General features: G+C 35.4%; 4 protein-coding genes, 1 long non-coding RNA gene and 1 other non-coding gene across 57 annotated transcripts; 1 reads left to right on the plus strand and 5 right to left on the minus strand.

The window, feature by feature from the left end:
* Positions 1-2,827: 2,827 nt before the first annotated feature.
* Positions 2,828-3,761, minus strand: LOC140874029 (uncharacterized). The gene is made up of 3 exons (XM_073277310.1): positions 3,719-3,761; positions 3,609-3,622; positions 2,828-3,412 (listed from the first exon to the last, which is right to left on the minus strand). Exons 1-3 carry the CDS (start codon positions 3,759-3,761, stop codon positions 2,828-2,830), a joined length of 642 nt encoding a protein of 213 aa, XP_073133411.1.
* Positions 3,762-23,832: 20,071 nt separating this feature from the next.
* LOC140874031 (cytochrome P450 83B1-like) lies at positions 23,833-25,945 on the minus strand. The gene is made up of 2 exons (XM_073277311.1): positions 25,442-25,945; positions 23,833-24,447 (listed from the first exon to the last, which is right to left on the minus strand). The coding sequence occupies exons 1-2, from the start codon at positions 25,943-25,945 to the stop codon at positions 23,833-23,835; spliced, it is 1,119 nt and encodes a 372-aa protein (XP_073133412.1).
* Positions 25,946-68,729: 42,784 nt separating this feature from the next.
* On the minus strand, positions 68,730-87,690 carry LOC140883239 (uncharacterized). 50 transcript variants are annotated; one of them, XR_012150766.1, is made up of 6 exons: positions 87,441-87,690; positions 86,790-86,842; positions 86,073-86,123; positions 85,923-85,976; positions 84,340-84,402; positions 68,730-72,920 (listed from the first exon to the last, which is right to left on the minus strand). XR_012150766.1 is itself a non-coding variant. In XM_073291413.1 (6 exons), exons 1-6 carry the CDS (start codon positions 87,542-87,544, stop codon positions 72,883-72,885), a joined length of 330 nt encoding a protein of 109 aa, XP_073147514.1. In that variant the 5' UTR covers positions 87,545-87,690; the 3' UTR covers positions 68,730-72,882. The 50 variants fall into 50 exon arrangements, 23 of the variants coding, with proteins under 23 accessions (XP_073147514.1, XP_073146129.1, XP_073146057.1 ...); XR_012150604.1 differs by adding an exon at positions 85,039-85,155 and having other exon boundaries at positions 68,730-70,752; positions 84,360-84,402; positions 85,923-86,123; XR_012150552.1 differs by adding an exon at positions 85,039-85,155 and having other exon boundaries at positions 85,923-86,123.
* A 10,233-nt stretch (positions 87,691-97,923) lies between these two features.
* On the minus strand, positions 97,924-98,030 carry LOC140876942 (small nucleolar RNA R71). The gene has a single exon (XR_012149168.1). It is a non-coding gene; the product is annotated as a small nucleolar RNA R71 (small nucleolar RNA).
* A 29,613-nt stretch (positions 98,031-127,643) lies between these two features.
* On the plus strand, positions 127,644-137,174 carry LOC140886422 (putative axial regulator YABBY 2). 3 transcript variants are annotated; one of them, XM_073293001.1, is made up of 6 exons: positions 127,644-127,958; positions 129,939-130,061; positions 131,070-131,190; positions 135,083-135,131; positions 135,704-135,779; positions 136,947-137,174. In XM_073293001.1, exons 1-6 carry the CDS (start codon positions 127,890-127,892, stop codon positions 137,055-137,057), a joined length of 549 nt encoding a protein of 182 aa, XP_073149102.1. In that variant the 5' UTR covers positions 127,644-127,889; the 3' UTR covers positions 137,058-137,174. The 3 variants fall into 3 exon arrangements, with proteins under 3 accessions (XP_073149102.1, XP_073149114.1, XP_073149108.1); XM_073293013.1 differs by having other exon boundaries at positions 131,076-131,190; XM_073293007.1 differs by having other exon boundaries at positions 129,939-130,056; positions 131,068-131,190.
* A 2,147-nt stretch (positions 137,175-139,321) lies between these two features.
* Positions 139,322-139,965, minus strand: LOC140877537 (uncharacterized). Its single transcript, XR_012149285.1, has 3 exons — positions 139,716-139,965; positions 139,614-139,652; positions 139,322-139,467 (listed from the first exon to the last, which is right to left on the minus strand). It is a non-coding gene; the product is annotated as an uncharacterized lncRNA (long non-coding RNA).
* Positions 139,966-144,179: the final 4,214 nt, after the last annotated feature.

A 144,179-nucleotide genomic window follows, 5' to 3' on the forward strand; every position in this document is an offset into this window, starting at 1 on the left:
CAGTGTATGAAAATATTTCACTCATAAATAAAAAGGCAACATCAGATTTTGCGGAACAACTAAAAGCACGTCGGTCAAGGGTCTGCACCACCGGTGACCTCGCTCTGGGGATCTTGCTCCTCAGCCTCAATTTAATAGCCATCACCTGAAATCAATTAAGTGTAGTGAGTCTAAAGGACTCAACAAGAATATGGGGGGGGGGGGGGGATAACGAGTGCTACATAGATGCAAGCACACACATAATTTAAAATAGTGCGTAACAAAATAATTGTTCGTGCCCCTAAGATTAAAAAAATGATGAACATGTAAAAAGTAATGAGTGCATGAATATGACATGTGCAAGGCTAAGTCAAATAAACTCAATGAATTGCATAAACTGTACAGAACATGGTCATAATAATTTTTGGTGAACTTAGATCCTTGAATTGTGACTCTGTGATTTCGATCATGATCATGGCTATAGTGCACTATGCCGCAAGGAGTCAGGATATCTCCCAACCCATCTTGCCCTGGTGGTAAGGGAGACCAATATTTCTCCTGGCCCCACACATACACATGAAAATTTGGTAAGGGAAGCCAAACGTCTTTGACCCCACACAATACACATGAATAGTTGGTAAGGGAAGCTAAACGTTTCAGCCCCACACTTACACATGAATAGTTGGTAAGGGAAGCTAAATGTCTCCAGCCCCACACTTACACGTGAATATGTAGTCACAATCATCTCACTTCGTTCAAAATATTTTCCTTTCTTTATTGAATATAATACTTAGCATGCACGTGTAGATGTAATGAATTCGAAAATATTTACTCAATGAACATGCAAGAGACTCGATCGTGAATGAACGAAATGGTGATTTAGGGAACACACCAAGGATGGGAATCTAACCCAAAGTTATAACACTTAGGTGACTGGAGCGGTACGCCTTAAAATCTTATAACTCACTCAATACTTGCCAAAAAGGAATTCTGCTTGAAACGAAATAATCCTAACCTCTTAAGCTACTTCCAGTCCCGAGCCCTTAACCAAATTCTGATCTTAATACTGTTTTGAATGTTCAAACCCAGACAACAACTTGTCGTCTAAAATTCTATCTCTCATAAGTCCCAAGGCTTGAAACTTGGGGAAAACTCCACCAAATTGAACTCCGTTCAAAACATCATTTCCCTAACATCCTAAGGTATCACTAGCCCCGAGCCCTTCACCTAGACCAGCCTCTAACCTTGTTATGAAATCACGGTTCTAGACAGCCCCTAAGTCCATGGAATCTGCTCAAGTTCAACCTCTCAAATCCAAACCAAACCTATCCATTTGACCTCAACCCCAAGCCGCTGCCTTAGCATTACTAAAAAACTTCTAAGCTTCCCCAAAACTCTTGAAAATTTAACATAACCCAGCCCATCCGCAACTCCACCAAATTCAACCAAAACTAATTCCTAAGAAGCTGGCGGTTTTGAATTTCCCCATCCAAGACCATATTTCAATTTCATTCAATCTAACGCTACCACGTGAACTACATATCACCCGTGGTAGCTCCTAAATCACCAAACCAATCCACCAACAATAAAAATACACAAAATTCGAACATACTAACCAAGAACATCTCTGAATTTTCGAAAAAAGGCTAACATGCTTACAATTTCATTCCAAGGCTTTAAAATCGTTCATTCTTCACATATGAACCTTATTAAATCAACTAACAATCAAAATCCCCAAAAAAACCATCCAGCCGTGAAAAAAGAGGAAACAGGGCACGTATACATGAGATTTTCGAAAATGAGATATACAAAATTCTACCACCCATCAAAACACACATTAATAGTATACAAGGGAAGCAATGAAACCATAATCTTTCCTAGTTAAGTGAATAGAAAAAAAAAACAAAAGTAGTGAGCTCAATGAGCTAAGCCAATCAAAGAGGAGCTGGAATAGGATGGAATCGAGCTCAATCTACAGTGCTAAAGCTCGCCCCTACAGCCTTGAAGACGTTTTGCCGGAAAAATGAAGAAGAACGGTGTGCTACGAAGAAGCCGAAGAAGAGGCAAAGGATTTTGGGGGAGGGAAAGAAGAAGAACAGGGGAAAATTGTAGGTGGCGTGCGGTGTGTGTGTGTATGTGTTTTGGCGCTAGTGTGTGTGTGTGAGTATAAATTAGAAGCTAGGGTTTGCTTTGATTTCAAGTGTAAAAGTGCTACTAAAAGTTTAAAAGTGATATACACTAAAAAAAATGCCAAACCAATAAAAAAATTAGGACTAAAATTAAAATTGCACTAAATAAAAATGCAAGCTTAGAATCTTAATTTAAAATATTAAATTTTATTTTACTAGTCCGGAAATAAAAATACTATTTTTTTGCAAAAGTTAACAATAGTAAATTCTAAATATAACATTTAGCCAATTAGCACAGAAAAATTAAAATAATTAAAATCATAAATATTAAAGACTGATTTAGGCATGAAGCTTAAATTAAGAAATTCTAGGCGTCACAATTCCTCCCTCCCTAATATGGAATTTCGTCCTCGAAATTTAGATTTACCAAAGAGTTCTGGATAACGAGTCCTAAATGATGTCTTGAACACATCCGACTCCTTCACCTTCAACTGGTGATAACCGGAACGAAGATCAATCTTCAAAAATACAGAGGCTCCTTGCAACTGATCAAAGAGATCCTCAATTCTAGAAAGCGGGTACTTGTTCTTTACCGTCACTCCATTCAGCACTCGGTAATCAATGAACAACCTTAGGCTCCCGTCCTTCTTTTTCACAAAGAGGACTAGTGCGCCCCACGGAGAGAAACTAGGGCGTATGAATCCCTTATCAAGCAACTCTTAAATTTGCTCTTTTAGTTCTTTCATTTCCATAGGAGCCAATCTATACGGTGCCTTAGAGATTGGCACAGTATCCAGTACCAAGTAAATAGAGAACTCGACTTCTCTATCAGGCGGAATACTTGCAACATTGCCTGGAAACACATCCTCAAAATCTCTGAAAACGTCCACATCTGAAATATCTGAATGGGGTGGCAACTCTGTCAAAGATATACTGGCTAAGAATGCCTCACCTCCATCATGCACCAACTGCTTAGCTTGCATGAAATATATAATCTGAGTCCTCCTCGAACCATTAGCAGTCTCAAACCAAAATGGTTCTTCTCCCTCCAGTCTGACCATCACTGATCTCTGTTGGAAGTCAATCATCACAGCATTCTTCATCATCCAGTCCATCCCAAGTATCATGTCAAACTCAAGCATGGGAAAAACTATCAGATCTGCACTCACTAATTTCCCTTGCAACAAGAGCTCAAGATTCTTCACTATATTCCTCGTGGACAGTTCTTCCCCCGATGGGATGGTCACTGTGAATCCACCAAACAGCTCTTCACACTCAATACCCCGCTTGCGGATAAAAGCCTCCTAAATAAAAGAATGTATAACCCCCGAGTCTAACAAGGCTCTAGTGGCCACACCGGCTACTAAAATTTGACCTGCATTAAAGGTGATTACAACCCCGGAAAGATTGAACACGAACAAGTTAAGTTCTACCCAGGATCATTCTAAGTCATCGAATTCCCAAAAACCAAAATTATTCATGCCAACAGAGATAACTAACACAAAACATGCAACCTAATAAGTTCACATTCCCAATAAGAGAAGATCATAATCAAAAATTACTTCAATGAATCAATTAAATCACCCTTAATTAAATATTCTAAACTTTACCTGTGATGAGCGTGGTATCAGGATCAGCCTCCTCGGCCTGCATCACATAGACTTTCCCCTAAGTTGGCATCGCGTGCAATGGACAATCTGAAACCACGTGCCCCGGCTTCTTGCACCGATAACAGACTCTTGCACCAATCAGACACTTTCCAAAGTGAGCACGGTTGCAATTCGTGCACATGGGTTTCTCCCCAATCTTGGAAGGAGCAGGTCTCTGGGCCTGGTGCCCCTGAGGTCTCTGACCATGATGCCCCTGGGGTCTATGGGCCAGATGCCCCTGAGGTCTGAAGGGTCCCTGCTGTCTCTGTGGCCCAGTAAATGGCCTTTTGCTCTTCTGCTAATGGTGGCCCTGATGATTGAAGGCCCTCTTGTTATGAACCTCAGCATTGATGTCCTTCAAGGACTGCTCGGACCGTAAAGCCTTCCTGATAGCAGCTGCATAGTTCGCGGGCTTAGCCATCATCACATCCCTATGAATAGTAGGCCTCAGACAAGCAACAAAATGCTTCAACTTCTCTGCCTCATCATTCCCTATCAATGGCAAAAAGTGGAAGCCCCTCTTGAATTTGTGCACAAACTCGGATACAAACAGATCACCCTGACGGAGACTCATGAACTCTTTCTTCAACTGCGCCCTCACCTCAGCTGTATAGTATTTCTCATTGAAGAGAGTCTTGAATGCTTCCCAAGTCAGGGTGGTAACATCAACAGTCTTCTCCACACCCTCAAACCACAAGGCAGCGTCATCCTTGAGGAGGAACATCATAAAGAGAACTCGGTCTCTATCTCCCAACTCCATGTAGCGGAAAATTGCCTCAAGCGAGTGAATACATCCCTCCGCTACCATCGGATTCGTATGATGGTAGAATTAACATTCTTTCTTGGATTTCAAGTCAGACAGATTGAAAAAGGAATTTTCATAAATCAGGCCAAATATACAAAAGAACTTCTTAAGAAGTTTGGAATGGAAAATTGTTCTGCTGCTAGTACTCCAATGAGTGCTTCAATCAAACTGGATAAAAATGAAGCTGGAACTTCAGTAGATCAAACTATATTCCGAGGCAAGCAGAGTAGACATTGTGTTCTCAGTTGGTCTGTGTGCAAGATTTCAATCTGATCCGAAGCAATCACACTTTATTGCTGCTAAAATAATTCTGAAATATCTAAAAGGGACTCAAAATGTTGGTCTATGGTATCCTAAGGACTCAAGTTTTTAACCTAATTGGATATTCGGATGCAGACTATTTTGGATGCAAAATTGATAGAAAAAATACAAGTGGAACATGTTAATATCTCGGAGATAGGCTAATTTCTTGGTTCAGTAATAAACAAACATCTATTGTCACATCTACAGCTGAATCAGAATACTTAGCTGCAGAAAGTTTTTGTGCACAATTGCTCTGGATTCAACAACAAGTAAGAGACTATGGTGTTAATTCATCTGATGCACATATCTACTGTGATAACACCAGTGCAATTGCAATCACATAGAATCATGTTCTACACTCCAGAACAAAACATATTGACATCCGTCATCATTTCATCTCGGACCATGTTCAGAAAAAGGATATTCGTCTGGAGCATATCTCAGCTGATCTGCAAGTTGCAGATATTTTTACAAAGCCATTACCCGATGCTAAGTTCTCTTATTTTTGAAATATTCTTGGATTGATTGATATCGATTAAATAGGATTATGTTTAGGGGGAACTTGCATTTTTTAACGTATCCGATCTAAAATTTATATGCTTTACACTTAAAAGTTTGAACTTATCTGTATTAATTATTTGTGTCAGTGTTTGTTACAAATATGTTTTACGATCTCTTTACATGTTTAGTTAAACGCTTATCTGATAATATGCTTTGTAACACACACACTCATAGGCACAAAATTAAGTAAAATACTTCATTTGATTAAATAAAAATAAATTATAGAGGAGGAGCGCGAAAGCTCTTCCTTATTCTTACATCAGTATGCCATTTTTTCAGCCACTCATAGAGTGGTGCATCAAAAGACATAAACATAAACTCACCTGCATTAAGCAGATGAGTTAGCATCTGCTCCTCCTTGCGGAGAAGCAGAAAAAGAGTACCATCATGGGATAAGATGACCTCATGATTGTTATCGGACCATAGTAGGTCCCTGTACTTCTCTCTTCGGTAGGATACCTCTTCTGCCTCATCTTACTTGCGTGGTGGGAGGGGGACCTGATGATACATGTAGATCTCTTCAATCTTGAACCATGTATTCATGGTCACCTTGAAGAAAAAACCTGGCAACTCGGCCTGTCGTTCCTCCATTGTTTTCTCAGAATTATTCATGCTTATCTGATATTTTTGTGTGTACAGAAGATGGTAGATCGTTTGATCTGATGCATTTATTTATAACCGCATTGTTGACGGTTTGTATCCCCGAGGTGGAATAAAATATTATTTATTTTTCCGCATGATGAATACATCCACTTTATGCCGTATTTTTTTAAATTCAAAATTTCTTACGTCATATATCCGTGATTTTTGGGCTAAAATATTTTAAACTCATCTGTATCATCTTCATAACAATTCACTGAGCCCTAATTTTCATGGAGAACAAATTTACTCCGACATATTTTTTCTTTAATTGCAGGAAAATGTCTCAAATCACCCAAAATGTACTTCTCATCGACTTCCACACTCTATTCGATCTACTAGATCACGAAATGGTGGAAATGTCTCGCAAATCAAAGATTCTGGTTTGAGAAAGTTTTTAGAGAGTCGGAAATCCATATACAAGAAAGTTATTCCGAAGTTCTTTCAAACTTCTCAATTTGAAAATGAAGTTATTACCAGTTCACTTGGTGGAGAATTTGTTCGCATCACATCTGATCTGTTTGCTTCATCTTTTGATCTGCCTAGACAAGGGATGACTGATTTTTCAAATATCACTGAGGCACAAAGAACTCAGATGAAGCTAATTACTCTCTGACCGATAAACCGATCAAGATACCACGCAAGAAGAAAGAACTTAAGATGGAATTCAGATTACTTCATGTCATTGTGTCCAAATCTCTTTTGGCCAAAGCAGGTTCTTTCGATGCAATTACTGTTGAGAAATTTGATATAATGGTTGTTATTTCTATTGGAACTGCGATCAATTGGTCTGTAGTTCTGTTTAATGTGTTCTCGCATATGATCACTGCACCTAAAATCCAATCTCAGGGATTTTCTATTCAGATTGGTGAGATCTTAAATGATATTAATATTCATCTGGGTCCTTCCTCTAATCTTCATTTGCATAAGACATTGAATGAGAGAACTATTGAAGCGTACAAGGCCAAACAATTGGTAGATTTTAAACACGGGACACCCAATACAAATGAAATTGAGGATTTGACCATTTCAAAAGAACCAAAAACTCTCACTCTTTAGGCTCAAAAAACATCTACCCGAAAGCCTACCCCAGCTAAAAACCCACCTGTTCCAAAGATAAAGTCAGTCAAAAGGAAGTTGCAGGTTGAAACAACTAAATCAGAAGAATATGAGTCTGATCAAGTTACTCTGGCTGAGATAGTGGTTGCTCCTCCACCAAATAAGAAAAGGTCTTTTCGACCCCCTCCCAAGGCCCAAGTGTCAATCCAACCTACTCCATTTCCTGCTATTCCATTATCAAGAGAGGAAAGTATCATTCCACCTGTCACTCAGATGAATATTACTATGCTCTGATCTGGATTTTATCAAGACACCAGTGATATTTCTGATCCGAATGCTCTTTCCAATGCCCAAAGAGCTCTTGAATTTGCTGCTCAACTGATCATCCATACTACAGATGACAGGATGAAGTTATTTGACAGATGGGAAGAGCACCAAACCAAGACTCACTTTTCACACATCAATTCTTGGAAGATGTTATCTAATATTGCTGCTATTGAAAACAAAATTCTTGAATGGGTAGAAACTCAAGACATCTCTCTAGCATTGCAGAGAAGAGAGTTTGTGGCAATCAGATTGAAGGAAAGTTTGTTACGATGTTATCTGAGACACAAACGATCACTATTCAATGTTTCTAGACTGGATGTTTTGGATCAATCTGATGTAATCAGTCAATTGGAGAATGATGCTCTCCTTATGACTGCAACTTCTCAGATGATGAGACAAGATTTTCCTATTGAAGCATCTTCAACATCTTCGGTTCACTCATCAGATCAAAATGTTGAAGAAGAAACTCTTGAGTCTATTTATGCTTTGATTGATTATGATCATTTCTCACCCCCTCCATCACCTCTACTACAACAATCACCAATAATGGATATTCAGATTGAAGCTCCTGACAGCCTTGCTACATATGTCCTGATTCCATATCAAAAAGTTGATCAAACTGATGCCATTTCTGAAGTACCTCTGCTTGAACCTCAGGTTGAAGACTCTGTTTTTGAGGAACTTACAGTTGATTTTCAAGATCACACTTCACTTCTTTCATCTCTTGTATTAGATTTTAATCCGGAGACAACTATTGTTCTTTATGTCCCTGTTGCGGAACAAAATCCAGAAGATCTACAGAAACAATGGTAGAGAAGTTGAATTTGGAATCAGATAAAGAGATTTCTCCATGGCTCAAGGAAATTCAATCTGATCCACTCCATGCCATAATGCACACTCTTCCAGATATGTTTGAAAAGAATTCAGTGTTCTCTCCTGAAGATAGGTCGCAAGCAAAATTTTATTACCTTCATCTTGAGGATGCTGTTCCCCAAATAAGTGATTCTTTTTCCTCAATCTCTTTAGATTAGATAGAAGTTATTGACATACTGCCTACTCCACCGATCTCTACAGTTCTAGAGCAATATGAATTGGATACCATTCAAGACACTGCCTCATCTCTTCCATCTACAACTGTGATGCAACCTCAACTTATATCTGATTCATTCAATCAACTGTTCAACATTGTATCTAAATTGCAATTAGATACTGCTCGTAATTCTGCAAATCTTGAGGCTTTCAAGGAAACTGTTTTGAACAAAATTGATGAGGTTTCTGCTTCAATCAATCACATGCACCAAGTGCAACTCCGATAAAATGGTGATTTTCTTCGCTGACTTGATAGTGTTCAAGATTCCAATGATGGAAAGATTCTAATATTTCATGAAACATTTGGTACTCAGCTCACTGTTATCTTGGATCTCCTTCAAGAATCTCTTGATGCCAAAAAATGGTAAAAATGAGCTCCTTCCAAAGGCAAAGGCAAAGGAAAGAAGTAATAGAAGAACCGTGAAGAAAGATTTTATTGATCTGAATATTCAAAGATTTTATTTGATCTTTATTTGATCTATGAAAAGGATTTCTTTGATCTACTGATAGTTGTGTTTGTGTTGCATATTTTAATGTCATTCAGTTGTTGTTTTGCATTCATTTATGTGTTTTAATTACGTATTTTGTTCGTATTGCATATTTTGTGTCTACATGATTTGTTTCTCGGTTTTGCTGTGTAGGTTGTGCGTTTTGGAGGACATATGGACGGAACCTTGGATCAAGGGAAATGCTGCACGGATTTTGGAGAAAATTACTTTGACCGCTCGATCTGCAAACTTTTACCGATCGAGCGGTCATTTGAAGAAAAAGCAGATTCGGAAGAAAAGTTTGGCCGCTCGATCGGTTAACTTCTACCGATCGAGCGGCCGCGTGAAGTTTGAAGAACAGTAGGATTGGAAGTTTGGCTCGCTCTATCGGTCAATCTCTATCGATCGAGCGAGCGGGTCTATTCGGGAAAGAGTTCTTAATTTTGGAAACTCTTTTATTTTGGACTTTAGCTTTTATTAGGTCTTTTATTCCCTTTTTCATAGATTATTATCAGACTTTTGAAGGTTTTGAACACCAAGTATTCCTTGGAGGCTAGGTTTTGTTCTATTCTCTCTTAAGATTTCTTCTTTTCTTTTGATTTTTCTTCGGTTTTTTATGAATCGTTGTGGCTAAACCTTAGAACTTGGTTAAGGAATACAAGCCCTTGATTTTGTTTATTCATGAGATTTTGATTTTTATTGTTTGATTTTTATTGAGTATCAAAAGTTATTCTGATTTATTTCATGCTTGTATGTGAGATTTTCGGATTGGCCATCTTAGGATTTCACTATACAATCTACTGCTAAATTAGAATTCAAATCCATAATTGTTTGAACCATCTAATTTGTGAAGCAACTGCGTTTAATATTTTCCGCTGGTGAATTTTTTAAGGGCAATTTGCTCAAAAATCCCCAAATGCAAACATGTTTTGCTTTGGGGTCCCTAGTCATAAAATGTGGTACAAAATAATACAAGATGTGGTACAAAACTATATAAGATGTGGTACAAATTAACAAAAATTATGGTACAAAAAAATGGCTAGGGAGTGCAGAGCAAAACATGTTTGCATTGGGTATTTTTGAGCAATTTGCACATTTTTTAAATCGTAGGAACAACAATTGACTAGATTAAATACAATCGCTGGTATTTGTGTTGTCTAGATTCATCAGTTTTACTCATTTGAATGCTACCTTAAATTTAAATCTAGATCGATGGTATCTGGGTTGATTTATTGGTAAAGGTTAATCTTGAACGCTGGTGTCTGATTAACTAAGATTAAGGTGAAATAGGAATTTAATTTTCAGCGATGAATATTTGATAGGATTAATTATTTTTAGGTAATCGATGATTGAATTAATGATATCAAGGGTGTATTCGACCGATACCAAGGCTTGTTTATCATTGATTTCTTCAGTATAATTTTAATCTTGCATGTTAGTGATAAACTTGAATTTTAATTTGGTTAAATTTTCAGTAGTTAATCTTAAAATCAAAACCCCTTTATTTTATTTTTAAGAACACTATTAAATTTTCTTTTCCTCGTGGGAACAATCTCTACTCACACGACTGCATATTTGTTTATCGGATTGAGTTGGGTAATTTGGGCGTTACACGACTTAGCGCTACCTTCTACACTTTTCAGTATTCGGTTTGCTTATTGCAATGAATGACATGGTTTGACATCACCAAAAAGGGAGAAATTGTTGGTGATTAAAATCAAAGTTTTGGTGATTTAATTTGAAGGAACCAGATCGAACAAAACCAAGAAGTAAATTAGTAAAGCAAATCAAAGTTATCGATTCAAAAATCAGACCAGATCGAATAAAAAAAATTTGATCGTCATATTCTCAAAGACTAGTATCTTAATCAGATTATCCCAAAAAGAACGACCCAGATCAAAGTTCAAAGATTTTCGGCCAGATCAAAATTAGTATATATAATATACTCAACCAAATTAGATCAAATCGATAGATAAAGAAAATCAGTAGCCGTTATTTTCAAAAAAAAAAAAAAGGATTGTTTAACTAAAAGTCAAAGGCATTCAATGAAGATCTAAACGTTGATAAACATATCCAGAAATCCAAGATTTAAGAGTCATGTTGGCGGCTCATTTAGAGCATTTGTTGGTAGTTCAAATCAGAAAGATGTTGGCAACCTAACAGCTACTTTTGAAGACTATAAATACGCGATGATCAAAGACATGAAGGATACAAAGACAACACAGCAATTACAAATCAATTCAAGTAAAAAAAAAAAAAAAAAAGTCTTCATTCAAACATTCTAACTCAGAAATTCAGCTTACCAGATCAAAATTTCAAAGCTCTGAGTTAGATAGTATATCAGATCAATTGAGTTCAATGCAATCCATTCTATATCTGATCGATCCAGATAAAAGTAATTAATAGCTTATCAGATCAAGTTGTCAAAGCACATTATTGTGACTTCTTTCTATAATTCAAACAGATTTTCTATCTGTGTTGAGAAAGTATAGCTAGGAGTTCCTTTCAAGGGTTGATTGGATTGGATTTGTACAAAGTTTTGTATAGATCAAACTCTTCTAGTAGAATCCTTTTGGAAAAAGGAAAAGGGATGACGTAAGAGATTAAGCTCCGAACATCCATAAAAATCCTCTGCCTTCTTACTTATTGCACTTATATTTATTTGATCTGCCTATAGCTTTCAAGTTCAATTATGTGAGTAAAATTCTTTCCGCCTGATCTAAATCAGATCTTTCGAGCAGAACAAAGTTTTTATGCAATCAAATCTTCTATCTATTTTAACGAGTAGATCAAAGCTATCAAATGTTTTAAAATTGTGTATTCACCCCCCCACCCCCCTCTACACTATTTTTCAATCCTAACAACCTTTTTGGAATGGCAAACTCCGAGTGATTTTTTATTTCAAACTTTTTAATTGCAGATTTTTTGTCCACTGCAATGATAAAAATCATTTGACTTCATTTGATACTAAGTCAGATGATGATATTTTCTTTGATAGTAATCGGTTAACTAGGCCTTTCGTGTTTTTAACAAAAGAACCTTGAATGTTGAGGAAACTCTACATGTTATTTGTGATGAAATAGTGCCAACTGACAAGCAAGATGACCCAATTGGAGTGAGAAATTAGAACGAAGTTATCAATTTAATTGATGAAATTGATGATGAAATTTATACGCACAAAAGGACACTTAAATAACTAGAACCAAATATTCTAGATCACTCAGTTCTCAAAACAACATTCATGTTGATGAGAATGATGAAGGGAAAATAGTTTGGCTGATGAGAACTTCAATTGTTTAAACAATTTTTACTGGTCTTCTATATTATTTCAAATTCTGAAGTTTGTGATTCAGTCAAAGAATCAATAATTTGGATTTTTCATCCCCTTGAGATGATTTTTTGTGGATTATGGTGTTCCTCTGAGTAAACCAATTGTACTGCACAAATTATGGCTCTAAATTCTCCTATGATATTGTCTCTAAGGCCCAAGATCCACTCAAAAATTTTTTCTATGGCTGGAATGATTGATGTTAGAAAAAATATAGGAGAGGAACTAGCAATGTCAAAGAAGCCATTCAGTTCAAAAATCAGTCAAGCTGAGGCTCCAAAGCCTAAAATAAAAATAATCATGGCAAAGAGAAAATCCAAGAAGACTCCTTTTCCTCACCAAATAATACCATAACCACTAAGGGAAGACCGGTTTCTACCTCTAAGAAAGACCCAACAGCTCCACAAGTTCCTAAGGGAAAGGAAATTGAGGTAATAGTCACAACCAATCTGCCTCAAAAACCAAAACTTATAGGATTTGCTCATCCATAACCAGCAAAAGGAGCGGTCATTAGAGAACAAGATGAGTATACCAGATCCGGATCGGAGTCAACCTACACTTCTATAAAGGGCAAAGAAAATATGAAAATACCTAATTGAATCCATCTCAGCATTGTAGACATAGATAATCTACTAATGGATGAGGTAAATGAAATTTACAAAACCAATGCTGAATTTTTTGATGTGTGGATGAATTTCAAAACAGCTATCCTATCCAAGAAATTCATAAATAAGACAATGCTTGATAAATTCATTCTCACATTAAAAAGAGATTATAGCTCAAGTGAAGATAGACATATTCAAATCACTCCAATGTAGGGAGTATCTTCTTGATTTTCTATATATTCAGAAATTGACTTCAGTCTGTGCAGAGTTGAGATCAAACTATGTTCCAACCAGTCCAACAACGTTTGATGAGATAGCAAAAATAAATCAGTTGGACATGGATTTGGTGAAATTGAAGATGAACGTGAAAGTCTGGGAAGACGATCACCACCTGTATGTACTATTAGACAAAACTACTGATGCCACCTCCTCGAAACCCTCCCAGGCTGATACTACTCAACATTATCCAGTCACTCCCAGCAATACGAACTCCCCAAATAGTCCAAATAATCATGCCAGTCCAAAGATTCCTACTACTCCAAAGGATCAACAAGAAGCATGAATCTTTGGACTTAGGGATCAATTCAACAGCAAAAAAAAATAGTGGATCAAATGGATGAAGATGTGGATCAAATGGATAAAGATATCCTAGTTGAAATTGAGAGCCTTGTAACTGAGACATCCTCTGTTCCACTAGTTTGCTTGTTTGGAATGTCAAGTACAGAAGAACATCTGATTGATTCTAAGATAATTTAAGAAATGTCGACCAAGTAGGAGAACTAGTTGCTCAAGAATATGTTGTTCAAGAAGCTATCATTATTCTAGAACCAGTATACAAGTACCAGTTGGACAAGAGTCTCGACAACCTCGTCAAATAATGATTGAAGGTAATCCAACTTCAAGATCTGGTCCAAGAGCGTCTCGGATTATGGTGACAACCATAGAGATCCCTCTGTTAGTCTCTTCTCTAGAATTAAAAATCTTTAATGATCATTCCTGGATAACATCACTGAAAACTTGACCTTTACTACTTCCAGCCTCACTAATCTATAGAGAAATCTACTAACTACGCAGTCAGAACTGAATCATTTCAAAGACGAAATGCTGAAAGAAGTATCCCAACTATCAAAAGATGTTAATATGACCTTTATAATTCTTGAAAAATTAGAAGTCCAAGTCTCGGCTACTCAGACCCTCTTTGGTCAGCTCTCAAATTCAAATCTTGATCTATCATTCAAGATTGAGATTATTTATAGTGAACTCTATTTTAAAATGTACACTGTTACTACCCAACTAACTTTAGTATTTGAGATTCTGAAGACCCTAGGTGTTGACAAAAAGGGATAGATGGACTGAGAAAGTAACAAAGCTAAAAACTAATCATCACAATAAATTAAATAACTTAAAATAAATTATGAAATTTTAAAAAAATAATATTGAATCATGGATATTTATTTTAGAATAAATGGGAAATGGATGCACAATAAAATAAAATACAAATTCTTTTAAAAATAAATTCACAGCAATTCCATAAACTTTTAACAGTGCAGAAACTAAAATAAATAATAAAACCGTCTTTCAGGAAAAAAATCAAGCACACTAAAAACTTTTAAAATAAACAACCAACAATAAATAAAAACTTCGTAAAAAACTTAAAAACTTTGTCTTCCAACCAAACATAAATATGATAAACTATTTTCTTCCAAAAACAAATGCGAAAACTCCTTATGGTCTTCGATAACGCCGCTCACTGCCACCACCCTCATCAGACTACACTGCCTCAGACCTCCTCATCTGCATCGATAAAGTCTAGTGACACTAATGGCTCAGCATGAAATATCCGGAAATAACAAATATATATAACTCTATCACTACTTGAAGTTCTTAAAGTTGAACAAAAGATTACATGAAACTTGAAGCTCAAGATAATGCCCAATAATAAAATATTATTTATAAAAATAAAATCTCAAATCAATGGTAAGGTAAAACTTTAATCCACTTTTCAACTTACTTTATTAACCTCATAACATTCATTAGACTACATCCTATATCCAAATTCTATACTAGTAAATCAAAAATCAATTTCAAAAATTTATCTCAAACTTTCTATATATTGTTTTTTTCTAAAACTATAAATAATTTTCCATTTATCAAACCAATTTTCATCTTGAATCAAAATCTTATGTTAATTTATAACTTACATAATCACTTCCCAACCTAAAAAATATTCAAGCTAGCCTTAATTCTATGAAGGTACCTATCCAAAGAATTCAAGAAGCAAATCAAAGATAAATATGACATTTCACTAATACTAAATAATTTTGCAAACTCTTTTTTTTTTTTTCAATCTTAAACAAAATTAGCAATCATTCAATATCGATAATAATATAAAAACTTATGTTCACTTATCTATTTCTCTCTTCCATTCCACAATACAGATAAAAAAATTTTGCTAGAAAGAATATTCTTAATCTTGTTCCCCCAGTTTTTGTAAAATAAATCACTATATAAATTAAAACTTGAACCTCGACATCTAAGATGATTATTCCTAGCTTGAATTTAATCTTATTACTGCTACATGCATCTTACACTAAATTCCAAACTATAAAGGATACCGAAAAAGTTATCATTCTAATTCTTATATAACGTCCGTAAGTTCGAAGAACAACATAACCCCAAAATTAGTTAGTATACAAAGTCCTACTTTCAATATCAAAATCATAAATCTCAAAATATATGCATCTATACGTTGAAAAATTAATAATCGGATCATCTTCAAACTTCTCTAGCAACATTAAATTTTGAAAATGTCTAGGCTTCTTACTAACTCAGTAACCCAAATCTCCATACATTAAATATAATAACTCATAATACCAAATACAACATCGAGATATCAATATTTTCAATAATCATGTATTTGGAAAGGAAAACTTGACTCAGTTAATCAACCTTATTATTATATCTTAAAATCAATATTTTTTTTTAAAAAAAAAAATCAACTTAAGGTCTATGAGTTGGGTTAAAAATTGCATGATACAATTCGAATATAATGTCTTTGCGAAACAAAAACTTTAAACAATTATTTATTCCAAAACATAGTAATCTTTAAATCATAATTTATTTCTTAATTCAACACTACTAATTACTTGTTGACTGCAAACGATTAAAATTTTCCTTATAAAATTTATAGACCTGAAATAAATTAAAATTTATAAGCCAGATTAACTTAAATCCATTATATCTGGTCAATACATCAATAATACCTTACTAAAGCAAAAAATATTATTAGCATGTGTTCATATCATCAACAAAATTTATGCAACCCATAGGATTATAATTTATTATAAAAAATCCTAATTTCTTCTATTTTTGTTGTAATCTCCAAATATACGTCCAATTTCACCAGATGACCGACACACATGAAAATCAAAATTTTTCTTTTCTTATTGCATATAATAAATTTCTAAAATTCTGAAAAATAACAATTAAACATTTATCTTAGCATTCAAGAACTCAAAATTTAAACTTTTAAACATAATCCTAGGAAATCCTCGCAATCATGAAAACAAATATTTTTCACTCATAAACATGTCTTTTCATTACTTTTAAACTTTTAAATAATTATAATAACCGCAAATAAATAATTTAACCTCAATGAAATTTAAATAATTTACAACATAAATATGTTATTTCTTTACCTCAATTTAAAAATATAATCAACTCAAAATAAATAAACATAACATGAAAACTTACAAACTATTCGGTGAATCTGAACGAGATATGCGTGGTGAAAGTAGCGTTATTCCCAAAACCTGATTCTGATATCAAGTTGTAACGTCCTCTTTTCTTAACTTAAAATAACTTAAAAATAAATAATGACATTTAAAAAAATATTATGGAATGCTGGATATTTTTATAATAAATTAAATTGGAAACGAATGCACACTAAATAAAATACAAATTCTTTTAAAAATAAAATAATAGCAATTTAAAAAACTTTTAATAGTGCAAAAACTAAAATAAATAATAAAACTGTCTTTCAGAAAAAAAAATCAAGAACACTAAAAACTTTTAAAATAAACAACCAAAAATAAAAAAAACTTCATAAAAACTTAAAAACTTTGTCTTCCAACCAAACATAAATATGATAAACTATTTTCTTCTAAAAACAAATGCGGAAACTCCTCATGGTCTAGGATAGCGCCGCTCGCTGCCACCACCCTCGCCAAACTGCACCCCCTCAGACCTCCTCATCTGCATCGATAAAGTCTATTGAGCTTAATGGCTCAGCAAGAAATATCCGAAAGTAACAAATATATATAACTCTATAACTTTTAAAACTGAACTTTAAACATAAACTTTCACTTTAAAACCTCGCACACGAGCTTACACACACAAGCACACAGTTTTTCTACCTTTCCTTAAAAATTCAGACTTCGCATCAAACTCATCACAAAGAAAGACACCTCACCGTTTAACTTTACACCTCGCATACACCTCAAAAATAAACATTTTCTTGCAACTTGTGGCTCGAAAACTTTCCTGATCTGCTTTTATTATGGTCGCTTGATCAAGCTTTTACAAGATATCTAGGTTTGACGGGCCATTACAACCTGAAGGTCTTATCCAACACATCGTCATCTTTAGTGGCGGGGCATTATGACCCGAAGCCCTTATCTAACTCGCCATCAACCTCATTTGGTGGGGAATTAAGACCCTAAGGCTTTATCCAACACGCTGTCAACCTCAATCGTAACTTCACCACAAGTCGTAAAAAAATTTCCTTTCCTCTTAACCTCAACATCAAATGTCCCGAAGGTCTTATCCAACACGCCGTCAACCTCAATCATAACTTCACCAAAGTAAACGGGATAACATGAGCCAACAAACGGTACGATATCAACTGAAACAATGCACGAGCTATAACACAGGGGAGCTACATCTTCATGTAACTAAACCTCCCTTCCAAGTATGCGAGGTATGCCATGCTGTGTGTAATCAAACACACACGACTCGGCCTCCATATAGCTGATATAGCTGATAAACGATACAACAGATAGGCACAATAATGAACAACATACGCTGTCAAGATTCCAAGTGCATATCACACAGAAAATGCATCAAAAAATAGACAATCATAATTTCGATCTCAGGGATTATAGGCATAAAAGCCGCCAGCTGATTTCCGAAATAACAATACGTGTGCTCAGAGTACAATACAACATGATAACGGGTAACAAGAAATGATAGGTCTCAACATGTGATGTAATGAATATCATGCCACAAAATATGTCAAATAAATTAACATGTAAACAACGAGGCATTTAAATTCACATAACTCAGATTGTTCACATAAAAACAACATAATCATGGATGAAACAATATTCATATCTTACCGTCTTATGTTACCAACTGTAACATACCTACCAACTCAACGATGATCCAAAACTCAACTTAAATTTCCTAGGTTTCGGCCTACAACACATTTAAATATTCCAAAAATTCAGAATATCCCAATGCTAACAATTTCTTAGTTCGAAATCCTTAGCTTAATCCTAACAACATTCAAACAACAAGAATATCTTTCAATTATCGAACTAAACAATCCAACATAATTTACGAGTCGACGAAAGTATACCTCAAACTCCTTCAAATCTCGAACCTACAACAATTATAAATCCATAATCTATCAATAACGGTGCGATATAACCAACGAAAATGAATTTAAATTGAATGATTAAAATCTCACTTCCGGGCAGCCTGCTCAAACCAAGAACTTATAAGCTGGAAAACAAGTCTAAAATGTCACAACTTGAGCTAAACTAGCTGGACCGGAGTAGCCTTCGAGCTCGCCGAAAAACACACCGGAAAATGGCTGGAAATAAACTGGACGAACAGAGGAAGGTTTCAATTAATCTTAACTTCGAAATACAACCTTTAGATGGTCTAAAACTCTCCGAAAATCGAAGCTTGCTTACTTGAATATTGCAGCAGAAAATAGCAGCCCGACCAGGTTACTTACAGGTCTTGATTCGGGCCTAAACCAGCATCAAATTCAGTGCTTCATGTCTTGAATCGAATCTACAGATGTAAGGAAGAAAAACCCTTAAACGGATCGAAGTTTGGACTCCGGACGAAGAAGATACGAGCAAAATACCGCAGCTGCTCCAAGGGTGCATGACGGGAAATGAGTTTGGAGTTGGAGCTTTCTTTTCTCTTTCTTTCTTGCTTGCTTTATGCGTACATGTATGTATGTACGTGGATGCGTGTATATCCTTTTTATTATAATTGTTGGACAACTTGACACGGTCCTGATATTACAACTCCCGTGTGTTATTTTAGCTCTAATATGTATCATATATCGTTTAAATTTCGATATTCAAAAATACATATTTTTAACACAGTAAAATATTTATTTGGCATAAATAATTATTTTAAATTATGCCAAATAATCAGATAATTAACTTCAGGGTCTTACAGTCGTCCTCTAAAATGTTAAATATCTCAAATATGTTAACCGTTAGAAATAAAAATAATTTTAAATATAACACGCAAGAATTTAAACTTTTAATCTCAACAAAGTCAATTAATATCATGCATGTGGTCATGTCGGCCACTTAATTTTTGGGACGTTACACAGACCCTCTTTGGTCAGCTCTCAAATTCAAATCCTGATCTATCATTCAAGTTTAAGATTATTCATAGTGAACTCTATTTTAAAATGTAAACTGTTACTACCTAACTGACTTTAGTATTTGAGATTTTGAAGACCCTTGGTGTTGATAAAAAGAGGAAGATGGTCAGAGAAAGTAACAAAGCTAAAAAAACTAATCATCACAATAAACCAACTGATTCAAGCAAACTGAGTAGCTCGATTTTCTAATTAAGTTATGTCTAATCATGTTTAATTAGTCAAATCATGGTAAATGGATCTTCAACTAAGATTATATAGTTAAAATCGGATTCAGAATGATAAGATGTGGCCCCAAGTGTCTGGGCAGTTCAGAAGATCCGAAGCAAGGCCATGCATGGACTGGTGGTTTTGAACCCTTCGGAATCAAGATTGCAGTTCGGATGCAAAGCGTGAGTTCAGAAGCTCCAAAAGCGTTTGGATGACATTGTTCAGTATCGTAAATACAAAGAAGTTTGGAAGTTTTGAAATACAGATCGGAAGATCCGATCGCCTTTGGATAAGAAAGTATGGGTTTTCTTATTACTGATTTGAATCGAGGGAGTTCGGAAGCTCTGAAATCTGCAAGCAATAGGGAGTTGTCCAATCACAAGACACAAATTTGGTGGTTAGAGTTTGGAAGCTCCGATTGGGAGAGCGGCAGTTCCGAAGTGCGTTCGGAACTCCGAAGGAAGGATTGGAAGTTTCGATTGTTGCTTATATATGGAGGGCCGAGGTTGCCATTTCATTTGCCAATTTCTAGTATTTCCTATCTAGTTTTAATGCATTCTAGGGCTTTCTATGTGTGGTTTGAGGGTCAGTCGATATCAAGGCGCTATCAGCATCGTAACGGTGTTGAGCCTAGACTTTGGAGCTATTTCCATAAAAGGGCTAACACGGATGCATATATAAAACTAGACTCTAATTGGCTTTTGTGAGTAGCTATTAATCTAGTTAAGGTTGTTAGTACATAAAGAGTGATATGGTAACTAGCTGTTTATAGTCTTGGACTTGAGTACCCGAGTTGCTTGAATAGAGATACAGACGTACTATCCCAGATATCATGGTTGAGTATGCATGTTATATATTTTCATGTTTATATGTATGTTTTATGTGCATATATTATCTCACGATTATTTTCTTTCATGCATTATTGTGTTGAGCTTGTACCATAATATAACCAATAGTGGGGTTCTCAGTCTTGAGTTCTTGAGTTGATGGTTGGAACAATTGGTTACCATATCAGGTCGTCTATATACACAGTCTTATTTATAGTGTATGAGCCACCTATTGATGTGACGGTCCAATGTGCTATATAACATTATGTCACTTGATTGAACAAGAATTTTATTGTGATAGGTTTCTGGTACTCATTCATTTGCATTGCCATTCATAAAAATTGTATACTCGCTCACGTCCTCGGTTTTTTTCTTGTACACCCCATTCTATGGAGCGAGGCTTAGGCTAGACAGACCAAGAAGTAGAAGTTTTTGAGTTGCAGCAATCCCAAGGATGGCATGTTTCCGGTATCAGGTTTTGGTTGAGGATATTTAATTTCAGTACTTTATTCGATGAGATTGAATAAATAATATTTCACTTTTGGTTTAAAGGCCGGTTGTATTCAACCGGTTTTTTGGTTACAATGATTATCCTGTTTTAAGTTTTAAATTTCATGCCTAAGTATGATTAGTAGGTGAGCCCGGAGCGGGTCGCTACACAAACACTCAAGTAGAGACACTCATCAAAAATAATGCAAGTTTATCAGATTACAGTTTTTCTTTTTAAAAAAAAATATATAATTTTATGTACATCAGTTTATCAGGTTATTTTACAAGGACATTTTATATTAATTATTTTTGTATTTCTCAGAGTTTCGAAATACCAAATAGGGGGAAATTATCGGACAATTATAAGTTTTGTTGTTTTAACAATCTAAGACAAAAACTGATCAAGTCATATAGATATCAAGTCAACTGAACTGAATGGAAAATGGACTACTAAATTGGACTAGACAACGAAACTGAATAATCTCGATTGAGAATTTTGTGAATATCAAATTTAAAGATCAGTATTTAGTCCAATTCGATACATTCTCTGAAGCATATCAGTTTATCTTATAACACTGCTAGAATCGGATAAAATTTTGCTTACAAAATTGACTTTGAAAAGTATGAGCACTACCAAGTGTAGTATTGTCAAAAAGGACAAGTGACGTGGACAAGATATGGTTAACGACTATTATATTTGAAATGGATATAATTAGACTCGTCAATTCGGGTTTGGCCCGTCGGGCCAACCCGCCCTACCATTAAAAAATGGCGGGTTGGGTCATGCTTTTTTCGGCCCGTCAAGAGGCGGACCGAAACGAACTGACCCGTTTGGGCCACGGGCCAGGGCGGGGCGGGCTGGCCCGCGGGTCGGCCCGTCAATTTTTTTTTTTTACATTTAAAAATTTATATTATAATTAATATTTTAAATTTTTATGTATGATTGATAAGTTTTAAACAATTTTTATTGTTTCAAATATTTTATAAATGATTATAAGATCTAAATAATTTATATGATTTTTGATAATGTATTTTTAATTGATTATTTTTAAAATTTTATTGTATTTATAATGATTTATTTATTGTTAATGAGCTTTTAAATATGTATATCATTTATAAATATTTATTTATGATTTTTAAATATTTTTTTAAAAAAAATTAATTTTTTTTCAAATTTATGGCGGGTTGGCTCGCCCAACCCGCAATCCATGACGGGTTGGGTTGGGCTGGGCTATTCCCAACCCGCCTTCAATTTGGGCCGGCCTGCCCCACCCCGCCCCGCCCGATGGCGGTCCAGGGCTGGGCAGGGTGGGCCGGCCCGAATTGAAAGGTCTATATATAATTCAAGTTATGTGACCATTATAACATATGTCTAGAAATAGAAAATGATGGATATATTAGTCAGGCTATGTGCGTGGCAAACTTCGCTTATTATCAAGTATTCAAGCTTTCAAGAGCTCACCTGATCAAAATTATAATAGCGCAGTTTCATCTTTTATAATCCCATTGTGGATCATTTTAGTGCTTGAGTTTCAAGTTGATTTATTTGTTTGCAAGTTGTTAAAGGTAATGTAATGAAGAGTAAACTAGGAGTTTTAGACTTTTAGTTAGGTAGTTTTAAGTCCTAACTGAATTGGATTGTTACAAGTGTTGTAATCATCGAAGTCTTCTAGTGCATATCTTTCTTACAAGGAAGAAGGGTGACATAGGAGTTATTCAAGTATCTAACATCCAGAAATATATTGTTACACTTTTTCTTATAGAAAATTTTTACTTATCCGGCTGAATATTTTGTTCAATCTATCATATAGGTTATTTTCCACACATAACTGATTTGTTACCCAAATGACATTGACAAATCGAGAATTGCAAATTTCAAGTTGTTAACCTAACCGAATTATTAGAAATTTAGTGTGATTGTTTATCCAACCCCTTTTTAATCAATCACCCGATCCTAACAAATTCATTTAAGTTTAATATATATATATATATATATACAAACATTTTGCCGTTTCCTTTTTCTCTATTTTTTAATTATATATAAAAAATAGTACAAGAACATAATGAGTAATGTGACCATATATATGAATTCGTAATTTTATTATATTTTACATATATATATATATAATATATATATATATATATATATATACACATTTTGCCGTTTCCTTTTTCTCTATTTTTTAATTATATATAAAAAATAGTACAAGAACATAATGCGTAATGTAGCCATATGAATTCGTAATTTTATTATATTTTACTTTTGTGTGGATAAAACTCCACGGACGGGGCAATATGGGAGGCTGGAAGATCCCTATCAATTCATTAAAAGACTAAAAAACAAAGGAGAGGAGGAAGTGATCACGACAGTTGGTGAGTAGTGAGTTAAATAGTTTTAACTATTTAGGTAATGGTTGAAAGAGTTTGTGAAGAAAAGTTTAAAAATACTTTTTAAGAGATCTCTCAACACTTTCTTAGTCTTCTTAAGCTTCGTCATAACATATGAAAAGAGTATATTATATATAATGAAATCCATATATAGTTGTCCATGTACTAAAAGTAATATTTGCAACTGTTTAAAAAGTGATTAAATAATTAAAAAACTTTAAAATATTTTTTTTAAACAGCTGCAAACACTACTTAAATCCACGTTACTAATTATATTTGTAGCGTTTGCCCACAAGGAAAAGGTCAGTTTTCTTGTGTGTTGTAAGTCCAGTAGACTCTTCCATGTCCACGTCTTCTTCCTTCATTCCATTGGGCAACTCCCACTCGAAGGAGTAGAGAAGATTGGCGAGTGCAAGTTCAAAAGTTGCGACACCAATATTCATTCCGGGGCATCCTCTTCTGCCCGATCCAAATGGGATCAGACCGTAATCATGTCCCTTGTAGTCGATAGTGCTATTCAAGAATCGCTCTGGCATAAATTCAGTAGGGTTTTCCCAATATTCGGGGTCTAAACCGATCGCATAAATATTCACATACATCATGGTTTTTGGTGGGATATCGTACCCATCTATGGTGCAATGTTGTGTACTTTCTCTTGGAACGGAGAGCGGAGTTGGAGGAAACATTCTCAGTGTTTCCTTCGTGACTGCTTTTAGATAAGGAAGATTTTTGATATCATCTTCATCTACGACACCTTTGTTTCCTATTACATTCCACACTTCTTCTTGTGCTTTCTTCATTTCTTGGGGTTTCTTGATTAGAGCCGTCATGCCCCACGCTATCAATGATGAAATTGTATCCGTTCCAGCGATCAATACGTTCTATAATAAATAAAAATTTGTCACACATAAAATTATTTTAAAGTCATATATTCGATATTTGGACATTGATAGGATGATTGAATATGCAATATGATTTTTTGGAAATGTTAATTTGATTTTTAGACTTAGTTTCGGTAAGGGAAAATTGCAAATTTAGTCCTGTATGTTTGTCACTTTGCGATTTTGGTCCTTTATGTTTTCACATTTCAGTTTTAGTCATGTATGTTTCGATTTTTGGCAATTTCGGTCCTTTTTCTTCGAAAATGCTGACGTGGCACTGTACACGTCAGCTCCACATCAGCATTGAATTTGTGCCACGTCAGCGCCACATCGGAAAAAGGACTAAAATTGCCAAAAAAATAAAGATAGCGGACTAAAACTGCAATTTGAAAATATAAAGGACCAAAATCGCAAAGTGACAAACATACAGGACCAAAAAAGCAATTTTCCCGTTTCGGTAATTCATAGATTTGGTGAAAATAAATAGGAATTAATATGATATAAATGGTTTTCCACAAGATTGTATTAATTGAGAAATACGTGAGATATTGTTCGTGGTAAATTAAGTGTTGGTTGAGGTAGGTATGAGCTGTTTTTATTACGACGCCTATAATGACATGTAATAATATTAAGTATTTTATAGTGAGTAACGTGCCTTATGTGCTTCTTGTGAATTGTATGATGCATTCACGCATTTTTTATTATTGTTAATATGCAGAGTTGAGAATAATCTCTATTTGTTTTATAAAATATTAATCAGGACATAGGCTCTTTCACTTTCTCTCTTTTCAAAAAGTTATAAGTAATCACAGAAGAATAAAAAAAATCTTAAAAAATGGTTAAGCGCCAACTTTACTCCCTCTACCTGATATATATTTATGTCGTTGCATGAGTAATATCGTTATCCTGGCGTAACTCACAGATGCTATAAAATAATTGGTCAAAGGGGAAGGTAAAAAAACATAGGGTACGTAGCTAGATGTGAAAGTCATACCATCAGAATTCCCTTGATATTATCCCAATCAATCTGAACAGCGGCGGTTTGGTCTTGTTTCAACTTGATCATCAGATCAAGAATGTCCCCATTCATTGATTCGGGCCGATTCGGATCAAGATGATCATCTATAAGTTGTTGATAAATATTATCCAATTCCCTGAAGTTCTTCTCGAGTCTTGAATGCATCCCAGTAAATTTATCAATCCAACCCAACAAAGGGAAATAATCACCCAAAAAAAAGGCCGTTCCGGTCACTTGAGCTTCTTCAAAGACCTCATCGAACCTCTTTTTACCCATTTCATCGTACTTCTTCCCGAATCCGGCTCGACATATGATCCTGTTTGTTAGAAGGAAAGCGGCCCGACTCACGTTTATGAGCCCGGACGAATCCGATGTTTTGGTCATTTCTTCGATCATGCGAGAAACTTCTTCTTTTCGAATGGGAAGAAACGAAACCACCTGTTTAACGCTAAAAAGATGACTGAGGCTCAGTTTCCTCATTTCCCTCCAGGTTTGGTCATAGCTTGAGAAAGTGATGTCCTTGCCATTATAAGAATATTTCTGGAAGCCAATTAGTGCTGGCCTTCCCGCCATTGCTAGGTCATTATGTTTCAAGGCTAACATGGCTACTCTTGCAGAAGAAATCGCGATCGCGTGCCGAGAGCCGAATTTCATCCACATGAGAGGGCCATGCTTTTTAGCTAGTTGGTGGAGGTAGAGGTGGGGGTGTGTGGGATCGAATTGGTGCAGTATCCCGATTAGCGGGAGCCCTTTGGGACCTGGTGGAAGGCGACCACTTTTCTTGGAATTTTTTGGTTTAAAGATATTGAAAAGGATAATCATTGAGAAAGATAGTACCAGGAGAAGGAAAAGCATGGTGTTCATGGTACATGCACAAAACAACATTGTTGTTTTTTGGGTTTGTATTTCTACTGATGATTGAGATATCTCTTATTTATAAAGGCGTGGGTTTTTTTTTTATAATAATAATAGAAAAATGTTATATGTATAACGAGAGTTATAAATTGAGTTATAAAATGCATTTGAAATTACAAAATTATCCTTCCATTTTATTTGGAGAAACACTTTCAAAATTACATTTAGGATAATTTTGTAATTTAAAATTTATTTTATAATCTAACGTGTAATCTCATTTGTAATATATATATATATATATATATATATATATATATATATACACACGTACTTTTTCATATGCATTCTTGGTCTTCATTGTGTAATAAAATGATTTAATTAATTTGACAAGAGATACATGACATTAATATAATTTGCCGAAATTAATAGTCAGTTTGATATAAAGTATTAACTTAAAAAAATTGAAAAATTGCAATTTTAATCTGTTAATTTTGTCATTTTGTGATTTTGATCTTTTATGTTTTTAGATTTCATCGATTTTTAGTAATTTTTGACCTTTTTGTTGGAAATGCTGATGTATCACTCACTACACACGTCAGCTTCATATCAGCGTTGTATTGGTGTTAAATCAATGTCACGTCGAAAAACGGACTCAAATTGTCAAGAAAAAAAACAAATATAGTGGATCAAAACTAAAATCTGAAAATATAGATAATCAAAATCGTAAAAAGACAAAAGTACAAAACCAATTAACAAGGAATTTTTCCTGAAAAATAATTTTATCTTTTTAAAATGTTGTTATTGAATAAATAAAAATGATTTTGACGTTTCGATAAGTGTTATAAAATGGTTTTGTGTTTTTTTTTTTATGTTTTTGTATTAAGACTGCTTTTGTAACCTAACGTTACCATTTTTCAGAAAAACATTTTTTTTAATTTTAATAAGTTTTATTTTAATCTTTTGACTTCTTTGACGTGACTTTAATACTTTCAATATAGCGACCCTACCCAGATCCACTACCTAATCAGAGTAATTAGCGCATGCAGTAAATAATTAAAGCATAAAGAGCGGATAGTTTAAATACAATAAATCTAATCGGCAGAATACAACCGAAGACAATAAATAAGTGTATAATAATTTTATACAACCATATCAAAAAGTTTAGGGTATCAAATTCCCAAACAACTACCTCCACTCAGGTACCAGCCTCAACCTTGCTGCGAACCGTCGGGACCGTCCAGCCTCAAACCTGCCCCGCCACAAGATATCCCAAGAACACCAAACACAGGGGCGTGAGCGACAACGCTCAATACGAAAGAAATGATATATAAACAAATATGCAGCATACAAATGACTTTAAAATCCTGGGTAAAACAGTCTGCTCAGGGTCGCCATGAATACACAGTACCGTGCTAAGAGAGCGACTCTGCGGGGTACTCGTATATTCCCCTATCAACTATAGTGTCAACTCCTTTGTCGTGGTCGCTCCTAGTGATAGCAAAACCGGGGGCTGAGCCTCCCCTGACACGAATCCATAAGGAGTAACTCATCACCGATGAAAACTGTCTCGACTCGCATCATACTGGATGCAGTCTCATGTAAATCATACATGTGATAAAGTGATAAAACATGAATTACAAAGCACATACAAATGCAATATATAAGCATATATATCATGCCGAATATCTGGGTCAGTACTTACGTACCTCTAACACTGCAGGCCAAATCCTAGCACTCTGGCCTAGATCCCACGCCTACAAGCCCACACTACTATTACTACAATTCAAACACCCATGCTTCACTAATTAAGCTCTAAAAATATTAACTAAGCTATTCCATACTCCTAAATATTTTTAAAAATCCAAAGCTATACATGCGTCCGTCGTCAGCCCACTGATGACGATAGCCTCAAAACTTAGGCACAGCTCCGCTACTAGCCCCGTAGCATCTAGCCACTTGCACCACGTCAATAGGATGCCAAGAAAGCCTAAAACTATTTGTAAAAAGAAGAGAGAAGAAGGGAACTCGGTGCACTGAGAAATGAGCTCGGCACCCCTTTATATAGGCAAATATCGGAGCGTTAGATCTTGGGTTCGGAGCGTCCGATCAAGTTTGGACCGTCCGATCTCTCCTGGTCATACACGTGTTTAGCTTCCAGAGGACGCATGCCGACACACCTTCGAAGCCTCCGATCTCCCCTTCGGAGCGTCTGAAGTCTTCTCAGTGATGTCACCAATGACGTAATATCTCGGACAGCTGGCTGCCAGAGTTCGGAGCCTCCAAACTCCGATCGGTTTGTCTGAACTCCTTTAGAGCGTCCGTTCTCCGATGGTAGCTTCCGAACTATCCCTATTTTGGACCCTCTGATCCTCTACTTTGTACCATCCAAACATGGGAAAATCTTAATCACGGTTAAACCCAAATTAATTAATTATAATTAATTTCTTAATCATCTTACTTGGGTACGAGTTACTACATTCAGTAGTTTATTCCCTAAAAAAAGGGTTGATCCTGAAGGAGACCTCTTCGCATGAGTAAGAGATTCATTACCCCATTCAGAATTTAAATCGAGGGATGTACACGAGTAAGCAGGGATTCGAGGGAGAGGACAGCATGACCAAACCCCCAAAGCTTACCCCCACAATAATTTAATGGGAAATATTCCCCACATGAGGATCGACCCCGCAACGCTGAAATTGTTTTTCCCACTTCACCTCAAATCATACAAACTCGTCTATGAACCTGTGGGATTAGTAGGCCATTCCCATTTTGGCATTGATGGGTATCTCGGTTATTAACAAATCAAACATTAATACATGTATCCTATTGCCAAAAACTTTAATTGTGACTGAATGAAAATTTATGTTTGGTTCTAAGGATTTAAAGTAAATTTGTCCTTATTTTAATTGTGATTACCACACAATCCATGAATTTTATGGTTGTAGATTGCAATTAATTTTTAGATGGTCAATGAACGATTAAAGATGCTACTTACTATGTTTTAATTCTTTTTTTAGAGTATGAGTACAATCTTAATCCAGATTACAAAGATACAATATAACTTTTAGTTTGAAGCACAAATGACGGGATTTGAACATGAACTCGAGACAACTTGCTATTATCTCAAGAATAAAAATTAAAAAAAACTTCTAAATCTACCTAAATAAATTAAAAAAAACTACCCGCAATCATCAAAAATTGAATTAATTTGAGATCAACTAGGTCTTAGGACCTCAGCCTTAGCCATTGCGCTAAGGCCTCGTCGGCATTTATTGTGTTTTACTAGCACTACCTGCTTCTACAATTAATTATAATTAACGATCTTTTGTTTGATGTGTAATTAATTGTTTTCCCACTATTTTTGATGTGCAACATACATCATATGTAAATTAAAATAACTAATAAATAAATGTTATATTATTCTTTCCGGATTAACAGCTCAAGTCACCACTATTAACAATCAGTAACTTTAAAGCAAAGAACACCACTAGATCTATCAAGATGAATAAATGATAAAAAAAAAAAAAACAACAAGAAACCAGCACCGATCTACACAACAGCAAGTCAAGAACAAATGCAAGAAAGTAAAATACATCAGTTTACGTGGTTCGGCAATTAATCTGCTTACATCCACAGAAGTTTTTACTCTTATTATCTCATCCAACAATCCAGAATACAAGACAACACAATACTACCAATATTTAATTTTGTATTTATATATTTTGAATTGGATTATTGTTAAATATTGTAAATTATTATTGATTCAAATATGAGTCATTTTCACTTATCAAAATTATTGCAAAGAAAAATATGTATTTTTTTAAAAAATAGATAAAATTGATAAACTGAGTTATATAAAAAAGGATAAATTGGGAGGAAAACAAAGAAATTAAAGGAGGGTAAATTAGGATTTATGTGGATTTTTTTTCAACAAATATTATTCATGGATATGTTATACATAATTTAATTAAGAATGAAAAATCTCATTAAATTAGGATATAATGACGGGCCTTGAAATTTGAGAAAAAATGATTCTTTTAAGTAAACAAGGTATGAGATTTGATTAATATGGTCATCTTACGATTATAAAACCAAGAAACATTGTATTATCACGGCCCTCAACTTTTACAAATAGCACCTTATATATGTGTGTCTTGGCATGCATATATAGCGAAGATCAAATCTTTGGTCAAGTAATTTGTAGATTTCTATTTTTAGCCTAGTTAATAGTGAATTTGCAACTTTAGTGTTGTTATTTGTATGTTGAGAATTTAATTTTGGGGAGGGATATTTTTTACACTTCACTTTTTGTTAACCACACTCTATTTATTATATTTTTAGTACAAGTTGACTATAATACTCTTTAATCAATTTTTCGTAAATTCCTTAATAGTCTCATTAATTCCTAAAATAAGCTTCCTAAACTTTAACAACTCAATATATTATAGTTATATATATATATATATATATATATATATATATATATGTGTGTGTGTGTGTGTGTGTGTATATATGTATGTATATATTTCAGTATTGTTGGAATATTGTTGTTTTTGGGTTTGTATTTCTACTGATGATCGAGATATCTCTTATTTATACAGGCGTGGGGTTTGTTTCTAATAATAATAATTAATATTATGTATATAGATTTTCTTATGCATTCTTGGTCTTCGTTGTGTAATAAATATGAATTTGACAAGAGATACATGACATTAATATAATTTGCCAAAATTAATAGTCAGTTTGATATAAAGTATTAACTTAAAAAACTGAAAAATTGCAATTTTAATATGTTGATTTTGTCATTTTATGATTTTGGTCTTTTATGTTTTTAGATTTCATTTTTCTTCCTATATGTTTCGATTTTTAGTAATTTTTGACATTTTTTCCAAAAATATAATACTGATGTGACACTTCACACGTCAACTTCATATCAGCGTTGTATTGGTGTCAAATCAACGCCACGTTGGAAAAAAAACTCAAATTGTCAGAAAATAAAACCAAATAAAGTGAAATCTGAAAATTTAGATGATCGAAATCATAAAGAGAAAAAAGTACAGGACCAACAAGGAATTTTTCCTGAAAAATAATTTTATCTTTTTAAAATGATGTTAGTGACGAAATAAAAATGATTTTGACGTTTCGATAAATGTTATAAAATGCTTTTGTTTTTTTATGTTTTTGTTTTAAGACTTCTTTTGTAATCTAATTTTACCATTTTTTAGAATTTTTTTTTTGTTTTATTAAGTTTTTTTTAATCTTTTGACTTCTTTGACGTGACTTTAATACTTTCAGTAGGTTGTTTCCTAAAAAAAGGGTTGATCCCGGGGATCTCTCCACATGAGTCAGAGGTTCATTATCCCATGAAGAATTTAAATCGAGTGATGTACACGAGTAGGCAGGGACTCGAGGGAGAGGACATCATGACTCAACCCGGCCCCAAAGCTTACCACACAATATTTTAGTGGGAAATATTCCCTACACGAGGGTCGACCCTGCAATGCCGAAATTTTTTTTTTCACGTCACCTCAAATCTTACCAACTTTTCTATAAACCTGTGGGATCAGTAAGCCATTCCCATTCCTATTTCGACATTGAGGGGTATCCTGGTTATTAACAAATCAAACATTAAGACATGTATCCTATTGCCAAAAAACTTTAACTCTGACTGAATGCAAAGTTATGTTTGGTTCTAAGGATTTAAAGTAAATTTGTCCTTATTTTAATTGTGATTACCACACAGTCCTTGAATTTTATGGTTGTAGATTGCAATTAATTTTTAGATGGTCGATGAACGATTAGAGATGCTACTTATTGTGTTTTAATTCTTTTTTTTAGAGTATGAGAACAATCTTAATCCAGATTACAAAGATATAATATAACTATCAGCTGAAAGCCTAAATGACGGGATTTAAGCATAGACTCGAGACTTGCTAATTATCTCGAGAATAGAAATTACAAAAAAAAAATTCTAAATCTACCTAAATAAATTAAAGAAACTACATGTAATCAGCAAGAAACAAATTAACTTGAGATTAACTTGTCTTAAGACCTCAGCCTTAGCCATTGCAGTAAGGACACGTCGGCATTTACTGTGTTTTACTAGCACTAAATGCTTCTGCAATTAATTATAGTTAACGATCTTTTGTTTGATGTGTAATTAATTGTTTTCCCATGATTTTTTATGTGCAACATAAATCATATGTAAAAATAACTAATAAATAAATGTTATGATTATTTTCGGATTAACAGCTCAAGTCACTAACAATCAACATCTTTAAAGCAAAGAACACCACTAGATGAATAAACGATAAAAAACAGCAAGAAACCAACACTGATCTACGCAGCAACAAATCAAGAACAATTAATGCAAGAAAGTAAAAAACATCAGTTTACGTGGTTCGGTAATTAATCTGCCTACATCCACGTGAGGCTTTAATATTATTATCTCACCCAACAATCCAGAATACATGACAACATAATACCACCAATATTCAACAAGAAAGATTTACAATATAGATTATGAACACAAGAACAAGTTACAAAACTTCTATCCTCTTCTTTGATGCCTTGTTCTCTCTTCTCTAATTTGATTCCTTCTTGCTTCTACTGAGTAATCGTGTTTCTTAGAAATGAATCTCTATTTTGTTATGTATATAGTCAACTATCGCAATTCTTTCTATTGGCTCAAATCTCAGCTTCCAACGGATCTTAGTTGAGCTTCCACTAGACTCTCCCATATCCAATTTGTGTATTATATTGGGCCTAACTTAATTCTTGGCCAAGGAATTAAGTTTGGCCCAATTCCAACTCAGTGTATATGGCCTTCTCCAAGCCCAAAGCAAAACCAAGCTTTGATCCAATAAGGCAGACACCACCTTTCAATAAATATTTTAAATACGAAAATAATTAATTCTGACTTTAGATTACAGGGATCAGATTTGTGACAAACTTCAAAAGAGATTTCAATTTTCCAACATCTTCTATTTCTTGAATAGTATGTGCAACAATTGTTTATTTAATTAGTTGTATTACTCGTAAAACAAATGCTATGACATGTTCGTTATTTTTCGTGGATAAATTATCAGTCTCCAGTGATACTAAATAAAATTGAAAGATTTTATCCGAGGTTCAAATCTAACCCAAGCACAAATCTTTGAGTATGAAGTAAACTTGAAACTATTCAAAGAGTGTTGGAGAGGGCCATGAAGGTGTTCCGATGTAGTCCCTTAGATGCTTAAGTTAGAGACTGTGAATAAGTGAATAGAGCAGCTTGGGAATGAATGAAATTAGTTGCAAATGACATGAACAAACTCGGTATTTATAGGAGAGAATGTAGGGGGCCACGCCTTTTATGTAGGGGACCATGCCATTTCCATGGGAGACCACGTGTGTGTAGCTCACACGCTTCTTCATTCGGGACTCTCCTTCCTTGGGCGATCCAAAGCATGGTCTCACCCTCTAGGCGAGACTAAAACTATGGGATCTCACCTTTGAGGCAAGGCCTAAGCTATACTAGCCCAACCTTGAGACAACATCATCGTCCTCTTCTATTTTTTCATTTTCTCCTTCATTCCTATATTCACATATTCAACTATAAGCTCTCATTCTCACTTCATAATTCTATATTGTCATGAAGTCTTGACTCATAAAAGGTCCCTCGAAGATAGGGTCTAACTTGTTGAGATTGAACCCCATGATCGGGAAACCAGTGTACTTATTTTCCACCACTTGCCATATCTATCTCACTTCGCACGTCTACATCAATATTGCCCTTCATAACTCGCCCCTTAACTCTTGCAAGAACAATATTCACCCCACTATCCTCGTACGTGCTTGCCCAGCTATCCTAGCCCAACCTTACTTCCTCTCGCCAGCCGGCCCTCGTGCCTCGCCTCACTCTCTTCCAATTTCCTTCATCACCTTCACCAACTATTCGATAGGATCTTGAAATTTGGACCCAAAGGTAAACTTACTCCAAGATTTATTGGTCCGTTTAAAATATTAGACAACATTGGGAATGTAGTGAACAAAATCCGATCACCTACTAGACAGAACTTTAAGCACGCAATTAACTTAAGCAATAAACAACATCAAAGATAACTCCAAAAATTAAATAAATTGCTAACTCAATAGAATACAACCGGAAACTGAAGTAAACATTTGGTAAATAGACAACCTAATCGAATGTCGAAATAAACAACTTAAGAACTAATGGTAACCTCCGCAACTAGCTCTGGTCACCTACTATAACAAAGCAGTAAAACATGGATCAAAATACAAAAAAATGCAACATATATGCATGCATGCTCGCTTGCATCTCAGTCAGTACTTACGTTCCTCAACAACTGGCCTAGATGTACAAGCATTTATAGTCCATCATTGCATCCGTCATCAGCACGCTGATGTCGAAGGCCTTAACCTTGGGAAAGCTCTGCTAAAAGCTCCGTAGCACCTCTCTATCGCCCGACCCTCTAGTATAAGCCTAAAACACAAAGAATATATATTGATACACACTCAAACATGCACCAACCATGAGAAATATACGGACTATTTATAGATAGAATTCGGAAAGTCCGACGAGTTTGGAAGGTCCAAACTCGCATGCTTGCCACGTCTCCGATCTTCCCCGATCGAAAGCTATGATCTATACTTCGGAAGTTCCGAACTCGTACTTTGGAAGCACCGATCTGCATGCATTTCCACGCGTCTGTACCTTCATGACACGTAACAAGTGCGCATGGCCTAAATCACTTCAAAAGGTCCGATCTCACGTTCGGAAATTCCGATCCCATTCCTTGCATCTGAACCACGCCCGATCCATCCAATCAGTTTGGACCCTTTGAACTTTCGTAGCTCATGTTCGGTGCTTCCAAACTGCTCGAGCAACTTGTGTCCTGCAAACTATTTCCGGACATTCTGGAGTCGTTTCTCCACTTGGTTTTATTATATTAAAATCCTTTAATCTTTTTTTACTTATTCTAAACATTTTTACCCACTTAATCACATAAAACATATTTTGGGTTACTATAGGGAATGTGGCTTATATTTTGGTTTTGCCACCATATCTGTTTGGTATTGATGACATATTTCATGGATCCTTGTTGAGACTGTACGTGGCTGATGAGTATCACGTGTTGCAACCCGCAGAGATTTAGTTTAATTCTGATTTGTCTTATGTGGAAAAACTAGTTCATATCCTAGGCCGATCTGACATGATGTTGCAGGACAAGACTATACCCCTCGTTTTGGTTCAGTGGCAATGTCGAGGTACCGATTATGCGACTTGGGAGGTAGAGAGTGTTATGCACTTGGAGCATCCTGAGAGAGTTATTTGGATTTCTATTTCCTTTTATTGCAACAACATTACTTGTAAATCTCATATTGTAATAAAAGAAATTTTGATCAACTATTTCATGGCATATCCTAGTCCTGATTTCGAGGAAGAAATCTATTAAGAGGGGTAGAATGTAGTAACCATAGTGAAAGATTGGGTGCTCGGTTAGCCAACTTGTGGCTAAGGGCTTTTATGACTCTATGTAAAACAATCTTTTGTTTAATATAATTTATACTTTTATAATGGTATTGACTTTATCTTTCTTCATATTGTTATATGATGATATAATATTGTTGTTTTGATAAAGACCTTGAATATGCTATAGTGTATGTAAGATGTGGTAGCACATGGGGATGACTATCATGAAACACATCTTATAGTCACTGTATATTCTAAACTGTTCCTAGTCAATTGAGCCATCCGCAAATAAGGATAAGGATCGCTCGAGATTGAGACTAGCATTTGCGATGCCGAGTACCACGTTTCATTGGTATGGAACATAGAGATGTTCAAAGCATGCAAATGGATATTCATATGATGAATGATTGAACTACCCTATTCGGACTTTCCAAGTGGTTATCACTTATCGAGTGGATAAAGTCCACGGTTTTGGTTGTACACCATTAGTCCTTATTACTTGAAACATCATTGAGACTCTATATGCTAGTACTGTACTTTGACTCGTTTACCGACTCTATTGGGGTCATCAGGTATCGGGATTGGGTACAGTTACGACACATAAAGGAGTCGATGCTTTGTTGTCAAGGATTCACCACATACTTGCGAGTGTGGATATCTTATGCGATCTGAGGAGATATTAGTGTGACGAATCTCTGGCCAGAGTACATGATGTGTTTTAGGTTAATGGGTTTTCCTAGTAACACATGCGATGTCACTATTTGATCTCCAAGATGTTATGCATAGTTATCGAATCTCGAACGACTCTCGATATACCAATGGTTGTTGATTCGATCGGGATATATGGTTGAAGGGAACGTACTGTACGCTAACCAAAATCTACTGGTTCTTGCAGGCACTATCAGTAATACCTAGGGAATCATGGGGCGATGTTGCTAGGCGCTCTTACCATGATTTGATGGGTAAGTCATAAATTGTTGTTCCGAGTCACAAGGAGTTGTGAGTCCACGGCTAGTTGTATACCTGAACCATTGAGGGTTACACAAGTAATGGATTACTAAAACCCCGTAGAGATAGTTAAATTTAAAGAGTTAAATTTAATGAAAGAGAAGTTGGACTTCTTATCTAAAGGTAGTGGGATTTCCTAAAATGACATAGGGATGGGCATTTTTGGAAATCACTGAATTCGGATTCAGAAAAATTATCTTGACTTTAACTGATGCAGAAATGGTTTCTGTGCACATTGGTAAAATCAGTTTATCAATCAGAGTCACGATGAATTTTATATTAATTTTTTGAACAACGGGCTTGGCTTGTTGGGCTTAAGTTATGGATTGTGGGCTTTAAGGAGTTAGAGTCCTAACACAATTATAACTTAACCTAGTCTAGAAATTATCTATAAATACATGTAGTGGGTTCGAAAATTGGGTGTGATTCAGTCTTCAAATTTTCGAACACTGCATAATTATTTCAAGAGGATTTTCGAAAAATTCCTCTGTCCCTTTCGGAGAAAATTCGGCTTGTGATTTTTATGAAAAATTACAATCTGAATTAACAGATCATATCTGTTTATTCTCTACGCAAACTTCTGATTGATTTCTAGTGCAGTCAATCAGAGGGTTTCTGTTTTCTGTTCGTGGACCTTATTCCGGTGATTGATCGTGACGCCATCAGTTCCCGAGATTTACAAGAAGAGCAGATTAAATTCTGTTGGAGTCCATAATCTCGTTTCGAGATTTAAGGTAAAACATTAATTGTGATTATTTGTTTTACTTGTGTGAATTTAATCGTAAAAGTTTTGATACCCAGATATAGAATCGTTCCATATTAATAAAATAAATTTTAAACTTTCGCTGCACCGGGTATCAATTCTAATTGATCTGAACACAGTTTTCCAACAGTGGTATCAGAGCCAGGTTGCTCAGATCAAACGATTAAATTAATCGATTGTACAAAATTTTTAAGCCTCGTTTTTTAAACAAAACAAATTTTTTAAAAATCAAAATTTTGACGGGCAAAACACGATTGGATCGCTGCCCATTGGGCAGCGATGGGCTGCCCAGCCCGAGCCCCGGTCGGGGCACAGGCTGCTTGGGATTGTCCCGGGCAGCCCGGAAAAATTAAATTTTTATTTTTTTAAAAAAATTTTGAATTTTTTGAAATTCTAGTGTTTGATCCGATCGAAAATTGTTTTCGATTGGATCACGAGGCATCGGATCGAATTGTTCGAGTCCGAAATTTTTTAAAAATTGATTTTTGGATAAATTTGAATTTTTGGAAAATTTATAAATTTTATCCGTTAAATTGAATTTATAAAATTAATTATTTTGGTACAATTGATGATAAGATATGATCTTATGGATGGATAAGATAAAATATGATTTTATCTTTTAATTATGATGTCATTGCATGTTTATCCAATTATTTAATTATTGAATTAATTAATGGATAAAGGATGATCGATTGCCATGACCAATGTTTTAGGTGTATGTTAGGTGATTTACATTTGTCTTATTGTTGTTGGTGTTTATTAATGGGCTTGGTTTATAGCCCAATATGATTGTCATATGTAATAAAAGTGGGCCTGGTTTATGGCCCGTTCCCACCCCTAAAAATGTATCCCATATTTGTCATCGAAATTTATTGTAAATTTATTAGACTTAGTGGGAGACAAAGATTTGAAGAAATGGTGGGCCCAGCAGACAATGAAGACCGAAGAAATGTAAATTGGAAGCACAATATAATAGGATTGCATTGCATACTTGCATATCACCTAGGATTGGACTTAGACTCGTGATTGGCAACCACGGGTCGAATAGTTAATGGGATCGATCATCCTTTAATAATATATGATATTATTGATGTATGCATGTTTAGACATAAATTGTATGAATCCCGCAAGCATACATAATTTGCATGATGAGACAAATTTTCAAAATAAAATCCCTCATTTTAAATATGATTTAAAATTGATATCAAGATAAACAAAAGGGAATTTTAAATATTGTTTAAATATTCCTACCTTCCATCAACGATCAATGTATGTGATGCTACCCACGGATACGGTCCGGCTCATATTATTGGGGGGGGGGGGCCCGTTCGTCGGAAAGCTGTACATTGGATCGACACATGTTGTAAGTTGGGTGGAACTCCCATGGGATTGGCTCATATTATTGGGGATCCACATGGCGACCGTCCATCACAACTTAATATTGATGGGTCATCTTGACATGTCACAATAAACGGCGTCATATTATTGGGCCCTTATTGGACATGAGGTAAAAACATGGAGGTTGCTTTGGAAGCAATTGGGCTCTACCTTTTGAAAATTACGGTTGGCTGATATTATTCGGGACCATAGTTTGTCAATTGGACTCCATGTTCCCACTAAAGAAAATGTTTCTCGTTTTCACTAGAGGGTAGTGAAATCGTCAAAATAGTGGGAGTGTAATTCATAAAATGAAATTCACCATATTTTATATCTTAGTAAATTAATTAAACAAATCACTGATTATTGTCTGTTTCCTTTTTCAGTATTTCATTACTATGAATTCGCGTAATCCACTACTCTCAATTCTCGATCAAAACAAGTTGACTGGCGCTAACTATACGGAATGGTTCCGTAAGTTAAAAATCATTCTAAATTCGGAGAAGGCTTTCTACGTGTTAGAGAAGCGTCCTCCGAAGGAAGCCCCGGCTAACACTAGTCCAGAAGAGTTGAAAAAGCTTGACGATTGGTGGGACCATGATGTCAAGGCAAAGAGTTATATGCTAGCATCAATGTCTGATGAACTCCAGAGGCGATTTGAGGATGCGGTGAATGCTGCTGACATTCACAGCGCACTCAAGAAACTTTTTGGAGCTCAGTCCAGGGCCGAGAAATTTGCGACTGTCAAAGAGCTCATGACATGCCGCATGCGAGATGGGACTTCGGTCCGTGAGCATGAGGTACACATGATTGGGCTCATTGAAAAGTTGGTAAAACTCGAACTAACATTAGAGCATGAACTCAATGTGGACTTGTTGCTTCTTTCACTTCCTTCGTCGTTTGGCAGCTTTTTGATGAACTTCAATATGAACAAGATAGAGGCCACCCTTGAAGAGATGGTCAATATGCTTGTGACTTATGAAGCCACACTAAAGAAGGATAAACCGGTACTCTTGGTTGGCTCCTCTTCTAACTCTAAGAAAGGACCAAGTGGAAAGGGTAAGAAACGTTCTGCCCCGCCAAAGAAGATTGTACCAAATAAGAAGGGAAAGGCCAAGGCTTCAATTGAGATAAAAGATGAAAACGTTTGTCATTACTGCAAAAAACCCGGTCATTGGAAACGTAACTGCAAGGAATACCTCGAACAGTTGCGAACTGCAAAGGGTATGTTTTACATTGAAATAAATGTTTCGCTTAATACTTCTTCTTGGGTATTGGATACCGGATGTGGATCTCACATTTGCAATGATTTGCAGGTAATGACAAGAAGTCGTAAGCTAAGGATGGGTGAGACCCAGCTAAGGCTCGGGAATGGTTCTAGAGTCGAAGCCAAAGCTATAGGAGACATTTATTTTGTTTTGCAGAACAATTTTAAGTTATTTTTGAGAGATGTTTTATATGTTCCGGATTTGGTCAAAAACATTATATCTATTTCTATGCTTGATAGAGATGGTTTTTCTTGCAATTTTGTAAATGAGATTTGCAATATTTACAAGAATGAATGTTTGATTGGAAATGGACAACTTGAAAACGATCTATATAGCTTAAGATTAAAAGACGTTCCAATTAATTATGTTGATAAACCGGTAACAACAATTAAAAGGAAGGACGATAGTCAAAACCCGGTAAACCTTTGGCATGCTAGGCTAGGTCATATTTCCTCAAGGAGGATGAACAAGCTAGTGGGAGAGGGCATGTTTGATATGTCTGATATTAACTCTCTACCTACTTGTGAGTCCTGCCTAAAGGAAAAAATGACTAAATCTCCTTTCAAAGGGAAACCTGAGCATAGTCAAAATCTGTTGGATTTGATCCATACAGATGTTTGCGGTCCATTTAGGATTGGTACTAAATGTGGCAACACTTACTTCATTACCTTTACTGATGATCATTCTAGGTATGGGTATTTATATTTAATGAAATATAAGTCTGAAGCATTTGAAAGGTTCAAAGAATTCAAGGCTGAAGTAGAAAACAAACTAGGTAAAAGTATTAAGGCACTTCGATCGGATCGAGGTGGAGAATACTTAAGTACCGAGTTTTTGAAATATCTAAAAGAGAATGAGATTCTCTCTCAGTGGACTCCTCCTATGACACCTCAGCTTAATGGTGTTTCGGAGCGTCGCAATCGAACTTTGTTGGACATGGTTCGATCCATGATGAGCTTCACTGAGCTCCCACCTTTGTTTTGGGGCTACGCGCTTGAAATGGCGCTATTGTTGTTAAACAACGTCCATACTAAAGCAGTAAATAAAACACCATACGAGTTATGGAATGGCAAAGCTCCTAAGTATTCGTACTTGAGGATTTGGGGATGTCCTGCTTACGTGAAGCAGACAGTGGGAGATAAGTTGGATAATCGATCCTCCTTATGTTATTTTGTGGGGTATCCGAAGAATTCAATCGGATATTATTTCTATCATCCTAATGAAACAAAAGTGTTTGTTTCAAGAAATGCCACCTTCTTGGAGAAGGAGTTCTTATTGGATAAGAAAGGCAAGATGATGGAACTCGAAGAAATTCGAGAAGAACCCGAGATACAAAATAGCGATCCTACACCTCAAGAATCATCACAAGACACGCCTACTACTAGGAGATCCGAGAGGAATTCTAGGCCTCCTATTAGATATGGTCTTCTTCTTGAAGGGGATCAAAGTGAACCCGACATTGGATGTGATCCAAGAAACTTCAAGGAAGCAATTTCTGATGCGGATTCAAATTTATGGCTTGAAGCTATGCAATCGGAAATAGATTCGATGCATTGTAACCAAGTTTGGTCTTTAGTAAATCCTCCCGATGGAATTGTTCCAATTGGGTGCAAATGGATCTACAAGAGAAAGCTTGGGCCTGATGGAAAGGTATTGACCTACAAGGCACGATTGGTGGCAAAAGGTTATACTCAAAGACAAGGAGTTGACTATGATGAAACCTTTTCACCAGTCGCAATGTTCAAGTCCATAAGAATCCTTATTGCCATAGCAGCATGGTATGACTATGAGATATGGAAAATGGATGTAAAGACTGCATTTCTTAATGGAAACATTAAGGAAGAGATCTATATGACGCAGCCTGAGGGATACACATCCATGGGAAGCGAGCATAAGGTATGCAAGCTTCAGAGATCAATCTATGGTCTCAAACAAGCATCAAAAAGTTGGAACCAGAAATTTGATGAAACAATAAAGGATTTTGGTTTCATCAAAAATCCGGAGGAACCATGCGTGTACAAGAAAGTAGTTAAGGATGCGGTAACATTCTTAGTACTTTATGTTGATGACATTCTACTCATGGGGAATGACGCAGGGATGTTGCAGTCAACAAAGATATGGTTATCAGGTAGATTCTCGATGAAGGATTTGGGTGAGGCCTCCTATATTCTTGGGATACAGATCTATAGAGATAGATCTAAGAGAATGATAGGACTTACTCAATCAACCTACATCGAAACCATATTGAAAAGGTTTTCAATGGATAGGTCCAAGAGAGGACATCTACCTATGTGTCATGGAGTTTCTTTATCCAAGTCTATGTGTCCCAAGACTGACGAAGAGATAGAGAAGATGACACACATAGCATATGCGTCAGCCATTGGTAGTATCATGTATGGGATGATATCTACCAGACCGGATATGGCCTATGCTCTGAGCGTCACGAGCAGATATCAAGCCAATCCCGGTCAAATGCATTGGAAAGTCATGAAGGATATTCTTAAGTACTTGCGAAGGACTAAGAATGTGTTCATGGTTTATGGAGGAAGAGAATTCAAGTTGGAAGGCTACACTGACTCTAGCTTCCAATGTGACATGGATGACTCGAAATCAACCTCTGGATTTGTATTCGTGCTCAATGGCTGCTGTCTCTTGGAAGAGTTCCAAGCAAGACACCACAGCGGATTCCACCACTGAGGCAAAATACATTGCAGCATCAGCTGCTGCTAAAGAGGCGGTTTGGGTAAGGAAATTCATCCAAGAGTTGGGTGTAATTCCTGAAGCTGTTGGTCCAGTCCCGGTGTACTGTGACAACACGGGTGCCGTTGCTCAGGCAAAGGAGCCAAGGTCTCATCAGAAGTCCAAACACGTACTGAGGAAATACCACATCATCCGGGAGATTGTGGAAAGAGGAGACATCAGTGTCGAGAGAGTGGCCTCTATAGACAATATCGCTGATCCGCTTACTAAGCCCTTGCCAGGACCATTGTTTGACAAACATCGCGAAGCAATGGGATTACGTAGTATGACTAGTTGGCTTTAGGGCCAGTGGGAGATTGAAAGAGTGGGTGCCCGGTTAGCCAACTTGTGGCTAAGGGCTTTTATGACTCTATGTAAAACAATTTTTTGTTTAATATAATTTACACTTTTATAATGGTATTGACTTTATCTTACTTCATATTGTTAAGATGTGGTAGCACATGGGGATGGCTATCATGAAACACATCTTATAGTCACTGTATATTCTAAACTGTTCCTAGTCAATTGAGTCATCCGCAAATAAGGATAAGGATCGCTCGAGATTGAGACTAGCATTTGCGATGCCGAGTACCACGTTTCATTGGTATGGAACATAGAGATGTTCAAAGCATGCAAATGGATATTCATATGATGAATGATCGAACTACTCTATTCGGACTTTCCAAGTGGTTATCACTTATCGAGTGGATAAAGTACGCGGTTTTGGTTGTACACCATTAGTCCTTATTACTTGAAACATCATTGAGACTCTATATGTTAGTACTGTACTTTGACTCGTTTACCGACTCTATTGGGGTCATCAGGTGTCGGGATTGGGTACAGTTACGACACATATAGGAGTCTATGCTTTGTTGTCAAGGATTCACAACATAATTGCGAGTGTCGATATCCTATGCGATCTGAGTAGATATTAGTGTGACGAATCTCTGGCCAGAGTACATGATGTGTTTTAGGTTAATGGGTTTTTCTAGTAACACATGCGATGTCACTATTTGATCTCCAAGATGTTATGCATAGTTATCGAATCTCGAACGACTCTCGATATACCAATGGTTGTTGATTCGATCGGGATATATGGTTGAAGGGACCGTACTGTACGCTAACCAAAATCTACTGGTTCTTGCAGGCACTATCAGTAATACCAAGGGAATCATGGGGCGATGTTGCTAGGCGCTCTTACCATGATTTGATGAGTAAGTCGGAAATTGTTGTTTCGAGTCACAAGGAGTTGTGAGTCCACGGCTAGCTGTATTCCTGAACCATTGAGGGTTACACAAGTAATGGATTACTAAAACCCCGTAGAGATAGTTAAATTTAAAGAGTTAAATTTAATGAAAGAGAAGTTGGACTTCTTAACTAAAGGGAGTGAGATTTTCTAAAATAACATAGGGATGGGCATTTTTGGAAATCACTGAATTCGGATTCAGAAAAATTATCTTGACTTTAACTGATGCAGAAATGGTTTCTGTGCACATTGGTAAAATCAGTTTATCAATCGGAGTCACGATGAATTTTATATTAATTTTTTGAACAACGGGCTTGGATTGTTGGGCTTAAGTTATGGATTGTGGGCTTTAAGGAGTTAGAGTCCTAACACAATTATAACTTAACCTAGTCTAGAAATTATCTATAAATACATGTAGTGGGTTCGAAAATTGGGTGTGATTCAGTCTTCAAATTTTCGAACACTGCATAATTATTTCAAGAGGATTTTCGAAAAATTCCTCTGTCCCTTTCGGAGAAAATTCGGCTTGTGATTTTTATGAAAAATTACAATCTGAATTAACAGATCATATCTGTTTATTCTCTACGCAAACTTCTGATTGATTTCTAGTGCAGTCAATTAGAGGGTTTCTGTTTTCTGTTCGTGGACCTTATTCCGGTGATTGATCGTGACGCCATCAGTTCCCGGGATTTACAAGAAGATCAGATTAAATTCTGTTGGAGTCCATAATCTCGTTTCGAGATTTAAGGTAAAACATTAATTGTGATTATTTGTTTTACTTGTGTGAATTTAATCGTAAAAGTTTTGATACCCAGATATGGAATCGTTCCATATTAATAAAATAAATTTTAAACTTCCGCTGCACCGGGTATCAATTCTAATTGATCTGAACACAGTTTTCCAACACATAGTTCCTTTTTACGATATTAAATGGTAAAGGATGATTAAGAGATCATTTTTTTAGCCAATCAAGTAATTGTTGAGTTTGTAACAAAAAATTCAGCTTCGGACCCTCAGAAGGGTTCGGACCATCCGAAAAGGGTTTGGAGCATTCAAACCCCAGGAACCATGCAGACCAATGAGTTTTAAAAAAAGAGGTTGAAAAGTGGCAATATCGGACTATCTCAACTAGGATCGGAACTTCCGATCAGAGTTAGACCATGCAAATGATGAGGTGTCAAGAAGAATATATGGACACGTGAGAGATCGGAACGTCCGAAGGGCATGATCAGATCATGCGAAGATGATTGGAGCTTTCAAATTCCAGATCGAAGCTTCCAAACACAGGTGTAAGAGACACGTAAATACATGCATATCGGACGGTGAGACAAACCAAGATTCAGATTTCCTTCATATTTTCCACTTCTCTCTCTTGTTTACAGTGTATTTTGAATTGTTTTTAGCTTATTCACGAGGGTCGGGAGCTAGAAAATAACTTTCAGGGTTGTAGTGAAGCTTTTCCTATGATTTAGGGCTTTCGACATCAACGAACTGATGATAGACGTAGGTATAGTCCGAGAACCATAATAATTATTAGGATTTTCTATTATCTTAGTTAAGACTTTTATATCAGTGTTAGTGATATGGTAATCATTTGACTGTAGGCTTGGACCCAAGACACTAATTGTACTTGACCTGACTAGTAGAGGTACATAAATACTAACTGAGATATACAACGAGTATTCATGATTATATGTTTCATTTTATGTTCCATGATAAATTTTTTACTATTTTTTTCAAAATCTGTATGTGCATATCACGTTGAGCCGTATCTCATTCGAGATAGTGTTTTGAGTAGGGCGCACAACCCTACAATATTGATATGAGATCTTATGGCGAGAGACACCGTGATGACGGGGACTTATGCTACGGTAATCTAGACGAGTGGGTTAGCCAGGTGGAGTTGACCATAGAAGGTATTACGCACTCATGGCCCTTAGTCAGAGCATGATGATCTTGTTACCTTGTATACCTAGTCACATAATTTTCATGCTCATACAAGTTTTTATACTTATACTTTATGTGTTTGATATTAGTTTCTCACGTCCTTGGTTTTATCTTGGAAAACCAATTCGACTGTGCAGGTCTCAGGTTGAATGAGGCAAGCATTTTGAGGCAAGGTTAGGAGCAATTCCGTGACAACGCTAGAGGTTTTTCTGTTTGTTTTGTTGTCTTTGGTTTTGGATCAAATACATTCAATTCGATTTTTTTGTATAATTTTTTACATTTGTTTTAGTTATCGGTTGTATTCTTCCAGAGTTTCCTGAGTTATTCTATCTCATTACTTTTGCAAGTTTAATGTCTGTGATTTGTAAATTTCATGCTTAAGTAATAAGTTACTAGATGAACCACGTCGGGTCATTACATTTATGGTATCAAAGCATGCATGGACTTTCGAGACTTAGCTGATGCGTTTTGGGATTTGATATGCGTTACACTTTTCAAATGGCTGGACGCAATGATGAGAGCCATAATAGTGTTGGTCGTTGGGGAGATGAGGATGTCCATAAACATGCCCAAGAAGAACACCATCATCATGAGGCTGGTCTTCGATGGTTTGAGATGCATCGGTTCTTTCATATGGGATAGAAGCCCTTAGTTGAAGGCAAGAATCTTGAGTCCACGGAGGACCGGCTTGAGAGGATATAGGGTTGTTTACAAGATTTCAGCGTTTTGAGGAGCAATAGATGGAGGATACATTATTTTTGTTAGAGTGAGGATCCTATATGTGGTGGAAAACCACATCTTCCCAGTTTATCCAAGTGTAGGGTCAGGTATTTTGGGGTTTTCCGCACAGCTTCTCATAACATGCATTTTCCCCAAGATCTTCATCAGGAAAAATCTATTAAGTTGGTGAGTCTATAGCAGAAATCCATGACTATCGATGAGTGCCAATAGAAATTCATCAATTTGTTGTCGTTCTATCCGCACTCTAATGCTAGTTCAGAGGCCAAGTATAATCACTTTTTGTAGGGCCTGAAACAAGAGATTCTTTATTGGATCACAGTCTATCATGATCTGACTTCTTATGATGGTCTGGTGAACTGTTGCCACCAGGCATACATCTGTGTGGACTGTGTGAAGTTACTGCAATCTTCTTGTCATGTTAGTTCCCTTGGCATGTAAGCGCATTCTTTCAAGAAACATGGTTCTTCTTCTTCTTCTTCTTCTTCTTCTTCTTCTTCTTGTAGATTGTTCAGTTTTGGAAAGAAGAATAGGGAGAGTAGTTCTGATCTTTATGAGAAGAAGCATCTTACTGAGGAGCATAATAGATCATCTGGTGCCTATTTTATATGTGGTAAGACGAGACACATGAAGAGGTACTGTCCTACTCGGGTAGGATCAGGTATTGGTTCTCATGATTCTATTCATCAACGCTAGCCATTCGCACCGCAAGGTCTTTCTATTTTATATCCAAGAGCTCAAGGACACATGTTTGCGCTTAACAAAGACCAGTCCAATGCTGAAAATGAGTGTATGATCATAGGTGCTTTTATGTTGTGTGGCATATCAACATTTGTTTTGATTGATATTGGAACTTCGCATTCTTTTATTTCTGCCCATTTTGTCAAGAGATATAAATTGTCCAATCTTTCTTTAGAAATTGTTCTAGATGTGTCAACTCCGATGAGTCATGAGGTTTTTAGCTAATCTTCAAGTGATTGGTTGTTCTTTTGAGTTTGAGAGTCATGCGTTGACCGCGAATCTGATGATTCTAGCTATGGAGGGTTTTGATTGTACTATGGGGATGGATATGTTGACCATGTATTGTGATACTGTGGGCTGCTATCAAAATCTGGTTCAGTTCCATTTGGTTGAGGGTGATATTTTGTTCTTTTATAATGAGGGATCGCAACCTCCGATGAAATTGGTATCTACTATAAAAATCTGTCGTGCTTTAGAATCAAGCGGAGAATGCTACCTCATTTATTCCATTGACACGTCCATGGGTAGTATGGGTATTGAAGATCTCCCAGTGGTTAATGATTTTTCGATGTTTTTTCAGATGAGATTCCTGATTTTCCTCTAGTTCATAAAGTAAGTTTGACATTGAGTTAGTTCCAGGGATGGCACCAATCTCACGAGCACCATATTGTCTGGCTCTATAAGAGATGTGAGAATTGAAGCAATTATATTCATCCGAGTGTTTTCCCTTGGCGAGCCCCTAACTACAAAAAAAGCTAATAGACAAGGGTAGAAAACCGTTGTTAAAAGGGTGTCTGAAACCGATGTTAAAGGACATGTGGTTAAAAGTGCGGCCGAAGACAACGATTTTTCACCGTTATCTTTTGAGTGAAAAACCTTAATCGTTTTCTAAAAAGATAATGGTGAAAAATTATATTCTTTGACCGCACTTTTAATAGGACTTTAACATCAGTTTAAGCATCCAATAGACAACGTTTTCCAATATTTATCTTTTTTCAAGTAGACAAAAAATAATAATATACAACTTTTTAGTATTATAAATTACTCAAAATTCAAAATTCAAATCCTAATATTATATGCCCTAGATAATAGAACATTGTTAATATCTTGATAAACTTTAAACCCTCCCTTCAGCATAAATTAGCACTGGCTCGAGCTAGTACTAATTTCACAACTACACTTTCTTGACTAGAGATATTTCATAAAAGTCGCATCGATCTTTTTTCCTTTAATCATGTCTATCCAAACTGTAAATTATTCAAACGAAAACAAAAACCATGAACACAATTCAAGTGATGAATCAAAACAATTATAGATATTTTAAGGACAAATTTAAGTAACAAGGTTCCACCAACCCCTAAAGGAAAAAAATGTAAGTAACAAGATTTTTAAGGATAGATTAATCCACACAAATTTTAAATTAAATTATTAAATCAGTTAATAAACTTTTTAAGTCATGAATCATATACTGGATCTCCAAACAAATTTTTTTCGTTGCTAGAATTCAGTAACAAGTTCCTCAACAATAGTTTTGATATATATTGATCATAATAGATTTTTTTCTCAACTAAAACAGGCGCAACCAACCACAAAAGCTAGAAAATACTCTATGTTATAGATCATATTCAACACCACAAGGAAAATCTGATTAAATGTAATTTATTCTAGCAATTGTTTGAAACAGAAGTACTATGCTTATGCTAAAATCGAACATATATGCAACAAAGTTCAAGTTCTGTATTTCAACACCTATTTTCGATCAATTACCTAACATTACTATTCTTGAACAACTTAGATATCGAAGATGGAATGTGGAAAATCGTTCAAAACTTCTATATGCAACTCTTAATCAAAACTAGACCATATCAAGTTTTGCATGCAACACAAACCTAAACACACACACACACACACACACACACACACACACACATATATATATATATATATATATATATATAGAGAGAGAGAGAGAGAGAGAGATTGAACACCACTAAGAGTTAGTATTCATCTATCCAATTTTGCTATATGCACAAAAGAATTTAATTAAGTGTGTGCATGTGGGGAAAGAAGAGATGTGGAAAACCTGTAACCTAATCCATTTACATATGTCAAAGTTATCCTTGATAAAGTCCTTTAACTTATCCCAGTTTTTGGTCCTATGAAAAATCCTGGGAATCAGTTAGATCAATACTTTGTCATGCTAATATTGTTTTGTTTCAACAATTATATATATACACCAATAACGCATTATACCTCCTCCTAGCGGCTGTTCAAAAATACGTCTGCAGAAACTGGAATTTAAAAAACAAAAACTAGAAACACCAAAACCATGTACTACTCTATTAAGGACAAGAAAGAAACGACATTTAAAAAGTACAGTGAGACCTTAACAAATTTTAAAAGTACAGTGAGACCTTACCTAATGAAATAAATTTTAAGGAGAATATCTCCTTAGCCACAACCACATGAAATAACAAGAGCGGAGAAAATATCAATAGTATTCTTCCAACACCCAAAACAAAAAATAAATGAATAATCCTTATTCTCATCGACATAAAATCACTTCACACACATACACACACACACAAAATATATATATATATATATATATATATATATATATTTCATTCAATCCAACATGTATAAGCACTAACTAAGAAACCTAAATTTTTTTTTAAAAAAAACTAACAAACAAACATATCCGCCATTGCCTACACTCAAACTCCTCTCGCTTCTTGTTTGTTTGTTTATGCTTTCTTATGTTTTCTTTTGTGTCCGTTACAAACTGTATTATCTTTTACTGAGTAAAAAGGTTAATAGGATCAGTTTTGGGGGTCTTCCTCGATTTATTGTACTGTAGCAGATGACCCTCGAAATACTTGATTGAGTTCAGTTGAGGTTGGAAAACTGAACTATTTCCTTCTCATATGTTGATATTAATTGGTAAATCATTATTATGTGTGAAATGATGCCAACTAACAGATTAGAACAATAATCAAATGACTAGACTGATTTTTTGAGTGAATGAGTGTGCTTGACTGATATGTGAATGAACTGAAAAGTAAAATATGCAAGTGTTTGTTTATGGATGTTTGGAGCTAAATCTTCTACGACACCCCTTCTTCCACCTCAGAAAGATTCATTCTAGAAGAATTTGACTATTAAAACCATGTGAAACAGCTCACTCCAAGACTATAACTTACGCTCAACTTCTTATCTCAGAACTCCTAGACTCAAGAACTCAGCCCTCAACTGATTCTTGTTACAATGAGGTTTGCAACACCTCAACTGATATGTTAATACAACAGTTGTATTACAACTCAACACTTTGCACAACATGATCCAAAATGATCTGATATACTTTAAACGTGTGCTTATGCTCTTTGGCTCCTGATATAACCTTTGATGTAATCTTGAACTCCTATCGTGAGTGTCTATGAGTAGACTGATAATGATCAGTTTGCCTCTTGATAAATTGAATGTGTTTTGTGAGTTCTTGGAGTCGGTTGCTTCTTCAAAATGCCTTTGATTGCTATTTATAAGCGGATTATAATGGCTCTTTCAATTAAAATTGTGGCCATTAATTTGTCTTATCTGCTATCTCGTACTTATTTTTTTACATGAAGGTACACTGTTGCGCTTGGTTGCTTTGCGGAGTTAGTTATGTAGGAAAAACTCTATCTAAATAGAAGTAGACTGATATCTGGAGTTTAGTCTTGGTCATGCAGTCTCAGATGGTTCAGTATTTCAACTGTCCGGTCTTGATAATTTAGTTAGCCTTGCTGGAACAGTTTGTCTTGATGGAAGACTGATTCAGTTTAGCTCCCTAAACTGAATGCAATTTACTTAGATGAACTCAGTTGGGTTGTTTTTCCCTATTGGTGACTTCAGTTTTGTTCTAGTAAAATTCAACTTAGTTTCAGTCTGGCTTATGAATTTTTTCAGTTTACGTCTTTGGTTTAGCATGTAGACAAATTTATTTTACTTCAATATATTGCTTGTATAGTTTTTTCAACACCAAAACTATGCATGTTCCAACAATTTCACCCTATTTGGTGTTTATAAAAATCTGGAACGTAACTTCATCTTCTGATAAACTTTGATCTTGAAATCCATCGAATTTGAATCAATTGAAGCTTGATTGATCTTCATTTGATATCTGGCTTTTTCCTTTTGGCTGCTATTAATTTCTTTTATTTTTGAGAATGTAACGTTCCCCCTGAATAGATGACAAATTACTGATCTTCTATAAACTGATTTGCTATACCTCGACTGATCTTTCTTGTTGGAGTTGAATCTTCTCAGTTTGTCTTCAGTTTCATTCAAGAATTCCAGAACTGACTTTATCATTTGACTCGACTATACGTCTATTTCCCCCCTTAATCGATGATTCCACTTGTTAGAGTTGTATTTGGGATTGTGTTATCTCTTCGTATTCTCAAGAGTACCTGAAAATTTTTATAGAAAACAGAGAGCATGTGTGTGACTCTTTGTATGCTTAGAATATATCTATAAAAGAGATACATGTTCCCTGAATTTGAACATATTATCAGTAATGGAAAATACACGATCAGCTCAAGTCATAGATTCAGAGATCAGTTCAGAAGCATAGAAGAATAAATACGAGAACATCGTATTTATGAAGACGAAATCCATCAAGAATAATGTGAAGAGGTTGCAGTCGCTCATGGCTGCTCTTCTTTCTCAAGTTGAAGACTCTAGGCTTAAAAAATATCAAAAAAATACTTGGTACTTCCATGTCTGAAGACATATTCAGTTCTGAGTTGTTTTCCTTTTGACGCTCATTAAAGAACTTCTGACTCTGAACAAGATCTCTTCTGCTAGCGAATTTTTGGAGGCATCTGCAGGTAAACTGGGCACCTGGATGAACTACTGGATGATGGCAGTAGATTGAGAAATAGGTATTGTAAAATATCAATTATGAATAAAGTCTATTTATATTTTTCTATATTGTTTTCTTTATTTCAGTCCATGCAAAGTATTACAGGCAAATAATCAAAACTAACACTGCATAAATTTATCAACAGTTACAAAGAAAACTGAAATAAAACTAATTAGTGCTTAAATTTAAAATAGGGATAAGAAAGCTTAGTGATGAATCAATATGCTTTATCCAGTTGTTGTCTTCGAGATTTGAAGAATCATTCGGTGTGATCAGCAATCATTAATTTGTGAAACTGATGTTCTCCCTCACTTCATTTTCCCTCTAAACTGATTTCCTATCAGTTCTTAATTTTTGTAAGATATCAGTTTGGCTTCATATTTGATCATTTTTGCACATGCCGAACTGATTTATTGACTTCTTTAATTCCTGTCACCTTCAAACATAAAAATATGCTATGGTACCTAAATTTATGTGGATTCAGGATGGATTAATTCCTTAGGAATTCAAACTTTGATTAACTGAACCGGTCTATCATTGAATGTGTCCTATAAAATTTGTGCCTTGTGCCTTGTGTCTTGTGTGCTCGTGTGGTAAATAATATGCACTGAACTATGCGTGATGTGTATAATATGCATTGTGTTGTGGGTGCTGTTTTTGTGAATATGCCAGTGATGCATATCCAAGAGCTCTGTGACACATATCCAATTCCAAACTAAATTTACATGTCCGATTTTGGTTGAGTACTTGTCTCAGTTGGTCAGTAGTCTTGTGACTAAACCCTAGACCAGTTTTGTCTCCAATTGGCTTTTGTGACTCTTGCAATTCTATCAACAAAGCTGAGGATTTATTCCAAGTTTGAATCAATTCAGTTAATTTCAAATTTCTTGATTTTAACTGATGACTCTCAACTTTTATCTTATCATTCTCTCTCTTGTGCTTTGCAATCTCTGTCTTTAGACTGATCTTCTCAATTGACATTTCTCAATTGGGTTCAGTTGAGCTTCCTGGCAGTTCAATTTGCTTTTATTTGACTTTCTCAAATGTTAAGCACATTATTTTGTACTCATTAGTCATGTCATGAAGTGCTTCAGCTAACTCCTCCCATGTAAAATTATTGGGATTAAAGTCGAATACCTGTCCACTTGTGGAAAGTTGTTCTGAAGCTGTCTTACTAATGGATTGATCATCATGAGCCATAAAGCAGCTCTCTTCATCTCCATTTGTGGTTCTATCTGAGAAGCAAGGTTCTTCAATAAGTTCGAGTAATGAACTCCTGCTCTCTTCAGTATTTATTTCCTCATCACCTAGCTTGATCAATTGCTTCCAAAAGATTCTTAGTCGTAGAGCATGTCTCAACAGTCTTGGCAGTGCAGTTGTCCATAGTGGTGTACCAGAAGCTCTTGGCGATCTCACTCAAATTATCCATTTGTAATAAGTTCAGAGACAAGAAGGGACCTCGCTCTGATACTGTTTGATAGGATCGGTTTTTGGGTTCTTCCTCGACTGATTATACTGTAGCAGTTGACACTCAAAACAATTTATTGATTTCAATTGAGGTTTGTCAACTGAGCTGCTTCCTTCTCATATGTCGATATTAATTGGCAAACAATTATTATATGCGGAATGATGCAAACTAACAGATTAGAACAATAATCAATTGACTAGACTTATTTTATGAGTGAGTGAGTGTGCTCGACTGATATGTGAATGAAACTGGAAAGTAAAATACGCAAGTGTTTGTTTATTGATGTTCGAAACTAAATCTCCTACGTCACCCCTTCTTTTACCTCGAAAGAATTCACTCTAGCATAATTTGACTATTACAATATTTTGCAATTGTCCTGTAAGGACCCGATGCTAATTACCCAGTTATTTGGCAAGATTTATAGATAATTATTTTAAAGTATGAAATTAGAATAGTTAAGCCAAATAATTGAATTGTGTGTTAAAAATATATTAGGAAATATCGGTTTATAGACGATATTAAAATACATATTTACACTACAAAAAAATTAACATTTAGAACCGATATTTTGCAGCGGTTTCAAAACCGATTTTACAGTATCCACCAACATCTGCGGTATTTATAACCATTACAAAACCGCCTGTGTTGTGTATGTTTTAGCAGCGGTTATATAACCGCCTCTGTTTAATACATTTAGAATCGGTTGTCAACCGCCTGTATTATGTTCCTATTAAATTGTTTATGGCAACAATACCAGCGGTTATAAACTGTTTTGAAAAGTGTCGGTATCATTAAAAACTCAATCCCCACATATTTTATTATTTAGCTAATTCCAAATATTTTACACAGAACCATTGCGACGATGCCCTAAAATCGTCCAACCACATCTTTCCTTTGAAATCAAATTGTTTTTGGTTTTGAAGGTACTTAACATCCTTATTTCTTACGGGTTAAGTATTTATTTTAGATGTTATTGATTTTTTAGCTAATTCTATTTTTTGTTGGGCTGATGGATATATTACCGTCGATTCTCAAAAAAATCTATTTGAATTACATTGAAATTTGAGAAGGGATTTGTTCTTTATATATACAATATGTTTTTGAGTATAAATTTGAGAGATGAGACTAATGGAAAGTGTGGGAACTCTATTGATACGTTAGACTTAAGATTTATGTAAACTTGTGTGTGTATTCTTTTTTCCTTTCTTTATGAGTACCATGTAGTAAAACAATTTGAGAATTATCTTGCCACCTATCTTCATATTTATTTAAAATGAGAATCTTTTCTTACTATTATATTTGGTGGATTACAATCCTCTTTGGTGATATTAAGTTTCATAATTTTCAAGTAATTTGTTTTTCTCTAAATTAAATAGTGTCAATGTGTAGGTTGTAAGGACAGTTAGTTGTGATCAATGTTATCTTTTATGCAAGTTCATAAGTTTATCATTTTTTTTGTTTAACAAGTGTATTTAATTTGATTAAAAAAAACTTCCTGCTCATATGATAAGTGAAAAATTATGCTTTTTTTTTCAAAAACACTAAAAATTTATTTTCCAATATTTATTTAATTTTTATGAATATTAATTTCTTATTACACTTTTAGATCGAAACATGAAGGAGTGTATGGCTTCCCCACGTGGCATTCTTGAGTATCGAGTGGGAATTCAATATATTTTTTACGTCATGCATTTGGTGAAGCGACTCAAGAAGTCACGAGACCATGCCCTTGTTGCAAATTCATAAACTCATTGAATCATAACCGAGAGACAGTCTATGAACATCTGATGATAAATGGTATCTTACAAGATTATCGCATTTGGACTTTTCATGGCGAAAAACCATTTGCGCGAGATGATGATAACTTTAACAGTGAACTTTCGGATTCAATTCAACAAGTTTCTGAAGTAGCTAGTCATACACCTGTGGTTGAAGAAATGTTGTGTGATGAATTTGGAATGCACGGAGGATCTAATAGTAATGAAAACTATAATGGTGCGTCAGCGAGTCATACATCAATGAAGTCTAGCGTGAAATAATTTTATCGCTTGCTAGAGGAATGGAATCAACAACTATACGCCGGTTGCACTGAGTTTTCTAAACTGACTTTTCTTGTTGAATTATTTCAATTGAAAGTGGGTGGAAAATGGAGTGATAAGTCATTCACAGCATTTTTGGACTTCTTTCGTCGAGTACTTCCATCTGATGCTCAAGTGTCTTCATCTTTTTATGAAGCAAAGAAATTAATTTCTAATTTAGGGCTTTGATATGAAAAAATACATGCTTGTCCAAATGACTGCATGATTTATTGGGGAGAAGATGAGAATGAACAAGCTTGCAAAGTTTGTCACCTTTCAAGATGGAAGAATCTGCATAAACCATCTAAGCAGTCATGTCAAGGTAGAAAAAAAACGTCTTTTGGTTAAAATTCTAGCAAAAGTCTTTTGGTATTTTCCGTTGAAACCAAGACTACAACGATTATTCATGTCATCCAAGACAAGTGAAAGTATGCAGTGGCATTTTAAGAAACGAGTTTCTGATGGAACTCTAAGGCACCAGCTGATTCTCAAGCATGGAAGGCATTTGATGAAAGACATTGCGAATTTGCATCCGATCCTAGAAACATACGCTTAGGACTGGCCACCGATGGGTTTAATCCATTTAAAAATCAAAGTACTTCCCATAGTACTTGGTCGATTGTCCTTATGCCTTACAATTTGCCACCTTGGGAATGCATGAAGCCTCATTCTATTATTTTATCCACACTGATTCCAGGTCCAAAAGCACCGGGAAATGATATCGACATCTATTTACGCCCCTTATTGACTGAATTGAAAGATTTGTGGGAAGTGGGATTACTACATATGATGCCTATGAAAAAGAGATGTTTCAAATATGGGCTGCGTTACTTTGGACAATAAGTGACTTTCCTGGTCTGGGATGTTTATCTGGATGGAATACATATGCAAAGAATGCATGTCCAACTTGTCCTGATAAGACTGATGCATTGTACTTGAAACACGATATAAAATGGTCATTTAGAGGGTATCGTCATTTTCTACCAGTAGATGCAAAAATCCGAACAATGTCAAATTATGGAAAACCAGAGCATTGTGAGTCAGATTTGGCGCCAATATCTGGATCTGACATTCTAAGAATGAATTTGAACAAGAATGTGGTGTTTGGTAAGGGTAACACGTCAAAACCAACTGTGAAAGCAAAAACAGGGTCAATTGAAAAAATGTGGAGAAAAAAAAAAGCATATTTTTTAGCCTACCATACTGGGAATTCAGTTTGATACGACATAATTTGGATCCTATGCAAATTGAAAAAAATGTCTGTGATAACATTATTGGAACACTCTTAGATGATTCCACCAAGAGTAAAGATAATTATGATGCACGTAAAGATTTGAAAATTTTGGGTATTATGAAACGGTTATGGCCACGGGCACAACCAGATGGAACATAATATTTGCCACTTGCATGTTTTTGTATGAGCAAAGCTGAAAAAAAAATATTTTGTTCTGTATTAAAATATATTCGTGTTCCTGATGGTATGTCATCTGAAATTTCAAAGTGTGTGGATGTTGGATGTTGCAGGGTTATGGGTCTAAAAAGCCATGATTGTCACATCATGATAGAAAAATTCCTCCCAATTGCTCTTCGTCGTGTGTTGACAAAAAAAGTGACTGCACCATTTATTGTTTTGTGTGAGTATTTCAAAGCTATCTGTGCAAAGTCTTTGCTAGAAAATGAATTACAAATGGCTGAAGAGGGGGGGCTTTATGTCAATTAGAGAGAATTTTTCCAACATCTTTTTTCACAGTAATGGTTCATTTGTGGTGCATTTAGATTATAAAGCAAGAATTGTTGGGCCTGTACATTATCGGTGGATGTATCTAATAGAAACATATCTGGGGAAGCTAAAGCATTTTGTTAGAAATAAAGCAAGACCAAAGGCCAACATTGCAGAGGCATATTTAGCAAATGAATGTGTTGTGTTTTGTTATCATTATGTAGATGGTAACAACACATTACAGAATCACGGAACACGACACAAAGAGGCACCAAATGCTGAATTTCCCACACTCCCAATGTTTCCACAAGTAAGGGGACCGAAAAAAGGACGTCAAATAGTTACCTTGGATGAAAAAACTCGTACCCAGGCTCATAGATATATTCTTTAAAATAGTGCGGTGTTGCAACCATATCGAGAGTAAGTCATATTTGTTGAGTGCAAAAGTTTTTTTAGTGTTTTGTATACAATAAAGTTTCATAACTTTTAGCACACATGAGTTGAAATAAAATAGATCGGGTCAATTTTTTAGCCAAAATGCATAAAAAAACATATATTTATAAATATATCGATTTCTCTCTCCTATCCTTCATCTCCTTCTTGTCACCATCTCCTACCTTTTCTTTCATTTCTTTTCTCCACCATTTTAGTTCCTTCAAATGGTCGTAACTCCATCGTCGATGATCAAAATTCAGATCCGAAAGTAGTTTCGGAATCCTTTCGATGAGAGCTAGCTAGTGATACCCATTTCATACAGCTTTCATGCAACTTGCTCGAACCCATTTCCGGCAACCACCGTCTTTCCGCCGCCTTGTCATCGTCGATCGTTGCCTAGGCTAGGAGAAAGGTTGTTTAAGTTGTTTGGAGCTATATTTCAAAGCTTTGAGGTAGATTTCGAAATCTGGGGTTTTGAATTCTGGGTATTTTGGTTCATTTGAATTCATATTATTGATATATGTCAAATTGTTGGTTGTAGGTGCAATATTTTAGCCGATTGGAGGTATTGGTTATTTTTTAGAATTTATTTAAGCATTAATTTGAAATTTTAGATTTATCAATTGGGAATTTTCGAGTCTTAGTGCTTAATAATTGATGTTTGGATGTTTAGATAAGTTAGAAAGTCTAAATACGAAATTGTGGAATTTTGTAGAATTTTCAGAAAATTAAAATGACGTTAATTGGGTTTTCGAACTTCTAAGGCTGTATAAAATCGCATGTTCAAAAGTATTATGTCTCAGAATTTATATATAATAGTTTTGAAATTTATGGGCATTTTTCCGAAAATGTCAAATTATCTATATATGGGATTTTTGAATTATTGTGTTGAATTATAGGATATTTGGGTCTTGGAATGTCTTAGAATTAGTATATAATAATTATGGAAATTATTTGTATATTTTTAAAATTTCAGAATTAATATTTGGGCATTTTCGACCCTAGGATTGAATATTTGAATCGCTGGGAAGTTGTTTATATATTAGAATTTGAATAAATGATAATTGCCACAGGTTTGGAATAACCCAGAAACCCACCGAGTTTTGTAAGAATTATTGTGGTAATTATTTGACAATTAAGATACGGATTGATTAGCCTTCTTACAGCTTTTATGAGGATATGTAAAATGCCTAATTTCTATTTTAGGTGTTGTCTTTCTTATATGTTTTAAATGTTGTCTATGCTTGTTGATGCATTGCATTCATATTGAGTCATTATCCTTTTATTTCTTTGACTATTATCCGCTCGTTGATAAGTTGTTTAGACATCAGATCCGAGGGTGTTTTTAGCGTCATACCTCTGATGACTAGCGTAAGGGCCGCTCAGTTCTGCAGACTGCTTCCCCTTGACGCATACTGCTGCAGGGCCGCGCAGTGCTTGATACTGCTTCCCCTAGCACAGGTGACCATGGTTATAGCTATTGTTATTTGGATCCAGATTTGATATCCGATGTTCCTTGGTACCTCACACTTGCATTTCATTAGTTGTTTTACATATCGTTTTTCTCTGTAATTTATTTGATCTTCGTACTGGGTTTGACCCCTGTCCCTTGGGACTGCCGTGGTTTTGTCGTTATTGCCATGTCAGGTTATAAAAGTAGTTCAGATGCGATTGGTGGTGCTTCTACCAGTGGATCCCATGAAGGGTATTGAGTCGTTATCGAGTTTCCAGATATTACGATATTATTGGAGTATTTTATTTTTCGTGGGATGCCCCGTGTATTTATATCGATATTTTTACGATATTTGAGATTTGCTTGTTGATGTGTTTCAGCCTTGCCTGCTTGCATGTGTTTAGTCATGGCCAGTGCGGCTGTAGGTGTGTGATTGTTGAATTGAATTCTATTTTCGAGTATTTACAGGTTGTGTTGTTGGATTTTTCAGGATGTCCTATTTACGGGGAGGTCATGGCGAAATTTCTGTAGGCCCAATAAGGAAATTTTTTAACTTGTTTTCGCTGTTTACATTATTAATCCCGATTTCATGCTAATTAAAGATAAATCAAGAACGGACCCTCACATTTGGTATCAGAGCATAAACTGGGATAAACTCGAATTAGAGTTTAGGACACTTGAGTCTAGGCATAAATGAATATGATTGCGTATGTGTTTGACTCCATGCTCTTACCTGTTATGTGTTATTTGAATGGTTTGATTTAGAGTTAGTGGTTAACTAGTCTTTGACTTTTAGTTAAGCTCGTATGCCTAGAATTACATTATCATCTTGTGCTATCTTTTTGCCTAAAGATTTGACCAAGTTGTGGTTCAATTTGAGAAATTTTCTATGAGGTAAGTAGAATTTTCTGGGGATAACATATTCGAAATATTAGCAAGTGATGGAATTATGGGTATATATATTTCATTGCTTGAATGAGTTTCTAGATAATAGGAGAAATTGATTTAGTTTCTTTGTAGTAGGAAATTGACTTATAATACACCTATCGTCAGAAGATGTCAGTATTGATTATTTGATTTAGTTATCTAGAATAATTTAAACTGACGTGATATTTTATCGTATAGTATGCACCAAAAAGAATTACTTGAGTGCTTGGAATTCAGTTGATAGTACGATGGCGTGTCCTAAAGAAGGATACAGTTACCATTGATGGAACTCAATTAAATTGCATTAGTATAGTGTTATTATAGTGACTGAATCATAGAATCGTTAATACGGATTTTGCATGAGGATGAATTAAATCTGCATGTTGGCCAAGTCTTACTATATGAAAAGTCATGTTTGAGAACTTTGAAATATTTTTAGTTGGTCGATGTGATATAAGGTTTTAATTGAGAAATGTAAGATGTTGACACCAGTTGAAATATAGCATATGTTTTAACAGAATTTCGAAATGAGATTGATAGGAAATTTTGAATTGGTCAATAATCTCTGAATTACGGGACAACTGAGTAGAGGCTTTCAGAAAACGGAATTGTTAGCATTATGATTTTTTTAGATGCGTTAAATAGGCAACTCTGAGGATGAATATTAAGTAAACTAAGTATTATTTTTGGGTTATATCATTGTTGCTTCTAAGTGATATTTGGAAAACTTGTGAGCACGTGGTATTACTAGCGACTGCAGAATACTCTCATGTACTATATTATGAATAGCCTGAGTTTTAGTCTTATGGGACAAATTTGAATTTTGGATAATAGTGAATCGGTTAAGAATGAGCCTTTCAGTTATATAAGAACTATTATTCCGATCATTATTTCCTTTTTTCCTCTTTTGTTCTCTTATCCATTGCAACATATACTTATGGATATTCAAAATCTCTTTGCACGTCCTTTGTGCATTTGTGGATTCGTATAACATCGATCATTATTGTATCCTATTACTTGGTCATTGGTTGAGCTTCTTAATATGATATTGTTCGTATTTCTCATTTCTTTAAAATTTGCTCCGGTTCTAGAGCCATATGTTGATGTTGGTGAGTTTCGTTGTTGTATTTTAATGGTGATCTACGTATGATGTTTGGTTGACATCTGATATGACTTGGGACTGTTGTTCTATGATTATTGACTTGTGTGGATTTCTCGCAAATGAAGTCACACTGATTGCCCTTGAGTTTGGGCTATGTCTTGATTGTTTGGGCATGATGTCATTACCCACGTATGAGTGATCACCAGATTTGTTATCTTGTTGGCTCGTATTCATTGTTCTTGTAGCCTTCATTATTATTCACTCACCCCTTGCATTTAATTATGAATCAGTTTTTTTCACTCATCTAGATTTTATATCCAGCTCGTTTATTTGTAATTCTTTCATTATTTCATTTCGTATTGAGTAACATTACTTGTATATTTGTTTCCTTTCATGATCCATCATGATGATGATTTGGCCTGATTTATGGTTTGAATTATTATTTCGACTTCTTGTATTGAGAATTGGCTCGTAACCGCATTGTAAGTATTTATACCATTGGGATTTTAGTATTAATACTAAATATAATCATAAAGTATAGTTGTGTTCCGAAGAATGATGATTATCAATTATATCAAGTTCTAGCGAGAAAATTTCTAGTTCGTAAATTAGTTGAATCTGTTGTTTCATTACGATCGGGATCTTTAAGAGTAAATAGTCGACTTTTGCAAGCTGAATTGTCATGTTAATGATCTGATTGGATTTGGAAAATATACAGGAGTGAATATTCCCTGTTTAGAATCGATATTTGGGTAATTAGTTGCGAGTTAGGGAAATTGATGGGCATGTTTGTGTTGCATATTTTAATATCATTGTGTTGTTATTTTGCATGCGTTTATGTGTTTTAATTAAGCATTGTGTTCATATTTCATACATCGTGTCTACATTACATTCTTTCATGTTTATTGTATAGGACGTAGCGTTTTGTCGAGGAAAAGATGGAAAAGCTATTGCGCGAGAATGAATTACGGAGCAGCAATAATCATAAAATCATATTTAATTTTATATAAATCCAAATCTGATCTTCACCGTCCAGAATAAAGTTCAAGATGTTTTAAAGCAGCTGTCCAAATTTCAGCTCAATCCGACAGCTAGATCTCTGGATATGAATTTTACAAAATCACTGCTCGCTGGGAGAAAAGTTGCTCGCTCGATCCGCAACATCTTGCGGATCGAGCGGCCAAAAAAATTTGAATACAGTAGGTTCGGAAAAGTTGCTCGCTCGATCTGCAACATCTTGCCGATCGAGCGAGACGTGCTGTTCGGGAAAAAATCTGTAATTTAGGAATTTTTATTATTAAGACTCTAGCCTTAATTAAAAGATATATCTCGAATTTTAGAGTCATATATTGATTGGGAAGAGAGAGGAGACGCAGAGGAGGCTCAAGAACCATCTTGGCGGCTAGGTTTTATCTTTCTTGTTCTTAGATTTTAATTCTTTTTGTTTTTATTCTTGGTTGAGGAAGACGAACCCTTGAATTTATTTATCTTGTGAGATTCAGATTTTCATTGTTTAATTCAATTTGAGTATCAAGAGTTGTTCTGATTTATTTCATGCTTGTATGTGAGATTATAGGCCTGTGATTTTGCTATACAATCTACTGCTAAATTAGAATTCAAATCCGTAATTGTTTGAACCATCTAATTTGTGAAGCAACTACGTTTGATATTTTCTGCTGTTGAATTTATTAATTCGTAGGAATAACAATTGACTAGGCTAAATTCATTCGCTTGTGTATGGGTTGTCTAGCTTTATCAGTTTTACTAGTTTGAATGCTACCGTGGATTTAAATCTGATCGCTGGTATTGGGTTAGTTTATGGGGTAAGGGTTAACTTAGACTGCTGTTGTCTAGTTAACTAAAATTAAGGTGAAACGGGAATTAAATTTCTAATGATGAATATTCGATGTGAATTAATTATTTTTAGGGAATCAATGATCGAGTGAATGATTTTAAGGGTGTAGTCGACCGATACCAAATCTCGTTAATTTATTGATCTTTCTTATTTTAATTCTTGCATAGTAATTAGTGAAATCCAAAAAATCCTCTTTTATTTATTTCCAGTATTTTTAAGAACACAAATAAATTCCACTTTCCTCGTGGGAACGATCCCTACTCTCGCTACTACATGTTTATTTAGTTAATCTGAGTTGGGTTAATTTGGGCGCGATACGACTAAGCGCTACCAAATTTTGGCGCCGTTGCCGGGGAAAGGCGTTTAATTTATTTGTGTTTTTGTTTTTGTTTCTTTTTTTTTTTATTATTATTCCTCCTAGTGCTACTCTGGTTTGTTTGTGCGTGCAGGTGAATCTTCGGAATTAGAAGAATTTCCATACGATCCAGAGATAGAAAGAATTTTGCGTAGGCGAAGGAGGATTTTTATGGTGTAATACTTTGAGATGTCAAATCTACAAGTATTCACAAGTTTTACCCAGCAACACGGAGAGCCTTTTTACGCAGCATGGAAGAGATTCAATGATTTAGCAACCCTCTTTCGGTATCATGATTTTTCTAAATATTCTCTCCTTACATATTTTTTTGATGGTTTGGATGCAGTGACAAGAAGATGGGTAATTGATGGAGCTTTCACGGCCCATATTTCAATATTTTGCCGAGATGATGATACCATGAGACACCTGTTGGATAATATGGCCGAGTTTGACTATTACTGGTATTCACACTCTCAATACCCGAATTTTAAGACCAACCATTTGAGCTTCAAAAGGAGGAGGGAAATTGTTCGCAGTTGATCTTACATCCGCTAGAGGATATCATGAGCAAGCTTGTGGCATCGACTGTGGAAACTATAGAAGATCTGAAAATTTCTAAATGTCACCTTGCGGAGCAAATAGAGAATATGAACAGATCATTCCTCCATGAACACCAAGAACAAGAGTTGAAGAAAGATACTCAAGAAGTGACCAACCCAATTTGGCTCGATGATGATGATTCAGAGAAATAGGATTGGGAGTGCGAATCAATTCCTGCTGAAGATTTAGAGGTGCTTGAGTCTTCTCTTCTAATTGAACCTCAGCCAAAAGATGTACTGGAAGAAACAGCATATGATGGAATACCAGTTTCGAAATATTTTTGTTTCCAAGAGCCTACAGAGATATTCTCTTCCCATGTTTACCAGTTATGGAGTGTTGCTGCGGTGACGAGCTTAAACTATTTATATCTTGCCAAGCTTGAGGGCACATGGAACAAAGGGAAGCTAGATTCTCATTGCATTGGTCCGTATGTGATTGTTGAGAAGATTAGTATTTTTGCTTATCATTTGAACTTGCCGCAAAGTTTGTTTTCAATACATGATGTGTTTAATGTGTCTATATTACGAAAGTATGAGCCAGACCCATCTCATATCTTGAGAGCCAAAGAGATAGAGTTGGATAGTTCCATTAGCTATGCCAAGTGTCCAGTGCAAATACTCAATCGTGGATAGAAGCAACTCTCGAACAAAACCATTCTATTTTTTATGGTTTAGTGGAGTAGGAATGGGAAATCGAGGCAAAGATGGTCAAGAATCGCCTCACTTGTTTGAGAATGCAATGATTATTCCATGTACTGTGATTTTCCTATGTATTATCAGTGGTAGATTCTTAAAACACTTTGTATATTTGTCATATGTGTGTTTGATTTCGAGGACGAAATCTTTTTTTTAGAGGGGGAGAATTGTAAGGACCCGATACTAATTACCCAGTTATTTGGCAAGATTTATGGTTAATTATTTTAAAGTGCCAAATTAGAATAGTTAAGCCAAATAATTGAATTGTGTGTTAAAAATATGTATTAGAAAATATCAGTTTATAGACGGTATTAAAATACATATTTAGTTATATGACACACATGAGTTTAAATAAAATAGATCGGCCAAAATGCATAAAAAGACACACATATATAAATATATCGATTTCTCTCTCCTATCCTTCATCTCCTTCTCGTCACCATCTCCTACCTTTTCTTTCTTTTCTTTTCTCCACCATTTTAGTTCCTTAAAATGGTCGTAACTCCATCGTCGATGATCGAAATTTAGATTCGAAAGTAGTATTGGAATCCTCTCTACGAGCGCTAGCTAGTGATACCCATTTCATACAGCTTTCACGCAACCTGCTCGAACCCATTTCTGGAAGACACCGTCGTTCTGCCGCCTTGTCGCCGCCGATCATCGCCTAGTCTAGGAGAAAGGTTGTTTAAGTTGTTTGGAGCAATATTTCAAAGCTTTGAGGTATATTTCAAAATCTAGGGTTTTGAATTTTGGGTATTTCGTTTAATTGAATTCATATTATTGATATATGTAAAATTGTTGGTTGTAGGTGTAATATTTGAGTCGATTGGAGGTATTGGTTATTTTTAGGAATTTATTCAAGCATTAATTCGAAATTTCAAATTTATCAATTGGGAATTTTCGAGTGTTATTTCTTAATAATTGATGTTTGGATGTTTAGATACGTTAGAAAGTCTAAATACGAAATTGTGGAATTTTGTAGAATTTTCAAAAAATTCAAAATGACGTTAATTGGGTTTTTGAACTTCTAAGGGTGTAGAAAATTGCATGTTCAAAAGTATTATGTCTCAAAATTTATATGTAATAGTTTTGGAATTTATGGAAATTTTTCCGGAAATTTCAGATTATCTATATATGGGATTTTTGAATTATTTTGTTGAATTATATGATATTTGGGTCTTGGAATGTCTTAGAATTAGTATATAATAATTCTGGAAATTATTTGTATATTTCAAAAAATTCAGAATTAACATTTTGCCATTTTCGACCCTAGGATTGAATATTTGAATCGTTGGGACGTTGTTTATATATTATAATTTAATGATAAATGATAATTATCAAAGGTTTGGAATAACCCAGAAACCCATCGAGTTTTGTAGAATTATTGTGGTAATTATTTGAAAATTAAGATATGGATTGATCAGATTTCTTATAGCTTTTATGAGGATATGGAAAATGCTTAATTGCTATTTGAGGTGCTGGCTTGCTTATATGTTTTAAATGTTGTCTATGCTTGTTGATGCATTGCATTCATATTGAGCCATTATCATCTTATTTTTGAGACTATTATCCGCTCGTTGATGAGTTGTTTAGATATCAGATCCGAGGGCGTTTTTAGTGTCATACCTCTGATTACTATCTTAAGGGCCGCGCAGTTCTGCAGACTGCTTCCCCTTGATGCATACTACTGCAGGGCTACGCAGTGATTGATACTGCTTCCCCTAGCACAGGTGGCCATGGTTATAACTATTGTTATTTGGGTCCATATTTGATATCCGATGTTCCTTGGTACCTCACACTTGCATTGCATTAGTTGTTTTACATATCATTTGTTTTTTATGTAATTTATTTGATCTTTGTAATAAGGTTTGACCATTGTCCCTCGAGACTGCTGTGGTTTTGTCGTTATTGCCATGGCAGGTTATACAGGTAGTTCAGATGCAACTGGTGGTGCTTCTGCCAGTGGACCCCAGGAAGGGTATTGAGTCATTATCGAGTTCCCAGATATTATGATATTATTGGAGTCTTTTATTTGTCGGGGGATGCCCCATGTATCTGTATCAATATTTTTACGATATTTGAGATTTGCTTGTTGATGTGTTTCATCCTTGCCGACTTGCATGTGTTTAGTCTTGGCCAGTGCGGCTGTAGGTATGTCATTGTTGAATTGTATTATATTTTCGAGTATTTACAGGTTGTTGTGTTGTTGGATTTTTTGGGATGTCCTATTTATGGGGATGTCATGCCGAAATTTTTGTAGGCCCAATAAGGTAAATTTTTAACTCGTTTTCGATGTTTACATTAATTAATCCTGATTGCATGCTAATTAAAGATAAATCAGGAACGGTCCCTCACAAGTCCACTCCAAGACAAGGACTTACAATCAACTGTCTATCTCAGAACTTCTAGACTCAAGAACTCAGCCCTCGACTGATTTTTGTTACAAAGAGGTTTGCAGCATCTCAACTGATGAGATAATACAACACTTGTATTACAACTCAACACTTTGCAAAATATGATCCCAACTGATCTGATATACTTGAAACGTGTGCTTATGTTCTCCGGCTCTTGATATAACCTTTGATGTAATCTTGAACTCCTCTCGTGAGTGTCCATGAGTAGACTCAAAATGATCAGTTTGCCTCTTGATAACTTGAACGTATTTTGTGAGTTCTTCTTGGAGCCGGAAGCTTCTTTAAACTACCTTTGATCTCTAGTTATAAGCAGATTGTAACGGCTCTTTCAATTCAAATTGTGACCGTTAACTTGTATTATCTGTTATCACGTACTTTTTCTGACATAAAGGTACACTATTGCACTTGGTGGCTGACCGGCTAAATCGGTATGATTAAAAATCAACTGGCAAGCGCACCAGGTCAAATTATAGATAGTGAAATAAATTTGAGTGTCGAACCCACAGGGACTGTATAAAAATGAATACCAAAATATATTTATTCCTACTTAATCTAGACCAATGAATAAAAGTGATTCAGATTTTAAAATAAAAATAAAAATTGCAATTAAAATTTAAATAACTAAAACTCAGCAGAAAACTTTGGATTAATTCAAATATGGGAAAAGTTCGATCAAGGACTCATGTAGGTACCAGACAATTCATGTAACAAGCAGTCGATCTAAGACATCAGACATAATCTTAATTCAAGGGAATTTTCCTAATTTGTTCGAAGGACTATTTCTGGAACAATCAAACCTATTCAAATTTTGATGAACTAATCTTTCGTAATTCTAACCAAATTTGAATGCATGAATAACTGTGAAAATTCGGTTTACACCCAAACTGCATAATAAAACCGAATTCTATTTCTAGTCAGTTTTACACTATGTTGAATATCAAAGTGATCAAAATCGAAACCTCCTCTGTCGACTTAGAGTCGATTAACATGCAATCAAATAACTGTCCAAGAAATTTTCAAGACAAATATAAATTCGATAATCAATAAAATCAAATCAAGTCTAAAAATCTCAAATAAACAAACGAGTTTTATACATAAATTATCTGGCCCAATCACGTGGCCTTGATCGAAAAAGAAAACTACTCGATAAATAAATTCATGATCAAACAAGGTTTTTAATCATGAAAAGTAAAAATAAAATAAAGGAAAAGAAGAAGAAATCTTCTAAGAAGTAGCAGTAGCCGCCTCTGTGTTGTGTTCACTCTGCTGCGATCCGGAACCCTTTCTCACGTCTATTCTCCTCTATTTATATGTCTTAGAAAGCCCATGAAAAATAACCCGTAAAATAAGACTTTTTAATTTCCAAAATTTCTGATTTTTTTTTCTGATTTCGGACGTCGCGCTCGAGCGAGCACAACCTCTCGCTCGAGCGAGAGACTTTCTGTTCCGAAGATTTTTGCTCCCGTATTTCTCGCTCGAGCGAGCATGTTTCTGCCAAAGAAAAACTCACGCACAGACTTCCTTGCGCGGTTCCCATCTTCTCTTGCGCGTTAGCGCTTCCACCTAGCGCTAATCTCTTCTCCTCCATGCGCGTTTGCGCTTCATTCCTCCTTGTTTGCACTACATCTAGTGCAAACAATTTCGTTTGCACAAACTCTAGCGCTAACGTGCTTAAGTCCCTCCCGTTTGCACAACATGTTGTGCAAACAATTTTGTTTGCACAAGATGTTGTGCAAACGCGCTTCAATCTTCTTCTTTTTTCTTTTTCTTTTCTTCTCTTTTCTCTTTTCCTCTCTTCTCTTCTCCTCTCTTCAAAACTCTTTTAAATTTCATTTTTTCTACAAATAGAAATCGGAGAATGAAATTCACACAAATGCAATAAAACACAAAATAACACACAAAATAATATGAATGCACACAAAATAAACATAAAAATATCACGAACTAATGCATACAAAATGCACTTATCAACACCTCCATACTTAACTCTTGCTCGCCCTCGAGCAAGACATGCAAAACAAAATGCACACAAAAACATAAGTAAGGATGATTCATAAATGTGCACAGCCTCCAAGAAGTTCAATCACAAAACCAAAAACACAGACATGCTCTCAACTTTTCATAATACACTTTTGGTTTAACGTGAACGTGCGTGTGTGAAATGTCATTCCAGTTTCATACAACTTAGACCGAATTCGTCTCTAATCTGCTTAGCTACCTATGACAAATTAGTGCAAGTATCACAATCTAGTGCCCATTCATTCCAACGACCTCTAGACTAAACCCACCTCCCTTGAGATAATGAATTACACACCTCCGGATTTTGCACCCGGTATTGCTTTAGCCCCAATAATTACCCGCTGACTTAGCTATAACTGGCTAGAATACGAAAAATCATTCTATTTTTTTTTTCTAATCCCCTCGTCTATAACCTGGATGGAGCATCAATCTCATTTAATCTGCATACTTAGCCTTAAATTTAATCTTTTATAGGATTTTAATCCTTTCAAGGCCCGGATGAATTGTATATAAATTTTTTTTTAGGTGCGCCCAAGATCATAAGTGTAAACTAAAGCCTCATCAAAATTCATAGAATACAATCAAGATCCACAAACCACCTATTGTCGTGCAATGGTCAAACAGACAGAAACTTCATCAAATCTTTTGCTACAATTCACTGGTCTAACACAAGTGCTTATAAATATTCACGGTTCAACCTACAGTTTCTCATGTCCAGTCAAGAGCAAATTTTTTCAAAAATCCAATTTTTTCTTCAAAAAAAATTCATCATCATAGGCTACCATGACTCATCCTACTCATGCAAGACAACACAAACAACAACAAAATGATATGCATGATTACGAACCAAACACAAAAACTAAACCAAATGAATGCAAACAGAATGAATACAAAAGATAATAACCAATGCAATGAACTAGTTTACCCCCCATACTTATCCAAAGCATTGCCCTCAATGCTTCAGAACAATGAATAGAATGCAAACAAACAAAAACACCATGAAAACAAAAATAATACTCCCCTGGTTTTCGATTCATTCTCTTCCTTCTTGACTGTATCCTTGGTGATGGTAGCCTCAGTCTCGATAAATCAATAGACACGGCAAACTGGCATAGGAAAGAAAACAAAAATAAAACCAAACAAACAAAAACATAAAAACCGAAAATAAAAATAAAAAAACATAAGCAAAAACACTGGGTTGCCTCCCAGTCAGCGCTAAATTTATAGTCTATAGCCCGACTATACTCCTCTCTTGAGTGGCGACATTCAAGGTGGTTTATCCACCGTCTGTAAAAAACTCAGGTTAGTCCTGCACTTGCATGCTACACCATTAAAGACATTGTGCATTGGACCAATTCCTGCAGACAACTGCACCTGCTGACATGCATCACCAACAACATCAATCACATCAATCAAACGAATAGCAGAACAAGATTTTAAAATTAGTCTCTCAATAGCCGACTTAAGCATGGTAAAAACTACTTGTTCATCATTCAGCCTCAGTACCAACTCTCCTCTCTCAACATCAATTAACGCCCTACTAGCAGCAAGAAACATGACTAGGACATTCTCTACGATCCCTCTCGGATATTTAATAGAACCATCAGCAAATTTGAGAGAGATAGCAGCAGGTTCAATATTTTCTATGCCTAATTTTCGAGCAATAGAATATGGCATTAAATTTATGCTCGACCCAAGATCACACAATACATTTTCAAAAGATAGACTTCCAATTTTACAGGGTATAGAAAACTCCCTGAATCCTGAAATTTTGGTGGAAGCTTCTTTTTCAGCACCGCCGAACACTCCTCATTCAGTGTGACTTGTGTTACGTCATTTAATTTCTTCTTGTTTTTCAGCAAGTCCTTCAGAAATCTTGCATAATTCGGCATCTCAGCTAAAGCATCTGCAAAAGGTATGTTAATATGCAGTTTCTTGAAGATTTCAAGAAACTTTTTAAATTGAGAATCAAATAACAATTGCTTAGCTCTATGGGGAAAAGGTAAGGTAGAAATATCAACATTATCATTAACTTCAAATTTTGAAGTCTTACCTTTCTTACCTGCCTTGGAGGATTTTTCAGTCCGCGCATCCTCCTTGAACTCTCCAATTTTCGGCCCCTCCATCCTATTCTTTTCGCCCATCTACTACTCCTCAGACTGTGCTTGAGTCACGACCATGATAGCGTTCACGCCTCTGGGATTCGGTTCAGTGTTACTTGGTAAAGCTCCAGCAGGCCGGGTTGATAATTGGGTTGAGATCTGACTCATCTGAATTTCCAGCTTCTGTAGCATGCTCTCCTGATTCTAAAAGCGAGCCTCAGTACCCGCCACATACTTCATCATGATCTCCTCAAAACTCGGCTTTTTCTCCCCTTGCTTGGCTTGCCAATTCTGACTGTAGTTGTTGTTTGAGTTGTATGTCTGCCTTCCTTGATTGCCCATAAAATTCACAGCCTCAACTTCAAACAAATGCTGGTCTTGTTGCATATTCCCTTGTGCTTGATTGACCGGCGCTGTTTTCATGAGTGCCACTTGGTGTGTCAGCGCGTCAATCTTCGCATTCAAGGCCATTAAAGCATCGACCTCTAAAACTCCAGCCTTTTTCTCTCTTTTTACATCCGGCCACCCAATGTTACTCTATGTCATGTTGCCAATGATCTCCCAGGCTTCAGCTGGCGTTTTCTTGAATAAACATCCATTAGCCCAGCATCTAGCATAGATCGAACCGACTGATCGGCTCCATTGTAGAACGTCTGAGTCTGCTGGCTTTGAGATAAGTTATTCTGAGGACACATCCTCAACATCTTCTTGAATCTGGTCCATGCCGCATGTAAAGATTCACCCTCTTTTTGCTTGAATGAGATAATATCTGAAAATAACTTTGCCATCTTCGTAGGAGGAAAATACTTGTTCAAAAAAGTCTGAACAAGTTGGTTCCATTTAGTGATGGAACCCGCAGGCAAATCATCTAGCCACTCAACAGCTTCGCCTTGAAGAGAGAATGGGAATAACCGCAGTCGCACTGCATCAGATGTTACCACATTAACCTTGAACGTGTCGCAGATCGATAGAAAACGCTCAAGATGAGCTTAGGGATCTTCCACATATATGCCCCCAAATATTGCTTGCAGTTGGATCAACTGAATAGTAGAGGGCTTCAGCTCATAATTGTTCGCCTCAACAGTGGGGCGAACGATGCTAGATTCATAGCCTTTAGTTGGTGGACGGATTAAATCAAGAACAGTACGGTTGTCCGCCATCTATTCTAGCACCTGAAAGTTACAAAGAAAAGAGAGGAATTTAGAATTTAATAAAAAAATTAAAATATAGTCTAATCTCAAGAGAAACAAAAATTTTGATATCATAACAGTCCCCGGCAACGGCGCCAAAAACTTGACTGGCTAAATCGGTATGATTAAAAATCAACTTGCAAGCGCACCAGGTCAAATTATAGATAGTGAATAAAATTCGAGTGTCGAACCCACAGGGACTGTATAAAAATGAATAGCAAAATATATTTATTTCTAATTCATCTATACCAATAAATAAAAGTGATTCAGATTTTAAAATAAAAATTAAAATTGAAATTAAAATTTAAATAACTAAAACACAGCAGAAAACTTTGGATTAATTCAAATATGGGAAAAGTTCGATCAAGGACTCACGTAGGTACCAGACAATTCATGTAACAAGCAGTCGATCTAAGACATCAGACCTAATCTTAATTCACTGGAATTTTCCTAATTTGTTCGAAGGACTATTTCTAGAACAATCAAAACTATTCAAATATTGATGAACTAATCTTTCGTAATTCTAACCAAATTTGAATGCATGAATAACTGTGAAAATTCAGTTTACACCCAAACCACATAATGAAACCGAATTCTATTTCTAGTCAGTTTTACACTATGCTGAATATCAAAGTGATCAAAATCGAAACCTCCTCTGTCGACTTGGAGTCGATTAACATGCAAGAAAATAACTGGCCAAGAAATTTGCAAGACAAATATAAATTCGATAATCAATAAAATCAAATCAAGTCTAAAAATCTCAAATAAACAAACGAGTTTTATACATAAATTGTCTGGCCCAATCACGTGGCCTTGATCGAAAAAAAAAACTACTCCATAAATAAATTCATGATCAAACAAGGTTTTTATTCATGAAAAGTAAAAATAAAATAAAAGAAAAGAAGAAGAAATCTTCTAAGAAGTGGCGGCAGCCGCCTCTGTGTTGTGTTCACTCTGCTATGATCCGGAACCCTTTCTCACGTCTATTATCGTCTATTTATATGTCTTAAAAAGCCCATGAAAAATAACCCGTAAAATAAGACTTTTTAATTTCCGAAATTTCTGATTTTTTTTCTGATTCCGGACGTCGCGCTCGAGCAAGCACAACCTCTCGCTCGAGCGAGAGACTCTCTGTTCCGAGAATTTTTGCTCCCGTATTTCTCGCTCGAGCGAGCACAAGCTCTCGCTCGAGCGAGCATGTTTCTGCCAAAAAAAAACTCACGCACAGACTTCCTTGCGCGGTTCCCATCTTTTCTTGCGCGTTAGCGCTTCCACCTAGCGCTAATCTCTTCTCCTCCATGCGCGTTTGCGCTTCATTCCTCCTTGTTTGCACTACATCAAGTGCAAACAATTTCGTTTGCATAAACTCTAGCGCTAACGCGCTTAAGTCCCTCCCGTTTGCACAACATGTTGTTGTTGGAAAACTGTGTTCAGATCAACTAAGAATTGATACCCAGTGCAGCGGAAGTTTAAAAATTTATTTTAATAATATGGAACGATTCCATATCTGAGTATCAAAACTTTACGATTAAATTTGTGTAAGTAAAACAAATAATCACTATTAAATATTTTACCTTAAAATCTCGAAGCGAGATTATGGACACCAACAAAATTTAATCTGCTCTTGTTGTATATCCCAGGAACTGATGAACGAACGTTTCTTCAATCAGGTCCACGAATAGAAAACAAAAACCCTCTGATTGACTGCACTAGAAATCAATCAGAAGTTTGCGTAGAGAATAAACAGATATGATCTGTTAATTCAGATTGTAATTTTTCACAAAAACACAACCCGAATTTTCTCCAAAAGGGACAGAGGATTTCGAAAAATCCTCTTGAATAATCTAGACTGATTTTCGAAAATTCAAGACTGAATGCTATATGATTTTCGAACACTGCAGTCCTATTTATAGATAATTTCTAGACTGGATTAAGTTATAATTATATTTAGACTCTAACTCCTTAGGGCCCATAATCCATAACTTAAGCCCAACAAGCCAAGCCCGTTGTTCTAAAAATTAATATAAAATTCATCGTGACTCCGATTGATAAACTGATTTTACCAATGTGCACAGAAACCATTTCTGCATCTTTTAAAGTCAAGATAATTTTTCTGAATCCGAATTCAGTGATTTCCAAAAATGCCCATCCCTATGTCATTTTAGGAAATCTCACTCCCTTTAGTTAAGAAGTCCAACTTCTCTTTCATTAAATTTAACTCTTTAAATTTAACTATCTCTACGGGGTTTTAGTAATCCATTACTTGTGTAACCCTCAATGGTTCAGGAATACAGCTAGCCGTGGGCTCACAACTCCTTGTGACTCGAAACAACAATTTCCGACTTACCCATCGAATCATGGTAAGAGCGCCTAGCAACATCGCCCCATGATTCCCTAGGTATTACTGATAGTGCCTGCAAAAACCAGTAGATTTTGGTTAACGTACAGTACGGTCCCTTCAACCAAATATCCCGATCGAATCAACAACCATTGGTGCATCGAGAGTCATTCGAGATTCGATAACTATGCATAACATCTTGAAGATCAAATAGTGACATCGCATGTGTTACTAGGAAAACCCATTAACCTAAAACACATCATGTACTCTGGCAGAGATTCGTCACACTAATATCTCCTCAGATAGCATAGGATATCCACACTCGCAAGTATGTGGTGAATCCTTGACAACAAATCATCGACTCCTATATGTGTTGTAACTGTACCCAATCCCGACACCTGATGACCCCAATAGAGTCGGTAAACGAGTCAAAGTACAGTAATAGCATATAGAGTCTCAATGATGTTTCAAGTAATAAGGACTAATGGTGTACAACCAAAACCGCGGACTTTATCCACTCGATAAGTGATAACCACTTGGAAAGTTCGAATAGGGTAGTTCGATCATTCATCATATGAATATCCATTTGCATGCTTTGAACATCTCTATGTTCCATACCAATGAAACGTGGTACTCGGCATCGCAAATGCTAGTCTGAATCTCGAGCGATCCTTATCCTTATTTGCGGACGGCTCAATTGACTAGGAACAATTTAGAATATACAGTGACTATAAGATGTGTTTCATGATAGCCATCACCATGTGCTACCACATCTTACATACACTATAGTATATTCAAGGTCTTCATCTAAACAACAATAGTATATCACAATATAACAATATGAAGGAAGATAAAGTCAATGCCATGATAAAAGTGTAAATTATATTTAAACAAAAGATTGTTTACATAAAGAGTCATCAAAGCCCTTAGCCACAAGTTGGCTATCCGGGCACCCATTCTTTCAATCTCCCACTTGCCCTAAAGCCAACTAGTCATACTACGTAATCCCATTGCTTCGCGATGTTTGTCAAACAATGGTCCTGGCAAGGGCTTAGTAAGCGGATCAGCGATATTGTCTGTAGAGGCCACTCTCTCGACAGTGATGTCTCCTCTTTCCACAATCTCCCGGATGATGTGGTATTTCCTCAGTACGTGTTTGGACTTCTAATGAGACCTTGGTTCCTTTGCCTGAGCAACGGCACCCGTGTTGTCACAGTACATCGGGACTGGACCAACAGCTTCAGGAATTACACCCAACTCTTGGATGAATTTCCTTATCCAAACCGCCTCTTTATCAGCAGCTGATGCTGCAATGTATTTTGCCTCAGTGGTGGAATCCGCTGTCACATTGGAAGCTAGAGTCGGTGTAGCCTTCCAACTTCAATTCTCTTCCTCCATCAACCATGAACACATTCTTAGTCCTTCGCAAGTACTTAAGAATATCCTTCACGGCTTTCCAATGCATTTGATCGGGATTGGCTTGATATCTGCTCGTGACGCTCAGAGCATAGGCCACATCCGGTCTGGTAGATATCATCCCATACATGATACTACCAATAGCTGACGCATATGGTATGTGTGTCATCTTCTCTATCTCTTCATCAGTCTTAGGACACATAGACTTGGATACAGAAATTCCATGACACATAGGTAGATGTCCTCTCTTGGACCCATCCATTGAAAACCATTTCAATATGGTGTCGATGTAGGTTGATTGAGTAAGTCCTATCATTCTCTTAGATCTATCTCTATAGATCTGTATCCCTAGAATATAGGAGGCCTCACCCAAATCCTTCATCGAGAATCTACCTGATAACCATATCTTTGTTGACTGCAACTTCCCTACATCATTCCCCATGAGTAGGATGTCATCAACATAAAGTACTAAGAATGTTACCGCATCCTTAACTACTTTCTTGTACACGCATGGTTCCTCCGGGTTCTTGATGAAACCAAAGTCCTTTATTGTTTCATCAAATTTCTGGTTCCAACTTCTTGATGCTTGTTTGAGACCATAAATTGATCTCTGAAGCTTGCATACCTTATGCTCGCTTCCCATGGATGTGTATCCCTCAGGCTGCATCATATAGATCTCTTCCTTAATGTTTCCATTAAGAAAAGCAGTCTTTACATCCATTTGTCATATCTCATAGTCATACCATTCTGCTATGGCAATAAGGATTCTTATGGACTTGAACATTGCGACTGGTAAAAAGGTTTCATCATAGTCAACTCCTTGTCTTTGAGTATAACCTTTTGCCACCAATCATGCCTTGTAGGTCAATACCTTTCCGTCAGGCCCAAGCTTTCTCTTGTAGATCCATTTGCACCCTATTGGAACAATTCCATCGGGAGGATCTACTAAAGACCAAACTTGGTTAGTATGCATCGAGTCTATTTCAGATTGCATAGCTTCAAGCCATAAATTTGAATCCGCATCAGAAATTGCTTCCTTGAAGTTTCTTGGATCACATCCAATGTCGGGTTCACTTTGATCCCCTTCAAGAAGAAGACCATATCTAATAGGAGGCCTAGAAGTCCTCTCGGATCTTCTAGTAATCGGCGTGTCTTGTGATGATTCTTGACGTGTAGGATCGCTATTTTGTATCTCGGGTTCTTCTCGAATTTCTTCGAGTTCCATCATCTTGCCTTTCTTATCCAATAAGAACTCCTTCTCCAAGAAGGTAGCATTCCTTGAAACAAACACTTTTGTTTCATTAGGATGATAGAAATAATATCCGATTGAATTTTTCGGATACCCTACAAAATAACATAAGGTAGATCGACTATCCAACTTATCTCCCACTGTCTGCTTCACATAAGCAGGGCATCCCCAAATCCTCAAGTACGAATACTTAGGAGCTTTGCCATTCCATAACTCGTATGGTGTCTTATCTACTGCTTTAGTGTGGACGTTGTTCAACAACAATACCGCCGTTTCAAGCGCGTAGCCCCAAAACAAAGGTGAAAGCTCAGTGAAGCTCATCATGGATCGAACCATGTCCAACAAAGTTCGATTGCGACGCTTCGAAACACCATTCAGCTGAGGTGTCATAGGAGGAGTCCACTGAGAGAGAATCTCATTCTCTTTTAGATAGTCCTAAAACTCGGTACTTAAGTATTCTCCACCTCGATCCGATCGAAGTGCTTTAATACTTTTACCTTGCATGTTTTCTACTTCAGCCTTGAATTCTTTGAACCTTTCAAATTCTTCATACTTATATTTCATTAAATATAAATACCCATACCTTGTATAATCATCAGTAAAGGTAATGAAGTAGGTGTTGCCACATTTAGTACCAATCCTAAATGGACCGCAAACATCCGTATGGATCAAATCCAACGGATTTTGGCTACGCTCAGGTTTCCCTTTGAAAGTAGATTTAGTCATTTTTCCCTTTAGGCAGGACTCACAAGTAGGTAGAGAGTTAATATCAGACATATCAAACATGCCCTCTCCCACTAGCTTGTTCATTCTCCTTGAGGAAATATGACCTAGCCTAGCATGCCAAAGGTTTGCCGGGTTTTGACTATCGTTTTTCCTTTTATTTGTTGTTACCGGTTTATCAACATAATTAATTGGAACGTCTTTTAATTTTAAGCTATATAGATCGTTTTCAAGTTGTCCATTTCCAATCAAACATTCATTCTTGTAAATATTGCAAATCCCATTCACAAATTTGCAAGAAAAACCATCTCTATCAAGCATAGAAATAGAAATAATGTTTTTGACCAAATCTGGAACATATAAAACATCTCTCAAAAATAACTTAAAATTGTTCTGCAAAACTAAATAAATGTCTCCTATAGCTTTGGCTTCGACTCTAGAACCATTCCCGAGCCTTAGCTGGGTCTCACCCATCCTTAGCTTACGACTTCTTGTCATCACCTGCAAATCATTGCAAATGTGAGATCTTCATCCGGTATCCAATACCCAAGAAGAAGTATTAAGCGAAACATTTATTTCAATGTAAAACATACCCTTTGCAGTTCGCAACTGTTCGAGGTATTCCTTGCAGTTACGTTTCCAATGACCGGGTTTCTTGCAGTAATGGCAAACGTTTTCATCTTTTATTCCAATTGAAGCATTAGCCTTTCCTTTCTTCTTTGGTACAATCTTCTTGGGCAGGGCAGAATGTTTCTTACCCTTTACACTTGGTCCTTTCTTAGAGTTAGAAGAGGAGCCAACCAAGAGTACCGGTTTATCCTTCTTTAGTGTGGCTTTATAAGTCACAAGCATATTGACCATCTCTTCAAGGGTGGCCTCTATCTTGTTCATGTTGAAATTCACCACAAAGCCGTCATACGACGAAGGATGTGAAAGAAGCAACAAGTCCGTTTTGAGTTCATGCTCTAATGTCAGTTCGAGTTTTACCAACTTTTCAATGAGCCCAATCATGTGTACCCCATGCTCACGGACCGAAGTCCCATCTCGCATGCGGCATGTCATGAGCTCTTTGACAGTCGCAAATTTCTCAGACCTCGACTGAGCTCCAAAAAGTTCCTTGAGTGCGCTGTGAATGTCAGCAGCATTCGCCGCATCCTCAAATCGCCTATGGAGTTCATCAGACATTGATGCTAGCATATAACTCTTTGCCTTGACATCATGGTCCCACCAATCGTCAAGATTTTTCAACTCTTCCGGACTAGTGTTAGCCGGGGCTTCCTTCGGAGGACGCTTCTCTAACACGTAGAAAGCCTTCTCCGAATTTAGAATGATTTTTAACTTACGGAACCATTCCGTATAGTTAGCGCCAGTCAACTTGTTTTGATCGAGAATTGAGAATAGTGGATTACGCGAATTCATAGTAATGAAATACTGAAAAGTAAACAGACAATAATCAGTGATTTGTTTAATTAATTTACTAAGACATAAAATATGGCGAATTTCATTTTATGAATTACACTCCCACTATTTTGACGATTTCACTACCCTCTAGTGAAAACGAGAAACATTTTCTTTAGTGGGAACATGGAGTCCAATTGACAAACTATGGTCCCGAATAATATCAGCCAACCTTAATTTTCAAAAGGTAGAGCCCAATTGCTTCCAAAGCAACCTCCATGTTTTTACCTCATGTCCAATAAGGGCCCAATAATATGACGCCGTTTATTGTGACATGTCAAGATAACCCATCAATATTAAGTTGTGATGGACGGTCGCCATGTGGATCCCCCAATAATATGAGCCAATCCCATGGGAGTTCCACCCAACTTACAACATGTGTCGATCCAATGTACAGCTTTTCGACGAACGGGCCCCCTCAATAATATGAGTCGGACCGTATCCGCGGGTAGCATCTCATACATTGATCGTTGATGGAAGGTAGGAATATTTAAACAATATTTAAATTCCCTTTTTATTAATCTTGATATCAATTTTAAATCATATTTAAAATGAGGGATTTTTAATTTTGAAAATTTGTCTCATCATGCAATTTATGTATGCTTGCGGGATTCATACAATTTTGTCTAAGCATGCATACATCAATAATATCATATATTATTTAAGGATGATCGATCCCATTAACTAATCGACCCGTGGTTGCCAATCACGAGTCAAAGTCCAATCCTAGGTGATATGTAAGTATGCAATGTAATCCTATTACATTGTGCTTCCAATTTACATTTCTTCGGTCTTCATTGTCTGCTGGGCCCATCATTTCTTCAAATCTTTGTCTCTCACTAAGTCTAATAAATTTACAATAAATTTCGATGACAAATATGGGATACATTTTAGGGGTGGGAACGGGCCATAAATCAGGCCCACTTTTATTATATATGACAATCATATTGGGCTATAAACCAAGCCCATTAATAAACACCAACAACAATAAGACAAATGTAAATCAGCTAACATACACCTAAAACATTGGTCATGGCAATCGATCATCCTTTATCCATTAATTAATTCAATAATTAAATAATTGGATAAACATGCAAAGGCATCATAATTTAAAAGATAAAATCATATTTTATCTTATCCATCCATAAGATCTTATCTTATCATCAATTGTACCAAAATAATTAATTTTATAAAATCTAATTTAACGGATAAAATTTATAAATTTTTCAAAAATTCAAATTTATCCAAAAATCAATTTTAAAAATTTCGGACTCGAACAATTCGATCCGATGCCTCGTGATCTAATCAAAAATAATTTTCGATCGGATCAAATACTAGAATTTCAAAAATTCAAAATTTTTTAAAAAAATAAAATTTTAATTTTCCGGGCTGCCCGGGACAATCCCGGGCAGCCCGTGCCCCGACCGGGGCTCGGGCTGGGCAGCGACGATCGCTGCCCGTGTTTTGCCCATTAAAATTTTGATTTTAAAAAAATTTGTTTTGTTTCAAAAACCGAGGCTTAAAAATTTTGTACAATCGATTAATTTAATCGTTTGATTTTAGGAATCTGGCTCTGATACCACTGTTGGAAAACTGTGTTCAGATCAATTAAGAATTGATACCCGGTGCAGCGGAAGTTTAAAAATTTATTTTAATAATATGGAACGATTCCATATCTGAGTATCAAAACTTTACGATTAAATTTGTGTAAGTAAAACAAATAATCACTATTAAATATTTTACCTTAAAATCTCGAAGGGAGATTATGGACACCAACAGAATTTAATCTACTCTTGTTGTATATCCCAAGAACTGATGAACAAACGTTTCTTCAATCAGGTCCACGAATAGAAAACAAAAACCCTCTGATTGACTGCACTAGAAATCAATTAGAAGTTTGCGTAGATAATAAACAGATATGATCTGTTAATTCAGATTGTAATTTTTCACAAAAACACAACCCGAATTTTCTCCAAAAGGGACAGAGGATTTCGAAAAATCCTCTTGAATAATCTAGACTGATTTTCGAAAATTCAAGACTGAATGCTATATGATTTTCGAACACTGCAGTCCTATTTATAGATAATTTCTAGACTGGATTAAGTTATAATTATATTTGGACTCTAACTCCTTAGGGCCCATAATCTCTAACTTAAGCCCAACAAGCCAAGCCCGTTGTTCTAAAAATTAATATAAAATTCATCGTGACTCCGATTGATAAACTGATTTTACCAATGTGCACAGAAACCATTTCTGCATCTTTTAAAGTCAAGATAATTTTTCTGAATCCGAATTCAGTGATTTCCAAAAATGCCCATCCCTATGTCATTTTAGGAAATCCCACTCCCTTTAGTTAAGAAGTCCAACTTCTCTTTCATTAAATTTAACTCTTTAAATTTAACTATCTCTACGGGGTTTTAGTAATCCATTACTTGTGTAACCCTCAATGGTTCAGGAATACAGCTAGCCGTGGGCTCACAACTCCTTGTGACTCGGAACAACAATTTCCGACTTACCCATCGAATCATGGTAAGAGCGCCTAGCAACATCGCCCCATGATTCCCTAGGTATTACTGATAGTGCCTGCAAGAACAAGTAGATTTTGGTTAACGTACAGTACGGTCCCTTCAACCAAATATCCCGATCGAATCAACAACCATTGGTGCATCGAGAGTCATTCGAGATTCGATAACTATGCATAACATCTTGAAGATCAAATAGTGGCATCGCATGTGTTACTAGAAAAACCCAATAACCTAAAACACATCATGTACTCTGGCAGAAATTCGTCACACTAATATCTCCTCAGATAGCATAGGATATCCACACTCGCAAGTATGTGGTGAATCCTTGACAACAAAGCATCGACTCCTATATGTGTTGTAACTGTACCCAATCCCGACACCTGATGACCCCAATAGAGTCGGTAAACGAGTCAAAGTACAGTACTAGCATATAGAGTTTCAATGATGTTTCAAGTAATAAGGACTAATGGTGTACAACCAAAACCGCGGACTTTATCCACTCGATAAGTGATAACCACTTGGAAAGTCCGAATAGGGTAGTTCGATCATTCATCATATGAATATCCATTTGCATGCTTTGAACATCTCTATGTTCCATACCAATGAAACGTGGTATTCGGCATCGCAAATGCTAGTCTCAATCTCGAGCAATTCTTATCCTTATTTGCGGACGGCTCAATTGACTAGGAACAATTTAGAATATACAGTGACTATAAGATGTGTTTCATGATAGTCATCACCATGTGCTACCACATCTTACATATACTATAATATATTCAAGGTCTTCATCTAAACAACAATAGTATATCACAATATAACAATATGAAGGAAGATAAAGTCAATGCCATGATAAAAGTGTAAATTATATTTAAACAAAAGATTGTTTACATAAAGACTCATCAAAGCCCTTAGCCACAAGTTGGCTATCCGGGCACCCACTCTTTCAGTTGTGCAAACAATTTCGTTTGCACAAGATGTTGCAAATTGTTTGCACAACATGTTGTGCAAACACGCTTCAATCTTCTTATTTTTTTTCCTTTTTCTTTTCTTCTCTTTTCTCTTTTCCTCTCTTCTCTTCTCCTCTCTTCAAAACTCTTTTAAATTTCATTTTTCCTACAAATAGAATCCGGAGAATGAAATTCACACAAATGCAATAAAATACAAAATAACACACAAAATAATATGAATGCATACAAAATAAACATAAAAATATCACGAACTAATGTATACAAAATGCACTTATCAGTGGCTTTGTGTCGTCAGTTACGTACAAAAAACTCTATCCAAATAGAAGTAGTTTGATATCTGGAGTTTATTTTTGGTCATGAAGTTTCGGATGGTTCAGTGTTTCAAATGTCCAGTCTTGATAATTCAGTTAGGCTTGCTGGAAGACTGATTCAGTTTAGCTCTCTAAACTGAATGCGGTTTACTTATATAAACTCTATTGGGTTGTTTTGACCGATTGGTGACTTCAGGTTAGCTCTGGTTAAAGTCAACTCAGATTCAGTCTGGCTTGTGAATTTGTCCAGTTTACGTCTTTGGTTTAGCTTGTAGACAAATTCGGTTTACTTCGATATTTTTCTTGTATAGTTTTGTCAATATCAAAACTAAGCATGTTCTAACAAATGTCATAAACCCCAATCTACGAATTAAAACTATATAATATAAATAAACCAGACTTTCAAAAAATACCAAGATCGAAGTTGAAGTACCATTTGATGCAATCAACGCAAGGTTTGTACCTACAACATTAACCTAATAAATAATCAATAACGAGATAAAATAAAGCTGAATTAAATCAAAATGGACTCTTATAAATCAAAAATGGTACACAAGAAATATACATAAACCTTCTATCATATTCACATGGAGCTAACAAAATCTGACCAGAAAAATGATGGAAAACAAGCTGGAAAACAGGGGATGATCGATTTATTATCTTAGTTTGAAAAAAAAAAAAACTTTAAAAAATAGAAACACTTAATAATTGGAAGAAATAGCAGCAATAAAACCTGCACAACTTTGAGTTGTAACAGAGGCTTTTAGGCCCGATTTTGATCTTGATTCTTTGAGATTCTAGTGCTTATATTGCAACTTTAGATATATTGTTTATACCAAACCTCTCAAGCTGCAAATTCAAAAAACATGAGCCCTTCACATTAAAGTACAATCCCTTGAACAAGAAATCTTATGTGCAATCATGAATCTGACATAAATACTAAAAATTTTAAACCAGAAAAATAATCTTATCTTTTCTCCATTCTAATTCAAAATCACTCTCTTTTTGTTTTCATCAGTGTATTATAATTTCAAAGCATTTATGATTTGCAAAGAAAAGGATTAAATTATCAAAAAAGGATACCGAGAAATTGTCATGTTCTGAAATCTTACTTTATGGAATGTGTTTCTCCATTCTAAAGCACAATCACTCATTCGTTTGGTTAGGCTAAATCACATCACAACAAACCCGAATGCAGCAAGGTCACAACATAATTCCAAATTTGTCATCTGTTAGTATAAAAGTCGTGTTAAATTCAAATAAGATCTAAAACCAGGTTATATAAATTGAAAATGCAAACTAGCACATTTCCCTACATTTCATATTCTCAAATATGTGCCCAATAAAATCATTTAACAAAACTAAATCTATCTACAAGAGCACACATGACAATCACATAATCAGTTTACTACAGATTGGAGTAGTTCTGTAAAAAAAAATCATATAAAATTCATTTCACAACCAAATGGCTTGTGAATGATGGCAATTCGAATAGAACGGAATCATATACAATTTTCATTGTAACTTCAACTTCAAACTATCTCTCAATCATACCAGATTTGAAAAGAACATTAGGCCATTGCACAAACTTGAACTAAGATTCTAACACAGACCAATTTCAAAAAAATGGGCACATCTCTTTCATATTTTTATCAAATGACCTGATCCTAGTGTCTCAAAGCTAATACATAGTATTAAAACTTTTGTTAAAATTGTAAATTAAAAATCTTAAACCATATAGATCAAGAAACACGTTTTTCATATCACATTTCTGCATCAAGAAAAATGGTCGCATCTCTTCCAAATATTCTGCATTTTCGTTTTGACAGAGTAAGATCATTCGATTATTTTACAAGCTACTATATTCTTTTACACCTCCATTTCACTCCATATATCATTACAAATCCATCCATTATAAATCTTAAACCGAGAAATCTTAATGAGATGCTAAAAAATAATTTAAGTAGCTAGGCACAAACATTTCGATTTGACAAACCTGATTCCTTTGCTTTATTCTTGAATAGGTATCTGTATAACCACCACACCTTTTCTGCACAGATAGATACATACGGAAGTACAAGAAGTGCAATTTTTCCAGCAGAAAAAAATTTCCTCAGCATTAATATTTCAGCAACAAAAATTTTACCAGCACTGAACCAAAGAAAAGCATTTGAGGGACAAGTGAAGACCACAACATCTAAAAATTTCACCAAGAAAAAAAAAAGCCAAACGTTACAAAAAAGTGTCAAACTCATTACAATTGATACATATGTATAAACCATTGGAACAAGTATGCAACTAATCTTCAAGGAGCAACTTAATTGAGATTGGAAAATGCTTGAGAATACAGCAAAATCGGGCTAGAAAAAGAGCAGGAAGTTGTACTCTCCAAAAAATCCAAATCACAAACAAAAATCTCTACAAAAAGGTGCTGGTTAGTTTCGAAATTCTCCTAAGCTAGAACACTATCTACCCACAACCAAAATCTAAAAAAACAATATCAATTGGCTGGAAATCTAAAGAAAACGACGAGACATCTGCAATTTAATGGAAAAAGTCCCCAGTGAGCAGAATATTGTACCAAATTATTAACATTTACATCACTAAAAGTTTTATTATGGGGAACGTCAATTGTGCGCGTGGCCTAAATGACTTCGGACTTTTCTATCTTGAGTTCGGACCTTTCGACCTCATCATGTGCATCTGAAGTCAACCCTTGCCATCCCAATTGCTCATTTACACCTCAATTTCACTCCATATATCATTACGAATCCATCCATTATAAATCTTAAATCGAGAAATCTTAATGAGATGCTAAAAAATAAGTTAAGCAGCTAGGCATAAACATTTCGATTCGACGTACCTGAGTCCTTTGCTCTATTCTTGCATAGATATCTGTATAGCCACCTCACCTTTCTGCACAGATAGATATATACGGAATTACAAAAAGTGCAATTTTTCCAGCATAAAAAACTTTCCTTAGCATTCGTATTTTAGCAACAAAACTTTTACCAGCACTGAGAAAACCAAATAAAAGCATTTGAGTGGCAAGTGAAGACCACAATATCTAAAAATTTTGCCAATAAAAAAAAAAGCAGCCAAACGTAAAAAAGAAAGTTTCAAACTCATTACAATCAATACATCTGTGTAAACTATCGGAAAAAAATATGCTGTTAATCTTCAAGGATCAACTGAATTGAGATTGGAAAGCCAAAAACTGAGCCTTCAGACTCTAGGAATCGTGTTAAAAAATGATCAAGAGTACAGCAAAATCGTGCTAGAAACAGAGCAAAAAGTTGCTCTCGGGAAAATCCAAATCGATGGCTGAAATCACTGCAAAAAGGGGCTGGTTAGTTTCGAAATTATCCTGAGCTAGAACATTATCTAGCCACAACGAAATCTGAAAAAACGACATCAATTGGTTGGAATCCAAATAAAACGACGACAATCATCAGCAATTTAATGGAAAAAGTCCCCACTAAGCCGAATATTGTGCAAAATGTTTTACATTTACATCACTAAAAGTTTAATTATGGGGCACGCCAATTCTGCGCATGGCCTAAACGACTTAGGAGGTTCCGATCTTGAGTTTGGACTTGACGAGCTCATCATGTGCATCCGAAATCAAACCTTGTTATCCGAACTGTTCGGATCTTCCGAACTCCCTTGGCTCATGTTTGGTGCTTCCAACTTGCTCGAACCATTTTTGCCCTATGGACCATTTCTGGACAGCCTGGAGTTGATTTTCCATTGGTTTTATCATATTAAAACACATTAATCATGTTTTACCATTTTAAACATGTTTAGGTAATTAAATCACATAAATTAGATATCAGGTCACTACACTCAACTTCTCAACCGTTCACCTTAAACTGTTGAAGAATTGTTCTCCAGTTTGAATCTTAGGATTCATTTATCTATCACATTTGTGTTTGTGCATTGGTTTTAAGACTACTTGTCTTAATTTGTGGGGTACTAGAAGTTCCAGTTTAGGAAATGGATAAGTCCATAATTTGTATAAACCAAAGTCTTCTAGTGTATTCCTTCCTAAGTATAAGAAGGAGAGACGTAGAAGTTGTTTACATTCGAACTTCTATAACTCATGTGTTATTCATTTTCCTGCTCACATTACTTGTTATTTGTGCATTCCTTAGTCACAAAAACTTTTGGACGGCTTATCCGCACCATCTTTGTGGTCCAAGACCCTTTTTGAGGTTGAGTAAACAATCTTGGTTAGATAATCCTAACAAGACCAGTTTTGTTTTTTTAGAAAAATCCTTTTAAATGTTTTAAGAGTGTGTATTCAATATCCTCCACCCTCCCCTCTTCCCTCCTACACACACAACTGATCCCAACAGATGATGTATAGCCTCAACATCAGCTAACATTTGTTGTTTTCAGGAATCCTAAGGCTGCTGAGTTTGCTTTTCAACCGCCTACTGAAGAATCGAAAGAAACTTTCCAATTGAATGATATCTCGGCATGGTTAAGAACCTTAGTTTGGAATGTGAAGAAAATAATTCTTTCATAAGAGAATGTATCTGGAGATTTTTAGCAGTTCAAAGATAGGATCATCAAGTAACTTGTGTATCTGTCTAAAGCCATTAATTTAATTTTATTCAAGTTAAGCAGCTTGTTCATGATCTCAGGAAAAATCTTATTTTTCTCTTGCTGATCTAATCAACCAAAACAAATCTAGGATGAAAGCTAAGATAGACAAGATGAGTGATCATATCAATGATGTTATGACTATCCTATCTTACAAAACCAAGTCATTTTCAAACAATAAATTCTAGGTTGTGTTTGGTGCCATGGATAAACCTGGGATTACCCAACAATCTAGTGTTTGTCTTGTTTTTTAACACCTTGCCAGATAACCACCGGCCCTTGATTAAAAACCTATTTTCGGGAGAAAATGGTTGATTACAATCCTTGTGGGAACCATGGTATTCGTATCCAATTTTTTTACAGTACCTTGGATTGTGAGGGTGATTGACCTTTCTACCCTTCGCCCTAACATATCCACTCTCCCCATTTTTTTTGTAAACCCTCATCGAGACTCCATGGTATTCGTTCCCTTTCCCTTCCAAGGCATGGACACTACAAGGTATTTGTTATCATAGGTACAAAATCCAACGACTATCTCAGTTTCCGACTATATCTCTTTGTTATGTTCTCCTTCATTACCTAGCCATGCCAAGTTTTATTCTTATTTTCCATCATCTGTAAAATTTTATAGATTGAATGGAGATTTCTGGATCTCTACAGGTGTAGTAGGGTTGGTTCGTTGGAGCTTTGAACCGTTTTTGAATTTTATTGCATGCTTATTCTTCTCTTTTGGCCTACCAAAGGTTTTTCATCATACACTATTGTTTCAAATAAGTCCTCGGTTTGCGATAAATAATTGAAAACATAGTAGGGAAATTATTTTGTTTAATGTCTTCAATCTGCGTTTTGTTTCAGTCAAAATAAGTATTTTAGGCAGAAAGTTGTGTGAGATTTTGAATCTTTATAATATGCTTCAGAAATTTGTCAGTATCATATAGTGAGTTTGAGTAATATTGTTTCTAAAATGAATGCAAATATTATCCTCAACTATAATCTTCTACAAAACTCATCGATTTAATCTTGGGTTACACTGATAGGAGTTCCCAACTCGGCGTTAGCCTGGACGACCATAAATAATTTGTCAAACTCCATAATCTTCAATTTTATTTCATTTGGTAACTTCCAATGTCTCGCTTCCTATTATTCTATATTCCATAATGCATTTTCTAGTATTCTAGTTTATGAAGTAAATTAGATCATTTTACTTGTTTATGAACATCAGTTTGTTTTGAACGAATTTTCCATTCATTTGTAGCAATTTTTTTAAGTTTGAATTCTTTTTGGATTGTTGAGAGTTAGCTTAGAAACCTTCTACTCATTATATTGGTAAACCAATTGTTGTGTCGAAATATTTTGATGCCAACCCTATTAATTCGACAACGTTCGAGAATGTTGAGAAATGAACGTCAATTTAGTCATTTAAGTATGATTATAGACGCTAGAGATATTCAATATATTCTGAACTTCAGAATGAATCGGAATTCATTTGGGTTGTGTTACATGCTCACTAATGTAGGGGGTGTCGTAGATTTGAGATACGTGTCAGTTGAGGAAAAGTAGAGATGTTTTTGTCCATCTTGGCGCATAAAAAAACCATGTGGCTGGTCACGATTATATCCATAGTGGTCAGACGATAATTGCCCTTTTTTTTTGAAGTTATATCATATTATTCTCGTGAATCCTAGTGCAGTAGATGAGAATTTTACAAACGACAAGTGGAAATGGTTCAAGGTAATACAAAATTTTTGGTTAAAAATGATTGTGTAAATGGAAAAAATTTATTGGGATGTTCATGTTTATTTACTGTCTTGTCATGTAGTCTTACTGTAAGGTCCGAGATTATTTAATTTTAATTCAAGAATATTTAATTTGGGAATATTTAGAGTTTAGAATTAAATTCTAATATTCTTAAATGAATAAGGATTGAAATTGAATTAAATCGTTTTTCCACGGACTGAATTGCAAATAGCCAAAAGTTCAGGGACTAAACTGCAAATATGCAATATATATCTAAAATTATACTTATTATTCAGCATCTTGACGTGTAAGGGCCAGAAGCAAAAGTGAGAAAGCTGAAAACAAAAGAAAAAGCCATTTTTGGTCCTGTGAAAGCTTCGATATCTTGTGATCCGGCCGTCAGAAATTCAAGATAAATATATATCTGCGATCACCGCTCTGAGAGCTTCGTTTTGATACAACTTTTATTGAGCTTTCTCATGATTGATTTTTATGTTGAAGATGGGTTGTTCTTATTTCTGATTATATATGTGATTGAGCTAGTAACGGTTACGTATTTGCAGACGGTTCGGAAAAAGACTGTTGTTTCAGATTTTATATGAATTTCTGAAGCTATTTCGAAAATCTCCAATTTTTTATTTGTATTGGACGTGTGATTACATGTTGATATCTTGAAGATTATGAGTTGTATTGATTGTTGGATTGCTTTTGATATGGTTTCGGTTATCGGTTTTTAGCCGTTATGCCGTCGATTCAAGAATTATCAAGATTTTGATATACGTTCAAGCCTATTAAATTAGCTATGCTTTAGTTTGAATGATTAGTTGATCTTTGAGTTGATGCTACTTTATTTCAGATTTGTTTTGAAGTGTTCGAACTCGGGAATTCAACATTCGAATCGGAATAGAAAAGCTTGAGGTTTGAAGTAGTTTGATTGATTGAATTGCAACAATTTGGAGCAGATTTTGATATATGTTCATCATGTTATGTTTTCAGATTTGAAGTATTTTTAGACTCGACATTGAAATGTATAAATGACAGTTAATCCAGATGGGATAGAACACTCGAAATAGCTACTGTTTTGAGTATTCCCTTGTCAATCACATACTTGTTCGATTATGTGCTTTATGTGATTAGATGCTTTTTGTTGCTTTTCTTGTTTATTTGATTAAGTGGTTAAGGTGTTTTATAGTATTTAATGCATACAGATTATGTTGCATGCATCTTGAACTCGAGCCTAAAAATCATAGAGGGCTGAAAGGCCTAGAGTGCATATGACGTTTGGAAAGCTGTAGTTGAGTGACACGGAATGTAGAGTTACTTCCAGAGCCAGAAGACTCACTATAGTTATACCAAAGTCAGAGGAAATAAAATACTTGACTTCACATCGAATGGGTAAGTTGGTGTTGGTTTGAGATTTTATTTCCTCGGGATCCCAAGAACCGATATTTGTTTGATATCAGATTTGATAGCCTGCCATTGAAACATGCATTGCATTCATGTTTAATTATAGTGCATGTGTTGTTATTTATACTGGGATTTATTCTCACCGGAGTTTTTGGCTATTGCTTTGTTTTGTATGTATGCATGGCAATAGGTGGGGCAGGAGCTGGTCAGAAGCGACATGAATAGCTCGAGAGAGAGTAATAGCATGTGGTGATTCGGGTTTTAGCAGTTGATGTACTAGATCTTATATCGAACATGTTAGAATACTAGATTTTGGTATATATGTTTGATATTCATCACTTTTGAGATTGGTACATATTGTGTATTCTAGAATATATTGTTAATGCATATTTATTTTTATGTCTAGATATATGACTCCTAGAATTTAGTTATGGACAGCAACAGAGAAAGTTTGTTTATGTTAGAAAATGCATTTCTGCCTGAGCAATGTATGCACAAAAATCGCTGGTTCATTACTCTGCGCGCGGGCGAGAGCTCGTCTCGCGCGAGCGCAGACAAACCAGTATTGTTGTTGGAACATTGCCTCATGCGCGGGCGAGGTGCTATTGCGCGCGCGCGCGAGACAATGGTTAGCCTCGGGAAGATTTGCTCGCACGTGGGCGAGATGCCCCTCAAGCGCGCGCGAGTCATGAAATAAAAAAAATCTGGTTTTAATTACTTGAACTAGATTGTGTTATATGATGTTTATGTATAATTGCCCCAAGATAAGATTAGCAACCCAGGTCCCCACACTTACATTATTCATATTTGTATTAATTCATGGCAGGAGTGTCTTGGTGCATTAGATGGAACCCATATGTAGTACATGTCCCTTCACGAGAGAAAGAAAATTACAGGACTAGAAAGGGCACTATTGCGGTGAATGTTCTTGGTGTATGTGGTCGCAATATTAACTTCCTTTACGCCTACACAGGGTCTGAGGGATCCGCGGTAGATGCTCGAGTTCTGAGAGATGCATTGATGGGGATCAGTCATTCAAAGTTCCCAGAGATATAATAATATTGTGTTCTATCTCCGAATTTAATACACAATGAATTCCTGTATTTATCACTTACACGTTTTAATTTAATATTTAGCGATATTGCAGGTTGTTACTACCTTTGCGATAATGGATATGAAAATGTGGATGGATTCTTGACTCATTACAAGAGAGTACGATATCATTGGAATGCTTGGGGTCACCGCGCATCTGGACCTGAAAATTACAAGGAGTTGTTTAATTGGCGACATTCTCAACCAAGGAACGTAATTGAAAGAGCATTTGATCTGCTGAAGAAGAGATGGGCCATGTCTCTCTTTCTACCCCTTGGCAGTTCAAAACCGGATAATTCTAGCCTGTATTTTATTACATAATTTATCTGTTTCAAGATCTGTGACGACCCATTAGATGAATTTTAAGAAGATGTAGGTATCCCTGATCGTGATACTCAACCTGGTTTTATTACTACATTAGAGTCTTCGAACTTGTGGGACTATTGCAGAGACCATTTTGCAAAGGAAGTGTGGAACATGTCGGAAAATTAAGTCTTTGTACTAGTCTGATTTATTGTTTTTATGATTCATTTCGTTCTAACTTGTTTTTACAGTGTACTCTTGCTAAACACTTTGTCGTAATTTCATTTCTTGAACCATTTTTGCGTGATTGTGCAATTAAATTAGGGTGTTTAATGCGCCATTATTATTTCATTGGATTTGTTGGAATACTAACTCATACATTTCCTAAAATATATTATCCATTAATTTCCTCATGTATTTAGTTCATATTGTTATTCTAGATCCATGGATAGTGGAGCGAGTTAAGTGAGTGGCATTTGTAGGATGAAGACCGCTGACAAGACACGACTAAGTTGGTCTCAATATGAAAAAGAATGTTTGATACAATCCTTGAAAGAAGAAGTATTGAAAGGGTGGAAAATTGAGAATGTATTCAAAGAAAGCTACATAACCTTTCTTGAGAATTCAATGCAGAAGGCACTTCGTAGTTGAGTGCTACGTGGAAATCCACATATCAATTCCAAGATTCATGTTTGGAAGAAGACCTATGGATCGTTGATGATTATACTAACCAGAAGTGGTGTTGGTTGAAATGACAGTAAGCACACTATTGATGCTAACAACGAAACATGGGACGAAATCATCAAGGTATGTTTCCGATATACAAAGCTCTCACAAGGATTCTTGTGTGGTTATGTACTTCCCTTCTTTATCACATTCAAATCCATCCCGAAAGACATTGAGACACAAGCAGTGGACAATATACGACAACTGGTGTGAAAATTTTTGGAAACGAAAGAGAAACAGATGACTTTGGGAAGGGATTTTGACATGTCGTGCAAGAGGTCTTGCAATTGGACAACAAAGTGGTTAATGACTTATCGACTCCTGATGTTCCAAACATTAACCTAAATACAGGTTTTGAAGAATCAGTGTCATAAATTAACACTCCCTCTTATAAACCCGTAGCAGGTGCAACATAGAAAAGTAAGAAACAAAAGAATCCAATGTTGTTGACGACTCCATAGTCGCTGCTATAAACAACCTGGCTCATAACACAAAAGATACGATGGGAGAAAATAATCAAGGAATTTTCTGTCAAAGAGAATATTTCAGTAACACAAGATAAGGTTTTTGAAGCTCTAGAGGGGTTACAAGGATTCACGAAGGACAAAAAGGTTCGTGCTGCGAATCTATTGTTCAACAATAACAATGATCTGGAAATTTTCCAGCGTCTTGGTGAGAAAGGAAAAATCTCATTACTCAACACTCTATTGAATGGTGCTTAAGTTATTTCTCCATTGAAATTTGTTGAGGTTTAAATATTAATCAGGTTTTATGGTACCACGATTAAGAAATGTGTCATTTTGGATGTATGCATGTTGAAGTACACTGTTCATCATAGTGTTTTTGTTGTTTTTGTCCAATTACTTGGTCACATTTAAATGGTGGGGATTTTCAAAGAAGACATGGTGGCGTATGTTTGATTGAAATGAAATGGAGATATGTATGCCTGTAAAAAAAATTTCTTCAAGGTATATCTCTTTAATAGATTTTTTTTGTATTTATAGTTTTCCTCGTTCGTTTTGAACTTTAAAATTTTGAAGTAGGTACATTACATAGGAACTCGCGTGCTCGTGTTAGTTGAGGCATGAATTGAATGAGAAATATTTCAAACATCAGAATTCATTTGGTAAGAGGAAAAAAAGCATGTTGTCGCGTCTCAAAAATTACTTGCGCGAGGTACATGCAATCATAATATTTTAAGACTGACGAAGAGAGATACATCCGCGTATAGTTGTGAGATCTCAAACTACTGGGAAGAATGACGTAAACAAACAAGTAACCTACAAATACGTATTGATAATGAAGTAGTGAAGCTACGATCATCATGACACTCTCTATCATAGCAATGCACCCAAAAACTTTTAGGCAAAAGAAGACATAATGAGAGAACTAGATCCAGTAGTAACCGTTGGATTTCGATTTTTGCAAAGGAAACGGTTACAAAATTCATATGGGGTGATTTTTGGATTCATAATAAAAGTAACTTTACAAAATTTTGGTGATTATCAATAGTTTAATTCTGCGATATGAAATTTAATAAGATTGCATTAACATGTAATATAAACATTACATAGTTGGGTGTACAATAAGCCAAAAATGTGTCTTAAATATTTCCCACAAAACAAAACCATGTAGATAATATCAAAAAATACCAATTCCAAAAAGTGATAACAACTAGAAACCAAAAAATGAGAAGCTTCGGGCAAGAAAAGACAAAGCATGAACAAGAGTTAGCCACTTGAGTCATCCGAAATTTTGATCACCACAACAGAATTTGAAGGATTGTTTGATAAGAAGGTGTTGTTTTCCTTCTTACTCAGTCCCCCATCTACAGCCTCAATAACAGCAACAGGAGTTGGTGTTGCATACTTCATTCTTTTTGTAGGTAATTCCGACTGATGTTTCTTCCGCGTATTGCAAATGTTTTCTTTTTAGGTCTTCTTTACCAGTGCCACCATTGAGATTTTACCTTCATCAAAAACAAGATCGATGAAAGTTATGTTATACTTGCTTGTCACGGTCTACTTAGAAAAATTTGGTAAACAAATGGACATGATGTTGAAAGTAACACGAAAAATAAAGAGAAAATCTTAAAGAAAACTGCTGACAAAAACACACTACAACATGATAGGAGTCATTTTCCCGTGTTTTATTGTTCCTTTTCTTGGTGTTTTGCATTCGATCCATGTTGTTTTGTTCGTATTTATCCAATTTTGTTTGCATTTAGTGTATTTTTGTGTGTTTTGTTTACTCCTATTGATTTATGGTTAAATTGGCAGGAAAATGAGAAAATTCCGATTTTAGCAGACCGAGCGCGGGCATTATCAGGAGAGGCAGAAAGCTTGAAGGAACTTGAGCGCTCGGTCGGTAGGATTTATCAGACCGAGCGCGTGCTGAAAAAATAGAGCAGAAAGTTGGTGGAATTCCCAGTGCTCGGTCGGTAGAAAACAGAAGACTGAGCGCCCGCGCGTAAAATTGAAAATTTTTACTCCGAGAGTTTTATTTGGAAAGGACTCTGAGGGGCACTATATATATAATATTTTCAGATGTTTCAAGGGTTCGAAACACAGATAATTGAGGCGGAGGCGGCGGCTGAAGATTGAAGACTTCTTCTTCTCGTTGCGAGTCTTTCTTATTTCGAAATTTCTGGATTTTTTATGTTGAAAACATTGTTGTATTAAATTTTATTGTGCGTTGTAGTAGCTAAAATTTCTTTTGTTGGAATTTAGGGGGATCCTAACCGCGAAACATGTTTTTGTGATTAAATCGTTGGACGAATTGATTTAGTTTTATACAAGTATTTGATTTTATCATGGTTTATTATTCTATGTTGAGAAGTAGCTAACTTTAGCATAGATTCGTAAGTTGTGAATTTCTGTCAAGAGATAGATTCATGATTAGGACGAATGATAAAATCCATGGACTTAAAATATGCATAGAGATATGATATTTGGTACATGTTGATAACCATAGACCACCAGGTTCAAAGTTGTAGGAATTCAATGAACGCAAAGCAATCAGTAATGATAAATAATTAAAGAGATTTGATTGTTTCATTAAATTGAATTAGATTGGCATAAACTCGAGAGAGAGTGTCGATATTTCAGGAATTCTTGTCAAATTTATGAGTGTAAAAGTAAATTTCAATCGTCCAAATTCAATTAGGGGGAAGGTGAACCGAGATGCCAACAAAATTTCCTCATATTATATTTTTCTGTGCTAAGCATTGCTGTGGTTAACATTATTTTTCATTCAAGTATTTTAAGTTGAATTCTTTACTTTATAATTTTAGAATAATCAATTATCAAATCTTCGTTACTTTGGGTAGAGAAATAAAATAATTGAGTTATTGTGACGTAGTCCCTGATGACGATACTCGTACTCCGTACACTTTTATATAACTTGAGTTGTGCACTTGCGATAATACTGAGCATAAAAGAGAGATAATTATATTGAATTTAAGTGTTAGTATTTGCTCGATCAAGTTTTTGGCGCCGTTGCCGGGGATTATTGATTACTTTGATTTTTCTTATTTAATTTTCTTTACACCAATTTTAATCAATATTTTTATCTGTGAACTGCAGGATTCTCTTGCAGTGCATGCAAATTTCACCCGAAGCAGAACTCTTGCCTTTGGATCCAAAAATTGAAAGAACTTTTCGCAGAAGAAGAAGGCAACAAAAAGAAGCAATGACAGAACAAGAACGACTACGTGGAGATGGAGAAGCTGAGAATAATGCACCACCTATCTACAGGTCAATGCTGAATAGTGCTATGCCAACTTTCGAAAATGCCAGACCAAGCATCATCAGGCCAACCGTAGCAGCAAATCATTTTGAAATAAAGCCTGCTATCATTCAAATGGTGCAAAACACAGTCCAGTTTGGTGGGATGACAATCTATGACTCATATGCTCACCTGAAAAATTTTCTAGAAATTTGTGACACTTTCAAGATGCAGGGAGTTTTTGATGACGCTATTCGTTTGCGTTTATTCCCTTTTTAGTTACGAGATAAGGCTAAAGCATGGTTAACAAATCTACCTGCAGGTTCCATCACCACTTGGGATGATCTCTCCAAAGTTTTCCTCACCAAATACTTCCCACCATCTAAATTAAATCGATGAAGCTAAGAGCTGACATCACAACCTTTGCTCAAGGAGAACAGGAAACATTATATGAAGCATGGGAGCGCTACAAAGATCTATTGAGGAGATGCCCACACCACCAACTACCAGACGATCTTGTGGTACAAACTTTTTATTATGGTCTTCCTTGCTCAAATCGCACCATGTTAGATGCAGTTGCAGGTGGTAATTTGTTACAAAAATCTCCGGAAGATGGATATGAGTTAATTGAGGAGATGTCATCCAGTAGCTATCACCCTCAATCAGACAGGAATGCATCCATGAGACCCACAGGAATGCATCAAGTTGATGCATTCACCTCAGTAGCAGCTCAGCTTGAAGTCATGAATAAGAGAATTGAAGAGCTAACTCTAGGACAGTCTGCGATGCGTTTTCAAGAAGTGTGGTGTGAGAAATATGGTTCTGAACACTTCACGAAAGATTGTCAGAAAGGCAATCCATCATATCAGCCAGAGGTAGGAATGGTAAACCATGTAGGGAATCAAAACCGCCCTAAGAATGATCCATTCTCAAATACATACAATCCAGGGTGGAAACAGCATCCAAACTTTTCATAGGGAGGACAGAACAATAGGCCATATGGGAATCAGAACTATGGAAAACATCATCAGGAGGAGAAGTCAAGCATGGAAAAGATGATGCAGAAGTTCATATCATCCACTGAGACCAGAATGTAGAATCAGGATGCATCGATTAAGAATCTAAAAAATCAAATAGGGCAGTTAGCTAAAGCGATGTCCAGCAGAGAGCTGGGTACTTTGCCAAGTGACACGGAAAAGAATCCAAAGGAGCAGGTCAAGGCTATTGAATTAAGAAGTGGGAAGATAATCGAAGGTGAGAGATGAGGCGAGAAAGAGTCAGAACCAGCTATACCAAGGAAAACTGCAGGTAAGTCCTCTAATTCTACACAACCACCCACATCACAGTCGAATATTGTTATTCCACTACCTTTTCCTGCACCTCTCAAGAAGGCCAAGCTAGATTCTCAATTTGTTAAATTCCTAGAAGTATTCAAGAAATTGAATATAAATATTCCCTTTGCTGATGCATTTATGCAAATGCCCAGTTACGCTAAATTCTTGAAGGAAATTCTCTCCAACAATAGAAAATTGGAGGAGCATGCAATGATCAGTCTAACAGAAAATTGCTCTGCACTAGTTCAGAACAAGATCCCACCAAAGTAAAAAGATCCAGGGACTTTTTCTATTCCTTGTGTTATTAATGATGTGCAATTTCATAAAGCTTTGTGTGATTTGGGAGCTAGCATAAACTTAATGCCATATTCTGTTTTCAGGAAACTGGGCTTGGGAGAGCCGAAATCCACCAGGATGTCATTACAATTGGCGGATAGGTCTATCAAATATCCCAGAGGGATAATAGAGGATGTGCTAGTGAAAGTCGACAAGTTCATCTTTCCGGTGGATTTTGTGGTACTTGATATGGAGGAGGACTTGGACATGCCACTTATTTTAGGAAGACCTTTCCTGGAAACAGAAAAAGCACTAATCGATGTCCAAAAAAGAGAGCTACATCTGAGAGTGGAAGAGGAGAAAATTTCTTTTGATGTGTTTAATGCACTTAAATTTTCACAAAGTAATGAAGAGTGTTTTCAAATTGACGTTGTGGACTCACTTTTATATGATTATATGCAGGATACATTTCAGGAACCATTAGAAGCTGCACTCATATCTCCTCCTCATGATGACTTTATCAATGTAGAGATAGAAGAGATGACGGCTTACTTGAATGATAACCAGTCATGGCAAAAAGGTGGCAAGCTCAGACTCGAAGATCTTGGTGAGCGAAAGGATTTAGTCCTACAGAAACCAAGTCTTGAAGAACCACCAACTGTGGAATTGAAACTATTACCTACACATCTCAAATATGTATTTTTAGGTGAGAATGAAAATTTACCTTTCATAATTTCTTCTTCTTTGACAGGTGAGATGGAGACCAGACTGCTGGATGTTCTCAAAAGTTATAAGAGTGTATTTGCCTGGAAGGTCGCAGATATCAAAGGCATTAATCCATCCATCTGCATGTACAAGATATTAATGGAAGAGAACATCAACCCCTTGGTCCAACCACAGAGGAGATTGAATCCCAAGATGCAAGAAGTAGTGAAGGCTGAAACGATAAAACTTCTGGATGCAGGTATCATTTATCCCATTTCTGATAGTGCATGGGTGAGTCCAGTTCAATGTGTACCGAAAAAGGGGGATAACTGTCATTAAGAATGAGCAAAATGAGCTGATACCTACTAAGACAGTTACAGGTTGGCATGTGTGTATACACTATAGGAAATTGAATGACGCATATGGTACGTTTGCCTATAGACGTAAAGACCATTTTCCCCTCACCTTCATTGACCAAATGCTAGAAAGGCTTTCTGGGTATGAATTTTATTGCTTTTTAGATGGGTATTCAGGATACAATCAAATTGCAATTGCACCTGAAGATCAGGATAAAACAATTTTCACTTGCCCATATGGTACGTTTGCCTATAGACGTATTCCTTTTGATCTTTGTAATGCTCTTGCGACTTTTCAGAGATGCATGACTGTTATATTTCATGATATGGTTGAAAATTTTCTAGAGATGTTTATGGATGATTTTTCCATTTTTGGTCAGTCTTTTGATGCATGTCTGAATAATCTTCATAATGTTTTGATGAGATGTGAGGAAACGAATTTGGTACTCAACTGGGAAAAGTGTCACTTCATGGTGACCGAAGGTATTGTATTAGGGAACCGAATATCTGAGCAGAGAATCGAGGTGGACAGGGCCAAGGTGCAAGTCATTCAAAATTTTCCTCCACCGATGACGATCAAGGGAGTCAAAAGTTTTTTAGGTCATGCCGGTTTTTATCGGCGCTTCATTAAAGATTTTTCAAAAATTTCAAAACCTCTGTCTTCGTTATTGATGAAAGATGCACCTTTTAATTTTGATTCCACTTGTTTACATGCATTTGAATTTTTGAGAGGAAGATTGGTGACTGCACCAGTGCTGACCTCACCGGATTGGGATCTTTTATTTGAGGTGATGTGTGACGCCAGCGACACAGCTATTGGAGCTGTACTTGGCCAGAGGATAGACAAGGTATTCCGTACGATTTACTATGCTAGCAAAACCTTGAATGAGGCTCAATTGAATTATGCTACCACTGAAAAGGAGTTGCTAGTTGTAGTTTTTGCACTGGAAAAGTTTAATTCATACCTTGCACTTTCGAAAATCACTATATACACTGATCATTCTGCAATAAGACACCTTTTGGCTAAGAAATAAACCTAGGTTGATTAGGTGGATCCTACTCTTACAAGAATTTTACTTAGAGAGAAAGGATAAAAAAAAGAGTAGAAAATGTTGTAGCTGATCACTTGTCTAGACTAGAATGCATTCTTGATTGTGCACAGAATGATATTGAGGACATAGATGATTGGTTCCCTGATTAAAAGTTGTTTGTCATAGAAAACTCCCCTTGGTATGCTAATTTTGCAAATTACTTGGTCACGGGCACACTCCCACATAACTTGTCTTTTCATCAAAAGAAAAAGTTTATGTCAAATGTAAAGCATTATTTTTGGGAAGAACCTTTCTTGTTTAAAATTTGTGCTGAATCTATGATTCGAAGATGTGTGGCGGAGGGAGAGATGAAGAGTATCCTCAGTCATTGTCATGACAGTGAGGTAGGTGGCCATGTTGGGCCAGTAAAGACGGCAGCTAAGGTACTTGAATGTGGGTTTTATTGGCCCAATCTTTTTAAAGATGTGCGGTCTTTTGTCATTGAGTGTGATCGATGTCAGCGGACAGGTAATATCTCAAATCGTCATGAAATGTCATTGAATAATATTATTGAATGTGAGATATTTGATGTGTGGGAAATCGACTTCATGGGACCATTTCCAAACTCTTTTACAAAAAAAATACATTTTGGTTGTCGTCGATTATGTTTCTAAATGGGTAGAAGCCGAAGCTTGTGTAACTAATGATGCACTGGTGGTCACAAATTTTTTAAAGAAAAACATTTTTAATCGATTTGGTACACCCCGTGCAATTATTAGTGATGGTGGCACCCACTTTTGCAACAAACTCTTCGAAAAACTTTTGAAGATATATGGTGTCAAACACAAAGTTTCTACAGCTTATCATCCCCAAACGAGTGGCCAAGTAGAAGTGTCCAATCAAGAAATTAAGCAAATTTTATAAAAAAAGTATGAGTACAAATAGAAAGGATTGGGAACTTCGACTTGATGATGCATTATGGGCCTACAGAACTGCTTTTAAAACTCCTATAGGCACCTCCTCATATAGACTGTTGTTTGGTAAGGCATGTCATTTGCCAGTTGAGTTAGAGCATAGAGCATATTGGGCTATCAAAGCATTAAATTTTGAATTTTCTGCTGCAGGTGAGAAGATATTGCTTGAGCTAATCCAATTAGAGGAATTTCGAGATCAAGCATATGATATGGCGGTGTCATACAAAGAAAGGACCAAGAGAATACATGATAGACGCATTTTCCAAAGAGAATTTAAGGAAGGAGAAGCAGTTCTTTTGTTTAACTCCAGGCTGAGGCTCTTTCCTGGGAATTTGAAGTCTAGGTGGTCCGGTCCTTACAAAATCACTAAAGTGTATCCATCGGGGGCCATTGAAATAAAAGATGCAAGAAATGAGTCTTTCACGGTCAATGCTCAGAGGCTGAAACACTATGTGGGGGGGGGGGGGGTGATGTTGACTCAATGCCAGTCATCACCACACTGTCTGACCAAGACTAGTTTGGGGAGGCGAACAGTCGAGCTCTAGACTATAAATGGAGAACTACTCTCTTAGCTATTTTTATTTTAATTTATTTTGCTTTAAACTTTTTAATCTTCAGTTCTTTTAAGTTTTAGCAATTTCAATTTTCGTTTACTTTTTTAAAAAAAAAAGTTTCAAAATGGGGGTGCGCTTGGTCTGCGAAATTCTGCAGACCGAGCGCACAAAAATACCCCAACTCTCTGTTTTACTAAATCGGGAGTGCGCTCGGTCTACTAAATCCAGCAGACCGAGCGCATCGCGCAGATACAGCAATTAAAAGACCCGATCCCCTTTCCCCTTTTATTTTTTCTCGTTCTTTCTCTCACTCTAAACCCTACGCCGCCTTCTCTAATCCCTATTTCTCAATTTTTCCCATCAAATTCGCAGGTACCTCCCTCTGATTTCCCTGATTTCGTTCAAGATGGGTCCTAAGAAAGCAAATATTTCCACCTCTCGTGCCTCTTATTCATCCTCCACCATTATCGATGGCAAGTTTATCTCCGTGGAGGCGAAAGCACGATATGAAGCCGCCAAGATCAACCGGACTCCGATTCCTGAGAGAGGCATATATCTATCCGAGAACCTCACTTATGCCCTCGGCATCACTGAGCGTGGATGGACCGAGTTCTACTGCCAACCTCAAGCGGCCATCGTATCGTTGGTACGGGAATTCTATGCTAACGCCTTTGAACGAACAGATAACAAAGCTTTTGTGCGGGGTAAGTTCGTCTCTTTCGACCCTGACACTATTAATGCTTTATTTCAAACACCGGAGGTCGACGATAGACAATTCCAAGCATTTAAGGTTAACCCGGATTAAAATCTCGTCTCTGCTGAACTGTGTTTTGATGGGAATGTTTGGAGGACTCGGTCAAATTTGTGTCGTTTAAAGAAAAATTTTTGAAAATGGAACCGGCATTGTGGTATGCGTTTCTAACTCACAGGATGATGCCGGTAACCCACACGCACGTCGTGGTGATGAGCAGGGCATTGTTGTTGTTTGCCCTACACAAACACTGGCCAATCAATGTCGGCAAACTCATCAACAAGAAGTTGTACACGTCCATCCGTTCACCGAATATTGGCATATTTTTTCCGTCTATTGTTTCCGCACTGTGTGTGAAAGCTGGAGTTGTAGTGCGAGATGACGAGGAATGGCAACATCCAATGCAGGATGTGGACAATTCACTTGTGAAGGCAAAGAAAAATTTCAGATTACAAGAGTTCACATCGCATGGGCAGGCAAGTTCCGGGGCCGGCATATCTTCGAGCCATGTGCCAAAACCAATGCCCAGTCATCGACATGCTACCGAGACAACAAATGAATTTTATGCCTCGGCTCAATACCATAATGAGTGCCAGAACGTCACTTTTGCCCACTTGGAGTCCCAGAATGCTATGCTTTGCGGGTTGATATCTCATGCCGGGTTGGACCCTGCGGCCTTTCCTACTCCACCACTGTATCCCCCTCCGTTCTATTTCCAATACAATGCTCTCCGCCATAATCAGCCTGATGATTCAGATGGCGAAGCCGATGGTGACGATGAGGACCAATAATCAGGGGAGTTTTTTTTTTGTTTTCGTTTCATTTTGTTCTTGTGTGTTTTGCATCATTTGTTTGTTTTGTTTCGTTTGTTTTGCATTGGGTACACTGCTAGATGTTAGTTTGGGGAGGGTGTCTTTTACGATTTCATGCATTCTTGTTTGTGTTCTTTGTTGTGTATTGTGTAATGCATGCGATCTGTGGATGAATTTATAAAAGCCAGTGATGATGTAGGAAGCAAATGTTTTAAAATTGTGTGAAATAATTGTGACCTTTGGATTGATTGTGAACATTTCATTGCACTATAGTTTAACTAGTGAAGTGCACTAAGAAAGACGAAGTTTCAATGGTTAGATCATTGCATGGCACTAAGGGTCTTTCGAACTTGATTGAATACTTAGTAATTTTGGTTAACTCTACTAACGCACTAATGAGTTTGGAAAAGTGAATGATACATAGCGCACCTGTAAATTTTTTAGTTTTAATGTTCCATCCGGGCTTTATTTAGGAATTGAAATCCTACTTCTAAATTAAAGCTAAGTCTGCGGGTTAAATGGAGCATGAAAAAAATGATTTCTAGCAAAAAGAAATCCAAATTTTTAACAAAGATACTCCATCCGGGCTATAGACGAGAGGATTGAAATTCAAATCCTATCAAAGTTATAGCTAAGTCGGGTTAAATGGGGTATGAAAACAATTTTTAAAATTCCATCCGGGCTTGATTTGGGATTGAAATACTTATCCTAAAATCATAGCTAAGTTTGCGGATCAAATGGGATTATAAATTTACTGGATGCAAAATCCGGTGGTGCGTAACTAATATTTATGGATAATTTTCTGCAAATTCCGAAGGAGGTGAAAAGGTGGAGACATAACTGAGATAACGGGTGTTTACGAGGTAGATTTACCCTGATTTGGTACTTAGATCTTATAGACCAAGTAAACTGAGTCTCTTCGAGGTGCATGACATTAGGGCCACTATCCACACTCTCACGTTCACATGAAATCTGGAGGGCACTTTGTGAAATTAATGTTATAAAATGAATTTTCCAAGGCTTGAAAAATATGAGTTTATCCATAGTGGTTGTGTTTTGTGTTGTGTTTGCATTCTATTTTGTCACCTATTTTGCTTGAGGGCAAGCCAAAGTTTAGTTTGGGGAGGTTGATAGGAGTCATTTTCCCGTGTTTTATTGTTCGTTTTCTTGGTGTTTTGCATTCGTTCCATGTTTTTTTGTTCGTATTTATCCAATTTTGTTTACATTTAGTGTATTTTTTTGTGTTTTGTTCACTCCTATTGATTTATGGTTAAATTGGCAGGAAAAATGAAAAAATCCGATTTTTGGGCTTCATAAGGGGGTGCGCTCGGTCTGCAGGATTTAGCAGACCGAGCGCGGGCATTATCAGGAGAGGCAGAAAGCTTGAAGAAAGTTGAGCGCTCGGTCAGTAGGATTTAGCAGACCGAGCGCGTGCTAAAAAAATAGAGCAGAAAGTTGGTGGAATTCCCAGCGCTCGGTCGGTAGAAAACAGCAGATCGAGCGCCCGCGTAAAGTTGGAAATTTTTACTCCGAGAGTTTTATTTGGAAGGACTCTGAGGGGCACTATATATAGAATATTTTCAGATGTTTCAAGGGTTCGAAACACAGAGAATTGAGGCAAGGCGGAGGCGGCGGTTGAAGATTGAAGACTTCTTCTTCTCGTTGGGAGTCTTTCTTATTTTGAAATTTCTGGATTTTTTATGTTGAAAACATTGTTAGATTAAATTTTATTATGCGTTGTAGTAGCTAAACTTTCTTTTGTTGGAATTTAGGGGGATCCTAACCCCGGAACATGTTTTTGTGATTGAATCGTTGGACGAATTGATTTAGTTTTATACAAGTATTTAATTTTATCATGGTTTATTATTCTATGTTGAGGAGTAGCTAACTTTAGCATAGATTCGTAAGTTGTGAATTGCTGTCGAGAGATAGATTCATGATTAGAACGAATGATAAAATTCATGGACTTAAAATATGCATAGAGATATGATATTTGGTACATGTTGATAACCATAGACCACCAGGTTGAAAGTTGTAGAAATTCAATGAACGTAAAACAATCAATAATGATAAATAATTAAGGAGATTTGATAGTTTCATTAAATTGAATTAGATTGGCATAAACTCGAGAGAGAGTATCGATATTTCAGGAATTCTTGTCAAATTTATGAGTGTTAAAAGTAAATTTCAATCGTCCAAATTCAATTAAGGGAAAGGTGAACCGAGATTCCAACAAAATTTTCTCATATTATTTTTTTTTTGTGCTAAGCATTGTTGTGGTTAACTTTATTTTTCATTCAAGTATTTTAAGTTGAATTCTTTACTTTATTATTTTAGAATAATCAATTATCAAATCTTCATTACTTTGGGTAGAGAAATAAAATAATTGAGTTATTGTGACGTAGTCCCTGAGGACGATACTCGTACTCCGTACACTTTTCTATAACTTGAGTCGTGCACTTGCGATAATATTGAGCATAAAAGAGAGATAATTATATTGAATTTAAGTGTTAGTATTTTCTCGATCACAACACAAAGATGTATTTAAATAAGAGAAGTTGCAACCAACTGGTGTATTAAATACAACACATACAAGTTTGGGAGATGCTATGATGCACCGGGTGATCTTCACCCGGTGCATCATCTACCCTTGATTGGGCACCCGAGCCCATTTTATTGTTGGCCCGGGTGCCCAATCAAGGGCAGATGCTGCACTGGGTGAAGATCACCTAGTGTAGCATAGCCCGAGCCTACAAGTTTAGATTAAAGTGTACACGTTTTCATAGGTCATGATTGCAAACAATATTTCATAATCAATTTGAGTAAAGAAAGTTAGAGATAGGGCAGATATGGAGAATAGGGCAGATATGGAGAATTTAATGAAGGTCTGAATTGAAGAAGATAGTCAACTCTTCATTCAAGGAATATGTGCATGTAAATCAATCAGCAGTTCAGAACTAGTTTGTGTTCAAATAGATGTAAATTGGTAGTTGCCAATAAAACACGTGTAAATACCATGACAGAAGACAAGTATATAATTTTCACACATGAATTCCCATATGACATGAGACAACAATGGATAGTTTTTCTTATTGAAAATTGAATTACATATATGCATCACAATTTTGAATGACAATGATAAAAACATATCTCAGCAATTGAATTCAAAACTAACCAAATAAACCGTTGGTTAGGTAATGTAATACCAGGACGAGGCACTTTAATGAAGAGGAACTCACCAATCTAAGAAACCAGGCCTCTATGTCCATGATGCTCAGAAGCAATCAGTACAATATAAAAAATCAGTGAACTTGGAAATCCTGGAAAAAAAAAGGTCATTTATAATATAATGATAAACTCGTGCTCAGGAGAGTATCTGTAAACGGTGTAGTGAATCTGAAATTCACAATTTTGTACGTACCTAAAAGAACACAAACCAGTTATTTCGTAATATGTACGAATACCTAGTATTTTTCTTGCTTCGGTCAGTTCTCATTCAAAATAGAGTCAAAATACGCTGAGAACAAGAAAAAATTAAACAAGATTTTTACACAAAAACTATCAGTACAAATACATTCAAATAAACCATTGATTTCACCGAAACATAGTTTGATCAAAACAGTAAACAACATAGATACAACGGATTAAGGAATTCGTTCAAACAATCTACTGCGGTCCTTCAAATTCATGTTTTATCTATCCACATAAATTTTCCATTTCCAAACAAAGATTGTGAATCTCCATATCTAGTTCCTATTGGTCTTTCAAAGCGGGAAAATGGGGGATATGGACCTGGTCTTGTTTTTAATTCAATAGATAGATCTCGAATAAAAAATATATTATTTTCTCTCTCCTGCTTTTTCCATTCTTCTTTCCTCTTTTTTTTTCCTTTTTCTTATTTCTTTTTTTTTAGACCCAACAGGCGGTCGACCATGCTGCTGGTCGACCGCCTCGGTCGACCTGGTCGACCATGCTGGGTCGACCCAACTAGCAGCAGGTCGACCCAGCATGGTTGACCCAACCAGAAGCATGGGTCGACCATGCTTCTTTTCTTAGTTGGGTCGACCATGATTCTTGCTTGGTCGACCCAACTTGGGTCGACCATGCCTGGGCCCGGGCCCTGGCTTGGTCGACCCAGGCTTGGGTCCACCCTCAAATCATTGTATATATATTTTATTGTTTAATATTATTATTAAAAATATTGGTGGCTTAGTGGTCAGAATCCTGGAGGAGAGAGGAGAGCAGAGTTCAAATCCTGGAGAGGAGAGAGAGGGAGGGTGGATGTGAGTTTCATATAATTTATTTTTTTTTTCAAAAAAAAAAAAGGCCAAACTACCCTTAATGAGGCCCTTTGACTGAATTAAAAAGTTAAGAGTCCCTTTTATTGAATTGAAAACAAGACCAGACCTATATATTTAAATGGCCCCTTTCAAAGCAGTGGCTAATTTTCAAGATTCGTTAACTCTTCCACCATAAGTAGCAGTAGATGTGGAACTTGACCCCGTTCTCACACTGACTTCAGGTTCCTCAACAATTGTATGATGATAGGCCTCATGTGCCTCTTTTCTACTTTTGTACCATTTGTAACAAGCACCTGGAAACTTATTGACCTGTGCGTGCGCGTCAGATCATTCCTCGTAAATGCCGGGTTTTCGTTCGACTAAAAACACGTATGTTTTACTCTGCAAACTAGTGATGAATTGGTTCACAAAGACTGGATTTACTCTACAAAACGTATTTTAAAGAGATGAACTTCATAATTGTCATTTTCAATTTACTAAAATGCATACCCAGTTTAGGAACATTGAATCTTAATTAAAGGCTTGTAGAGTGTAACAAGTAAGAACAAATGAATAGAAAAACGATTTGTTGTCAAGGTTTTCACATATAGGTATCATGGTTTGCAAAAACGGTATCGGAACGAAAGGAACCTTGACAAAGTTCCAATGCTTAAAGGTAGATCCTTTGGGTCGGCGTTTTTCGTGATAAGAACAGCGATTTAACGGTGGAACGGGCGACGAAACGGTGGAACGGGAGATGGAACGAGAGACGGAACGGCGGAACGGAACAGGAGGAAGTACTTTGGAGATAAATTTTTTCCCATTTCAATGTATTAATATTTAGAAAATGGAAATCCAGCCTATTCTTGATTATTGTGGAGGGTTTGAAGGAAAAATTTGGTTTGATTATGATAAATTACCAAAACCTAAACTCCTAAAGCAAACCAGAGTACAAGAAATGCAAGAAAAGTAAAATGCAGAAAGTAGAATTAAAGAAGCAGAAGGTAGAAGAAGAAAAACATCACGTGGAGGGAATATTAATTTAATTTCTTATTTACTTCAAATAATCTATTTAAATGATATTCATTTCAATTTGGTAGATCTAAATATTTTTTTGAAATTTTTAGTTTTTAAATATTTATAATATTTAACAATTAAAATCTGTTTTGTGACCGTTCCACGAAATTTCATTGTAACTGGAACGGTGGTCTCCGCGACCGCGATTGCGAACCATGATAGGTATATGTCAATGATTATTCCAAATTATAAAGAAGAATTACAACATAAATTTAAAACATGATCTGTACATTTTGGATGTAAGAAACGAGTAGCAAAGGAGTAGTAAATTTACCATCGATTATCGTTAAAAAAAAATTAAAGTAACACTTCAATTCCACGGGATGCTGCCAGATCTTAAACTTCATGATTTCAAGAAAATGGTCAACAAACAATCTGGCTGAACAAAGATCATGAACAAGTTGGGAAAAAAAGATTCGCAGTTGTATTTTTACTGGGATCTATGCAGAAAAAATATTGAATGTCAAAAAGTGAGCGAAATTATAAAAATGAACACAACATAAGTTGCAAAATTTGAAGAAAACATCAAATCGACTCCTTAGCAGTAGATCTAGGAACAAGGATTGGAAGGAGAACGATTTTGGCGGATAAAGATGTGAGATCTGAGAATTCTTAAACAGCGGTGTTAGGGTATTTGCTGAACTAAAGCAAGAAATGTAGGGTAAACGACTTTCGGATATAATTTTCTAGGAACATGGGTTTGTCAGACATCAATTTCCAGGGCAAACTGGTCATTTAAAAAAATAAACACGCTTTTTATCATCCCCACCAAAATTTTACCAAACGATTAATTAAATTATCACAACTTTTATATATCCCGACTTTATCAAACAAAGTCCGTGTATATTAATAATCTCATCTCACTTACCAAACTCACCCCTTGGGAGAACTGGTGTTGTAAAAAAAGGAGAAGTGAGCAACAAGAGTAGTAAAGATCAGCACAACAGAGATCAGGATTGAGATCAGAGTAGAAAGACATAACATGTGTTGACAAAATAGAATTTAATTCGAATGTATTCGTGATCATCATTTCTGTTTACTTGTTCTATATTGAGTTATTCCTTGACCTCAAACAAACTGTTAAGTGCACTATTTTGACATCACCAATGTGGGGACTCGACCTGGATCATCTACTAATTAGCTTATTAAGCATGAACTTAAAGATAATTGTAAAATAGAAATCAAGCAACGGAAAGATAATGAGTTTACAACCCAAACCGAAAGTATACAATCGGTGACTAAAACCCAAAACAAAAAAGTGTTATACAATCATATCGAAAATCAGTTTCAACATCATTGAAATATAAATACACCTCACTTCAACCCTTTGGTCCTGCTCTCAGCTCTGCCTCGATCCACTAGCCTCGCCCAATATGAGTCATGTCCCATCGAATGGGATTCGAAGAAAACACAACAACATGGACGTGACCAAACTACACTCAAAACGTAAGAACGAATATACAAGCCTACTATGATGCATACAAATGAAGGGGCTACTAGTCAACTTTCTAGTCCTTCTCAGTATAGGTGCCGATGAGTGTATAGTACCATCTGGGACCAAATCCATTGGGTACATACACACACTCGCCGAGGATCACCGTAGCAACAGTCTCCATCATCAAGGCATCTCTCGGTGTCCGAAAATATAACAAGAACGTAAGGCTGAGTGATCCTACTCAAATGGCTATTTTGAAGGAAATTCGGCACAACATGAATATGCACATGCAACATAATATATAATGAAGTAAAACATGGATCGTGGCACATAAAATGAACATTAATATTGCATACTCGTTGGAACTTTCAGTCAATACTTACGTATCTCTCTAAGGCAGTCCTATTAGTACCAGTATAGGGGTCCAAGCCTATAAGCCAGTAATTATCATATCACTAAAGTTGGTCTAAAAGTCTTTCCTGCTACTACTATGGATCTCAGACTATACATGCGTCCATCATTAGTATTTTGCTGTCGAAGGCCTCAACTCCGAAGCACCGCTCTGCAGCTCCTTCGAAAGCACCTCGCTACTGCCCGAACCTCGATTAGAATGGCCAAAACCCATAATATAGACTGAAAAGGATGGAAACCTTGTGAATTTTCAAGTTGAAAGTGAGCCGAATAACCTATTTATTGGCGGAGTTCGGAAGTTTCGAACTGCGCATGCTGTCCACATGCCAAACTGCTCTGATCGAAAGCTCCGATATCATGCATGTGATTACATGTCCAAATGCTAGTGACACATCACTTAGTGCGCATGGCCTAACCTTCGGAAGTTCAAATCTCACCCTCAGATTCTGAATTGCTTATCTTCTAGTTTAGTGCTTTCGAACCTATTTTGGAGGGTCCAAACTCATCGATGGTTCCGAAGGCTGTTCTTCACATTTTTTATCCTATTATAAATTTGGATAATTAGGATTATGATTCCTTAATCATGTTTTATCATTTAATCTCATTAAACGGGGTGCAGGTTACTACATTCTCCCTATCTTAAGAGATTTCGTTTTCGAAATCAAGTCTGAGTAAAATTGATAATCAACACAAATAAATCTTCTTTATTACATATGAACATTTACATGATACAATTACGTAATTCAAAATAAAGTACAATGATCAAAACAACTCGGGATGAGCTGAATGCATACGACTCTCTGACTCCCAAGTCGCCTCATCGGTGCCTCTACGCTGCCATTGCACCATGACTAATGGTATGCGCTTGTTCCGTAGAAATTTTTTCCCCTCCTTTGATGATTTTGAGTGGCCTCTCCACGTATAATAGATCTTGATCTAGCTGAACCTCATTAGGGTGCAAAACATGCGACTCGTCAGCTATATACTATCGCAACAGAGATACGTAGAACACATCATGAATGTTGGAGAGATAGGGTGGCAAAACAATTTTGGTAATCTACATCCTCAAATTTCTCGAGAATCTCAAATAGTCCGATAAACCTCGGTGATAACTTACTCTTTAGCTCAAAATTCATCACCATCAATAAAGGTGAAACTTTCAAAAAAACATGCTCTCCTGGCTGAAACTGTAGAGGTGTGCACTAGGTGTTGGCATAGCTAGCCTTCCGATCCTGAGCAACTTTGACTCTCTGCCTGATTAAATCCACTTTATCGGATATCTATTGGACTAAAGCTGGTCCCTCACCCTGACGCTTACCAACCTCGTCCCAAAATAGAGGAGTACACGTCGATACAAAGCATCAAAATGTGTCATGCTGATACTACAATGGTAGCTGTTATTATACGCGAACTCAACTAAGGGCAAAAGGTCTTGCCACGCTGGCCAAAATTCCATCACAGAAGCTCTGAGGATGTCCTCAAGAGTGCGAATCATGCTCTCTAACTTATTTTCGGTCACCAAATGATAAGCAGTACTTTGACTCAAAAAGGTACCCAAAGCACAATGAAAACTACCCCAGAACCTTGAATTAAACCTCGGGTCTCTATCACTGACATTGCTCAATGGAGTCCCATGGAGTCTAACAATCTCCAGAATGTACAACCACATCATATGATCGATATTGAAATCTCGGTTATATGGAAGAAAATGTGTGGTCTTAGACAGTCTATCTACTATAACCCAGATTACATCACTGTTCTTGGAGTACATGGCAATTGGATGACAAATTCCTTTGTCACGTGCTCGCATTTCCACTCAAGAATCTCTAAACTCTGAAGAAACCCTCTGGTATTCTGTACTCTGTCTTGACCTGTTGACAAACAAGGAACCGCGATACAAACTGGTAGACATTGCGCTTCAAACCTTTCCACTAGAATCTCGTACGCAGATCCTTATACATCTTCATGTTGTCTGGGTGCATAGAAAATCTGCTACGGTGATCCTCATAAAGATCTCATCTCACAAGGAAGAATCTTCAGGGACTACCACTTGGTCAAAAAGACACAAAAAACCATCTGCGTGAAGATGAAAAACAGAAGTACTATTGCCCTGAGCCAACCGAGCTAACTTCAGAGTCTTCGGATCCAAATATTGGGCTTCTCTGATCCTTGAATACAATGTTGGTTCCACAACATGGAAAAGACTCAAATCCCTTGTTGTTACTTCTTATGACGTAAAGTAAATCCCAAGGAACAAAACTCTTGTACCACTCTAGATACTGCACTGGTACAAAGGAGCTCACATACATTTTACGACTAATTGCATCAGTTGCTGGGTTCGAATAACCTGGATGGTACTTGATCTCACAGTCGTAATATTTTAGCAGATTCATCCATCAACACTATCTCATATTCAACTATGCTTGAGTGAATAGATACTTCAAACTCTTGTGGTTCGAATAGATCTCGAACCTCTCACCGTACAAGTAATGTTGCCAAATCATCAGTGCGAAGACAATGGATGCCAGCTCTTAATCATGAATGGAGTAATTCTCCTCGTGAGTCTTCAGCTGTCTGGGACCTAGGAGATTACGTGTCCATTTTGAGTCAGAATACAACTCAATACTTGATAAGATGCAACATTTTTACACTATGTAGCCACCAAATCCAGACATCAATTATAAAATAGGGGTTGTCGTCAAACGTCATCGCAAGTCGGGGAAACTTTCTTCAAACTCTGCCGATCAAACAAAGGGAGCATATTTCTCCATTAATTGGGTCAACGGTCTAACTATTTGTGAGAAATTATCAATAAAGCGACAATAGTACCCTACTAGAACCAAGAAACTGCGGAATTCTGAAGCCGTCGATGGTCGTGACCAATTCAAAATTGTCTCCATATTATTGGGATGAACTAAAACTCCCTCCCTAGAGATCATGTGACCAAGGAAGACAACTCAGTCAATCTTGAACTCACATTTGCTGAGTTTGGCGTACAGATGCTTCTCTCTCAAAATCTGTAGAACTATCCAAAAACTGTAGAAGTGCTCGTCGATACTGTTCAATTAGATAAAGATGTAATCGATGAATACTACCACAAACTTATAAAAATAATATCAAAAAACCATTTTTATCAAATCCATGAATACAGCAGGCTCATTTTTCAGAATCAAAGGCACCACTAAAAACTCGTAGTGGCCAGACCTCATACAAAATGATGTTTTTGGGGTATCCTCATTTCGGACCCGCAATTCATGATACCCAGACCTCATATCAATCTTGGAGTAAACAAAATTCCCCTAAAGCTGGTCAAATGAGTCATCTATGCGTGGTAGAGGATACTTGTTCTTAATTGTCACCTGGATCAACTTTCTGTAATCAATGAAAAGATGTATCGAACCATCCTTTTTCTTAACAAACAAGATTGGGGATCTCAAGTTGAAGAAATTGGTCGGATATAACCTTTATCTAGAAGATCCTACTACTGCTGCTTCAACTCTCTCATCTCTGATCGTGCTAGAAAATAAGAGGCTAGAGATATCGGCGATGTCCCTGACATCAGTTCAATACCAAACTCTACCTCTCGGACAAGAGGTAACCCTGGAATCTCATTAGAAAATACATCCGAAAACTTTCGGACCACTGGTATATCCTGAATATCCGAACTATCTGAGGATGTATCTATGGCACAATGGTAGCCTTTCCCGCCAAACTCTAAAGCACGACGGGATTTTAGAGTAGGTACAATCGGCATCGGGGTTTGCGCTCCCACCATAGAAAAACAAAGTATCTGCATGCTCAGGACGAAACTGGAAAAACCTTTAATAACAATCCACTGTTGCTCGATAGGTAGTCAAAAGGTCAAATTCAATTATACAATCAAAATCATCAATCGCTAAAACAATCAAGTTGTCATACAAATGATGACCCTCAAACCCCAAGGTACAACTTACCAAAAGAAGTTAAGCTAAAACTTCTTGTCCTATCGGGGTCGATACATCTAAGAGGATGTCTAAGGAAATGTAGGGCAATTATACCTCTTGACAAATCATGCAAAAATTAATGAATGGGATACACCAGTGTCAATAAATACAAAAACATGTATAACACATAAGCTAAAAGTACCTGCAATCATGCGCTCACTCTCGCCATTGGCTTGCTCCTAGTTGAGTGCAAATACTTGCCCCTGAACTTGTGGGCGCAAAGTAGACGGGCCATGCGATGCAGTCTAAGGGTACTGCTGAACGTTAGCCTGAGAACTTGAACCACTACCTGAACCTCCTCAGCTAGGACTATATTTCTTCATATGGCACATCTCGTCGCATATGAAACGAGCTCCAAATAATCGGCGACACTCATCAGATGGGTGTTTCCTCCCAAATTGATCTCAGCGGTCTTCCCTTTTCTTCTTCCCAAATCGGAACACACCATCAGTGCCAAAGGAAGAAGACTTAGAGGCCTGCTTCTTGAATGACTGTGCACGAGGCCCAAGATAACTGGCAGAACAGGAAGACTGAAACAACTTTGTGAGGTTAACACTGGTATCTGCTTGTCCTCACCGGTTCACTAAACCCTCATAAGAATTTGGGTCATCACAGACGGTGATTCGATCGCAAATCTCATGATTCAAACCCCGCAGGAATTGATCTTTTTTTGCCTCAGAACTGGTGCCAAGATGAAGGCAAAACGATGAAAGATCAAGTAACTTCTGTTGATACTGTCAATCGACATGGATCCCTAATTCATATTGATCAACTCCAAAGATTCTCTTGACGGAGGGCTATAGGAAAGTGAAATTTCGGGAATGCCCTATGGAAATTAGCCCACAAAATCTATCCTTGCTCCTGTAGCAACAGTTCGGACATGGATGTCCACCACTTGCAGACACTACCCTCAAACATAAAAGTGGTTGCCTCTATCTTCTGTTCCTCGGAGCAATCAAAAGCCCAGAACCAGCTTTCCATCCATTCCAACCAATTCTCCGCAACCTCCGGAGTCTCTTCTCCCGTTAAAGGCTTTGGCCCCATCTGAAGGAATATGTGCATCCCAAAATGGAGGCTATCCTTGCGGTGATGGAAGTGACCATGAGGACGTCTAGAGGCATCATCATCTCCCCAATGACCCCACACTACCATGGCTCTCTTCATCTCTACCAGCCATCTCTGAAAGAAATTCATGCTCTAATACCATAAATAATAAATTATTAAGCATGAACTTAAAGATAACTTTAAAACGAAAATCAAGAAATGGAAAGATAACGAATCTACAACCCAAACCGGTAGTATACAACCGGTGACTAAAACCCAAAAACAAAACAATGTTATACAACCATATTGAAAATCAGTATCAACACAACTAAATATAAATACACCTCGCTGCAACCCCTAGTCCTGTGCTCAGCCCTTCCTTGATCCAGCCTCGCCCAATCTGAGCCTTGTCCCGTCAAATGGGATGTCCAAGCAAACACAAAAACATGTACGTGAGCGAGCTATGCTCAGAACATAAGCACGAGTATACAAACCTAATATGATTCATGCAAACTATGGGGGTACTGGTCAAATTTCTAGTCATGTTCAGTCTAGGCACCAATGAGTATATAGTATCATCTGGGACCAACTCCATTGGGTACATCCGCACACTCGCCAAGGATCACCGTAACATCAGTCTCCGTTATTACGACATATCTTGGTGTCCGAAAATATAACAAGAACGTAAGGATGAACGACCTTACTCAAATGGTTATCTCGAAGGAGATCCAGCTCAACACGAATATGCACATGCATCATAATGTATAAAGCAGTAAAATATGGATCATGTCACATAAAATGCAACATATAAGCATGCATAATCGCTGGCACTGTTAATTGCAATTTATGCACATTAGTTGTTATATGATTTAGCTTGGATTTTGTTATAAATCGAGTGGTATTATGTGCATTTGACTGTTGTTTATGTGGAATTCGGGAAGTGGACAAAATATATAAATTTCATCAAAAGAGAGGTGTTGAGGATACAAAAGAGGTTGAAGAAGAACTAAGACATGATTTTGGGAGCATAAAAGAAGAGTCTAAGTACCAAAAGAGGTGCCTAAGTGCCATAGAAACAGAGGAGGCATGAACTAGTGGTGCCTAGGCGCCTAAATGACACATTTGTGTGAGAGGTTGGTGCATAGGCGCCAATACCTAAACACGAAGAGCACTTAGGCGCAAATCTCAAGTGCCTACGCGATGCCCCTGAAGAAAAAAGTAAGGAAAATAATTGTTCGATCAATTCAAAATTAGATCGGATTTGTTGGGATTTACTTGTCGGGATTCGAGACATATAAAAGAAAGAATCTAACCTATTGAGAGAAAAGAAGACATGCACAACACACGCACACGAGAGAGAATTACACAAGCAAGGATTTGAAGAAAGATCGATTGCGAAGACGAAGAACGCTGAATCTGGGGACAGAGACGTGGATATGGCTTCGTTATTCTCTCTCTTTTATGTCCTATTATTGAAGTTTTATGTCTATATTCATAAACATGCCTTGTTATTGTTTTTTTTTGCATTATAAACTAAGTTTTTGATTATAGAGGAATGATGTAACTTAGTTAGACGAGTCTATGACTTTTTTTTATTTATGTGATTCAATTCCTCAAGTTTACATGTGTTTTATAGGTTTGATTGTCTTTCAATTTACTAGTCATATATTTAATGTTAAATTTATTTGGAATCTGGCACTCGAGAGAGTGGATTTTGAATAAGATCATAGGAAAAACACGGTTGAATGTTTATATAGTTCGGGATGCATATAACATCATTAGAGCTTATGTAAGAACATCTTTTTCCATAATTAATTAAGTCTATGTTTTTAATAAGGATATTAGAATCAAAACTTAATTGATACATTATATTTGTTACTTGGGAAATAAACATAGAAATAAATAAGTGTCCTTGGCTATTAAATAAGTGGAATTCATGAACATAAATTCGATAAAACAGTCATCATCGAAACTAAGTGAAATCAAATCTCTAGATAGTTTCCTCTCATTGATATATCTCAATTGTGTGTGTTTTCTTGTTTGTTTTTCTAGTTAATTTATTTAAGTTTGAACAAATCTGATTTTCTGAATTTTTTAAATAAAGTATGGTCTATTTTAATTAAAATAATTAATAAAATTTTGAATAAATACTCCCCGTGAGAACGATATTTTACTTATCATATATTAAAACTTGACATCGTTACTTACGAGCAAAAAATATGCAATAGACACTCTCAGTCAGTATTTACGTATCTCTCTAAGGCAGTCCTAGCCGTACCAGTGTAGGGTCCAAGCCTACAAGCCAGTAATTATCATATCACTAAAGCTGGTCTAAAATCCTTAACTAAGCTACTAGATACTCTCTATTACTACTAGGGATATCGAATTATACATACTTTCATCGTTAGCCCTTTGATGTTGAAAGCCCCAACTCCTATGCACCGCTCCACAGCTCTTTTGGAAACACATCGCTACTGCCCGGCCCTTGATTAGAATGGCAAAAACCCACAATATAGACTAAAAGGGAGGGAAAACTTGTGAATTAGAATGTTGAGATTGAGCCACGTATGACCTATTTATAGAAGGAGTTTGAAAGCTCCGAACTGCTCATGTTGTCCACGTGCCAAACTGCTCTGATCGGAATCTCCGATATTATGCATGCTATTGTGTCTCCAAACGCTGGTGATACGTCACTTAGTGCGCATGGACTAACATTCAAAAGTTCCGATCTTCCATTCGGTAGTTCCGATCTCACCCTCAGCTGGTTCCAAACTGCTTATCTTCTTGTTCGGTGCTTTCGAACCCAGTTCGGAGGGTCCAAACTCATTGGTGGTTCCGAAGAATTTTCTCCACATTTTTGATCCAATTAAACATCTGGATAATTAGGATTATGATTCCTTAATCATTTTTTATCATTTAATCTCGTAAAATGGGGTGTGGGTTACTACAACCAAAAAGGGAATAATTGATAGACAATTAATTTTTGGTGATACAAATTATTGACGGAGAAAAATGAAACCTTTCTTATTGAAAATTTTGAGAAAATTGGATAAGTATCAAAATCGGCAGGACATATTCTTTCGAGGACTCGACACTGCTAATTCTCCAATCCCTGTCGAATGGTAAAGCCTCTTTGGCTTATGGACAAGATATTTTATTTATGAAAACCAAATTTTACTTTATATATAAATATTGGAATATATTGTATATTTATTGTATATTTTGTTTCCTCTTATCTTGTAATCTTTTATTTTTTGTAATCTTTATCTTTCTTTCGTCTTTATTGTTGTATATAAAAACATCATATGTAATCATCTTTGAGATATATGAAAATATTATTCTCTCATTAGTTTCTACATGGTATCAAGAGCCCACGGTCTATGCCAATAAACGCTAACCCTAGCCTCCAGCCGCCGCCGCTATCCCGTCACCAGAAATTTTTTTTTCTTTTTTTTTTTCGATCGACTCTATGGCTGCCACCGACATTGTTTCTTCTCCAATTTCCTTCAATGTTGCTGCCCATGCGCTCTTGAAGCTTACTTCTTCGAACTACCTCTCTTGGCGGTTGTAGTTCACGACCCTCCTCACAGGTCATGATCTCCTTGGCTTTATTGATGGTTCTCATCCTTGTCCGGCCAAGACCATCACCACCGTCGCCACTCACTCTCTCAATCCTGAGTATACCTCCTGGATCCGCCAAGACCAACTGATCTTGAATATCATTATTGGATCGTTGTCTCCTTCATTGATTCCGTTTATTGCAACTGCCACCACCTTTGCTGCCGCCTGGAACACTCTTGGCCTCACCTATGGAAAACCCTCTCGTGGTTGCATCACTCAACTCAAGACACAACTTCGAAATCCGGTAAAGGGCTCTCAGTCCATTACTGAATTTATGCAGTTCATCAAATCCAAAGCTGACGAACTCGATCTCATGAATGCACCTCTTGATATTGAGGACCTTACCATCAAGTTTCTCCATGGTCTGGATGATGACTACAAGGAGCTCGCCAATGCCATCCAGGCGCGGGACACTGCAATCTCGTTTGAGGAGTTACATGAAAAACTCCTCAATCATGAAGCTCATCTTACTGCTCGCCGGGATGCTACCGTCCCCTTTCCAGCCTCGGCACTATCCTCTGCCCGCTCTAACGGCTCCTACCGCCATCCATCGTTCGCCGCCATCCCGCAACCCCCTGTCGTCAGCCACCGTCCTGGCTTCTTGCCCTCTCGGCTGCCGCCGAATCCCAACCATTCGGCGTTGGGTCAGCGTGCACCTCGCCCGTATCTCGGGCGCTGCCAGCTTTGTAGTCGTCAGGGCTACTCTGCCCATTGCTGTCCGAATTTTCAGTATCTGCCAGCTTCTGCACCTATGCATGCACCTCACCCTGGCCCGCCTGCCTCCCATGCTGCTGCCTATACGCTTACCCCATCCTCTTCATCTGACTAGATCCTTGATTCTGGTGCCACTCACCATGTGACGTCTGATCTTGCCAATCTCTCCATGCATGCTTCCTATGTTGGCTCTGATGGTGTTGTTGTTGGTGATGGTGTTGGCCTTCCCATCACTCACACAGGTTGTCTCTTACCGTCCTCCACTTTGTGCTCCCTGAAGTTTCCACATGCCCTTTGTGTTCCCTCCATTAATAAACAACTTTTATCTATCTCTCAACTTTGCAAGTCTAATGATGTTGTTGTTTTCTCTTCTACTTCCTTTCAGGTGAAGGATCCTCAAACCGGGGCCATTCTCCATCAGGGTCCACTTAAGGGCGGTGTCTACTCCTGGCCTGCATCCACGCCTTCTCCACCACTGGCATTATTGTCCTCTATCGTGTCCTTTCCTGTCTGGCACAGTCGTCTTGGTCACCCGTCTGATCGAGTCTTACGTCAGTTAGTTGTGTCTAAGTCATTATCATCTTTTAGTTCTCCTTTGCGTCAATTTAATTGTAATTCCTGCCAGTGCAATAAAAGTCATAAATTACCCTCTCATGACTCATCTCTTTCTTCGCGATTTCCACTTGATTTAATTTTTTCTGATGTTTGGACTTCGCCAGTTCTTTCCTGCGATGGTTATAAATACTATGTTATATTTGTTTACCATTACAGTAAATATATATGGCTTTATCCCATAAAACAAAAATCGGATGTTCTTTCTGTATTTCGATGTTTTAAATATCTCGTCGAAAAACGGTTTAATCGTCCTATTATCACCTTATACATTGACAATGGTGGTGAATTTCTGGCCCTCAAAGAATTTCTTGGTTTGCATGGTATTTCTCACCTAATTACACCCCCTCACACTCCTGAGCATAATGGCTACTCCGAACGTCGTCACCGTCATATTGTCGAAACAGGTCTTGCCCTCCTTCACCATGCGTCGGTACCTACTCGATTCTGGCCGTATGCCTTTGCCACTGCCGTTTATCTCATTAATAAGCTACCTAAACGCAACCCTTCTTACAAATCCTCTTTTGAATGCCTTTTCGCTGCTTCTCCTAATCTTTCCAAGCTCCGTATCTTTGGGTGTCTGTGCTATCCTTGGCTTCGCCCTTACGCCCCGCATAAGCTCTCCCACCGCTCTTCTCCCTGTGTCTTCCTTGGTTACTCTCTTACCCAGAGTGCCTATCTGTGTCTTGAACCTTCCTCTGGCAGAATCTTTGTCTCGCATCATGTTGTTTTTTTTAGTCTGAGTATCCTTTTTCTAGTGGTGACGCTGGTGCTGGTTCTGGTTCTCCTCCTGAAGTGCTGCCTGATAGTGTCCCTGTGGAGGATTCCCCGTCTGGAGATTCTTCACCTTCCTGTCCTCCTGCGTCGTATCTCATTCCACCCACCTGCTCCATCCAATCTCCACCCGTCGTCGAACCCCGCCCCACTACCCCTCAGCCTCTTGAGCCACCTCTCGAACCAGCCACAGCCACCCCACCCATATCCTCAACCTCTCATCCTATGGTTACCCGCTCCCAAAATAATATATTCAATCCCAACCCTCGCTTTTCCCTCACTGCTGTCACTGACACCACTTCATCTGAGCCATCCTCGCACACTACAGCTCTCAAGGATCCTCGTTGGCATGCTGCCATGTCTGAGGAGTTTGATGCTCTTCTTCGCAATGGCACCTGGAATCTTGTTCCATCTGTCTCTTCTCAGAATGTGGTCGGCTGCAAATGGGTGTTTCGGATTAAGCGGAAACCTGATGGCTCTGTTGAGCGTTATAAAGCTCTCCTTGTTGCGAAAGGATTTCATCAGCGTCCTGGACTTGACTACACTGATACTTTAGTCCTGTGGCCAAACCCACTACAGTTCGCATTCTCTTATCCCTTGCCGTTTCCTATGGGTGGCCTCTTCGTCAGATGGATGTCAATAATGCCTTTTTGCAGGGTCAACTCGATGATTGTGTGTATATGATGCAGCCGTCTGGGTTTGTTGATCCTAATGTTCCCTCCTATGTCTGCAAGTTGAACAAAGCCATTTATGGTCTTAAGCAGGCGCCCCGCGCCTGGTACATGGCACTTCGGCAGTTTTTAGTCAGTCTTGGCTTTATTGCCTCCCGTGCTGACATATCTCTTTTTATTTACTGTTCTTGGGGTGTTACTATGTATCTTCTTGTCTATGTTGATGACTTGATTCTCACAGGAAATAATTATGGCGCCATCCAGGACTTCATTGATCAGTTAAGCTGTCGGTTCTCTGTCAAGGATCTTGGATCATTGTCTTATTTCCTTGGTGTTGAAGTGGATTCCTACTCAGGGGGCCTCCGTCTATCTCAGAAAAAATATCTGTTTGATATTCTTACACGAGTTAACATGGCAGACTCAAAGCCGACACAGTCTCCTATGGCTTCGTCCCCTGCGCTCCACCAGTCTGATGGCTCGCCCCCTGTCGATGCCATTGTGTATCGTTAGACGGTTGGTAGTTTACAGTATCTCTCGTTTACTCGCCCGGATATTGATTTTTCTGTGAACAAGCTGTCTCAATTTATGCACTCTCCATCCTCTGTGCATTGGGGGGCGGTCAAGCGGCTCCTGCGCTACCTCAATGTTACACGTTCCTATGGTCTTCTTCTCCAACGTCACAATTCTCTATCACTTCATGATTATTGTGATGCAGACTAGGCTGGTGATGTGGATGATCGCACGTCCACTGGTGCTTATATTGTGTTTCTCGGTCCCAATCCTATTTCGTGGAGTTCTAAAAATCAGGGCTCTGTTGCTCGATCCTCTACGGAAGCTGAGTATCGTGTCGTCGCCTCTGCTGCTACGGAGGTACAATGGGTTGGCTCTCTTCTTGCTGAACTTTGTGTTGTTTGTGCGTCCTCTCAGGTTCCTATCTATTGTGACATCATCGGTGCCACCTATTTATGTGCAAATCCCGTGTTTCATTCTCGCATGAAACACATTGCTTTGCTGATGCCTTAACAAAGCCGCTCTCTGGTTCTCGTCTTCGTCTACTATGTTCCAAGATTGGTGTCTCTATGAGTCCACCATCTTGAGGGGGCCTATTGGAATATATTGTATATTTATTGTATATTTTGTTTCCTCTTATCTTATAATCTTTTATTCTTTGTAATCTTTATCTTTCTTTCGTCTATATTAGTTGTATATAAAAACATCATATGTAATCATCTTTGAGATATATGAAAATATTATTCTCTCATTAGTTTCTACAATAAATACACATTCATAACCAAGTTAGATGCTCATAAAATGTTTCTGATAAAGATACAAACAAGACAAAACCTTTAGTTGTCGGTCTCTCGCACACTCACTGATGTTACTATTTCGAGACATTTGTCAAGGACACGTGGTACAAGATACTATTTATGGCAACAAGCAGTATATAACCCAGAAAGAGTCGTTCAAATTTGAACGTTAGATTTTATCTTATAAATAGGATCATCATTCGGACATATATAGAAAGCTCAAGAGGACTTTTAACAAGCAGTTCTACTCTACTGGTTATTTGTTGTGAGCTATGTCGAAGGGCAACCAAGTCGAATTCACAAAGCACAGCTCTTATCTTGTAATATTTGATCATTTTAAGGATCATACTGTGTATTTTAATTTACTCCATAATACTAATAACTGTGAGGAGGAGTCCTTCTGCACAAGTAGATTTGAAGAAGTTATAAAGTAGGACTTTCAGTTGGCAAGTGTGATAAGTCCATGCAAGTTGAAGTGGGTTGTGGTAAATTCATTGTAATCACCAAATTCCTCTAATGTGTATCCTTATGAAAATAGAAGAAGGTGAGACGTAGAAGATTTACATCACCTTCGAACTTCCACAAACAATCTGTTGTCTCATTTTATTCTTCGTTGTTTAGCTCTATCAATATTGGTGAAGTATATATTAGTGTTCAACTAAGATTATAAGTCTATTTCTGTGCAAACTTTAAACCTTACTAATTTGTTTCTCGGCTAGGTTGAGATAAATTGATTAGCATCGTTAACCCGAGCAAGTCAGCTAGCGGAAAAATTATAGGAGGTATTCATTCGCCTCTTCTAAACATCTCACCGATCCCAACAGATTGTGTTAAATTAAATTATTACAATCATTATATTTTTTAAAATCTGATACTCGGCAATGGAGATTTTGAATAAGACTCTAGAAAAATATGTATTTGATATTTATAGAGTTCGAAATGCATATAACTATTTTGAAATCATAAGAAAAATTGTGGTGCTATTTATCGTATTTATATTTAAATTTGATTTGAATATTGAGTTTTATTTTAAATATGAATTTCTTGTTACCGCTAGGGAAATGGGTTGTAAAAAACACTAAGAATTCTTGGGAAGTAAATCGAATAATTTACGATATAGACATCTTACGAAATTAAAATGATCGATAGTAAAGTGAAATTGAATAGTTAGAATTTATCTAATTGATAGTTTGATTTGGAAATATATTTCTTTTATTAATTGTAATTTTTAGTTATTTGAAATCAACTCATTCCCATATATAGCTCTAAATTGAATTAAAATTATATTAGTTTTAAATATTTAGTATAATATTATTTAATTCATTCTTAATTTGTCGGATCGACTCGAACTCCAATTCGACTATATTAACATGTCAACATAGTACGCTTGCGAGTAAAAATACTGCAACAAGACCAGTTCAATTAGGTATTTAATGAAACTCGGAGCACTATAACTTATCTGCCAGATTATGTCACATATTATTTTATATATATATATATATATATATATATATATATAATGAATATATATTAGTTGAATGAGCTAGCTAATTTCTGTCTCGAAATCATTAAATTTTAAATAGACTTCAATTCATGGCAGAATTTTTTTAAGAAAATTTATTTGAGTTGGAGATCACTCGCCTATGGCTCAAAATTATGTTCCTTTACCTTCTTGATGAAATTCCTTGCGAGCAGTATATTTCACATAAAACTACCTTGCTTGAATTGGATCAAATTTTGTTAGATCGAGTATATCTTAATCCAACAAATTAATATTGGTGACGTAATAATTAATTTTATTATTGCATTAATGGCATTTGATTACTTTATGCCGACGACACAATTGAAAATATGTGTCAACACAATCACGTGCCTGCTGTCAAGTCCTTACAATTCTTTGAAGTTGCGTCTAATCTGTCATGTCTGCAGATTTATCCATATTTGACATATTATGGGACTTCTTTTATGTTGATTTAAATCAATAAATAAAAAGTACATTCGTCTTTTGTGCTTAAAGGATGCTTAAATTAATAAATAAACAACATAATATAGCTTCATTTAACCCATTCCTCAAATATATCTACACTTCTTTCTAATTAATTATTAATCCAAACAGCATTATATCAGCGAAGGTAAGAAAATATTTGCAACCTGCAAAAATAAATATTCTTTATATATTTTTTTTTTACAAATTTGTTAACAAAAAAATCCGCAATGGACACTACAATAAATACTTAATGTTAGAATTGGTGTCAGATTTATAATCATACATTTTATTTTTTATTTTTTTTTATGAATTACAACTTTGTGTAAATTATTGTCCTATAGGGAGAAAGATCGATCCGTATGTGTGTTTGTTATAATTTCAAATAATTGATGGGTTCCGTAATTAATACAGACTATATCTTTTTGATACATTAAACATATATAAATATTGAATCTCACGATTTTATATTAATAAATAATTATTAAAATAAAAAAATTTCATTCTAATTTTTCTCAAACATGCAATATTTTTCCGAATATTATAAATTAAACACAAATAAATGAAAAAATAATTCAACTGTATTAATAAAAAATTGAAGGAAATGAAAATGCTACATATATATATCTATATATATATATCTACCACCTAATGCGCCCCCCTCGTCCGCTACACACACAATTATGCCTACACATGAAAAAGCAGATGACTCCCACCCACTCATTCTCTCAATCATAATGGCACACTCTTCCCCACACACACTCGCTCGACTCCACAAATATATTATTCAAAGTTCAAATTACCCCATTTCCAAACTTCAAATATATCAACTGAACTTAATTATATCACGTTGCCATTTTTATTAATTCAGATAAAAACATATAATCTTGAAACTAAACTTAAAAATAATTTCATGAAAGAGAAACACACATATATTTGACCGCTTAACATTTGAGCTACTCAATTTTTCAAATTTTTCCCTCCGTTTCGGAGAGCAAAGTCTATGTGCGCGACTCCTGAAAAATTATGCATCATCGTCTCCATGAGTCCCACTTATTTTCATGGGTTATCCACTCCTAATATTGAAATTGAATTGTTAAAATTTTTTCATACCATATAGCATTAAAAAAAAATCAGTTTGGAACTATGAGATAATGAATTTTCAAGAGTGGTCATATGTACGTACGGGACCACACGTTTTTTTTTTCGAATGATAGTCATGAATAAGAAGAAAAATGTCAAAGAAGATCACTATAATAACATTAATATATAACACTATATAGTTGTTAGTAAACCAAAGGCATAAATCTTTTTAAATGAAATTTAAAATACGAGATGAAATAAAGACCATATACTAACTTCTATTTTTATCATATATGTTTAATTAAGACACTTAATTTCTTTTTCTTGACACTGCATATTGTTATATCACTGTATCTGACCTAGATATAATTTTATCCCTTTCTCTCTCTCTCTTCTCCTTACAGTTTCATTACCTTTTTCTCTTGTTTCTGCACCTTGCCTTCAAACTGAAGTTAAGCTGAGCCCTTTGATTCCACAAATTTATGCTTTTAGGCTTTTCTCAAGAAAAATCTTTAGGCTTTTCTCAAGAAAAAAATTTATTGTAATCTCTGATAATCTTCGTCGATCCGGCTAATATGTCACAGGAAATGATCTCCGAACGTGTTTGTTACGTTCAGTGCAACTTCTGCAACACCATTCTAGCGGTATAATTATGTTACTGAATTGATCTCTTTCAAATTTTGAACATTTAAAAAATTCTTAGAAGTCCTTTTTTTTTTTTTTTTTATATATATATATACAGAAAATTTAACCTAGTTAATTAGGGCTTATATGATCGGTGCAGCAAACATGCCTAGCAATAAAGAGTTAATTTTTTACTATTTTCCCATTATTTTTTTTTTTGCATATGCATCGATCTGTATATGATAATCTATAGAGCTAGCAGATGGGAAAAAAATTACTTTTATTTCAATAAAAGTACTACACTATTGGAGCTTAAGAATCATGGGTTTCGTCTATTCTTTCTTGTTATATGATATTTCATGTTTTTCTCTTTTATTTTTTGTGATAAACGTTTTCAAGAATCTGTAAGATAAAGTCAAATTTCATGTTTTTGACAGAAAGAACTGGAGATTTCACAATAATACGATATGTTCAATTCAAGATTTTGTGGTAATTATTAATAATAATGTGTAAAACCCTAATGATCTCCACAAAATCTATCAGCTTGCTTTATATTTTTATATGTTTCTTTTATAGAAACCCAATTAGTATAGTTTATTAAATATATATTATAATATTCCGGAAAACTCTAATTCCGTTTAATAGGGCTAGCTAGCTCCCCATCAAAATTTTCTGATATGTTTTCTTTTGTACTTTGATCACATTAAACTCTAAATTTTTTCCTCAAAAATTCTGCTGCATATACCACGCACAAGATCACAAGGAATTATACTCTTGACATGTAACTGAATTCTTAGTTTCTTACACACATTTGTTTGTTTGTGTGTGTGAAAAATTAATTAGTGCTTTGAGATCCTATTACTTGTTAAAATGCATATAAATGCCGTTGCTTTAACCAAAGAATTTTTACAGATATCTGCAAGAAGAAAATCATTGCATATAAAGAAAAGTGATTTCTTTTCCTTTTCCTTTTTTAGAAAATTTTTCGCATATGAGAACTTCCATTATGTGATCATTTGATTTTTAGTTGCTCAATCCGATGGATTATAAAAAAAAAAAACACGAGCATTTCAATTGGAAAATGTAATACTTAATTTCCGCTAGCTGTTTGTTTCAACAAAATCCATCAAGTTATCATTATCCATATTAATCTCATGGGTAGGCGTTAGCAAAGTCATGGATATATATTTTTTCAAGAAGAAATAATTATATATATATATATGTTGAAATCATAATAGCTAGTATTAATTTGTATCATGATTCTTGGCCCTAGTGCTCGATGAATTCCGTTCCAGTCACGTCGTTTTCTTCTCTTCTCAAACACAAAAATAAAATAAAATAAAAATGAATTATATAAGCAGTGATGCATGGTGTGTCAGAGAGCTGTTCCGAAAAAGTCAGTAGCACTGAAACGAAAGAGAGATTTGAGGCCTTCTTTTCACACAATTGGGAAATCATATTCAATGGTTTTCCTTCCCATATTCTCAACACATTAGTGTTTTCAAACTATATATATATATATATATATATATATATATATAGAGTTCTTTTATGGTTTCCAATATTATATGCCCAGTTCATGCCCACCATGTACAAGTCAACTCATCTATTATACCGGTCAACTCATCTATTGTACATGGTGGGCATGAAGAGGGCATATAGTGTTGGGCACTTAAAAAAAAACTCTATATATATAGAGTTTTGCTATGCTGCCCACCTCCATGCCCACCTATGAGGTGGCAATCATCCATTGAATGAACCATTTGTATGTGATTCATCTCATCCATTGGATGATTGCCACCACATAGGTGGGCATGGAGGTGGGCACGAGAGGTGGACAGCATAGCAAAACTCTATATATATATATATATATTTCTTCAAATATTTACCCTCTGCTTTGTGAAAGAACTAAATAATAAATGAATTTGGTCATGCATTTAGATAAAGAATTAATTATATATATATGAGACTATATATCTAGCTAGGTTTTGCATATATAGGTAAGTGTTCCGTTGAGCAGCATGTTCACAATTGCAACGGTGAGATGCGGGCATTGCGCGAATTTGCTGTCGGTAAATATGGGGGACTCGCTGCTGAATAATAATATTCAAGATCTCCAGCAGGTTAATTAATTAATTCTCTTTTTATTTTATTTGTTTTGTTTTGGGTCAAATATATAATTCAGCTAGCAGTACTGTTTCGGATTCTTCTACAGTTGTTTCTTGTTGCCTGAAATTAAAAATGGAGAGATTGTGTCATATCATATCAGACACGAATAATTAATTAACGTACGTATATATATATATGTTTCACCGTCCAACATTAACATACCTTTGTTTTTAGCGGTTACGTCTATCGTCGTTTAACACGTGATTTAAAATTAGAGAAAATCCATAGTCAAAATTCATTTAGTGTCTCCACATCATTTCCTGTTCATCTAGTTTCGTCTACCCTTAATTTGCAGGATTTTATTCCATCAATACTTGGTTGATTTCCCCTCACAAATTTTGATTTCTAAAATTTGTCTATGATCTTTTATCAAGAAAAAAAAAATTGATCAATGATACTTAATTTACTCTTTTTTAATATTTATTGTCCTATGTGATTTGGGATTGGAGGTTAATTACTTTATATACCTCTTCGGCTTTAAACAGGGCAATTATTTCTCTTTGTAAATTATTTTTTCTATATTTTCAAATTTTAATCTTAGTCTTCCATCTTTCAAATTTTAGCAGTTTTAGTCTTTTTTTCTTTTGTGAAAGACTAAGATTATAAATAAAAAAAATGAAATGCAGATGAAACAAATAGAGCAAATTAGGACTTAAATATTCTAAAAGTCAAATATACAATATCATAACAAATTTAAAATTTTTCTTGTGAATATATTATGATTCTTATAACTATGCATTTTCTGTCAAACCAGAAGGTCATGCATTGAAAACATTGAGGCAAGAAAGGTCAAAAGATATATATGCCACCAATTGTGATTTTTTTTTAAAAAAAAATTGAAAACATTTCTATGAGTTATATTCATATATAAACTACATAAACAACTAGAAAAATAAATATAAAAAGACTAGCTAGCTATTGTGTAAGCTAAAAATTAAATCTCATTATTTTCTTGAATTAAGATTCAGAAACAACTCTTTATGAGTGAGAATGCTGTTAAAGATAACTGTTCATCTTCAAAGTGGAACAAAATTGGATCATTGCCGGCAGAGTATGAACAACCAAAGATGGCTCCAATTCGACGTAAGTTCATTATTCTGCTCTTCCTACATACATTATACATGTTGTGAAATCTAATATATTTTTAAATGAAAAATTGTAAATTAGTCTGTTTTGTGTTTTTGTCTAGTAACTTATTCATGTTGGGTTTTCATTCAATAAATTGGAATTTTTTTTTAATTTTGATATGTGTTTTAAGGGAAAATGATTTTTTTGTCTATTAACTTATCTATTTCTCGGTTTTGGTCCATTAACTTTTTAAATTTTAGTTTTGGTACACTGACTTTTAGCTTTCAGTTATTTTGGTACGATTACTGACGTGAGCTTAACATGTCAGCATTTTATGGTGTCGTGTCATTAATTTCCGATGTCATATCAGCATTGCAGGTATCACGTCAATAATTGGACCAAAATTACCAAAAAAAAAATAAAAATTAATGTACCAAAATCAAAATTTAAAAAGTTAATAACCAAAAAAACTATTTTTACTAATTTTTTGTTTTTTTTGTCCGAAAGCAGTACTCATTTTATCAAATATTAGTTATTTGACACCATGAATGTTCTTCTATATGGCTGATCATGTGGAATAATAAATTTTTTTTTGAGATATAAATATTATATTGTACACATTAAAATCTACATATCTAAGCAAAAATAAAGGAGAACCACAAACTTATTTCCTCTCATTCTAAAATATTGATCAGTATTGTTTTGCCTTATTTTTTCCCATTGTTTTTGTTTAGATTTAATCCAATTTATGTAATATTGATTTATTCTCGCTATGTTAGTTACACAGAAGAGCATCAGTGTCAAATAAAAATTATTAAATAATTTTAACAAAACAAAACAAAAAGATCCAAGTTATTAGATGAAAACCAAAAGGTTAGAAATTTTATTTTGTAAAGTGTTTCTGTTTTTACTCTTAAATAAAATTAGAAGCAGAAGGATTAAGAAAACAAAAATTCTAGTTTCTAAACAAACACTTAAATCAATGTTTTTTTTAAAACGGATTTTGTAACCAAAAAATAGTTTTTTTTTTTTAAGAAAAACACTTTTAAAAAAATGATTGTACTCAATTGCTTTCTCCAACTAAACGCATTCTTAACCTGATTTAAGCTAGATCAGTACATTGACATGATAATGGATTTGAAATATTTATTTAAATAAGAATGCAATAGAAAATACCAATAATAATTAATGTTCAATTAAGAGTAATAATGGCCACATTTAATTTTATCACATTTCATATGAATTAGTAATGAATTCAATAGAATATCTAACTATTTAAGACAAACATATGAGGAATATATTATTATTATTATTATTATTATTATTATTATTATTATTATTATTATTATTATTATTATTATTATTATTTTCACTATACTAACTAATTTGGTTTAATGGTTCGTTCTTTTATGGATGTAAACATTATCCATATATATCCTTTTTTTAATAATGTTTAATATTTAAAAATAAACCAATATTATCTTAAATTCACTAATAAACTAATATATCTATTTCAATCTTACCCATATTAATTTAATAATTTGTTCTATTGTTAAATAACTATATCATTCTGAATACGTGAAAATTATTATGAAACATCATAAATATTAAATTAAATCTGATTAATATGTTTAAATGATTATTCTAATAAATTATTTGAAACACTTATAAAAGTCATCTTGAAAGTTTTTATTCACAAAAATTCATGTGATTCTCACTTTTTAATTTTATGAGACGAATCTCCAATATGACCCGATCCATGAAAAAATATTATTTTTATATAAAAATAGTTATTTTCATTGTAAATATGAATCGTGTCAACCCGTCTATATCCGTGAGTCAGTTGCACATATATAAGATTTACACTTTTTATTTAAGATAATATAAATTTTAGATTGTTCGGACGAAGATATTTATTATCAAAATAATTTAATATATATTCACGAAACACTAGCATAGAAGAACTGGTATACCATTAAATTTTTGGTCTTCTAATTAGTTAAATTTTTGTCAAATTTTTGGTCTTCTAATTAGTTAAATTTTTGTCTTAGCCCTAATAAGTTTCTTTTTTCTAAAAAAAATATTATTATGTTTTTGGCCAGAATATTGATGCGAAGCTGGATATTACTAATACCCCATATATAATCCATAATTTCATATCATCCTGTTAACGTTCTATAGCGAAAATCGGATTAAGGTAGTGTTTGGGACAGCTTCTAGGAATTTTCAAATTTTGTTAAAGAAGAGCTGGAAAGTGCTTCCTAGAAGCTCTCACAAACACTACCTAAATGTACAAGAGGCACTAAGGCGAAATTTGACTAAATAGATGCTTAAAACTCAATATAAGCGGAATTATGTTGTAGTTTCTGAAATTAAATTTTCCCCATAAGAGGCACTAAGGCGAAATTTGACTAAATAAATGCTTGAAACTCAATATAAGCGGAATTATGTTGTAGTTTTGAAATTAATTTTCCCTATACACATTATACAAGAACAGTCTCATAAATAATAATAAAAAAAATACAGCTAGGTAAATGCCTATAATAATTAGGCCAGGAAAAGGGAGAAGTATTGTCTTCTCACTTTTGAATTGGAAACATAGTTAGATTTCAAAGTAGTGTATTGTATTTGTAAGAGCCAAAATGACAACTTTGTCATCAAGTAAAATTTTGATGGGTTTTGTGCGAAAAAGGAGCACCTGACTTTTTTGCTTCATTTATGACCTGTTACGATTGCGACTTTACAGTTTCAGACAACTCATTTTTACACTAGTACTTTTATAACATTTAAAAAATAAAGGGAAAATAAAAAAAGAAACATATATCTTTGTTCATAAATTAAATCACAATTCATTAGCTAAGGGAATTAATTAAAGGATGATTATAATATTCATGATTGGTTTCGAGATAACCTGTTAGTCGACGTTTCTCCTATGATATTTTAAATTTTTTTTGAAATTATGTTAATCTTCCCATTAATGGTATATTGTACATTTGTAATTGTATTTTTACTTTATGAGCTAACTGATTCTCTTTACATTTTTATCACCTACATATGTGCTAAAATTTCAATTTTGGCCGCAATCTTTATATTTATATTTTTATTTTTATACTTTTACAATTTTTAATCAATTTTTAATCTAATCTGACATGTTCAGTGTCACAACATATATCCCATATAAAAATGACTAAAATCTCCAACAACTTATAACAATATAAGAATAAGACTGAAATTATATTTGACAACGTAGATAACCATAATTGTAAGAATAAAAATGCATAGGACCAAAATTACAGGTTTTCCTTAAGTACTTGTTGAGCATATTCTATCATAGTACTACTATAAACGGCAAATAAATGAAAAAGTGGTTATCATGATATGGTATTTCAAGTTAATTTTGTTATGTGAATCTCTTCTTTGACTTGACCTTTGAAAAATATTATTATTTATATCAAAATTACATTTAGCTTTATATATGAATCGGGTCGATCCGTCTCATAAGAGATCCACCCGCAAAAAAAAAAAAAAGCTGAGCAATATATAAAAAGAAATTAAGAAGAAATGTGTAACTATAATGTATATATATAGTATATTGTTTTATAAAAATATATGGGTTTAATGTTATGCCAGTTTCTAAAAATTAATGTTAGTTATGAAAATAACGATCACTTCCTTTAAAAGTTTCAGCTTCACGTTTAAGTAGAAATAATCGATACACCATATTGTATACTGAATCATTCATATTACACATGCGTGGTCGTGATGTCATTGTTATTATTATATTTTTGGTTTTCAATTTATTTATTTATTTATTTAATTTTAAAAATATATTATCCTTGTTTAAATATGTTTGTAATTCTTAATTAGCTCGGAATCATAATTTACACTGTTATGAATTTTTTTACAGCCCCAGAGAAAAGACAACGAGTTCCATCTGCATATAATCGCTTCATAAAGTAAGTTCTAAATATTTCTCGCTCGTTTTATAATATTTGATTATTTTTGATTTTGATATTTTATGTTATCGAAAATAAGTAGTAGTTCTGTATATTTAAATTTTGCCAATATTAATATTTTACTCACATAAAACTCATGTCGATGTCAAGTTGACAGCACATCAGCGTCACATTGAAAAAACGCTAGTTAAAAAAAAAAACTAAAAACACTAAATTAAAACTGAAATGTAACAATAGGTGACCGAACTGCAAAGAATCGAGTATTTAAGATCAAATTTGTAAAATTTCCAAATTTAATATATTCTTCTATTTTTTCTTTAAAAAATATTGGCACTGAGCAGTCAGCACTCTTAAGAACTATTCATTTAAATATTAGCTACTTGATTTTTAAAATCTTGTCCCAAAAAATAAAACTATATGGTTACCTCCCTTAAAAAATCCGATTCGTGCGGATTCTTCCCCCTACTGATGAAGACCGTTAATTAATTTTTTTTAAATAAAATGATAATTCGAAAAGAACTATATTTCTTGCTAACCCATATAATTTTATGTTTAATTTGTGAAATTTACAGAGAGGAGATTCAGAGGATAAAAGCCAGCAATCCAGAAATCAGCCATCGCGAAGCTTTTAGCACAGCTGCGAAAAATGTTAGTTATTTTCTCTCTCATATTTCATAAATCCGCATAAAACTTTACTTCTTAAAAATTAATAATAATAAGAATTTACTTTAAAATGATAACTTTTCTAGGCATTTGAACTTATATATTAATCACAAAAACTCATATATCATTGTCTTACAGGTCATGTAATAAAAATCTCTCAATCGATCTACGAAAAATATTATTTTTAAAATTATAATTTTTTTACCATATCTGAATAATGTGTTTAATCTTTAAATTATACTGAATGAAAAATATATATTTTTTGAGTCATGGATGTACACTTAAATTTACACTCGGGTGTCATTTTTTTCGAGGGTGTACGTAATAGAGAATATATAGAAAATTATCTATCAAGAGTACTTTTATGATTACCATACAAATTATAAGAGTTTTTTGCACCAAACCCCCTATGAAATATTGAAAAAACACATTTTTGTCATGTGAAATTTTAACAGGCATCTCGGCCTTAACCTTTCGTAATAGTTGTACGTTTAACCCTTGGTACGATGAGTTTGTTACGCACGCTGTTTTTTTTGTCAAAATAATCAATTTTTTTTATAATATTAGGATTATAATACGAAAGCCACATTCTATAATTGTAATAATTTTCATATCTACACAAACACATCATGCACCCACATCAGAATACATAATTTTTCTTCACAAATATGCATGTGATGTATTTGAGTAAATATGAAAAATATTAAAATAAATGGACATTTTTGTACTATAAACCTAATATTATACTATAGACATAACATTGTAGAAAAAAAGTTGCTTAGATGTCGTAACAACACATATTCAATAGTTTGTTGTGGCAAGAGTTAAACGTACGTGCAACTATCACAAAAGATTAGGGTGTCTATTAAAATTTCACAAGAAAGAAGTGTATATTTTCAATATTTCAATTTGATACAATAAACTCCAAATTATAATCCTGAATACAACCTAGAGTCAGTGTACAGCCATAATTTTCCCCTTACATCATTCTATCCACCATGTAAATGCAAAAGAGGACAGCGTATGAAACAAAGAAAATAAATAAAGCTATAAAGGTTAGATTTTATACATGTCCACAAGGAAAAATCAACACAGAGTTGTGACAAATTAATTAATTTATTATTCATTATATTTATTTATTCATTTTTGCAGTGGGCACATTTTCCTCACATTCATTTTGGACTCAAGCTGGAGAGCAACAAACAAGCAAAGCTGGACCATGCAGGAGACCAAGGAGCTCAAAAATCTCTTGGTCTCTTTTAAGATTTTTATACACTGGAAATTAATAAGGGTAAATCTCGCAATGCTTTTAAACTTCTTCCCAAAATTTTAAATTTTGTGGCATTAAATTACCAGAAATCTGGCTTTCCACGGGAAAAACGACGTATTTTGTCTCGAAAACAAGTTTTCGGGACAAATTTAGCTGATTTTTCGTGGTTGAGCCTTACTTTCTGTAAACTTTTGACCCTTATTTATAGACTGAATTTTTCAAAAACCATCTAGTTATTTTTACTCAATAAAAATTATAAGGGACTTGTAAACTGCCACATTAATTTCATGAAATTATGGGGTTGCATTTAAAAAGGTGCTGAGCTCACCCTTAAGAATTAATTTGTGATCTGTTGAAGAAATTTGAGATGTGAGTTACGCTATGGTTGTTGCCCTTTAAATTTGAAATGATATATATTTCATGACTTGTTATTGTTATATGTTTGTAAAGTTGTACCAAATTTACAGAATTATGGAGTGAATTTAATTAAATATTGGGTGTCTGGATATTCTCATATATATATATATATATATATATATATATATATGGGTTTCAATTCGGGTGGGTCGGTGGGTCCGGATCGGGTTGACGAAAATAATTCTAAAAATTTCTCAACCCAAACCCGAACCGAACCCGAATCAACCAAAAAAATGCCCAACCCAAACCCTAACCCTAACCCTAACCCGCCTAACCCAATCAATCCGAATCAACCCGATTTTATTTTTTTAACAAAATAATTAAATAAAAATTCAAAACACACAAAATAATAGTAATATTAATTTAATCATATAATAACAAAATATAAGCTTATATATAATTTAAATTTGAACTTTTAGTTGTAGAAAATTTAAAGTATACTTATTACAAAAGTAAAAATTATTTTAAAAAATAAAAATTGTACAAAATAAACTTTAAATGACGAAAATCTATTATATCAATATATAATAATTTTTTTCAAACTTACAACGTATAAAATTGTAGTAAATCTATCTTAATTTTATATAAAAATAAGAAAAAATTGTTTTGGTCATGTATATTTGTCACTTTGCGATTTCAGTCCTTTATATTTTCAGATTTCAGTTTTAGTCCGCTATCTTTATTTTTTTGGTAATTTTAGTCTTTTTTTTCGACGTGGCGCTGACGTGGCACCAATTTAGTGCTGATGTGGAGCTGACATGTACAGTGTCACGTAATCATTTTTGAATAAAAAGGATTGAAATTGCCAAAAATCAGAACATGCAGGACTAAAACTGAAATGTGAAAACATAAAGGCCAAAATCGCAAAGTGACAAATATACAAGACTAAATTTGTAATTTTCCCTAAAAATAATAATAATTAAAAGTTTCGGGTCATTTCGGGTTTCCCCACCTCGTCCCCGACCCGGGTTTTAGTTGTTTTTTTTTTATTTTTCGCATAACTAAAACACGGTATCGGATTTTAGTGGTCAGGGACGAGTTGGACATCATTAGTTCACTACAAAAAAAGTTGCCTATAAAAGCGGTTTTTATGAGTTATAGGAGCGGTTTTCAACCGCTCCTCAGCTTTTACCACCGGTTTCATTACCGCTCCTCTTATCAGTGGCCCTATATCTTATAAAAGCGGTTTTTTAAACCGATGGTACAAGTAGAAAAACCGCTCCTATTATTGGCTACAGGTGTGGTTTGAAACCGATTTTATTCGTCGTACATATAACAACGATTTCAAACCGCTTTGAAACAAAATAATTTAAGAGCGGTTTAAGTTCGATCTTGAAGCTGTTAAATATAAGAACGGTTTAAACTGCTCCAAATACCATGAATTAAAGAGTGGACACTAACCGTTCTTGAATAAATGGTTTTAGAAGCACATTTAAACTACTCCTAAAGTCATAGGTTTATGGTGGTTTAAAATCTCTCTTCATGTCAATGATTTAAGAGCATTGTTAAACCGTCTTTACAATAATTGATTTAGAACCATTTCCAAGTTCATGTTAATTCATGATTATGGAGCCAATTTCTTCACCACATCTATTCAATATAGGATAGGATATAGAATTAAACGGTTTTATATCTTTTAAAGCATATTTAGTAGTAGATTTCTTTTTTTAATTAAATTTATTTTCCAAATTAAAATAAATAATTGAAAATATAATTTATCCATAAAAAACAAAAATAAATAAATACCATCAATTAAGTAACAAAATCCTTTAAATTTAACAATTAACAATTAACAAATTCAAATAGACAAATATTAACAAACTATTATTATCCACAAGTAGTAACATTTGAAAAACAAAAAACAAAAAACAAAAGTCTATCCGAATACTATCTCGTTCCCTGTGTATATTGAGAAGATCTAAGATTACTCTTCCATATATTTGGTGGAGTTTGGTGGAGCATAATATGTTGCTTCGTAATAACTACCTGAATAATCCACAAGATAAAAAAAAAAAACATATATAATTAGTCTTGCATATAATAATACTTAATAACTTTAATAAAATAGAAATAAAATTTTAATCAAATTATTATTAGTCAAATATCAGAACTTCCATTTTGTTTCCACATACCTGTCGTGTGGTAGTGCAGCACAACCTCATTAAGCAAACCTGTAAAAAATTAGGAAAATTTATATGGAAAAATAATTTTGAAGAACCCAGACTTGATATTACCTTCTCTTGTATCATCATCAATGGAAGCATCTCTTCTTTTCCTTTCTTTTTACTTCATCGACATACTGAAAAAATAGAGCTCTGAAATGTGAAGAGATATGCGTTGATTGCACTGTGAAATCTCAATTCCATATCATATTTAATGAAAAAAATTACGAAGCTAAAAAAATTAACATAAACAAAAATTGAATATCATCCTTCAAGGGCCGCACAAAAAAAGGGAGAAACAAGAATGTGAAATTATGGAAGAAGCAAGAGTAAGCAAGGAAAATAAATAATCGGTGATTTTGAAATGAGGGGCGCAAATTTTAAAATTAATTTTCAATTTTCAAGCGGGAGATGAGATTTTGGTTGTGGATTTGGATGTAAAACCCACGTACAAAATGATAGGGAAATACCAAATATTTGATCATTAATTTTTTTTAATATATAGATTTTTTTCTTATCGAAATGAAATTGCTTGTCTTTTATTAAAAAAATTAATTAAACTCATTTAAAATGGAATTTTGTCATGAAATCGTTCATTAAACTAAAAAAAATTTATGATCGAAAATATAAAGATTTTTAAATTAAATATGTTTACTTTTAACATAATCTTACTATTTAATTAAATTTTACTTCATTTAGCTCATAATAAGATTATAGTAATACCCAATATTTTATTTTTACGATACAAAAATGACGTGTATAAGTAATTTTGCTCTGATTATCATAAAATAATCTTTGTTTTTAAATCTTTAGTCTTATACCTATCCATATTTTAAAATTCAACCATATTTTTGTCTACATTTGAAATTTTTTAGATAGTTCACTACTTCTAGCTAATATAAAAAATCATTAATTTGAAAATAACAAAAATTATCACGTTTAGATCGATATTTCAATCGTATAAGTACACATCGCTTGTAAAAAATACTAGTATATATTATATTCATTCTGTACATATTTTTCCGTCGGATCAATTATGACATATTTAATTAAATGCAAAATATGGATGGAATTGAACATTAAAAAATTTGTAGTTAAAAAACAATATGTATACTATTCATTAAACTTGCGTCATGTAACTAATCAACTTGGTCAGTCAATATGACACAAATACAGATTTATATTTATAGTCTTCCTACTTTAAATAAACGAATACAAATATCAACAAGAAAGAAGAAAAAAAATTAACCATTCTAAAGAAGAGGAAATTCTCTCATTAACATGTATAGCTGAAAACTCATTATATATGTTTGAAAACCCATTTTCTTAAAAACCAAAAAATTGTATAGCACCCGCATTGTATATATCCATCACTAGTGTGTATAATTTGGGTATTATTAATAATGTAAAGTGTAGGGGATTTAAGATTTAAAAATATTATTGAATATAAAATGTTTGTAAACTAAATTATTTTAAGATAATGTATTGAAGTTATAAAAGAATAACTTAAAAGGAATACCAAATTTAATTTATATTTGATAATATAGTATAGATGATTATACATATATCTCACCAATAAAAATTATATATATATATATATATATATATATAACATATACATATGAGTAGTTATCTCGTGAGGCGGGTCGATCTATACATACTTATAGTAAAATGTAATAATTTTGATATAAAATGTGATATTTTCATGAGTCGATCGGGTCAAGTATATGTATCATAAATTAGCCCGTAAGACGATCTCATAGGAATTTGTGTATATGTTTTTATGCGTGTATGTCCATATATATATGTATAGTTTTGATCTCACACACCCTAGTGTGCAGGATTTTGTGAGCGATCATTGTATATATACATATAAGAAAACAATCAATTTGGTCCCCAAAATCATCATGCTTTGTGTTTTCATTATCTAAGTGGTCAAAGTTAAGCCTTAGTGCAATAACTTTGATTTTTATCAGTCTTCGTTCATATTTCGGATTGTTAGCATGACATCAGAAATATTAGCAATATTCAGTATCATATTTATATTTTTTGGTATCACGTCAATGCTCTAGAAAAATATGACTTAAAAAACAAAATTATTGTATTAAGACCCAAACGTCGACTATTTACATAACCAAAATCCAAAAACCAAAAAAGCAAACTTACAAAAAAAAATCGACTATTTTCTTCACATATATATACAATGAAAGATGTGACAGCTGGTGAGGATTGTTATATTTCATATAAATAAAATAAAATGAAATCAGATGAATTATACTTCGATAATACAAACCTGCCCATTTTAGACAAGTTTGATCTGATTTCATTCATTGAACCTGAAATCTCGTCAATGGCATCACTAATATTATTAACATTTTATTATTATTATTATTATTACTGTTATTTTATTATATTAATAACACTAATTAGTATGATTTGTATATTACCATTATCATTATTGACGTATGTAGAATAAAAACATCATTTCTCCGAAAAGTTGTTCAATATGAACGGTTTATAGAAACAATTTACATCAACCACTTCTAAAAATATGTAATAAGAACAATTCGAGAAAGCAATACTAAAATCATGGATCAATAAAAGCGGTTAATAGCAGCAATTTACATAAAAGCTGCTAAAAATATTCGGTAGGAGTGGTTAAAGAAGTGCTCCTAAATACGCGTGCAATAAAAACAGTTTATAACAACAGTTTATTCAGAACCGTTGCTAAAAATATTCGATATAAGCAGTTTCAAAATTGCTCCAACAAAGTATATCTATAAGAACAGTTTACAACAGCGGTCTATACAAACCGTTGCTAAATCTACTCAGTAAGAACAATTTCAAAACCTCTCTTAAAAGGTAAGGTAATAGAGATGGTTTAACTAAAACCGATTATATTGGTCACCTTCCAAGAGCAGTGTTAAAACTGCTCCTAAAAGACCGCTCTTAAAAACAAGTTTTTTTGTAGTGGTTGGGCAGCTGAAAATTTCTATATATATATATATATATATATATATATATATATAGTTTTGTTATGATGTTCACCTCTCGTGCCCACCTCCATGCCCACCTATGAGGTGGCACTCATCCATTGGATGAACCATTTATATATGATTCATCTCATCCATTGGATGATTGTCACCTCATAGATGGGCATGGAGGTGGGCAGCATAACAAAACTATATATATATATATCTCTCCAATTTTATGTACAAAATAATAATAGCTAGCACAACTTCATTTATAAAATTGAATACAAGTGTGGCGTAAGTAGATCGAGTTTAACATCCCTCGAGTTCGTACTGCCACCGCACTGATTTAATAAAAAGAGTGAAGTAAAAACATATGTTTCGCTACATCAAAATTAAACAATAATTTTAGATACAATAATACCACAATATATATATTTCTAGAACTTAAAATACATTAATTAGATTAATAAATTATCAACTCAAAAACGACGAATATCCATAAATCCACAATTATGCATCAACAAATCCACAAGTATAACCCGAAAATGCATGTATCCACAAGTATTTCCACAAAATTAAAAGTTTATCTGCAAGTATATCAAAAAATCCACAATGAAAACCAATTATCCCAACGTGCAAGACCCATTTAGTCACCTATACATAAGAGTAGACGAATTCTCTCCATTCACTTCTAACTTCATCATATTGAGATTGACTGTAATATTGGTTCTTGATTGATCCTATAAACTGAAATGTAAAAGTACAAAATGCATTAGATTCATGAAATAATCATCCAAAAAAAATGACACTGAAATCTATACAGTAATTCTAGATTCTGAAATCAAGACACTAATCTATAATTCTAGCTTACGAAGGAACAGAGAAATTTTTTGTAAAAGTGCATAAAAACTCCAAGCTTAGAATGATTGAGAAAAAAACCCGCGCCCTAGTCACGGGATTATAATGGCAAAACATGATTAAGAGATCATAATCTTAATTAACCAAGTGTTTAATCGGACTATAAATGAGACTAAATGACTTCGAAACCACCGAAGAGTTTGGAAGATCCGAACCATGATCGAAACATTCGATCAGAGTTAGGCCATGTAATTAGTAGGTGTCAGCCACACATTGACACATGAGAGTTTAGAAGATCCGAACTAGGGTTCGGAAGGTCCGAACTCAACCAGACACTTAGTTGTCAAGAGGTTTACAAACGTCGATATGTGCATGGTATCAAAAGATTCAAAGTCGAGATCTGAGCTTCTGAAGTGGCCAAGTTCGGAACGTTGGATACATGCAGAGATCGAAGATTTCGATCGTTGCTTATAAATAGGTCATGCGAGATTCATTTTCAAGTTCCAATTCACAACTTTCCTCTAAATCTTGGTGTTTCTTGGGCGGTTCCAACCTTATTATTGGGGGCCGAGCAGTAGCTAGGCGCTTCCAAAGGAGCTGCGGAGTTGAGGCCTTCGACAACAAAGGGCTGATGTCAGACACAGGTCTAGTCCGAGATTCATAGTAGTAATAGGGAGTATTTATTGGATGATAATATGCATTA

The sequence above is a fragment of the Henckelia pumila genome, chromosome 1 (genome assembly GCF_033568475.1).
Source record: "Henckelia pumila isolate YLH828 chromosome 1, ASM3356847v2, whole genome shotgun sequence".
Taxonomy (NCBI): Eukaryota; Viridiplantae; Streptophyta; class Magnoliopsida; order Lamiales; family Gesneriaceae; genus Henckelia; species Henckelia pumila.

Excerpts from the sequence above, each read along its gene's own strand:
- LOC140886422 (XM_073293001.1), top strand. The coding sequence starts at position 127,890 with ATGTCACAGGAAATGATCTCCGAACGTGTTTGTTACGTTCAGTGCAAC. Across the intron at positions 131,191-135,082 it reads AAAGATGGCTCCAATTCGAC|CCCCAGAGAAAAGACAACGA; the intron begins GTAAGTTCATTA and ends ATTTTTTTACAG. Across the intron at positions 135,132-135,703 it reads GCATATAATCGCTTCATAAA|AGAGGAGATTCAGAGGATAA; the intron begins GTAAGTTCTAAA and ends TGAAATTTACAG.
- LOC140874031 (XM_073277311.1), bottom strand. The coding sequence starts at position 25,945 with ATGAGGAAACTGAGCCTCAGTCATCTTTTTAGCGTTAAACAGGTGGTT. Across the intron at positions 24,448-25,441 it reads ATATCAAGGGAATTCTGATG|AACGTATTGATCGCTGGAAC; the intron begins GTATGACTTTCA and ends TATTTATTATAG.
- LOC140883239 (XM_073289662.1), bottom strand. The coding sequence starts at position 87,544 with ATGCACATGATGAGCTCGTCAAGTCCAAACTCAAGATCGGAACCTCCT. Across the intron at positions 86,843-87,440 it reads ATAATTAAACTTTTAGTGAT|AAAGGTGAGGTGGCTATACA; the intron begins GTAAATGTAAAA and ends CTATCTGTGCAG. Across the intron at positions 84,390-85,922 it reads GAATAAAGCAAAGGAATCAG|GTACAAACCTTGCGTTGATT; the intron begins GTTTGTCAAATC and ends TTAATGTTGTAG.
- LOC140874029 (XM_073277310.1), bottom strand. The coding sequence starts at position 3,761 with ATGCAGGCCGAGGAGGCTGATCCTGATACCACGCTCATCACAG.